General features: G+C 42.4%; 1 protein-coding gene across 2 annotated transcripts in view; it reads right to left on the bottom strand.

Moving 5' to 3' along the window:
* The window catches only part of zcchc9 (zinc finger, CCHC domain containing 9), a 14,836-nt gene extending 13,624 nt beyond the window's left edge, over positions 1-1,212 (bottom strand). Inside the window, exons 1-2 of one of the 2 annotated variants that reach the window (XM_073067112.1) lie at positions 1,148-1,212; positions 1-247 (exon numbers count right to left, since the gene is read on the bottom strand). The exon at positions 1-247 is cut by the window's left edge and continues 160 nt beyond it. In XM_073067112.1, coding sequence (XP_072923213.1) covers positions 1-227 — 227 coding nt within the window. In that variant the 5' untranslated portion in view covers positions 228-247; positions 1,148-1,212. Of the gene's footprint in view, positions 248-874; positions 1,074-1,147 lie in introns of those variants that run through there. The other variant, XM_073067121.1, reaches the window with a different exon arrangement.
* Positions 1,213-144,179: the final 142,967 nt, after the last annotated feature.

The following is a 144,179-nucleotide window of genomic DNA, read 5'->3' as shown; positions in this document are numbered from 1 at the left end:
AAGCCATTAACATCTTCACTGTGATACTCCTCTTTCTTGTGGTACCATTCACTTTCTTTCCGTCTAACTTGTTGTGGCTTGTTTCCATGCTTGGCTCGCTGATTTTTACTGAATTTGCCGCTGGCTTTTGCCTGACTTGGGCCACCATTTTGTTTCATCTGACTCCATGGGGTTGCTTCTGAGACTTTCTTCTTATGGATGTTATTAGCACGAGCCCAACGGGTCATTTTTGTCTTTCTTTAAGAGCCTGCAATAACGAAAATGAGTAAAGTTACCTCGATTATATGGCCCAAGAAATTAACAAGAACATGATCTGACTGTCACTGTAAATAGAAAAATCAAAGGAAATGATGCTGGATTTGAAAACTCATTAAATGACAGTCAGAAACCCCACTGAGAATCATTAGATATATCAACTTAAATATAAGATAAACCTCCCCCCCACCCCCCCATCTTCTTATTCTGGTTCTTCCTCCTTCCTTTCCAGCTCCGATGACAGGTCTCAGCCTGAAATGTCAACGGTTTATTCCTTTCCTTACATAAGGCCCAACTTGCTGAGTTCTTGCAGCATTTTGTGTGTTACTCCGGATTTTCAACCTCTACAGAATCTCGTGTTCTGCTGACAAGAAAAATAAAACAGCTGGGTATATTCAGCAGGTCAGGCAGCAACCACGGTAACAACCGTAGTCTTGGACATGCCTGGTACCACACACCAAGAGTGTAAAAGGGCATAACTAACTATTAGGAACACAAAACTTTGAGAGGGCGGAACAAAGAAAGTGCTCCCCCACCTGAGTGCAAATCAGAGACTACTGAAGGATAAAGTATTCTTGTGCTGAAGAGTCCCGGCCCGAAACGCCGACTTTTTACTCACTTTCACAGATACTGCCTGACCTGCTGAGATCCTCCGGCATTTTGTGTGTGTGTTACGAAGAAGTATGCTGTTATGATCAGGAGCGCCGAGGAGGGGGATACAGGGCAGGGTGAAACAGCTGAGAGTCAGGTGAAGGGGTGAGAACCAGTGTAGAGGACTGGAGAGGGGGAGTGAAGCGGGGCGGGGGGTGGGTGGTCAAGTTAAGAGGACTAATGGGAGGGGAGGGGACTGTCAGTGAACGGACAGACCCTCCAACACCAGCAGCCCCTTTACCTGCTCTGTCCGCGTTGTCGCCTCGCTTCGGGTACCGCACTGTTAACGATCCGGGCTACTCCCGGAGTCCGGAGAATTGTTCCTACCCTGCGGTGCCCGGGGATATGCTGCCGGGTGGGTCTGTGACATGGAGTAACCCGCAAAAGCTCATTGCTCAGGGAACGTGGCCAAAACACACCGAGTCATCCCCTATCGAGTCCTTTATTGGCGGGAGGTATCACACCACCAGATTCAGAATCAGGTGTATTATACAAACGTGAAATTTGTTCTCTTGCGGCAGCAGAATGCAAAGGCATACATTACGATAAATTACAAAATAAATAAATAGTGCAAAAAAAAAGGATTAACGAGTTAATCTTTTGGCGTAGGGGAAGAAACTATTCCTGAAATGTTGGAGACGGTTGTGCCCATGCTGGAGCTGTATGAGTTTCCAGCCTCAGCAGCCTCTTTCGACCCTGTGCATGAAGCCTCCTCACCGAGTGGTGATGGAGCAGGTCAGAATACTCTCCACTATACATCGGCAGGCATCTGCAAACATTTGCAAGTGCCTTTGATGACATAATTAATCTCCTCAAAGTTCTAGCAAAGTAGAGACCACTGGCTTCCTTCTTTGTAGTTGCATCAATATGTTGGGCCCAAGATAGATCTTCAGAGTTGTTGACACCCAGGAATTTGAAACAGCTCGCCCTTTCCACTGCTGATCCCTCAAAGGACTGGTGTGTGTTCCCTCAACTTCTGCTTCCAGAAGCCCACAATCAACTCCTTGGTCTTACTGATGTTGATAAACCCCAGGAATAGATATACCCAGGGGTAATAGACACCAAGTTAGTATATTGTTTGTGAGCCAATTCACTTGAAACTCAGTATTTGTAAGTAGGACACCCTGAGAAATGTAATGTAATCCAAATACAAGTCATTTTTAAACATACACGTAAAATTTAATTTATTTAATAATTATCTCTACTCACACAGCACAGTAGCATGGTTAGCACAACACTTTACAGTACCGGTGATCTGGGTTCAGTTCCTGTCGCTGCCTGTAAGGAGTTTGTACGCTCTCCCTGTGATTGCATGGGTTTCCTCTGGGTGCTCTGGTTTCCTCCCACAGTCTAAAGGTGTACCGGTTGGTAAGTTAATTGGTCATTATAAATTGTCCCATGATTAGGCTAGGGTTAAATCAGGGGGTTGCTGGGCGGAACAACTCACAAAAGGGCCGGAAGGGCCTATTCCACACCGTGTCTCAGTAAATAATGATATGATGTGGGTTGAAAACTAGATTTTAGTCATCTCTGACGAAGATAATGATCCAGGATGACTGAGTCTTCACATTTCACCCATGTACATCCTCAGTGAACATGTGCAGTCAGCCATCATGGTCATCATGTTCATCAGTGAGAATGAAACTGGCATTCACATTAAAACTCAATAACACAAAAGTAACATCTGATATCTGAGGAAAATAAGAGTTTGAAATTTAATATACCATTAATGATGTAAACTGATGTGGGCTCTACTGAATCAATAATAATAATAATAACTATTTATAGACTGCTTTTCATACAGGTGAGTTAATTCAAAGTGCTTTACAATGGGATAAAACTACAAACATGAAAATAAATTTAAAAATAAACTTGAAAATAAAAGACAAAACATGTTAGTTAAAATCAGGCTTAGATAATTTATTGCTATTTCATTTGGATTGCTTCAAATATTCCTTCCTTCTGACTTCCAATAGAATAGAATAGTACTTGAGCAACGAGCAACTGCAGTCAACGTTTCAGGCCAAGACCCTTCAAGATTCCCAAAATATTGACTGTTCATTCCTCTCCATAGATGCTGACTGACTTGCTGAGTTCCTCCAGCATTTTGTGTGAGTTGCTCTGGATTTCCAGCATCTGCAGAATCTCTTCTGTTTTAGATTGGTATTTGAGGAATTTTTTGATAGATCCCAAGAGGTTAAGATGGGAGGGTAAAAGAAAATGCTAATGTTGACTACATTCAGTGCAAATCCTTGATCTGGTAAAGGAATGAAGATTACATTTGAAAAGGCTGATCGGCACTTTACTTACCCACTGCTACTTCTTCTGAAGCTACTTGGTAACCTTGTGGTTAACACCCAACCTAACGTTCTCTCATACAGCAAGACAGAATAAAGGGGTTCTGAATTTCTTAATGGTCCATGAACCCATGAACATTACCTCATTATTTTGCTCTCTATTTGCACTATTTAGTTATTTTTTATATTTCTTATTGTAATTTATAGTAATTTTATGTATTGCACTGCACTGCTGCCGCAAAGCAGCAAATTTCACGACATAACTCCTGTCAGGGACGATGCTACATAGGATCCACGTCAGGACCACCAGACTGTTACTTTTCCCAAGCAGAATGGCTAATCAACACCTCCACCCATTTCCCTACCCTCCAAATGCCCCACCAACACTACTTTGTCATCTTCTGTCAGAGTCACCTTGTGTACAGACTCTCCTGTGCCTAGCATCACTTTATGGACATACAATCAATCCATCTATAGAAGCTACAGTATCTTATATAGTGTATTTACAGTATATATATATTGTGCATTTTGTATTATTGTGGTCTTTATCTTATTTTGTTGTACTGCTTTGGATCCGGAGTAACAATTATTTTGTTCTTCTCTATCCTTGTGTACTGGAAATGATGTTAAACAATCTTGAATAGAAAACCTGATACTGATTCTGATTCTTGTGGAAGGTTTCAAGTGCTGCTGCATTGTACGTTGCACATCGGTTGACCTCATGAGTCCCTCCAGCATTTTGTGTATGTTGTTTGGACTTCCAGCATTTTCAGTTTGCCTGACCTGCTAACTTCCTCAGGCATTTTGTCCTGAGTTGTTTGCAAGTCTTTGTGTGTAGTTATTCATTGATATATATCGTTGTCTTACTGTGAACACCCACAAGAAAATGAATCTCAAGGTTGTACGTGCCTGAGTCTTTCGTTAAATCTCCTCTAAGCCTGTGATAATTAACCTGACTCTGATTCTGATACTGCTTGGTGCCTCGAGGTGCATCTTCTAACTTGGTGTTCAAACACCTCATGGAATAGATCTCAAATGTTATTGCATTATAAATATTCAGTATTTTTCATATAACCTAATGTAACCATTGATAAATCAATAACCAAATGCTCCCCAACTATTTCATTGTTCAACAAAAAATGACTTAGAAATCGATACTTCACTTGGACAGTGTAATTTGTTTATTTTAATCTTCCATGACATAAAACATAGAACACTGCAGCACAGTACAATCCCTTCAATCCATGATGTTGAGCTGACCTTTTAACCTACTCTAAGATCAATCCAATCCTTCCCTTCATTTTGTTATCATCCTTGTGCCTATCTAGGAGTTTCTAAAAGGTCCCTCTACCTCCATACCTGGCTGCACATTCTACACAGCCACCACTTGCCGTGTATAAAACCTGCCTCTGACATCCTCACTCCCCATACTTGTCTCCAACCACTTTAATATTAGCCCCCTGGTGTTAGCCATTGCCAGCAACATAAACATGCTTACTAACGCTAACCAATACATCTTTGGGATGTGCACTGTAAAGTGATAACTTCACTCAAATTCACTCACTGAACTGAACAACTCTGCTACATTGACGACGACATTGGTGCTGCTTCCTGCACCCATGCTGAGCTCGTCAATTTCATCAAATTTGCCTCTAACTTTCACCCAGCCCTTAAATTCACTTGGTCTATCTCGGACACTTCTCTCCCCTTTCTTGATCTCTTGCTCTCCATCTCTGGAGACAGACTATCCACCTACATTTTCTACAAACCCACTGACTCCCATAACTATCTTGACTATACCTCTTCCCACCCTGCCCAATGCAAAAATGCCATTCCCTATTCCCAGTTTCTCTGTCTCCGCTGCATCTGCTCCCAGGATGAGGCTTTCTGTTCCAGGACTTCTCAAATGTCCTCTTTCTTTCAGGATCGTGGTTTCCCTTCTGGCGTCATCAAAGATGTCCTCACCCACATCTCCTCCACTTCCCGCACTTCAGCCCTTAACCCATCCTCCCGTCACCACAACAGGGACAGGGTTCCCCTTGTCCTCACCTACCACCCCACCAGCCTCCGGATCCAACATATTATCCTCCTCAACTTCTGCCACCTTCAACAGGACCCCACCACCCAGCACATCTTTCCCTCCCTACCCCTCTCATCTTTTCGCAGGGATTGTTCCCTCCGCGACTACCTGGTCCACACGTCCCTCCCCACAGAACTCCCACCTGGCACTTAACCCTGCAAGCGCAAATGCTACACCTGTCCCCACACCTCCCCCCTTACCACCATTCCGGGCCCCAGACAGTCCTTCCAGGTGAGGCAACACTTCACCTGCGAGTCTGCTGGAGTCATCTATTGCATCTGGTGCTCCCGGTGCGGCCTCCTCTACATCGGCGAGACTCGATGCAGATGGGGGGACCGCTTCGTCGAGCACCTACGCTCCGTCCATCACAATAGACAGGACCTCCCGGTTGCCACCCACTTCAACTCTGCCTTTCATTCCCATCTAGATATGTCCATACATGGCCTCCTCTACTGCCATGATGAGGCCAAACTCAGGTTGGAGGAGCAACACCTCATCTACTGTCTGGGTAGCCTCCAGCCTGGTGGTATGAACATTGAATTCTCCAATTTCCGGTAATTCCCTCCCCCTTCCCCTATCCCAGGTCCCTCTCTGCCTCTCTCTCCTTTCAACTTTCTGCTTCTTTATCTCTACAGTTCTTCCATGCTTATCCCCTTCCCCCTCCCCCCTTTATCTTTCCTCTGATTGGTTTTCCACCTGGTGCCTCTAGGCCCTACCCCCTCCCCTATCTCTATTACTGGGCTTTAGCCCTCTCTTCCCCCCCATCCCTGATGAAGGGTCTTGGCCCGAAACGTTGGCTACTCTTTTCTCGCGGATGCTGCCTGACCTGCTGAGTTCTTCCATTGTTGTGTTCGTATTCTCTGAACTGATACCACAACATATTGACTCACTTTCAAGGATTCTTGATATTTATTGCTTATGCCCAAAACTTGCACGACTAACAGCAGTGAAAACTGCAAGGAAGTTACTGACACGGTGATGAACACAGCCAGAGATGGAGGACCTTCATTGCTGCCCTAAACGCCAGCGTTGTTCCCGGTGGCAGGTAGGTTATTTATTATTAATATTTTGTGTCTTTCTCTCTCTTTATATTTGCACAGATTGGTGTCTTTTGAAAATTGGTTGTTTGTCTGTCTTTGTTGTGTGCAGCTTTCTATTGATTCTATTGTATTTCTTTGTACATATTGTGAATGCCTACAAGAAAATGAATCCCAACTTTGTATATGGTGATATATGAAGCATGTACTTTAATAATCAATTTAATTTGAACTTTGATGCACTAACCATTGCAGCCCAGCCATTTGCGATTCGTTTCAGAAATGCATTGCAGGATTAATGCAACACTAGCTTAATTCTTCAAGTTCAGCATCCATGCCTGTTTAAAGAGATTTTCTGCTTTCTCTGAGAGCTAGACAGAGTATGTGCCTTTCAAACAGAATGAAAGGCAGTGGGTTTTCCAAGTTAATGCATAGTTTTGTCAAGGGTAGTAATGTAAAGATTACTACCATATCCATTTCAAAACAGTCTTTGCTGTTTTGCATGCACATTTGCAGCAATATACAAGGCCTATAAAAAGTATTCAATCCCTCCCACCCAACTTGGAAGTTTTCATGCTTTATTGTTTTACAACATTGAATCACAGTGAATTTAATTTGGCTTTTTTGACACAGATCAACAGAAAAAGACTTTCATGTCAACAGATTTCTACAAAGTGATCTAAATTAATCACAAATATAAAACACAAAATAATTGATTACTTAAGTATTCACGCCCCTCCCCCTTAATATGACACACCAAATCTTCACTGGTGCAACCAATTAGTTTTAGAAGTCACATAATTAGTTAAATGGAGATTACCTGTGTGCAGTCAAGGTGTTTCAATTGATTGTTGTTAAAATACACCTGTATCGGGAAGATCCAACTGCTGGTGAGTCAGCATCCTAGCAAAAACTACACCATAAAGACAAAAGAACACTCCAAACAACTCTGTGAAAAGATTATTGAAAAGCACAAGTCAGGAGATGGATACAAGAAAAGTTCCAAGTCACTGACTATCCCTTGGAGAACAGTTAAGTCGATCATCAAGAAATGGAAAGAATAATGCACAGCTGTAAATCTGCCTAGACCAGGCCGTCTTCAGTGACCGTGCAAGAAAGGGACTAGAGAGGGAGGCTACTAAGACACCTATGACAACTCTGGAGGAGTTACAAGCTTTGGTGGCTGAGATGAGAGAGACTGCACATACAACAACTATTGCCCGAGTGCTTCACCAGTCGCAGCTTTATGGAAGAGTATCACCCACATAATTATCTGCACACTTTCATTGCAGTTAATCTTTTTAATCAGTTATTTCAACTTAGAAAGGTGATATAATCACTTCTGGTTATTACTGACAATGAGAAATATTAGCAAATAATGCTAATCTTAAACTTACAAAATATAGGAAAATATGGGGATGAATGGGTTTGATAGGATTTTTAACCAAAATAAACTTAATTCATAATAAATAATTTAACAAGGATTAAACTGTACAATGCCTTTTCATTCTTTGCATTTATAGATAATGCTTTCCTTACTGTTCTAGTATATTCCTTCACACCATTCACACTGAAGTCTCTCTGGGTGGAACACTACTATAATACTTGAGGGGCTCCCTCGCCCAACTTGGCCCTTCCCTGTCCAGTAGCAGAGGAACCCTTTGCTGCGGTCCTTCCCTCCCGGGCCTTTGTGGTGGCTGCACCAGGTTTCACTACATCCCTCTGCACGTACTCCTGCAGCCTGTGTTTGCTCTGACAGGAAGCATAGCCACGATAGGTCAAATGGCATTGTTCTCTGTCATTAAGGAGCTATTTAAAAAGTCCTTCACCAATCTCATCGCACTGTCGGCAATGACCTGTTAACTTTCTAACCTGTTGCCGTTCTCCCCTTCTCAAATGGACAGTGCCAATCAGTGAATCCTTTGGTCTCCCCTCCCCCATTTCACTCTCCTGGGATGTTAACTCTGTCTCCTCAGAAGCTGCAAAGTCTGCTGAATGTTCCCAGCGTGTTTCTTTTCTCCGTTAAAGACCCTCTGAATTCAGGCTGACATTCAGTCCGCAAAATTACACTGGACGACAAAGTTTCTCAAAGTGTTGTTTCCTTAGAATTGTTTTTCTTTAAGATAAACCACGTGGAACTGAACATAAATGTAATTTCAGACGACTTGTATCATGTAGGAATTTGGAGAAACAAGAAATTAACTTTAATTGAATATAATGTGTTTAATTGCATAATGGTGTTGACGCTTTGCAATAGTTCAACTAAGCTAAAAATGTTTTGATGATGATTTTTGTTTGTACTCAGTGTCTGAGGCTTCTTGCTTAAGTGTCCAATGATAATCAGCCAACACTGGGATTCCAATTGCCTGATACCGTTTCTCCATGATGGCAATGTCCTGGTGAAACCTTTCACCGTGCTCATCACTCATAGCACCAAGATTTGCAGGGAAGAGGTCTAACTGGGAATGTAGAAAATGAGTCTTTCGTGACATGTTCCACTTCGTGGCATTGTGTACTTGAGGTATGTCATCAGCCAGCTGCACGTGGTTTGGTGCTCTGTAGTTGCCAAGAAAAGTTTCAACAACTTCCTTGAATGCCTTCCATGTGATTTTCTCCGGTCCCACTAGAAGTTCTTGAATTGCCTGTCATTGATGACCTGTTTGATTTGTGGACCAACAAAAATGCCTTCCTTAATCTTGGCATCAATTATACTGATTTAAATTATGAACTGAAATAACAAATATAGGTGATTACAATAAAAAAAGTCACGTAATAGGGAAATTTCGTGGCGATTTTCATGATCAGCAGCCCAAAATCCATAAGGTGCACCCAAACGTGTTTAGGAAGCAAAACCTTTGTTGTCCTGTGTTGCCGTGTTCTCCTGCCCTTCCTTGTGTTTGGAGAAGTTTAAAATCAACCAGGAGAGGGCAGTAACTGCCTATAGTTAGCACAAAGCAGCCACCATCGCTGAACTGACTCTGCCAACGGGAACTTTACACCCTTTTCAATAGTTTCTGGTCCACTTACATTTTTTCTTTTGCAGTGGTTAAACAGAACACTCATGCTAGGATTTCTTTCATTTACTTTTTTGGGATCTATGCATTTTAGAGATTAGCTTTATTTGTCACATGTACATTGAAACAGACTGTGAAATGTGTTGTTTGTGTAAATGACCAGCACAGTCTGAGGATACGCGTTGGGGGTGGGGAGCCTATTGCCGCAATTCTCGTTCCAAGCAAGCATTCGCATAGCTTACTAACCTAACTGGTGCATCTTTAGAATGTTTGAGGAAACCTACGTGTTCACGGGGAGAATGTGCAAACTCCTTACGGACAGCAGCGGGAATCGAACCCTAATCGTTCACTAACTGCTATGCTACTGTGTCACCCTTTGCATTACTGGCAGAGCCAGCATTTATTCCTCAAATCTGCTTGCCCTTGTAAAGGAGTTGGTGTGCTGCCACCTGGAACTACTGATACAGTTAAATATATTGCAAATATATAGATAGATTATTCAAATAACATTTCAAATCCACTAAGACAAAGTTAGGCCAATTCCTGATGTAGACACAAGAGACTGCAGATGATGTAACCTGGAGTAATATCTGGTGAAACTCAGCAGATCAAGAAATCACCTTGGAATCCTTTCTCCCCATGTCTCTTCCCCTCCCTCGGCTGGGCGTCTCATCTCTCCACTCTCAGTCCTCATTCAGTGTTTTGACCGGAAACATTGACAATGTCTTTCCACCCACTGATGCTGCTGAGGTCCTCTTGTAGGTTTTTCTGTTAGGCCAATACCTTATGGTTATCGAAATCAGGATTTTATCACTAACATGTATTGTGAAATTTGTTGTTTCGTGACAGTAATATAGTGCAAGACATTAAAAATTATGATAAATTACAAAAATAAATGTGTTGTGCAAAAGACAAATGATGATATTGCAATGAGGAAAAAATCTGCAGATGCTGGAAATCCAGGCAACACACTCAAAGTGCTGGAGGAACTCAACAGGCCAGGCAGCATCGATGGAAAAGAGTAAACAGTCAACATCTTGGGCCAAAACATTTCCATCGATGTTGTCTAGCCTGCTGAGTTCCTCCAGCACTTTGAGTGTGTGGCTTATGATATATTGTTAATGGGTTCATGGTCCATTCAGAAATCTAATTGCTTTTCCTAAAACATTCAGATGGGTCATCAGGCTCCTGTACCTCCTCCTTAATGGTAGTAATGAGAAGAGGGCATGTCCCTCTTCTTGTGAGAAGAAGGTCATTAATGGTGGATGCTACCTTCTTGAGGAATTGCCTTTTGAAGATGTCCTCATTGGTGGTGGGGTGGGGTTTGTGCCTATGATGGAGCTGCCTGAGTTTACAATCTTCTGCATCTTTTTCCAATCTTGTGCAATGGTGCCTGCATACCTGAAAATGATGCAGCCAGATAGAATGGTCTCCACAGTCCTCTTTAGAAACTTGCTTGAGTTTATGGTGACATGCCAGATCTCCTCAGACACCTAATGGAATATAGCCACTGTCGTGTGCCTTCTTTGTAATTGCATCACTATGTTGGGCCTAGGATAGACCTTCTGAGATGTTGACACTCAGGAACTTGAAACTGCTCACCCTTTCCACTGCAGATCTCTCAATGATGACTGGTATCTGTTCTCTTGACTTTCCCTTCCTGAAGCCCACAGTCAGTTCCTTGGTCTTACTGATGTTTAATGCAAGGTTGTTGATGCCACACGCCTATATCATCTGAGAGATTGTCATATTTGAAACTGTCAAATTTCTACAGATGTACCATGGAGAGCATTATAATTGGTGGCATTACCGTCTGGTATGGAGGCATCAGTGCACAGGATCGGGAAAAGCTGCAGAGGGTTGTGAACTCCGCCAGATCCATCTTGGCCACAAGCCTCCCCAGCACTGAACACACCTCCAAAAGGCGATGCCTCGAGAAGGCAGCATCCATCACTAAGAATGCTCACCTTCCAGATGCCTCCTCTCATTGCCACCATCATGGAGGAGGCCCATGTGATTGAAGACCCACAATGAACATTTTAAGAACCATTTCTTCCCCTTTGCCATCTGATTTCTGAATGGACCATGAATCCATGGACACTAGCACGTTGTCGCTTGTCTTTTGCACAACACATTTGTTTTGTAACTTTAAAAAGTACTCAGAAATAACCAATGTCCTCCAATTTTGAAATGACGGCTGAAGACAAATCAGAGGAAATCAGTGCGGTAGTTATTCACTGTCACAGTTCTCGGAGTCTAATTTTACATGCTAGTGACGTGGATCCGAGACAGTAAAGAACATCTGAACTAAGTTGAAATGCTACCAGATATTAAAGACAGCATCATGTTCTGCAGTGGCAGGGTCACTGCAATGCTATTGATATTTCTTTTGAAGGAACTAGTGAAGGAACTCTCTCACTATGATGTTGCTGAACTCCCCGAAAAATGTGCCTCAGAAAAATAAAATGGGCTAACAGTGTCCTCCCTCAGCAGGTTTCATCTGCCATTAACAGATCCAGACGTGTCATCTGATGGGATCAAACGCCATGTCTGTACTACCAAACCTACTCGATTTATTCAGTGTGCTGACTGGAACAACCACACGCTGTTTACTTCTTTCTGCACATTGGGTATTCGAGGGTCTTCTTTTCTTTTACACATGGGTTCTTTGTTTCGTGGCTGCCTGCAGGAGACGAATCTCAAAGTTGTATAATATATACATACTTTGATAATAAATGTACTTTGAACATCACTCTGTGTTCTCCCTGGACTCTTCATATTTGAAACTGGTGAACGAGTCTGAGGAAGGTACAGAGCTGGAGAAGAGTAAATAATAAAAACAGCCGACAAAGACTCTTTACTTCCAAACAGCGAGGTATTAGGGAAACACATACTGTACATACATGTACTTGCAAATTAGCATTTATTTTTGGCTACACATGTTTATTAATTGCTGATGGTCAAAATTCCTGAATGACTTCAAAGTTCTAAGTAAATTTATTATCAAAGTACAAACGTGTACATATATGTCAGCACAGATGGCTGAGTGGAGTTACATCTCTACCAAAGGGGGTGTAAGGCGCTCCTTCCCTTCACTAGCCTGCAGGTCACCCTTGGGCAAGGTGTAGCACCTGCTTAGCCCCTGATCAGCCATGGGAGCAGATGGTGGGCGGATGTAGGAATAGCTGGGTCATATCACAAGTCATGGTTATGTGACCACTGACGCCAGGTAGACCGTCTCTGAAGGGTATTGATAATGACTGGGGTCTCCTGTCTTGTAATGACACTGCCCAGAAAGCAACGGCAAACTACTGGTTATGGGACCATAATCGCCTACGTCATATGACACTGCACGTAATGATGGTGATGATATAAGTCACCATATACAATACTGCAATTCATTTCTCTTGCATGTATAGTCAATAAACTAGAGAATAATAACCAATACAGAATCAATGAAAAACAGCACCAACATGGTCATACGTAAAAGACGTCAAACTGTGTGCTGTGTATTTAATATTTAAGAAATATTTGATTAATCTTGTTTATATATACATCGGTTAATTAAGCATTCTCATTCGTTTAAATAATTAGTTACGGTTATATGCAAAAATACATGTATTTTATACATCATCACGTTACCTGTGATACATGCATGTCTCACTATAAGTAGACTCAAGATTAAAGCTACATTTTGGACTCCGTATCTTCCTTTGAGTTGGTTTACTGTTTTGAAATTACAAAACATAACGCTGTGCAAAAAGAAATGAATAATGATAATAAATAAATAAGCAATAAATATTGAGAACATGAGATGAAGAGTCCTTACAAACGGGAACATGAAGAATAATGTAGTGGAAGTCATTCTATTAAACGTGCTGCTTCTTAAACTCATCACCCCTGCTGGGGCAAAGGCTGCCGACAGCTTTCTGTCCAGGGACAGTTTTGCAGTCTTTCAAAGTGTAGCTTATCGAAGATTCTTCCTCTCCCAGGGATGAGCTCTTTGGAGCTTCTGTTGGTATTTCTGTAGTGCTGGGTTTTTACAGGATGGGGTTGCTAACATTTCCACCACTCCTCCTTTCGCAGGTGGGCTGTGGACTCTCCTTGGCAGAGTTATGAATGGGGCTTACAGGGATTCTACATGGGTAAAAATCCACTTACACTTAGCTTTAGCCTGAGGAGAGATCTCTTACAATCAACAAATTGTATATTAAAATAATTACCTGGATATTTATGCATATAATATTACTTCCCCTCTGAAACTGACAAGAAAAATACAATTAAAAGGAATTGATTGCATTACATAAATAATTTACAACAGCTGTTATGTGGAAAACAATTAACCTTTGAACTGCTGATAATTCTCATGCAGATGCTGACAGCTGAACTGTTTAGATCTTTAAATTATATTTAATGTGATAGTTAATTCTAATGCAACAAAATATAAACTTGGCTTCACATATAAATACTGATTAATATTCCTTCTCATTCCCACTGTGGTGATTGTTACGCTGAGGAATTTTCTATGGTACTGCGGCTCATAAATTCTCCTTGGTGCAGTATTTGTAACGTCAATAATAAGACCGTGCTTTGTTTTAATCACCCACTTTGATATTTGTTCTTCTGGCTTATTCCAGGGTTTGTTTGATTGTTCAGGCAGGATTTCAGTAGTTTTTGATGGTGCTCTTAACAGATTGTAGGAGATTGATTTGCTTTCTTCTTTCTTCCAGCAGCAACCACATCAATAATACCTAAGAATTGATCGTGGACTTCAGGAATGGGAGGTCGAAGGATTACACACCAGTCCTCACCTTCCCATCAACAGTGGAAAGGCTGAGCAGATTCAAGTTCCAAGGTGTCAACATCTCTGAAGATTTATCTTGGACCCAACATATTGATGCAATCATGAAGAAGGCACTCCAATTACTATACTTTACTGGGAATCTAAGAAGGTTTAGAAAATCACCAAAGACACTGGCAAATTCCTACAATGGTGAACATTCTAGCTGTTTTGTATCACTTTCTGGTATGGAGACATTGGATTGGATTGGATTGGACAAAGCTGCTGTGGACTCAGCCAGCTCCATCATGGGCACTAGCCTTCCCACCATCAAGGACATCTTCAAAGTACGATGCTTCAAGAAGTCAGCAGTTACCATCTATAAGGACCCCACCACCCAGGACATGTCCTCTTCTCATTACTATCATCAGGAAGGAGATACAGGAGTCTAAAGACACTTACTCAGAGTTTTCAGAACTGCTTTTCCCCCTCTGTCACCAAATTTCTGAATGGTCCATGAAGCCATGAACATGACCTCATTATTTTTGCTCTATTTTTGCACTATCTATTCATTTTTAATATATTTCTTATTGAAATTTAAATATATTTTGCTTATTGCACTGCACTAACATTGCTGTACAACAAATCTCATGACATATGTCAAGGATAAAAGGCCTGATTCTGACCCATCCCTCCTATCACCAAGAGGACCAAGTGCAGAATATGCAATGGAACCCCATTTTCTGCTGATTTTTCACAAGTCACATACTGTACCATCCTTACTTCCAAACGCTCTTCCTTCATCACTTGGTCTTTATCCTGGATTTCCCTCCTAAAAGCATTCCAACAGTCTAAGCGATTGGCTTGCCTCTTTATCATAGAATATAGAACAGTCCTGCACAGTAAGGGCCTTTCGGCTCATGTCTTTTGAACCTACTCCTCAATTGATCTGACCCCACTGCTGGGAAAATTGGAGGTTTGCAATAAACCCTGTTCTTGGCTGTGTCACTTTCGCCCCAGAAAGTGATTTCAGGAAGTCCTGCTGAAGAGTCTCAGCCCAAAACATTGACTCTTTTGATCCTCCCCGTTGAGTTCCTTCAGTATTTTGAATGTTGCTCTCAACTTCGAACATCTGCCAAATCTCTTGCATTTATGAAACAAAAACAGCCTGTGATGACAGAGAAATCCACAGCCATAGATGTAATTATTTGCAGTGCTCTGAGGTGGGGATTGTGGTTTCTGTAGCAGCCATGTTTCACTGATGGCGTCTGTCAGGAAAAATAATCATCTCAAATTTTGGGCTCAGGTAGGAGAAGACTTGATCAGCTAAATAGCCTAATTCTGCTCCTATGTCATATAGAGTATTACTTGCCGAACACTCCGACGGTCATGGCCTCTTGCTGTGAGCTGTTGTCTATTTGATATTTCAGTAATATTAGAGAAATATTGTAAATACATTGTTTTTATTAAGTATTCTTTGTTTACATAGTTCATTGCAGATTAAATGTAAGAAGAATGCCATACGTCATTATGCCACCAGGTCATATGCGCGCACCTCATGAAGCTTAAAGAACAAAGTAGACATGTTATTCCTGACTCCGTGTTTTTCTTTTGACTAGTTTTATGTTTTGCAGTTACAAAACCTAACATGAGCCTTCTTCTCCCTTGTGTGTGGTCTGTTGATCCGGTCAGTCTGTATGTTTACCACTAGACTTTGCATCTGGAAGCAAACAATCTCTGAAAAAACTTTTAATCTAGCAAAAGAGGTTCTTAAACACCTGCCACACTGTTCCCACGGGAATTACGAAATGGAAACTGGATTGGAGTGTACAATTCTTATTTTTCTTGTTGTATAACGTCCATATGCTTGCTAATATTTTTATATAATCAACTATATGTGTGTAATTGTTCAGTGAATTTTTCAGTAGTTACTGTATTATTTCTGTATTTTTCTAGAAACTTCTTAGTTTTCCGTAGCAGGTGCTATGCTTTTAAATCTGCCTATTTTATAGAAAGGTGGTGTGGTGGAAATATGTCCCTACCAAAGGAGGTGTAAGGCACTCCTCCTTAGCCTGCAGGTTACCCTCGGGCAAGGTGTAGCATCAGCTTAGCCCCCTGATCAGGATCACGTGAAGCCATGGGAGCAGGGGGCGACGGTCGTATGAGTGGCTGCACAATATCCCAAGTCCTGGTTATGTGATCACTGACACCAGGCAGACAATCTCTGAAGAGGCTGAGGTCACTCGTAAAGACACTTCTCAGAAGAAGGCGATGACAAACCACTTCTGTAGAAAAACTTGCCACGAACAATCATGGTCATGGAAAGATCAGGATCCTTCACGTCATATGACACGGCACATAATGATGATGATATTTTATAGGTTAATTGTTGTTCCTGGAATTTTTGTGATCTCTATCTGAGCACGAGACGGCATCAACCACTTCCACTTTTATTTTTCTATATATTTTTGGCTCGTCTTTTTTGTTTACTCTTCATTCTTGTAACACAATAAAATTGCTTGCAATAAGCTTTATGCTTTATTTCTGACTTCTGATGAACCTTTGCATCAGGATCCAACAATTCCAATAAAGCAAGTTTTAAAAATGTATTAAAGTTCAATATTTTGATGATATTTTGAATGACAAGAGCATGGAAATATTGCTGAATGTTGGATTTAAGTCTGGCGGCTAAAAAGAGAGCAGGGACAGAGCACTGAAGACTGACGTGGTAACAATGTCGTTGCACCAGTCAATGGACTTACTTTGAGATTTGGAGATGGGAAACAAACAGGAGAAAGACTCCACTGAATGGCACATATGAGTAGGATGAGGTCAATGTCAAATTAAATACAGAAATAAAGAAATAAAAATGTGTAGGAATAACCACTCATCACTGAAATATTAAAACATGCTAAAGATAATGATTTAGATTCAGTTATGAAATCTTTAAAAGTTATCCTGTGGTTAAAAAGGTTATATTATTATGTGATCAAACTTTCAGTGACAAGCTTAATGTTCAAAGTTCAAAAAGTTCAGAATAAATTCATTATCGAAGTACATATATATCACCATATACAACCCTGAAATTCATTTTCTCACAGACATTCACAGTAGAACAAAGAAATACAACAGAATCAATGAAAAACTACACACAGAGACTGACAAACAACCAATAGGCAAAAGAACACAAGCTGTGCAAAAACAAAAATATTAATAATAATAATCATCATCCCAAAATCACTACACACTAGCACCAAACAATTAGGCCTACACAGTAACATTTATGTAAATCTCCAGAAAGCCACAATACTAAACACCACTAGAATAGTCCGAAAGTTTCTGGAAATTGAGAAATTAGTGTGCTTGGCTATGCCCGTACTGCAGGTTTTACCAGCTGGAGTTGAGCACAAATAAAAATACAATGATAATAATAATAATAAGTACATAAATAATACTAAGGACAATACTAGTACATGGAGCTTAGAAAAATAGAGGGCTATAGGTAACCCTAGGTAATTTCTAAGGTAAGGACATGTTTGGCACAGCTTTATGGGCCGAGGGCCTGTATTGTGCTGTAGGTTTTCCATGTTTCTATGACAAGAGTCATTGAAAGTGAGCCTGTAGGTTGTGGAATCAGTTCAGAGTTGAGGTGAGTGAAGTTATCCACATGGGTTCAGGAGCTTGATGGTTGAAGCGTAATAACTGTTCCTGAATTTGGGGTATAGGACCAAAGGCCCCTGTACCTCTTTCCTGATGGCAGTAATGAGAAGGGAGCATGGCCTGGACGGTGGGGATCCTTACTGATGGATGCTGCTCTCTTGTGTCAGTGTGCTCAGTGGTGGCCTTTCTGTTCCTGGCCATGGGTAAAGATAACACCTGCCTGCACAGTTCTCGATGCTACATCATTACAAAGGTTTGTCTTCTTCCACTTTCATCAACAAAGTGTTTGAAAAATGATTGTGTGCACTTCCATGGCTCCGTACTTCTTCACTTCATTTCAATTCACCTGGAGATGATTGAAATGGGCTGGGTTGTATGAAGTAATTGCAGTCAGAACTTCGTCTCTATAAAATGCTTCCTAAGTATTATGGACATACGTAACATGGTCTGGAACATAAATTGTATAATTTGCACGGCCAGTAGGTGTGAAAGATATTAAAATAACATGGCATTTTACAGCTAGGTTTAAATTATACCCATTTCCATTCTCTGGTGTTGACTTAGAGTCACATGACACAGCTGCTAGACCCATAGCTACTGGTTCTTACGAGGAAGCTGGATCAGTTGAGAGGAATCTTCATCTATCAGCTCAGAGTTTTGTTGTTTTAGAAATCTAATGCCCCTTCACAATAATGCCAGGGAAAACAGAGATGGTGGTTAAAATGACATAAATTACCCCATGTAAAGGCTGTTTGGTTTTCTTCCAATATTAAAGCCCTGGGAGAGCAATCAATTAGAGAAAAAAAGTGAGACTCTGTGATGACGGTTATAGAGGTTGAAATCTCTGGGTGCATTTGGAAACGTTTTATGCGCCAATATAGGAGAAAAACCTTATTTAGTTTTTTTTATAATTGCTACCAGATCTCATGTTAGAATTTGAGTGTTTGTTTTCATGGAAGATACTTGTTGCTGCAACTGGCTTGTAATGACCAAATAACATCTGTCATTATCTTTGCAACTGATCCAACACGCAATGAGAAACTGCTGTGTGCTAGCCTTACAGAAACGTGGCTCAGGACAACATCCCATGCACCATCAGTCTCCAGGCCATGTCACTCAGGGACTTGTGCTAATATTATTTTATGACTGGAGTGTGCTTTCTCATAGCTATATGTAATGTGTGTGTCTATATGTACTGTGCTTTACACCTTGGCCCAGAGGAATAGTGTTTCGTTTAGTTGTATATGCATATATGTGAGTTTGATTGACAGTAAACTTGAATGTGAGCTTCATCTGCCAGAACTTGCCTTTTATATAAACATAAATATTAACAATGAGATGAGATGAGTAACAAAAAAAAAGCTATAGGAGTTTCAGTTTAAACCTTGAATTAAACACAAGTGTTTTGTTTTACAGTATGTCAAGTCAATTTTCACATAATGACACGTTACATTATGATGTTCATGTCCAATCTTTTAACAGTAATCTTTCAGGGGATCTGGTCTTTAAGCTGTATTTTTAACTTTCATTCTTTGATACTATTTAATGGTGATAATAATACACTATTGTTTGTGAATCCATTGACCTATTTCCTACGAAACAGTTCATTATTTTCAATAACGTTTCAGCCTTGCTGCTTTAAAGGGGGAAACCTGCAGCTATCCCTGCTGAAAGAACTCAGCAGGTCAGGCAGCATCTACGGAGTGGGATTAACAGTTGATGTTTCGGGCTGAGACCTTTCATGATGGGGTGAGGGGGGAGGGTAGAAATGACTACAAGTTAGAGAAATTGATATTCATGCCACCAGGTTGGAGGCTATCCAGACGGAATATGAGGTGTTTCTCTCCATAAATACTGCCTAACCTGCTAAGTTTCTTGAGCGTTTGGTACGCAAGCCTCCATATCCTTCCTATAAAGGGTCAACCCAAACTGAACGCGATACCCCAGGTGCAGCCTAACTGGAGTTTTATGAAGTCAACTCATGAACTTAGATCCTATATTAATGCCACATGCCTCCTTTACCGCTCTGTCAAATGGGGAGTGGAAATAGAAGAGTTGGTCACCAGGAAATCCTCCTTGTAGCGGTTGGAGTGAAGATGCTGAATAAAGCGGTCCCTCCATCGACGCTGGGTCTCACCGATGCAGAGGAGGCCACACTGGGAGCACCGGATGCAGTAGATGACCCTGACAGACCTGCAGGTGAAGAGTTGCCTCACCTGGAAGGACTGCTTGGGGCCTGAATGGTGGTGATCGAGAAGGTGAATGGGCACTTGTCCTGCTTGCAGGGATAACTGCTAGGAGGGAGGTTAGTGGGGAGGGATGAATGGAAAAGGGAATCACAGACAGAGGGAGAGTGGGGGCTGGGGGCAATCAGTGGGAGGTAAACATGTGCTTGGTGGTAGGATCCTGTTGAAGATGGCTGAAGTTTTCTTCTCAGCTGCCTCTTACCTCTCCTCCTTCTCTCCTTACTTCTCTGGTGCCTCTCCTCCTTCTCTTTCTCCCACAGTCCACGCTTCTGCCCTATCAGATTCTTCCTTCTTCAGCCCTTTACCTCTTCCGCCTATCCTCTCACAGCTTCTTACTTCGTCCACCTCCCCCACCCACCAACCTTCCCACTTACCTGGTCTCACATTTCACCTATCAGCTTTTACTTCTGCCTCTCCCCACCCTTCCCTGCCTTTTTATCCTGGCTTCTTCCCCTTTCCTTTCCAATCCTGACGAAAGGTCCTGGCCCAAAACATCAACACTTTATTCCCTTTCATTGACCTTGCCTGACCTGCTGAGTTCCTCCAGCAGTTTGAGTGTTTCACTCTACATTCATTCAGGCTGTTGCATCTTCTGCCTGATGAAGTGGGGTTGGGGGACAGAAGAGAGAATGTCCAGATGGATGGCGATTTTGATTATGCTTTACTGAGTCAGAATCCATAAGACCATAAGATATAGGAGCAGAATTAGGCCATCTGGCCCATCGAGTCTGCCAATCATGGGAGATCCTTTTTTCTCCTCCTCAACCCCAATTCCCAGCCTTCTCCCCTTAACCTTTGATGCCATGTCCAATCAAGAAACTATCAAGCTCTGCCTTAAATACACCCAACAATCTACTCTCCACAGCTGCATGTGGCAACAAATTCCACTAATTCACCACGCTTTGACTAAAGAAATTTCTCCGCATCTCTGTTTTGAAAGGGCGCACTTCTATTCTGAGGCTGTACCCTCTTGTCCTAGACTCTCCCACCATGGGAAACATCCTTTCCACATCTACTCTGTCTAGACCTTTCAACATTTGAAAGGTTTCAATGACATCCCCCCCCCCCCCCTTCTGAATTCCAGTGAGTACAGACCCAGAGCCATCAAACGTTCCTCGTAAGATAACCCCTTCATTCCTGGAATTATCATTGTGAACCTCCTCTGGACCCTCTCCAAAAATCCAGGAAGGCGAAGCTGATTTCAGTAATATACTGAGCTGTGTCAACAACTCTCTGCAGTTTCTTGCAATCGTGTGCAGAACAGATGCTGTACCAAGCCATGATACATCTGATAAGATGCTTTCTATGGTGCATCAATAAAAATCGGTTAGTGTCAATGGGGGACATGTGAACTTTCTTGAACCTCCTGGAAAATAGAGATGGTGAGATCTTTTGGCTGGGGGCCTTTGAGGATGTTCACACCTGGGAAATTGAACCTCTCAACCTTAACACTGTTCATGTAGACAGGAGCATGTGCACTGTGCTCCTTGCTGAAGTCAATATAAGGCTCTTTTGTTTTGCTGATATTGAAGATAAGCTTGTTTTCATGACACCATGTCACTCTGCTCTCCATCTCCTCTCCGTACTCCAACTCGCTATTCTTTGAGAAACCATGGCACTCAGGTGTAATGAACTCGGGCCTGTGCGGGGAGCCGGAGAGCGTTGGGCTCCAAGCTTTTTAGAGCACCTGAACTAGTTAATCGTTGTTTAACAAGATCATTAATTGTTTAGATTTCCTTGTGCTTTTCTTGAGTGGCTTGCTCTATGTAATGCGGTCTCCTGATGCTTCCTTTTTAAACATGTTATGTTTCCTTTGATTGGCCCAGGGATTCCATGTTACTTGTATTATTTAAGTGGACACCCAATTAGTGCTAGCTTTGGGGCCCTAATTTTGAGAATGATATGTCTCGCAGTGTCACTCGGCTGAGCCACTGATACTTGTTGGAATTATTATGAATAAACCCTGGTTGCCGTCTCTACATCGGAGTCTGTCTTTCCTCCGCATTTGGGTTCCGATACTGCTAGTGCACATTGTGACATTAGGAAAATGAGGAGAGACCTTTCAGAAATGTTTAAAATAATGAGTGGCAAAGATTAAGTGCATGGTAGCAGTCTTTTTTCAAAGGTAGGGGTGTCCAAAACCAGGGCGATGCGTAGGTTTATTGTGAGGGGGGAAAGATTTAAAAGGGACCTGAGGGGCGACATTTTCACACATGGAGAGTGTAAGAATATGGAACGAGCTGCCAGAGGAAGTGGCTAAGGCACGTACAATGATATCATTTAAGAAGTATTTGGATAGGTACAGAGAGGGGAGAGTCATAGGGGCGAATGCAGGAAATTGGGACTGTCTAGGACAGGGTTTCCCAGCCTTTCTTATGCCTTGGACCAATCCCATTAAGCAAGGGGTCCATGGATCCTAGGCTGGGAAGTTCTGGTCTAGGTGGACAGCCTGGTCCGTACTGACTCATTGGGCTGAAAGGTTTGTATCAGGGCTGCTTTACTCTGGGACTCTATGATCTTTATTTTATACTTTCTAGCCAGCAGATCATTGCATACAATAAACTTATATCTGTAGGTATGGAAATGTTATTACTCATCTCTTAATAAACCTTCGGAAAGCTACTCTCATATTATTTTTATCTTCGCTCAGGTGCTGATAAAGCTGCCGAGCTTTATCATAAATTTCTTTATTTATTCCAGATCTCAATTGTTCAACTATTTAAATTCTAAAGATAAATATTATAAAGATAAAGCCCAGCATTATTTGTTACATATACATCGGAACATTAAAACATACGGTGTAATATGTTGTTTGCATCAAATCAGATCAATGAGGATGTGCTGGGGGCAGCCTGCAAAGGGAATTATGCTTTCAATGCCAAAATAGCATGCCCACAACTCACTAACCCTATCCAGTATGACTTCAAAAACCAGAGCACCCAGAGGAAACCCTTGTGGTCAGGGGAGAACGTACAAATTCCTTACAGGCAGCAGCAGAAATCAAACCCTGTTGGTGTTGTAAAGTGATTGCGTCAACCGCTACCATACATTCCGTGCTGCAGTTTGATAGAAAATTGATTTTCAAATCTACTTTAATTTCCATTTGATAAATTGAACATAGAACAAAAATCAACCTATTTCATTTATTTCATTTTGGTGATACAAGTCTTATACAGAAGGAGTATAATTATTATGTCTAACACTAGGGGGCACTCTTGCTAATCTTTCCAAGATATGTCGAAGTAACCCAATTTTTTTCCCCACATTGTGATTTGGAGCAGCTGTTAGAAAACTTTAATTAGTTTAGTTTAAGATTCAGAATCTCTGAGAAATGGCAGCCTGTCTGTGTATTACCTGATGCAGGACTTAGCACTAAGGTGGAAGGTGTGTTGAATTTCCAATGAATACAAAATTAGGGTTTGCTAGATCATTTCCTCTGGCAGTGTGAAGATTTCTATGGCAAAAATAGGGCTAGGCAATTTAGGAGACGAATCAGTAGAACTTCATTCATCCATATGGTACTATGTATCTGTGAATGTTTATGTGTGAGTGTGTGTGTATGTTTGTGTGTAAGTAGGTGAGTGTGAATGTACTGTATATGGTAATCCTGTGTGTTTGTGTGTGTGTGTATATATATATATACACACACACACACACACACACACAATATGTATATTGTATATATACAATGTATATATATATATATATATATATATATATATATATATATATATATATATATATATGTATAATACACACAGGCATGCTTGTGTGTGAATTCTAACCTCAGTAACCAGAGTATGACACTGGCTAAAAACTGGGATTAAGATTAACACTATGATAAAGTAGTGCATGTACTTGTTCCTTGATTTTAAGATGGTTTCTAATTGGAGTCATAGTAAACCTTTCCTGATCCGTGATGTCCACTTTCTAACACCTGGTTTCAGGAATGTGTTTTCAAGTCTTTCAGAAGTGTGACCTGACGTAAATTTGAGGAATCGCTGTCGAGCACCTGCGCTCCATCTGCCAAAAATGGAATTTCCCAGTGGCCAAGCATTTTAATTTCTATCTCCATTCCCATTCTGACATGTCAGACCATGGCCTCGTCTTCTGCAGTGAGGCCACACTCAAGGTGGAGGAGCAACACCTCATGTTCTGTCTCGATAGCCTCCAAACTAATGACATGAGCATCGATTTCTCCTTCTGGTAATGTTTTTTCTATTTTTTCCTTTTTCCCTCCCCTTTCCTTCTCTCACTTCCCACTTGGGCCTCTTACCTCTTCTTTTCACCTGCCTATCTTCTCCTCTGGTGCCCCTCCTCCTTCCCTTTCTCCCATGGTCCATTCTCCTCTCCTATCAGATTCCTTCCTCTCCAGCCGTTTATGTTTCCCCCTCACCTGGCTTCACTGATCTTCTTCTATCCATCCTCCTTCCCATCCCCCACCTTTTATTCTGGCTTCCTCCCCCTTCCTTTCCAGTCCTGATGAAGGGTCTCGGCCCAAAACGTCTACTGTGTATGTTCATAGATGCTGCCTGACCTGCTGAGTTCCTTCAGCAATTTGTTCATGATTTCCAATCATGTGCAATATATGTATCTTTGAACTTGCTATTGTTTCCAATGCTTTATTTCCTTATCCCAAGAATTATTCTTCCAGTTAGAGCTCTCTGTATGGATAGGAGACGTGTGTTGAGCTGTTAGCCATTTCAGCCCTAGGAAAAAGCCTATGGCTATCCACAAGATCAAAGCCCTTCATCATCTTATACAGTACACCTCTATCAGGTCACCTCTCATCCTCCGTTGCTCCAAGGAGAAAAGGCCAAGTTCCCTCAACCTGTTCTGATAAGGTATGCCCTTACATATAGCTGTATATAGTCTTGTATAGCTGTAACATTACCTCATGGCTCTTGAACTCAATCCCACAGTTGATAAATGCCAACACACCATACGCCTTCTTAATAACACTGTCAACCTGCACAGCAGTTTGAGTGTCCTACGGACATGGACCTCAAGATCTCTCAGATCCTCCATACAGCCAAGAGTCTTACCATTAATATTATATTCTATCTTCAAATTTGACCTACCAAAATGAACCACTTCACACTTATCTGGGTTGAACTCCATCTGCCACTTCTCAGCCCAGTTCTGCATCCTATCAATGTCCCGTTGTAACCTCTGACAACCCTCCAGACTATCCACAACACCGCTAACTTTTGCGTCATCAGCAAACTTACTAACCCACCTTTCTACTTCTTCATCCAGGTCATCTATAAAAATCAGAACAGATGACTGTGGAACACCACTGGTCACTGACCTCCATGCAGAATACGAACCACCTACAACCACCCTTTGCCTTCTGTGGGCAAGCCAATTCTGGATCCACAAAGCAAGGTCTCCTTGGATCCCATGCCTCCTTATTTTCTGAAGGAGCCTTTCATGGGGAACCTTATCAAATGCCTTACTGAAATCCATGTGCACGACATCTACTGCTCTACCTTCATTGATGTGTTTTGTTACTTCCTCAAAGAATTCAATCAGGCTCATAAGGCATGACCTGCCCTTGACAAAGACATGCAGATTATCTCTAATTGGATTATGTCTCTCCAAATGCTCAGAAATCCTGCCTCTCAGGATCTTTCCCAACAACGTGCCCACTACTGAAGTCAGACTCACTGGTCTATGGTTTCCTGGGCTACCTCTACTCCCTTTCTTGAACAAGGGAACAACATTTGCAACCCTCCAATCCTCCTGTACTACTCCTGTCCCTATTGATGATGCAAAGATCATCACAAGAGGCTCAGAAATCTTCTCCCTTGCTTCACATATCTCATCCAGTCCTGGCGACTTACCTAACTTAATGCTTTCCAAAAGCTCCAGCACATCCTCTTTCTTAATGTCTATATGCTCAAGTGTTTCAGTCCTCTGTAAGTCATCCCTACAATTGCCATGGTCCTTTTCCCTGGTGAATACTGAAGCAAAGTATTCATTAAGTGCCTCCACAACCTCCTCCAACTCCATGCACACGTTTCCACTCTCATCCCTGATTGGTCCTATTCTCACACGGCTCATCCTCCTGCTCTTCACATACTTGTAGAATGCCTTGGGGTTTTCCTTAATCCTGCTCGCCGAGGCCTTCTCATGACCCCTTCTGGCTCTCCTAATTCCATTCTTAAGCTCCATCCTAGCAACCTTGTAATTTTCTAGAGCTCTAACAGCACCTAGTTTCTTGAACCTTTCGTAAGCTTTTCTTTTCTTCTTAACTGGATTTTCCACATCCTTTGTACATGGTTCTTTAACCCTACCATCCTTTCCCTGCCTCAATGGAACGTACCTATGCAGAACTCCATGCAAATGTCCCCTGAACATTTGACACATTTCTGCCGTGCGTTTCCCTGAGAACATCTGATCGCAATTTAGGCTCACAAGTTCCTGCCTAATAGCATCATATTTCCCCCACCCCAATTAATTGTTTTTCTAAACTGTCTGCTCCTATCCCTTTCCAGTGCTATGGCGAAGGAGATAGACGCATGAGGTTATTATCTCCAAAATGCTCTCTGACTGAGAGATCTGATACCTGACCAGGTTCATTTCCCAGTACCAGATCATGTACAGCCTCTTCTCTAGTTGGCTAATCTACACATTGTGTCAGGAAACCTCCCTGAACACACCTAACAAACTCCACCCCATCTAAACCCCTTGCTCTAAAGAGACGCCAGTCAATATTGGGAAAGTTAAAATCTCCCATCACAACAACCCTATTATTATTGTTCATGAGTTGTATTCTCCTTTACCTCTTCGGGACTTAGACCATAAAACATTAAAACATCAGAGCAGAATTAGGCCATTCGGTCCACTGAGTCTGTTCCGCCACTTCATCATGGTTGATCCATTTTCCTCTCCTGCCTTCTCCACATAACCTTTCACAAACAGATTAATCAGGAACCTATCAAACTCTGCTTTAAATATACCCGGTGACTTGGTCTCCACAGCCATCTGTGGCAATGAGTTCCACAGATGTACCACTCTTTGGCTAAGGAAATTTGTCCTCATCTCTGTTCTAAGGCAGTTCCCTTTTGGTCCTGGACTCCTCCACTAATAGGAAACATCCTCTACATGTCAACTCTATCCAGGACTTTTAATATTTTATAGGCTTCCGTGAGATCCCCTCTCATTCTTCTAATCTTTAGCGAGTACAGACCCAGAGCAATCTGAACGAGGAAAAGTTATCAACCTGTTACCCCTCATCAAATGCTGCTTGATAAGACCATAAGACATGGCAGCAGAATTAGGCTATTCAGCCCATTGAATGCTGCAGGCTTTCCTCAGTGCCATCCCACATTTAATGGAGCAATCTGGCTTTTAATTGTTGAATTTTCTTTGATTGAAAGGAAGTTATTCAGTTGTGGGGTTTGATTACAATGAGTGAGATTCAGGGCACAGTCGCTCAATTCTATTGCTGAATTCATGCTGTACAATTCAGTTGCACACTGTACATGTAACCTTTAAATCTTTTAATGTGTTCACTTGAAAGAAGTGATGAGAATTGGAAGGAATTATTAAACTTTAGGACATAATTAGATTTGTGCAGAAAGCTTCCATTGGCACGATAACATGACAGTTAGCACAATGCCAGAGGTGACCAGTTTCCACTGCTGTCTGTAAGGAGTTCCTTCATTTGCCCCATGACCTCGTGGGTCTCCTCCGGGTGCTCCAGTTTCCTCCCACTTTCCAAAGAGGCACGGTTCGGGTAGTGAGTTGCGAGAGTACTATGCGGGTGCTAGAAGTGTGGCAACACTCGCAGGCAGGACTCAGCACACCCTCGCTGATTTAATTTGACACATATGAGTTGTTTCGATGGACACGTGACAAATAAAGCTAATCTTTAATCAGATCTGAAAATGTATATCATCAAATGGCAATCAGGTTCTAATAAAATTATCCTAGTTTAGGTTTTACGTCATTTCATCCATCCTTAACCACAAACAAAAGTACATTTGGTTCATTGGCAAGTAACAACATTTTTTTTTACCCTTAATTGTTAAAACAACAGATAGTTGAAACCCACATTGAAGAACTATAGGAGTCGGTCTAAACCTGTAAGTCAGAGAGTCACATAGCACCACTGCAGAGAGTCAGGCATTTCAGCCCATCTAGTCCATGCAAAACTGTGATTCTGCCTAGTTCCATTGACCTGTGCCTAGACCGTAGTCCTTCTTATTGCTCCTATCCACATACTCCATATCCTTCCTATCCATGTACTCCATATCCCTCCTATCCATGTACTTCATATCCCTCCTATAACGTAATCCATATCCCTCCTATCCATGTACTTCATATCCCTCCTATAACGTAATCCATATCCCTCCTATCCATGTACTCCATATCCCTCCTATCCATGTACTCTACTTCCCTCCTATTCATGTACTTCATATCCCTCCTATCCACGTACTCTATATCCCTCCTATCCACGTACTCCATATCCCTCCTATCCACGTACTCCATATCCCTTCTATCCACGTACTCCATATCCCTTCTATCCACGTACTCCACTTCCCTCCTATCCATGTACTCCACTTCCCTCCTATCCATGTACTCCATATCCCTCCTATCCACATACTCCATATCCCTTCTATCCACATACTCCATATCCCTCCTATCCATGTACTCCACTTCCCTCCTATCCATGTACTCCACTTTCCTCCTATCCATGTACTCCATATCCCTCCTATAACGTAATCCATATCCCTCCTATCCACGTACTCCATATCCCTCCTATCCACGTACTCCGTATCCCTCCTATCCATGTACTCCATATCCCTCCTATCCACGTACTCCATATCCCTCCTATCCACGTACTCCATATCCCTCCTATCCATGTACTCCACTTCCCTCCTATCCATGTACTCCACTTCCCTCTTATCCATGTACTCCATATCTCTCCTATCCATGTACTCCACTTCCCTCCTATCTACATACTCCACACCCCTCCTATCCATGTACTGCACTTCCCTCCTATCCATGTACTCCACTTCCCTCCTATCTACATACTCCACACCCCTCCTATCCATGTACTGCACTTCCCTCCTATCCATGTACTCCACTTCCCTCCTATCTACATACTCCACACCCCTCCTATCCATGTACTCCACTTCCCTCCTATCCACGTACTTATCCGAACTGCTCTGAAACATTGAAACCGAGCTCTCATCCAGTAGTTCAGCTGGCAGTACTCACACAACCTGCTGAGTGAAGAAGTTCCCCCTCAGTTTCCTCTTAAACATTTAATCTTTCATCCTTAATCCATGACCTCTAGTTCTAGGCTCGCCCAATTTCCGTGGAAAAAGCTTGTTTGCATTGATCCTATCTCTACCCCTCATAATTATGTATAAGTTCTTAGACAGTTACTTTATATTCAGGGTCTTATAACAAAGTGAAGGCAGGGATTGTGTTAAAATGGTTCTCGGCAGGAAGTAGGAAGTAACCGCAGAATCTGCAGAGACAAAGCTGTTCTCCTTGATGTTCGGGATCTATGGTACAAAATGACATTCCTAAGAGACTGAGAGCAAGTTAACTTCCCACTAAAAGAAAGCTACATGGCAAAGAAATCATAAAAGAAGAGAATTGTGCAGAAGAAGATTTTCAGATTCAGATTTAGTTATCACGTGTACATTAAAGCGTACAGGGAAATGTGTTGTTTGCGCCAATGACCAACACAGCCAAGGATACGCGGGGGGGGGGGGGGTGTGGGCAGCCCACCAGTGTTGCCACAGATTCCATGTTCAGTGGAAATATTCAAAGTTCAAAGTAAATTCATTATCGAAGTATGTATTCCCATCACTGAAGCTCTCACCTGCACTGTATACACCAGCTGTGTCTTCCAGCTCAGGGGTCTGAAGAAGTTTGGCATGAGGCCCCCAAATCCTCCAGACCTTCTACAGGGGCACCATTGAGAGCATCCTGACAGGCTGCATCACCGCCTGGTACAGGATCTGCACCAACCTTGACCGCTGGGCATGCAGAGAGTGGTACGGACAGCCCAGCACATCTGTGGATGTGAACTTCCCTCCACTGAGGACACTTACAGCAGCAGGTGTAGAAAGAAGGCCTGGAAGATCATTGGGGCCACCGGATACCCCAACCACATACTGGTTCAGCTGCTTCTGTCTGGGAAACGGTACTGCAGCATTAAACCAGGACCAATGGGCTATGGGACAACTTCTTTCTCCAAGCCATTAGACTTATAAATTCACATGTCCGTACATTGTGACACAGTCATAACGTAAAGAATGTTACTCCCTCACGTTGTGGGACAGATGTAAGATTTAAATAAATTCTTTTCTTTTTCAATATTTTTATCGATTTCTTACAATAAAGAAAGACTGACTGGTGCGACACGCTAAAAAATATGCCTGCAAGAAAATGAATGTCAGGGTAGTATATGCTAACCTACAGTATATGTACAGTACTTTAATCATAAATTAACTTTCAACTTTGAACTTTGAAATATTATTATCCAGAAATTGGATTGTATGGTACCCATTTTCAGACGCTATGCAGTCCAACTTTGACTTTACTTGTAATAAACTGTGATAGAAGAGAGCAGTGGTTCCCAAAGTGGGCTATGTCGGCCCCTGGGGTGGTGGGAGTTTCTAAGGGGGAGATAACAATAAAGGAGGCAGTGGGGAAGGCATTCGGTAGCAAGGGGGGCAACTGAGGAATTGCAGGAGTAAGTTAAGAAATGAATTAATTATTTTAAGCATTTGATCCCCAGTGCCTCATAATTGATTACAATGATCATATAATCACTTCATCTCTCGCTAACCCACTGTTCTCTTAGACTTTGCTTAAAGTTTGTTATAGTTGTTGAAAAGCAATGTATTTGGCATATCATGAGAAATCTGGACTGAAGGAATTGTATTATTTCTGGGCTCAATCCACACATTATTGCCATTCATTACTGTAGTACAGTGTTTCCATACTCTAATCATGCTGTGGCACAATTCCTGTGAATTAGGGCATAGCATTCAATGTGATAAAGCTCAGGATCTGCCCTTGGTTGCATTTCTCTAGCCCATGGCCCAACCAAGATATTGATGTCCCTCTTTGTGTAGCTTTCGGCGGAGAACCAGGTTTTGCCTGAGCTGTGATGGCATCATAACTTTCCCCTTTATTGATCGCAGCGCTTAAGGTTGGACGTAAACACTAGGTGATTAACTGTGGTCATTAATCCATAATGAAAATAGCAGAAACATTTCAAATGAAAAAGAACTGTAGACGGTATTGTGTGGAGTATCGGAAATATGAATTTATATCAGCAGCAAGCAACCAACAGCTGCCAATGTGTCTGTTGTGTGAAAGTTTTCCTTTCAAATGAAGCAATGAAACTGTCCAGGGTCCTTGAACATTCAAAGAAAATGCACTCTGGTACAGCAGAGCAGAAATTTGCTTATTTTCAGTCAGTTTGTGAAAATTTTATGAAATGGAAAACACTTCAAAACATGTTTGGAGCACTTCACAACAAAACTGATCGTTTGAAGTCAGCATGCTTCATGCAACCTTCCATTGTTCATTGCAAAATCTGGAAATCCCCATACAATTGGAGAAGATTCTGTCAGTAGTAAGGGAGGTTCTGACTATGTCACCAGAATAATTAATTAAAGCAAATCTGCTCAGTAACAACTCTGTTTAAAGATGAATAGATGAAGTAACTGAGAAAGTGGAAGACACATTGTTCAACATACTTAGGACAACAGAATTTGCTCTGCAGTTGGATGAGTCAACTTTGCCAGGCAGTGAATCTTAGCTTCTCAGTTATATTTTGCTTCATAAAAGATGAAAACATGGTAGATAAGCTGACAAGAGGAGAGGCTGTACTTGATTTGGTATTGGGAAATGAACCTGGTCAGGTGTCAGATCTTTCAGTGTGAGAGCATTATGGAGATAGTGATCACAATTCTGTCTCTTTGCAATAACATTGGAGAGAGATAGGAACAGAGAAGTTAGAAAAGCATTTAATTGGAGTAAGGGGAATTATGAGGCTATCAGGCAGGAAATTGGAGGCTTAAATTGGAAACAGATGTTCTCAGGGAAAAGTACGGAAGAAATGTGGCAAATATTCAGGGGGTATTTGTGTGGAGATCTGTATAGGTACGTTCCAATGAGACAGGGAAGTTATGGTATGGTACAGGAACCATGGTGTACAAAGGCTGTAATATATCTAGTCACGAAGAAAAGAAAAGCATACAAAAGGTTCAGAGAGCTAGGTAATGTTAGAGATCTAGAAGATTATAAGGCTAATAGAAGGAGCTTAAGAAGGAAATTAGGAGAGCCAGAAGGCCTTGGCGGGCAGGATTAAGGAAAACCCGAAGGTTTTCTACAAGTATGTGAAGAGCAAGAGGATAAGACATGAAACAATAGGACCTATCAAGTGTGACAGTGGGAAAGTGTGTATGGAACCGGAGGGGATAGCAGAGGTACTTAATGAGTACTTTACTTTGGTATTCACTACGGAAAAGGATCTTGGCAATTGTAGGGATGACTTACAGTGAACTGAAAAGCTAGAGCATGTAGATATTAAGAAAGAGGATGTGCTGGAGCTTTTGGAAAGCATCAAGTTGGATAAGTTACCGGGACTGGACGAGATGTACCCCAGGCTACTGTGGGAGGCGAGGAAGGAGTTTGCTGAGCCTCCAGTGATGATCTTTGCATCATCAATGGGGATGGGAGAGGTTCTGGAGGATTGAAGGGTTGCAGATGTTGTTCCCTTATTCAAGAAAGAGAGTAGAGATAGCCCAGGAAATTATAGACCAGTGAGTCTTACTTCAGTGGTTGGTAAGTTGATGGAGAAGATCCTGAGAGGCAGGATTTATGAACATTTGGAGAGGCATAATATGATTAGGAATTGTCAGCAGGGCTTTGTGAAAGGCAGATCATGCCTTACGAACCTGATTGAATTTTTTGAGGATGTGTCTAAATACATTGATGAAGGTAGAGCAGTAGATGTAGTGTATATGGATTTCAGCAAGGCATTTGATAAGGTACCCCATGCAAGGCCTATTGAGAAAGTAATGAGCCATGGGATCCAAGGGGACCATGACAGAATATAGTATTAATGGCAAGATTCTTGGCAGTGTGGAAGATCAGAAGGATCTTGGGGTCCAAGTCCATAGGACACTCAAAGTTGCAGCTCAAGTTGACTGTGTGGCTAAGAAGGCATACAGTGCATTGACCTTCATCAACTGTGGGACTGAGCTTAAGAGCCAAGAGAAATTAGGAGAGCCAGAAGAGGCCATGAGAAGGCCTTGGTGGGCAGGATTAAGGAAAACCCCAAGACATTCTACAGGTATGTGAAGAGCAAGAGGATAAGATGTGAAAGAATAGGACCTATCAAGTGTGACAGTGAGAAAGTGTGTATGAAACCGGAGGAAACAGCAGAGGTACTTAATGAATACTTTACTTCAGTATTCACTATGGAAAAGGATCTTGGTGATTGTAGTGATGACTTGCAGCAGACTGAGAAGCTTGAGCATGTAGATATTAAGAAAGAGGATGTGCTGGAGCTTTTGGAAGGCATCAAGTTGGATAAGTCGCCAGGACTGGATGAGGTGTACACCAGGCTACTGTGGGAGGTGAGGGAGGAGATTGCTGGCCTCTGGCGATGATCTTTGCATCATCAATGGTGATGGGATTGGAGAGTTATTTAAGAAAGGGAGTAGAGATAGCCCAAGAAATTATAGACCAGTGAGTCTTATCTCAGTGGTTGGTAAGCTGATGGAGAAAATCCTGAGAGGCAGGATTTATGAACATTTGGAGAGGTATAATATGATTAGGAGTAGTCAGCATGACTTTGTCAAGGGCAGGTCATGCCTTATGAGCCTGATTGAATTTTTTGAGGATGTGACTAAACACATTGATGAAGGAAGAGCAGTAGATATAGTGTATATGGATTTCAGCAAGGCATTTGATAAGGTACCCCAAGCAAGGCTTATTGAAAAAGTAAAGAGGCATGGGATCCAAGGGTACATTGCTTTGTGGATCCAGAACCAGCTTGCCCACAGCAGGCAAAGAGTGGTTGTAGATGGGTCATATTCTGCATGGAGGTCAGTCACCAGTGGGGTGCATCAGGGATCTGTTCTGGGACCCTTACTCTTCGTGATTTTTATAAATGACCTGGATGAGAAAGTGGAGGGATGGGTTAGTAAGTTTGCTGATGACACAAAAGTTGGATGTGTTGTGGAAATTGTGGAGGGCTGTCAGAGGTTACAGCAGGACATTGATAGGATGCAAAACTGGGCTGAGAAGAGGCAGATGGAATTCAACCCAGATAAGTGTGAAGTGGTTCATTTTGGTAGGTCAAATATGATGGCAGAATATAGTATTAATGGTAAAACTCTTGGCAGTGTGGAGGATCAGAGGGATCTTGGGGTCCGAATCCAGAGGACACTCAAAGCAGCTGCGCAGGTTGACTCTGTGGTTAAGAAGGCATACGGTGTATTGGCCTTCATCAATTGTGGGATTGAGTTTAAGAGCCAAGAGGTAATGTTGCAGCTATATAGGACCCTGGTCAGACCCCGCTTGGAGTACTGTGCTCAGTTCTGGCCGCCCCATTACAGGAAGGATGCGGAAGCCATAGAAAGGGTGCAGAGATTTACAAGGATGTTGCCTGGATTGGGGAGCATGCCTTATGAGAATAGGTTGAGTGAACTCGGCCTTTTCTCCTTGGAGCAACGGAGGATGAGAGGTGACCTGATGGAAGTGTATAAGATGATGAGAGGCATTGACCATGTGGATAGTCAGAGGCTTTTTCCCAGGGCTGAAATGGTTGCCACAAAAGGACACGAGTTTAAGATGCTGGGGAGTAGGTACAGAGGAGATGTCACGGGTATGTTTTTTACTCACAGATTGGTGAATGCGTGGAATGGGCTGCTAGCTGTGATGGTGGAGGCGGATACAATAGGGTCTTTTAAGAAACTTTTGGATAGGTAGATGGAGCTTAGAAAAATAGAGGGCTATGGGGAAGTCTCGTAATTTCTAAGGTAGGGGCATGTTCAGCACAACTTTGTGGGCAGAAGGGCCTGTATTATGCTGTAAGTTTTCTATGTTTCTATGTTATTTGCATGGGGACTAGAAACAGATATGAAGGGGGAAATCAATATTTCAGTTTGTTGAGTAATTTCTCAAAGAGAAGGACGTTTCACTCACCAACATTCTTGCGTGTTAAACAGATGGGGTGCCATCAATGACAGGTGCCATTGTGGGGTTATTACTTCCTTGAAAAAAGCTGCACCTGACGTATTTACCATTTGTGATGTAATTCACAGATAGCATCTTGTCACCAAAAGCCTAAATGGTCGGTTGCATAAGTCATTAAATACTTTTATCACAGCAGTAAATAAAATCCAGTCCTCTGCTTTCAATTCCCGTCTGTTTTGAGCATTTTGTATTGAGGAGAATGAACAGTTTGATCACTTGCTGTTGCACACAGATGCCAGATGGCTTTCAAAAGGAAACTGCCTGAGACATTTTTATGCACATTTGAAACTGTGATGAAACTCTTTGAAGACTTGAATGGTTCATTCAGTAATCTACTCAGGAATATTAGGCATGACATTGCTTATTTGTCAGAATTATTCGCAATGTTTAAATGAAATCAATCTTAAATTGCAGGAAAATTATATGAATTTTATCAAAGTCATATCAGTTGTCTCCATTTCTGTCCAAGTTAACCCTATTTAAGTGTTGGTCATCGTGTCCTCTTCCAATTTCTGAGCCTCTCTGAGTTGGAAGAGAAAGAGAGAACACCAGATGATGATCTTTAATTATTCTGTGCCCACCTGGATGAGCCACATAAGGACATGCCAGAGAGATTTCAAGATTTTCAGGAATTGCCTATTGAGTAATACACTTTGTAGATTTATTCCTGAACTTTTGCAATGAAGAATAATGGAATTAATTTGAATGGAAGCTGAGGTTCAAAAAATCTTATCAAGGCTTTTGGTTGCTGAAAGAAATCTCTGAACTCTGTCCTGCACTGTGGAAAAAGGCCAAGGTGTTCTTTAGTGGCTTCTCAATGGCATACTTGGTGGAGCACGGTTTCAGTGCAGTCACCCAAATTCTTTCAAAGCCACGAAACAGATTACAAATTACTGAACTCTGGGATTTGAAATGCTTGAGTGACATTGAACCTGATGTTGAGAAGCTGATATCACTGAGCCAAGCCCATCCATCTCATTGAAAGGAGAAAAAGCAACAAAATAGTGAAAACTGCTAATGTACACTCAAAAATTGTTGATTAAAATTGTTATACTGTAATTAAATAATGAAATAATTTTACTTGTAGCTTTAATTAGATTTGAATAATTCTTGCAATTATTTGTCATTGCTTAGAATTTGTAGTTCCTATTTTCTTTCACTGTGCATTTGAAATCAAAATTGTTGATAGTTTTAATGTAATGGCCGGAAAGGGAGAGGGGGAGCTGGGAATGTGGTTTTGGAGCCACGGGGGTGGTAACCCAAAAACATTTGGGAAGCTCTGGAATAGAGTCATAGAGGAATAAAGCACAGATACAGGCCATGGTGCCCACCCAGCTAGTCTGAATTTCCTGTGTTCATATCCCTCCACGCACTTCCTCGGGCAGCTCGTTCCATATACTCAGCACCCTCCGGATGAAAAAGTTGCCCTTCATATCCCTTTTAAATCTTTCCGCTCTCACCATTAATCTATGCCATCTAGGTCTTCCCTACCCTGGGGAAAACACTGATACCATCCACCTCATCAAAGCCTCTCATAATTTTAACCATTTCTGTAAGTTGGCCCCTCATTCTCCTACGCTCCAAAGGACAAAGGTCTAGCTTGGCCATCAGGCGTAGGGATAGAATGAGGCCATTTGGCCTATTTGGTCTGCTCTGCTATTCCTTCATGGCTGATTTATTTTCCCTCTCAACCCTATTCTCCTGACCGCTCCCTGTACTTTTGATGCCTTTACTAATCAAGAGCCTATCAACCTCTGCTTTAAATATCTCCAATGATTCGACCTCCACAGTCATCTGCGGCAATGAATTCCATAGACTTACCACCCTCTGACTAAAGGAATTCCTCTTCATCTCTGTTACGTATAGACGTCCTTCTTTTCTGAATCTGTGTCCTCTGGCCAATCATGTGGCAGTAACTCAATACATAAAAGCATGCAGACATGGTCAAGAGGTTCAGCTGTTGTTTGGACCAAACATCAGACATGGGGAAGAAATGTGATTTAAGTGACTTTGACCTTGGAATGATTGTTGGTGCCAGATGAGGTGGTACCTAATAAAGTGATCACTGACTGTAGAAACCTCCAAGAGGACCACTACCTTGTCATGGTTTGGAGGCTTGTGTGCCTTAGTGACCAAGAGAGGCTATGTTGGCTGGAGTCAGGGCTTTATGCTTTGGCTCTTGGTAGGGTCACTCATGCCAAACAGGAACAGACTTAGAATGGTCCACTGGTCCCCCAAGTGTGGGGGTTCAACTCAGGACTAATAATCCTGATTGGTAGAACAAAATGATTATGGAAACAGCAATGAAGAATTATTCTACATCTGAATGCAATGGTATTCCTGAGTTTCCACCCTGGACTTGTAATTCTGACAGTAGTGAAAACCAAGAGGAAGCTACTGACATTGTGGAGGAAGCCTTGAACCCTGCCAGAGATGGAGGACCTTCATTGTTGCCCCAATTGCTAGGGTGTAACAGGCAGCAAGTAATTAAGTGAGCACGGAAAAAAAAGACTATAAATATTTTAATTGAATGAATTTTACTGATAAATTCTTTGCAATAATTGGAAAGATAATTACACTGATGCGTTATGGAGGAAATGAATAAAATGGATCTATCCCATATAGTTTCACATAATTCTTCTGAGTTGTGGAACTAAGTAGAACATTGTGAAATTGTTTTTTCTCCTCTCAGCACATTTACTGCTGTCTTATTTCAGAGCTGGTTCGTTATCACTTGTAGAATATGCTGGATCATTTCTTTGTTGAATGTGTTCTGATGCAAGGTGGTTTCTCTTTGAACGGTTGAACTGATGATACCAAATTTGGAGTACTGCAGGTGTGCGGTTCTAGCCACCTGTCTACTGGAAAGATATCAATCTCATTGAAAGAGTTCCGGGAAAATTTACAAGGATTGTGCCAGGACTTGAGGACCTGAGTTATATATAGGGAGAGGTTGAATAGGTTCAGACTTTATTCCCTGGGGTGTAGGAGAATGAGTAGAGATTTGATAGAGGTATATAAAATTCTGCGGGTGTAGCAGCAGAAATGATCCAAATTGATCCAAAATCAATACAAAACAATTGCCACCAGCTTGTTGCCCCTGACAGAGTTGTTATACTTGCGTGATACGCCCACAGCTCCAACAAATGCTTCAAAGAGTTGAAGCCCCTGTTTTAATCCTTTATGAGCAATGAGCAAACGTACAATTAAGCGTTATTGAGTGTTATCTCAGTGGTCAGCAAAGATATAACCCCCGTGGTCCCAAGCTACAGACGACTATGAATTAAGCATGAATACGTAACTTAACCCTTTCGCTTTTACTGTGACCCCACTCACGTGACTAGTTGCCATAATGAACGCTCAACAGAGAATTCATAACTCCTTCAAGGGGTACACATAGGGTTAATGCAAACAAGTTTTTTCCTCTGAGGTTGGGTGAGATTAGAGGTCATAGGTTATAGGTGAAAGATGAATAGTTAAGGAGTATCTGAGGGGAACTTCCACATTCAGAGGACAGTGGGAGTGTGGAATGGGCTGCCAGTGGAAATGGTGAATGTCAACACTTAAACGAGGTCTGGATAAGTACATTGATTGGAGGGATATGGAGGGCTATGGTCCAAATGCGGGCCGATGAGACAACGCAGAATAATAGTTCAGCATGGTCTAGATGGGCCAAAGGGCCTGCTTCTGTGCTGTGGTGCTCTGGGATTCTATTAGTGAGGTGAGGGCCTCCTTAAGTTACAGCTGGCCACGGATATTGCATCTAGATATGCAAGCCTGAATACTATGATATGGAGAGCAAGCTGGTGATCCCTCTCCTCGCATCTGGTGAACCCAAAGGAACGGCAGAGGCCGATACAGTTTGGTACCAGCAGCATCAGAGGAGTTACCAGTCAGCATCGAACTCAACGTAGGACTGCCTTAGGAAACGCCAGCTCTGGATTTATCCCTCAGGGTTTACTCCTGAAGCCTTCCACATGAGTGGGCATAGCCAAAGGCAGTGGAAGTTTGAGATCAGAGTTTTCCTTCTCCTAGGTGAGCTGCCAACCACGGCTGATGAGCCTCATCTGCCCAAAGCAACTGGTTTTAAGGTGCCAGTAACCTGTCTTTGCCCCTTCTCCTGTCGGTAGAAATGGTTCCGCCAGGCTTAGTAGCTAAGCCACAGGTGAAGGCCAGGAGCTGGACTTGGTTGTCAGAGCCTATTTGAGACGCACACTATTGGGAGCATTTAATAAGTAGTGGGAGCCTGTCCATATTACCACCGCCGGCTATACCAACCTTAAAGAACTATGACTCTATAAGCTAATGAAAAATGTCTTGCTGTCTTTTTCATTGATGGATTTTAAAACGTGTTGCGTTTTATCTTGGGACGGAATGAAGACAAGTAAAGCCTTTGCTTATAAACATAACCTGTTAACATGACCAATGTTTTTGGGTGTTCGTCTGAAGTAGTTTTAGTTTAGATAAAAGGTGCTAAAGGTGCCAAAGAGGGAGGATTTGCATTGCAGGTCTATTTATGTTACGTGGCAAATATACTTCAGCAGTAAGAGCAAAGTTTTGCTGTGCAGTTTCACAGATTGTGACAAGATAGCTGTTATTCAAAAAAAAACTTCAAGTAGCAGAAGTAATGTGTCATGTAGACAGAAGGTAATACTATGATGCCACAGAAGTGGAGTATTAGGTTCTTGCAGGGATGATCTCTCTGTGGAAATTGGTCTCCAGCTATTGTTTTGTTTCATTCATGCATGAAAGTATCAGGAAAGGGAGAGGCATGGGAACCTCCAAACCAGAAACTGCCTCAGTTAGCACTGGACATTTTAAGTGCTATACAATTTAATTTTGATACACTTGAGTTCAAATCCCAAAAATGTCATGGCAAAGAATCGCATTGTTGACGAATTTGAATGGGCCCTTTCAGTTCAGATAGGCAGAAGTCTCATGTACATGTAATGAGGCTGAGAAGATCCAGAGTTTCTGAAGACATGCAGCACAGGAACAGGCCCATCAGCCCATCGAGTCTTGCTGACAATCAAACACACACACAACACCAATTCTACGTTAATCCCTTTCTGTTATTCCCCCAAATTCCCTTCAACTCCCCCAGTACTACCAGAAGCCCACACTTTAGGGGGAATACTTACAATTTACCAGCCCACACAGTCAGAGGGAGTGTGTGAAAACTCTACACAGACATCGGCTGACACATAATGATGACGATGATGATTGTATCTGCCTCTGTGATTGGAGAGAATCTCTGCCTGACAGCTTCTTCACCAACTCCCTCTTGCCAACAAAGCTGTACAGCCAGTTCTCCCAGGGCCAGAAGGGGGAAGAAGGACCGATTGTGAGAACTGAAAGATGTACTGCAACAGGAAGAGAAAAAACAGCTAGTTAATTGGACACCGGTGGCTGCATGTAAGTGAAGCTCCACACACTCCCTGATGCCATGCTGATTAGATTAGATTACCTTTATGTGTCACATGTACTGTACAATGAAACATACAGTAAATTTGCATCAACAACCAATATAGTCCAAGCATGTGCTGGGGCAGCCTGCAAGTGTTGCCATGCTTCGGGCATCAACATACTAACTAACCCTAAGCTGTTTATCACTGGAAACCGGAGCACCTGAGGGAATTCACGCAGTCATGCAAAAACGTACAAACTCCTCACAGACAGCAGTGGGATTTGAACTCTGATCACTGGCACTGTAAAGCATTATGCTAACTGCTACATTACGTGATGAGCACTGTGCTGAACTGCTCCTCAGCAGTAACTATAGTTATTGACTATTCCTGTTTAATGATCATCTTTTCCCTTTGCATTATTGAGAACAGTGCCATTCCATTAACTTGTTTCTTGTAATCAATCATTTTGCTTTTGCTATAAATTATTATCATTCTGCCAGTTGAAGCACTTCATTTTAGGCGTGTATCGCTCTGTCCAATTAAAAAGAATGAGGTGGGTCAAGTGTTTCTTTCGTTTAATGATCAGATAAGTAAAGGTCTCTGAAAGTCATGACAGGAACATTGATGAAGGTCCATCAGCCATTAATTCTTTAAAAATGATATATTTTGCAAATTACAGCCGAGGACTAAAGGTTAATGATACAATATAAAGTCAAATTGATGACATCACATTATAGACTCTCTAACCACTGAGCTACCAGGGAGCATGGTAGCTGACTTATCCTCGGGAAATGAGGTGAAAACTCCAACACTACAGTCTGTGGACAATTAATTAAGTGCAGTCGTGGAAGCCGGTGCGGTTTTCTGCTGCTGTGGCCCCAACCACTTCAAGGTTCAATATGTTGTGTGTTCAGACATGTTCTTCAGCACACCACTGTTGTAGCTCCTGGTTATTTGAGTTACTTTCGCCTTCCTGTCAGCTTGAACTAGTCTGGCCTCTCTCATTAACAGGGCATTGTCACCCACGGAACTGCGGCTCACTAAATGTTTTCTTTTTTGTTTTTCACACCATTCTCTGTAAACTCTAGAGACCATTGTGCATGACAAATCCCAAGAGATCTGTAGTTTCTGAGATACTCAAATCACCCCATCTGGCACCAACAATCATTCCACAGTCAAAGTGACTTATATCAAATTTCTTCTCCATTCTGATGGTCCGAATAACAGTCTCTTGACCACATCTACATATTTTGTGCATTAAGCTGTTGCCACATAATTGGCTGATTAGATATTTGCATTGACGGGCAGATGTACAGGTCTACCTAATAAATTGGCCACCGAATGTAGTTTTAGTACTGCCCTGTGTCACTTTCCCAGATCATTCTTATTTAAAAATTTTTATGCATTAGCTTTATTCTCATATTTATATTCCTGACCATTGAGCTAAACCCCCCAAAACAACATGTATGTAGCTATTATAATCAATGTTCCATCCCCAAATGCACAAACTACCAATCATTATATCTGCTTAGCCAGCATCCTGTGAAACCCAATATGTTGTAAATTATACAGCAACTGCCAGGGCAGCTGGATGACATGAGTCATGGGAAGCCCTGGGAACTTGGCATCCACACTAATGCAGTAATTGGCATCTTGCATCCAGACCATCTGCAAGCTCGGGCACTTTCTTTAATGCCTCATTGTGTGCAGGTGGTCCCGACCACAGATGCAGGACTGGTTGCTCCCAGGACCTCAGCAACATCTGCAGCTCCAGCAAACAGATACTTGACTTCACGTCCAAACTGAGCTTGAAGTTGAGGGATAAGATTGTAGAAGCCCTGAGAAGTTTTCTCTCACATTGCTTACTAGCTGAGAGTGAGGGACTAATAATTTGTCGGATTCAGATTCCTTTATTTTATCACATATGCATCAAAACATAGAGTGAAATGTGTCATTTCCATTAACAACCAACAAGAGCTGAGCCTGGCTCTGTGACTCAAAAGGGAAGGAGGGAGAAGAGGCGAGCTGTGGTGATTCGCTAGTTAGGGGAACTGAAAGGAGGTTCTGTGGACGAGAGTGAGATTTTCAGATGTATGGGTGCCAGGACCCAGGACATCTCGTATCGAGTCCTCAGCAAACATAAGAGGGAGGGTCACAAGCCAGAGGTCGTGGTCCATATAAGGACCAATGACATAGGTAAGAAGAGGGACAAGGCTCTGCAAAGTGAGCTCAGGGAGTCAGGTGATAAGTTAAAGGACAGGATCTCCGAGGTTGTGATCCCAGGATTGCTACCTGTGCCACATGCCAGTGTAGCCCAAAGTAGGAAGATCATACTGTTTTACACATGGCTAAGGAGTTGGTGTAGGAGGGAGGGCATTAGAATTTTGGATCATTGGGCTCTTTTTCAGGGAAGGTGGGTGTGGACACAGATGTTATTAAGACCTCAGACAAAACCAGGAATCAAAAGCATAGTGGGACTAATGTAAACACGAGGAAACCTGCAGGTGTGTGCTGCGTCTGCGAGGCTGAGTCGGGCGGTGCCTTTGGAAGTCCATAGCGGGGGTATTCCCTTCTGCCGCCGGTGTGGGATGGCGAGTCTGTCGGGACCCTGGGGACTTGTGGAAACTGTGTGGTGATTTCTTTTGAACTTACAGTCCTTTAACATCTTGGACTATTTTTACTGTGCCCATAATCTGTTTTTTATCAATTATGCTATTGTTTGCACTGTTGTAACTGTATGTTGTAATTATGTGGTCTTGTGCAGGTCTTGTAGCTTTAGTTTTTGGTCTTGTTTTTGTCTGGTAAATTTGGAGCTCCTTTCCGGGGAACGCGCTAGACGGTAGCGCGATATTAATACGCAGCAGCCTCTCCGGACTCTGGATTGGGGATTGCCAAACGTTACGTGGATTTTCTGGTGTAGTCTGTTTTGTCATATGCTTTTGTGATATCATTCTGGGGGAACATTGTCTCATTTTTTAACTGCATTGCATTTGTGGTTTCTAAATGACAATAAACTGAATCTGAATCTGATCGGAATCTGAGATGCTGGAGATTCAAGCAACACACACAAAATGTTGGTGGAGCATAGCAGGCCAGGCAGCATCTATAGGGAGAAGTGCTGTTGACGTTTCGGGCCGAGACCCTTCGTCAGGACTAACTGAAAGGAAAGATAGTAAGAGACTTCTCTAGATGCTGCCTGGCCTGCTGTGTTCCACCAGCATTTTGTGTGTGTTGTGGGACTAATGTCGAGACCCAACCTGCTCCACTGGGCACTGAAAATAATCTTATGGAATACTTCTCTGGATGGGAGGGAGCAATGCAACTACAAAACTGCAGATACTGAAAGTCTGAAATAAAATCTGGGAGTGTGGAACCAGAGAAAATCAGTGACCCATAGTTACCTCTCAATCAACATCGCTCAAGCACATGATGTGGTCAATATAATATTGTTATTTGTAGGGATGTTTGTAAATCTGGGCTAAATTATCCTTCAAGCTAAAACAATAAAACAATTCTGATGAAAACTCATTGATCTGAAGCACTAATTTGGTGTAATTTTCTACAGATGTCCATTGTAGCATTTTGAGTTCCTGCTAAACTCTCTCCAGCCATCATCTCTCATCTTCACCCTCCCCTCTTTGCATTCCATCTATTTCTTTTTCCTTTTTTTCTCTCTCTCTGTCTGCCTCCATCCATCATTCACCTGCCACACCCACTCACCCTCCCCTACCTGGCATTACCTGCCCGTTATGCTACACCCCTCCTCAGTCTACCAATCACCTCCAGATCCTTTCTTGCTACTTCCCCTTCCCCTGTCCATGCAGGCCTTCTCTCCTCGACACCCTCAGTCCTGAAGCAGGGTTTCGGCCTGAAACTTCGACAATTCCTTTCCTCCCATAAATTCTGCTCAACCCTTTGAGTTTCTATAGCAGATAGTTTGTTGCTCCGAATTCCAATATCTTGTGCCTCTGTGTTACCTGATCTGCTGAATGTTTCCAGCTTTTACTTCAGAGTTCCAGCATCTTCCATGGCTTGCTCTGGTTCTAAGGCTTTTCCTTTCATATATGAGCCAGGGGCCAAGGAAAGAGGAAATGAGGGGTGGCTTCATTGAAACCTATTGAATGGTGAAAGGCCTTGATAGAGTGGATGTGGAGAGGATATTTCCTATGGTGGGGAAGTCTAAGACCAGACGAAACAGGCTCAAAATAGAGGGACATCCATTTAGAACAGAGATGAGGAGGAATTTCTTTAGCCTGTGGGTGGTGAATCTATGGAATTCATTGTCACAGGCAGCTGTGAAGTCCAAGTGACTGGGTATATTTAAATCAGAGGTTGATAGGTTCTTGATTAGTTAGGACATGAAAGGTTATGAGGAGAAGACAGGTGATTGGGGCTGAGAGGGATAATGGATCAGGCATGATAAAATGGTGGAGGAGACCCGATGGGCCAAATGTCCTAATTCTATTCTTATATCTTATGGTCCTACAGGTTAGAGGAGCAGAGATCATGTCCAGCTGTCTGTATACGTAAAGAAATGAAAGTAAATTTTTATCAAAGTACATATGTGTCACCATATACAACCCTGAGATTCATTTTCTTGCAGGCATTCACAGGAAAATAAATACAACAGAATTGATCAAAACTACTGAATACATGGTCAAAGACTGACAAACAACCAATGTGCAAGAGTACCGTAAACAAATTGTGCAAATAAAAAAAACAAGTAATATTGAGAACATGGGATGAAGAGTCCTGACGAAGGGTCTCAGCCCGAAACGTCGACAGTGCTTCTCCCTATAGATACTGCCTGGCCTGCTGTGTTCCACCAGCATTTTGTGTGTGTTGTTTGAAAAGTGAGTCTATAGGTTGTGGAATCAATTCAAAGTTGAGGTGAGTGAAGTTATCCAGGCTGGTTCAGGAGCCCGATGTGAGGGGTAATAACTGTTCCTGAACCTTGTGGTGTGGGACCTTAGGCTCCTGTACCTCCTGTCCAATGGTAGTAGGGAGAAGAGATAATGGATGTGGCTTTCTTGTGGAAGATCTTCACGTAGATGTGCTCAACAGTGGGGAAGGCTTTGTGTGTGATGGACTGGGAAGTATCCACCAGTTTCTGCAGACATTTCCATTTTGGTGCTTGCATACCAGGCTGTGACGCAATCGAGATGGTGCGGGCGATATACGTCGGTGTTTCGCGGGCGGCTGACAAAACAAAAAAGAAACTGAACTGATTGTACAACACTGAAATTCATTAAACAGGAGAGGAGTAACAGTAACTCCTTCATATTGTCAACCTTGACTCGGTCTGGTGAACAAACACACACACACACACACACACACACACACACACACACACACACACACACACACACACACACACACACACACACACACACACACACACACACACACACACACACACACACACACACACACACACACTTTTAGTTTTGACGATTCTCGACCGAGTGAATGTTGAATGCTTGCTTCCTTTTATGGGATTATTTAGAAATGGGGATGTTTCACCATTTAAAAACAATGAAATGGGTGAGGGGGGTGTTGCCTCACATTTAAAATAGTGGTGAGGCTATTTTTTTCTCAGAGCATCGTGAGTGTTTGGAAGTCTTTCTCTCTCCCTCTCTCTCAAAGGGAGACAGAAGTGTAGGCTTGGAATGCTTTTAGGCAGAGGTAGGTAGATTCCAAATGATTGAGTGAGGTGAAAGGTTAGATTCAGATTCAGATTCCACGAAACCAGAGAAAGATGGAAATAATTCAGTCAGATCAATTATATTCTTAGTAAATTGTGAAATGGACTTGTGGAATAGTCTAGTCCTATTCCTAATTCAGATATCAGTATTCCTGACAGTTCTTTTCCTAGTATAAGTCTAATAGGAGAATTCAAAGGTAGAGTGTTAATGTGAATATTATTTGTTTAATACCAGCATTTTTGTGAACTCTTGTGATTTTATGTGAACTTATCTTTACTAAGCCTATACAGTTCATGTTTAGCTGAGAAAATATCTCTGTCTCAGAAAGCATAGGTTCTGAGTCAGTAGGTGACTTTTACCATGAATATTAAGTACTTGTTGAAGATTATTGGCTGAAGGCTTTCTAAAAATAAATCCCATCTGATCCAGGTGGTTCAACATGGTACCTGAATGAATACGGCAATTGCCACATGTTTGCTAACAATTTAGGATTTAACTAGAGACTATTATATAAACAACTAAACTACATCCATATGGAAAATTTAAACAATCAGTCCCTTCCTCCATGATTCTGGGATCGTACTTGTCATGTTAAAATGTGCCAGCTCTAAAAAGCTGAAGAGTTTGGGAAAGAATGCTGAATGAATCGGCAATTCAGACTGCCACAGAGTCTTCTCTTGAATTTTCAGAAGGCCTTTGACAAGGCGCGGCACCTGAGGCTGCTCAACAAGATAAGAGACCATGGTACTACAGGAAAGATGCCAGCATGGATGGAGCACTGGCTGATAGGTAGGAGGTAGAGAGTGGGAATAAAGGGAGCCTTTTCTAGTTGGCTGCTGGTCTCCCCTTTCTACTCATCATAGCCCCGGTTCCTGAACTCTATTATTAAGGATGAGGTTTTGGGGTGCTTGGACACACATGATAACGAAGGCCAAGGACAACATGGTTTCCTCAAGAGCAACTCCTGCTAACAAATCTGTTGGAATTCTTTGAGGGTATAACAGGCAGTATGGACAAAGGAGAGTTAGTGGATGTTGTTTGCTTGAATCTTCAGAAGGCCTTTGACAAAGTGCCGCACGGTAGGCTGCTAAGCAAGATAAGAGCCCAGGGTATTACAGAAAGGTACTAGTATGGGCTGACTGGCAGGAGGCAAAGAGTCAGAATAGAGGGAGTCTCTTCTGGTTGGCTGCCAGTGACAAGGGGTGCTCTGCAGGTGTTGGTGCTGGGACCGCTTCTTTCACGTTATATGGCAGATGGAATATAGTGTAGGGAAGTACTTGGTCATGCACTTCGGTAGAAGGAATTGAGGCGTTGACTGTATTCTGACGGGGAATAGAGGGGCATCCATTTAGAACAAAGATGAAGAGATTTTTTTTTAACCAATGGGTTCATTGCCACAGCGCCTGTGGAAGCCAAGCCTTTGGGTATTTTTAAAGCAGAGGTTGATAGTTCTTGATTAGTCAAGATGTCAAAGGTTACAGGTAGAAGGCAGGAGAAAGGGGTTGAGAGGGATAATAAATCAGCCATGACTCGATGGGCCGAATAGACTAATTCTGCTCTTATGTCTTATGATCTTACATTGTGATATTATAGGTTCAATTTTATATTGTTGTACTTCAACTATAGTTACTGATGAATAGCCATTCAGTATGGGATTCATTTGGAAATGTGACACAGGAAAACACGGAAAATATTGTTAGAGTTTGCACCTCATTTTCAAAGGATAAGTCAGCTGTCAGACTTCCTGGTAGCTCAGTGGTTAGAGAGTCTATAATGTGATGTCATCAATTTGACTTTATACAGTATCATTAACCTTTGGTCTTTGGCTGTTAAACTGCAAAATATAAGTCCATTTAAAGAATTAATGACTGATGGACCTTCATCAATGATCCAGTCATAATTTTCAGAGATTTTCATTATTTGATCATTAAACAAAGGAAACACATGGCTCACATTATGTCTTTTAATTGGACGGAGTTATAGACACCGAAAATTAATGGTTTCAATTGCTAGAATTGACAATTAACAATTGTTCACACCGAGAGCAAAATGATCCATTACAAGAAATAAATAAACCGAATGCCACTGTTCTCAATAGTGCAAAGGGAAAAAGTGATTGTTAAGCGTGAATATGCGTAACCATAGTTATTGGTGAGGGGCAGTTCAGCACAGTGCTCATCACCATAAGATCATAAGATATAGGAGCAGAATTAGGACATTTGACTCGTCGACTCTGCTCCGCCATTTCATCATGGCTGATCAAATTTTCCTCTCAGCCCCAATCTCCTGCCTTCTCCCTATATCCCTTCATGCCCTGGCCAATCAAGAATCTATCAACTTCTGCCTTAGATATACATAAGACTTGGCCTCCATAGCCGCCTGTGGCAAAGAATTCCACAGATTTACCACTCTCTGGCTAAAGAAATTCCTTGTCATTTCCGCTTTAAAAGGACGCCCCTCTATTCCGAGGCTGTTTCCTCTGGTCTTATACTCTCCCACCATAGCAAACATCATTTCCACATTGACTCTATCAAGGCCTTTCACCATTCAATACGTTTCAATGAGGTCACCCCTCATTCTTCTGAATTCCAGTGAATACAGGCCCAGAGCCATCAAATGCTCTTCATATGACAAGTCATTCGAACTTAGAATCATTTTCGTGAACCTCCTTTGAACCCTCTCCAGTTTCAGCACATCCTTTCTACGGTAAAGAGCCTGTGGTGAACTACATATACCTGTCTGGACTGCTCCTGTGGCTCCTCCCACAGACCCCTGTATAAAGGCGACTGAGGCCTGTTGCCCAGCCTCATTCCCCAGGATGTAGTGTTGTTCATTCTTCCAGTCAATAAAAGCCGATACCTCGCTTCCTACGTCTCGGCGTGAGTTATTGATGGTGCATCAGAGCCCAAACCTGCTCCCAATACACTGAGTGGAGCCTCACCAATGCTTTGTAAAGTCTCAACATTGTATCACGTAGCGTCACAGTTATTGTAATGCTTTGCAGTGCAAGCTATCAGTGATCGGGGTTCAATTCCCACTGTAAGAAATTTATACATTCCCCCATGTCCGTGTGGGTTTCCTCTGGGTGCTCTGGTTTCCTCCCACATTCCAAAGATGTACAGGTTAGTAAGTTGTGGGCGAGGTATGTTGGAGATGTGGCAACACTTGTGGGCTGCCCCCAGCACATCCTCAGACTGTGTTGGTCGTTAATGGAATGACACATTTCACTGTATGTTTCGATGTTTCAATGTACATGTGACAAATAAAGCTAATCTTAAAGCTTAAATAGTCATGATATGGTGGAGTATTTTAATATTTACATTAACGTGTAAGACAGAAATGCAGGGATTGTCAAAGGGAGAAGATGAGAAAAGCAATATACAGTATATTTAATGAATATCTGAATTTATAAAGGCCAAGGTATTAAACTTAGAACTAAACTGTATTGTGTCCAGATTTATGCAGGATATTTCGAATGTGATATTGCGTATGAGTTTCTTTTATTCACTCAGACTCATTTAGAACTTAACAAAAACACAGGGTGGCCCAGTAGTGTAGCAGTTAGCGTAACACTTTGTAGCGCCACTGACCCCGGCTCAATTCCCACCACTGTCTGTAAGGAGTGTGTACGTTCTCTCTGAAACTGTGTGTGTTTCCCCCAGGTGCTCTGGTTTCCTCCCACAGTCTGAAGATGTGCGGTTTAGCGTTACTAAGTTGTGGCCATGCTATGTTGGTGCTGGAAGCATGGTGATGCTGCCCCGGGACATCTTCAGCTGTATTGATCATTAATGACCCATTTCACTGAATATTTTTTGATGTCGATGTCCATGTGACACATAAAGCTAAACTGGTGTTTAACATGGTTCTATTCAAGTCAGAGCGTACAACCAGTGCTCGACAGGTACATAGGTTGGAAAGGTTTAGAAGCTTATGGGCCAAATGCTGGCAAGTGGGCTAGCATGGATAAGGCACTTTAGCCAGTTGGGCTGAAGGGCCTGTTTCCATGTGTAACTATGTGTAACTCTGTGACCCACATGTCTCAGCGCAGCACTGTTCTGAGTTACACCATCTGACGCCTTGCTGCTCCGGGCACATGTATCAAATAACATTTATTCATCACTGATTAAACCGAGTTTTCAACAATTAGACTGAGTAATGTGTAGAACATCTATACACAATTATATATTATCAGTACTAGTATCAACAGTATTTTTCTGGGTACATTAAGAATGGAGGAAACAGCACCAAATGGGAACTTGCAGGAAATGAACAAAAGTAGGAATGCACAGAGGATTTACCATTTGACCAGATTAGGAGATAGAACATGGAATACAGAACACAGAACATAGAAAATAGAACATAGAGCAGTACATCTCCGTACAGGCCCGTTGGCCCACATTTCCAGCCACTCTAAAATTTATCTAACCCTTCCCTCCCACATAGCCTTCCACTTTTCTATCATTCATGTGCCTATCAAGGAGTCTCTTAAATGTCCCTGATATATCGCTCCCTACCACTATCTCTGGCAGGACTTTCTACGCAATCACCACTCTCTGCGTAAAAAAAATACCTGCCTCTGACATCCCCCCCTTATACTTATTCCAATCACCTTAAAATTAGCCCTCTGGCATTAACCAGTTTCACCCTGGGAAAAAGGTTTCCTTTGGCTGTCCACTTGATCGATGCCTCTTATCATCTTGTACAGCTTTATCCTGTGAGTCTAAATCACCCTCCTTTGCTCCAAATGTATTAATCTTGTTTACTGATATAAGTTAAATTATGAATATAATAATATTATGGGAGATTGTTTGTACGTATGGGTGTCCGTTAGTCAGGTGTTCACAACCTGAGAACAGCCTGCTGTTGTCAAACTGCTTGACTTTGGCAGTTGTACAGTTAATCAGAGGGCTACCGAGAACAGATTACAAGGCAGGGCCTGACTCAGGTCTTAGGAACTCCGATTTCCATACATCTTCAGTACTAGTATCAACAGTACTGTAAAAAGCACACAGAGTCCAGTTGCTTGAAATACTAATTCTGCGGAACTCAGTTTTGCTTTCTAGTGTGGTGAGTGAGCGTTTTGATATGGGCTGAGGGTGAAGTACAAGTCTGATTTCTGCTTGGCGAGCTGATCTGATAAATAGGGCAGGTCAGATACACATTCTCTACCGCCTAGGGGATCCAGGGTGCTTCCTGTAACCTGGGCAACCGCAGTAGATGTCAGGGGTGGAGTGTAGGCTCTGGGGTTTGGATCACGTGCATCAGCTGAATTCACTGAGATCTGTTTGCAGGGTGAATTGCCCAAGAAAGGGTGTCTGGCAGTCAGACAAGGAGCAAGCATGTAGCACTCAGAATCAAAATCAGGTAAGATTCATTATCAGTGCCACATATTACGTGAAATCTGTTTTGCAGCAACAGCACTGAACTTACTTGCTCCCTGCCCATTATGCTACTGGTGTTTAGGGGAGCAATGAAGATCCCCCGTCTCTGGCGGTGTTCAGGGCTTTCTTCATCACGTCAGTAGCTTCTTTTTGATTTTCACTATTGTCAGTCGTGCAAGTCCCGAGTGGAGCCTCAGGAGTACGGTCGCACTCAGATGTAGAAGGATCCTTCATTGCCGTTTCCGTGACTGATGAACCACTCTTAGTCTGGCCTCTACCCTTTGACCAGTTTGGCATGGGTGACCCTACCAAGAGCCAAAGCATAAAGCCAACATAGCTCTCCGGGTCATTGAGGCACACAAGCCTCCAAACCCTATGATAAGGTTGTGGTCCTCTTGGAGGAGCAACAGTACAGTGCAAAAGCATAAGAAGTTATTGTAAGTTATAAAATAAGTAAATAGTGCAAGTAAAGGAACAGTGAGGTAGAGTTCATTGGTTCACTGACTATTTGAGAAATCTGATGGTAGAGGGGAAGAAGCTCTACCTACAATATTACTGTGGGTCTGGTAACCCCCTGGGAACTCCTCAGTGTGGCTCCTGTAACTTCCTCCCTGATCACAGCAATGAGAAGAGGGAATGTCCTGGACGGTGAGGATGTCACCTTCTTGAAGATGTCATTGATGGTAGGAAATTCCAATTGTTATTGAGAATAATTGATCTAATTTTATTTTATTTAGGGTTATAGCACAGTAACAGGCCCTTCTGGTCCAATGAGCCCCTGCTGTGTAACTACGCCAATGTGACCAGTTAACCTACTAACCTGTACGTCTTTGGGTACGTCTGCAGGAATCTAAGTGAAATGACTACAACTAAGCTTAAGAAATTTAATCCAAGAAATTTTAAAATAGCAGAAACCAAAGAAAGATAATTCTGATGTGACTACGTTTTGCCTTCCTGTTCAGGAGGATGTTGCTCTAAGTAAGTCTTTTTTACGTAAAAAATATATACTTGCTAATTTTTGACTCAAGACACGTCTGCATTATATTATGGAATAGCAGGTTCCATTGTAGTGACATGCACGTTATAGGAGGTACTTGCCATTTTCCCCGTGTTTCCATCTCTGGAGCTTAGCAGAGTGAGGCATTTGTCAAACGGTGACAGAACTCAGAAAAATACTGCAGCTTCCATACAGCTGTGAGTATCAAATTGTTCTTTCTGTGTTTTGTACTTTGCAGCTCTTGAGATCAGACAGTTTAACCTTTAATAAGAATCATATGACTATTGCACTCAGAAGCGTATGTGCACAGCTGGGATGACCTGCAAATGTTAAAGGCAAATTAAAAGAGCAGAAGACACAATGACCAGATGTAGTCCATCTATTAATATCTTAAAAGATGCTGAAGAATGTCAGTGAATATCGACAGCACATCCCTCAACATGGGTTTCTTTTCACAACTTTCTTTCTAACATCTGGGATTCATATTTCCAGATGTTTGGTGCACTAATCTTTAACTATATTATTGGGAATTGTAAGGACTGGGCTTCATTCATTTTTAAAGCTTTGTGTCAGCACTTTCATTTACTAATGTTTTTACCTAGTGGTAACTGGAGCTAAGGGCTATTTCCCAAGGTTAAATTGGGATAAGTGGAAAAACATTTCCAATGGTTAAGTGGGATGCTGTTCTTGAAAGTTATTAAACTGCATGGCATTGGAAAACAGGTTCTAGATCTTAGCAACAAACACAAAATGCTGGAGGAATTCAGCAGGTCAGGCGGCATCTATGGAAAAGAGTAAACAGTCAACATTTTGGGCTGAGACCTTTCAAGGTTCCAGATCTTGGCCATTTTGAAAGTTATCAAACATTGGATGACATTGGAAAACAACTAGATCTTGGCCATTTTAAAACTTATACTGGATGACATTGGAAAACAGGTTCTGGGGTAGGAGACATGATTTATCACACCTGGAGGATGTGCATGAAATTTACTCTCCACCTCATTATCATGATTTCAGTGTCTGGGTAGTGCTAACTATGCTGCTTATTGCCTTGATTCATATTCACAACTCAAATCTTATTACTAACCAGCAGCTGGAGAGACATGCCAGTACTTCATAAGAGAATGCCTATAACTGAGTCAAAGAATCATAGAGACATACAGCATGAAAACAGACCATTCGGCCCACCATGTCTGTACTTCCCATCAACTTCCCATTTAGACCAATCCCTTGCTTTATTCTCATCAACTGCATCTAGATTCAAAGTTAAAGTCAATTTATTATCACAGTATGCACATATCACCATGTACTACCTTGAGATTCATTTTCATGCAGGATTCATAGGAAAATAAAAGAAATTATGAAAAACTACACATAACAAAGATTAACAAACATCTAAAGTGCAAAAGAGGACAAATAGTGAAAACAGTAAATTAAAAACAAATAAATAATACTGAGAACACGAGCTGTAGGGTCCTTCAAAAGTGAGTCTGTAGGTTGTGGAGTTATTTCCGTGTTGAAGTTATCCGCACTGGTTCAGAAGTCTGATGGATGGATGGATGGTAATAACTGTTCCTGAATCTGGTGGCGTGTGACCTAAGGCTCCTGTACTTCCTGCCTGATCATGGTTTGAATGGTGGGGGTCCTTGAGGGTGGATGCTGTTTTCTTGTTCAGCGCTCCTTGTAAATGTCCTCAATGGTGGGGTTGGCTTTGACTGTGATGTGATTCTACCCAGAGAGGGAAAATACAGTGGTCAGCTATTGCTGAAGTTCGAGCTCTACCTTTAGAACACTTGGTCACTTGAATAGGTAAATGCAAGAGGTCATTGTTAGATCAATTTCTGGGTGAATTGGTGAATGGAGTGGAACATTCCAAGGTTCAGGTAAAGATGTAATGCTGAGGCTTTATAAGAGCTTGGTTGGGCTTCATTTGGAGTATTGTGAGTAGTTTTGGGCTCCTTATCAAAGAACACATGTGATAGCATTGGAGTGAGTCCAGGGGAAGTTCATAAAAATGATCCCAGGAATGAATGGATTAATGTATGGGAAGCGTTTGACAGCTCTGGGCTTGTACTCACAGGAGTTTAGAAGAATGAGGTGGGATCTCATTGAAGCCTATTGAATATTGAAAGAGTGGATGTGAACAGGAGGTTTCCTATAAGTGGGAGAGTCTAGGACCAGAAGGCATGGCCTCAGAATACAAAGGTGTCCCTTTAGAACAGAGATGAGGAGGAATTTCCTTAGCCAGCGGGTGGTGAATCTGTGGAATTTATTCATGGCTGTGGAGACCAAGTCATTGGGTACATTTTAAGTGGAGGTTGATAGGTTCTTGATTAGTAAGGGAAAATAAATTATTCATTAACAAATAGTGGAGGAAACCCGAGGGTTGAATGGCCTAATTCTGCTTTTATGTCTTATGATCTTATGGTTTTTACAGTACTACTGCAGTGGAAGTTTGTGAATGAAGTCATTGCCAGGTGAGAAGCCCCACAGAATTGGACTCACTGCTGTGAGGATTTAATGAACTCACGAATGTGGTTTAGGTTAGTGAACATATGATCAAGTCTCATCCTACAACAGCGCAACTTTCAATATTGCCCCAAGCAATATATCTCATCGTTCTCTGATGAACAACTTCTTTGTCATCATGGCTAGCACCGGAGATACTATTGAAGATGTCATATTCATACTGACCCCACCATTTCACACCCCACCTGCCCCTCATCGTGTGATGAATAAGTTGCAGATGGTGTAAGCAAGCACCTCTCACTCGTTCTGTCCTCCCTACATGATTTTTTCACTCGCTTTTACTCTTTCAGGAGGCAAATAACTCCCTCGAAGTGAGCCACCAGCAAGGTTAGCTTCATTTGTCACGTGGGCTCGGAAACATTGAAACATTAACCCTAAGAGATAGGAGTAGGATTAGGCCATGTGACCCATTGAATCTGCCCTGCTGTTCCATCATGGCTGATTTATTATCCATCTCATCCCCATTTTCCTGCCTTCTCCCTGTAACCTTTGACACCCTTACTGATACCTACCAACCTCTACTTTAAATGTACTGAATGATTTGGCCTCCACAGTCGTCTGTGGTGATGAATTCCATAGATTCACCATCCCTGTCTGAAGAAATTCCTCCCCATCTCTGTTCTAAAGAGACGTCCTCCTATTCTGTTGTAAGAGTGTCTAAAGTGGTGTTTCCCAACCTTTTTAATGCCATGGACCACTACCATTAACCGAGCATTCCATGGACCTCAGGTTGGGAACCCCTGGTTTAAACTATCTCCCTCCTGATATGTATGAAGTCCATGATTATCAACTTAACAATGGGCATGGACAAATTTCAATAGAATTTTCACACTGCATTAAGATAGAACAAGGTAAAGTAATAACAGAATGCAGAATAAGGTGTAGCAGTTGCAGAGAGAGTGCAGTGCAGGTCAACAATATAAGTCCAAGATCATAACAAGGTTGTGAAACTAAGAGTCCATCTTATCATACACGAGTCTGATAACAGTGGGATAGACATTGTCCTTGAACCTGGTGTTACATGCTTAAGAATTGAGGTCAGATGGCTTCCCACCACCCATTAATTTTCTATCTGCGATGTCAGGTGTTAATTAATATCATGTGGTCCGCAAAGATGCTGCTTTATCATTATCTATATTTGAATCAAGAGCATTACCACTGGTCAGTGTCTTGAAATTTGTAGTTTAGTGACAACTGGACATTGCAATACATAATAATAATAAAAAAGACTATTAATTATAAAAATATTATATACATGTACCTATAACTCCACCTTGAGGGTAGCAATGAGAAGAGGGTAAGTCTGAGGTGATGGGGGTCCTTAATGATGGATGCCACCTTGCCACCTTTCAAGGCATCACCTTTTGAGGATGTCCTTGATGCTGGGGAAGCTAGTGTCCATGATGGAGCTGGCTGAATTTGCAACTTTCTACAGCTTTTTCCAACTCTGTGCAGTGGCCCCTCCATACCAGATGGTGATGCAACCAGTTAGAATGCTCTCCAGGTACATCTGGTGGGAAATGAATCCTGGCCGGTGATCGCTGGTACTGTAAAGCATTGCACTTACCACTACACTTCCATGTTATGTGATACACTGTACAGATTTAAATATTAAATAATCCATTAATTTTCCACTAACTATTGTTACATTTTCACACAAAATCAAAATTTACACCGCAAAGTAGTAAAAATAGTAAAAGTCGAATTCTTTTGGGCTGTTCATTCCAATTTATGAGGCTTGGTTAATTGTGGTAACACATATTTTGACTTCTTCACTCAGAGGTTTGTGAGAGTATGGAATGAGTTGCCAGCACAAGTAGGTGCATATGAGCTTGATTTCAATGTTTAAGAGATGTATGGATAGGTACGTGGATAGTAGGGGTATGGAGGGCTGTGGTCCTGGTGCAGGGTGATGGGAGTAAGTAGTATAAAATGGTTTTGGCATGGGCTAGATGGGCCAAAGGGCCTGCTACTGCACTGTACTTCTCTATCTGTAGAAGTTTGCAAGAGTCTCAGCTGGTAGATCAAATTTTCTCAAACACGTAATGGAATATAGGCTCTGCCGTGCCATCTTAGAAACTGCATCATTATGTGGAGCCCTGGGTAGGCCCTCAGAGATGCTGACACCCATGAACCTGAAACCATTCACCCATTCCATTCTTGATTCCTCGATGAGGACTGGCATGTGTTCCCTCAATTTCCCCTTTCTGATGTCCACAATCAATTTCTTGTTCTTACCGATGTTGAGTGCAAGGTTGTTGTGATACCGCTCAACCAGCTGATCCATCTCGCTCTTGTCACCATCTGGAATTCTGGGAATAATAATCGTGCCATTGGCAAAATTATAGATGGCATTTGAGCTGTGCTTAGCCACACAGTTGTGGGTGTAGAAAGAGTAGAGCGGTGAGCTCTGCACACATCCTTGAAGTGTGTCAGTGTTGATTGTCAGTGAGGAGAAGATGTTACTTCTAATCTGCACAGATAGTGGACCCTGGTGAGGAAGTCAAGGATCCAGCTGCAGAGAGAGGCACAGAGGCCCAGGTTTTGGAGCTTGTTGATTAGTACTGTGGGTATGATGGTGTTGAATGCTGAGCTCTATTCATCAAACTGATGTAGGTATTGCTATTGTCCAGGTGATCCAAGACCAAATGTAAAGCCAGTGAGATTGCATCTGCTGTAGACCTATTGTACTGATAGGCAAATTGCAGCAGATTCATGGCTTCACATAGGCAGGAGTTGATTCTGGGCATAGCTAGCCTCTCAAAGCACTTAATCACAGCAGATGTGAGGCAACTGGGTGATAGCCGTCGAGGCTGCTCACCCTGCTCTTCTTGGGCACTGGCATGATTGTCACCTTTTGGAAGTAGATGGGAACCGCCAACTGCAACAGTGAGAGATTGATTGGCACAGACTTTCAGCGCCCTACCAGGTACACCATCAGGGCCTTACACTTTGCAAGGGTTCATCCTCTTCGACAATGTTCTGACAACGGCCTCTGAGACAGAGTTCATAGTGGCACCAGATACTGTAGGGATTCACAAAGGTGTCATTATATTCTCCCTTTCCAGGTGTGCATAAAAATCACTGAGCTCACCTGGGAGTGAATCATCACAGATATATATTCATGATCAGAGGAGGAACTTAGAAGGAGACAATGGCGCCTAACAGTGACTCCTTTGCTTGCATCTTTGGAAACAGCTCTATTACCATCTTTAATATTTCTACTTTTCCCTTTCAGGGTTCGTTTGAAGTTCCTGACCTGGAGTTACACACTGACTTCGGTTCTTCATAGGGATGGGACCCACTCTAGGGGCTTTCACGACTGACCATTATTTGACATGCCAAGGATATGGCCTAAGAGATTAGCTCACCTTTGAAGTTCCGGGATCTCGTGGCTCTGGAGATGGGTTTACTGAAGGCCAGTGTTTCTGCACGCAAGATTGAAAGCAGTGAGCTGGTTGCTGGCGATGTGTCCAGAGACCCGAGTTCTTTGGGCACAGAGCTCGGAAAAAGTTAACAGAGTTATACAGCTCTTGTTACATGCACATGCAGTTCAACTCTTTGAGTGATTATGCAGAAAGTTTGAAGTTAATAACTCATCTCCTTCTACCTTAAGCCACAAACTTATCAATCACCCCTGCTGTGGACACTTCCTGGAGGTCCCAGATCCATATTCTCCAAGAACGCTGGACTAAGTGTGTAAATGTAGGAGGGGACTATGTGAAAAATAAATGTGCTAGGTTTTCTAAAATGGACTCCTTCTACCTTAGGCCACAAACTTATCAATCACCTCTCATACCTTTGAAACCTTTTTGTTAGATTTTACTCTGAAGGAGGTAATGGACTGCAAACCCTGCCAGATCCACCATGCGTCTGACTCTGATTTAACTTCAATTGAAACTGTTTTATTATTCTTAAAATAGCCTTCCATAGGTTGCAACTATAATTCTGAATCACTGGTCTTGAAAACCACAGATCCAGCCCTCAGCTGACTACGAATTGTCTGGTTCATCAATGGCTTTTGGTTTGGGTACATATTAAAAGTACTATGTTACAATAAGAAATATTAAAAATTGTAAATGAGCAGTGCAGAAAGAAGGCAAAATAGTGAGGTAGTATCCACGAGTTCATGGGCTGTTCAGAAATTTGATGGTGGAGGGGAAGAAGCTGTTCCTAAACCTTTGAGTGTGTGTCTTCAGGCTCCTGTACCACATCCCACATGGTAGTAATGAGAAGAGGGCATGTCCCGGATGGTGAGAGTCCTTAATGAAGAATGCAGCCTTCTTGAGGCATTGTCTTGTAAAGTTGTGCTTGATGCTAACATCAATGGTGGAACAGGCCGAGTTTATCTCATCTCTTGCAGGGGTTCGCAACCAAGGGTCCACAGACCCCTTGGTTAATGTTAGGGGTCCATGGCTTAAAGAGGTTGGGAACTCCTGCACAGCTTTTACTCAACTTGTGCATTGGCGCCTCCATAACAATCGCTGAGGCAACCAATCAGAGACAGCATCTATACTTGTTATCAGTATCTATAACTTTACAATCAAGTAACAACTTTATCACGTGTGCAGATTGGCTCATGTACTTTTACCCATCTATGTCTGAAGCACCATTGCAATGTTCAGAGAACGTGCAGGGCCATGTGCAGTCTACACAGGACATTTGAGCATAATCTGGTAGTGGTTAATATTTCTTACAATCATTTAGTTGTTATTTAAACTTACACCAGGGATGTCAAATATGTTATAAATTCACGTAAATCCAGCTGTGAAATTATCTGATGCTCTTGGCCAATTTGGGCAGCTGGAAGTTACAAGGTACTTCTCTTGTTTGACTGCCCTTTGTGAATTTGCTCTTGATTGTCCTTTTAAAGGATTATTCAATAGGCTGGCAAGATTCAACATTGTTCATTGTCATTCTTCAGGATACAAGTGTAAAGGAGAACAAAATCATTGTTGCCATGAATCTGAGGCAGCATGAAACAGTAGTAAGCATAAAGAACAGAATAAAAAACACAATAAATATACACACTGTGACTTCTTCATTAGATACCTCCTGCTCCCACTAAAGTGGCCACTGAGTGTGTGTTCATTGCCTCCTGCTGCTGTAGCCCATCCACTTCAATTTTTTACATGTTGTGAGTTTGGAGATGCTCTTCTGCACACCTCTGTTGTAAAGTGTGGTTATTTGAGTTAATGTTACCTTCCTGTCAGCTTAGGCCAGTCTGGCCATTCTCTGACCTCTTTCAGTAACGAGACATTTTCATCCACAGAGTTGACACTCACTGGATGCTTTTCTGTTATTTGAACAGCACATTGGTGATGTCTCCTCATATGGTGACAAAACATTTCCAAATGAATTGCCAAGCTTGGAGAACAACTCAATGCAACCATGGAAGGATGAATGTGGGATTCTAATGACAGGGGAAATAAAGATCCGTATTTCAGTTCCATATCTGTACTAACCATACCAGAAATAAATTCCAAAATCAACAAGCACTTTTACAGTGGTAAATTGTGAAGTGGTGCAAATTTTTCTACATAAGTCAGAAAGGTCACGGATTGTTCTGCAACATAACTCTTGTAATTAGGGGAGATTAGGATCTTGGCAGAAAGCAGACAAGGCCTATCCACCCGAGTCAATCAAGATCCATTGGAACCAGAGATTTAATGGAAATGAAAATATCTACTTTGGTGCAGCCTATTTGTGCAATAATGTGAAACATAAATAAGTGAATTTAGTGATTATGATAACAGAGGATGAAGAACGTGCTGCTGTCATCAAGCTGTTGATATACAGGTTGGATTTTTTAGACATAGGTTAACTTTTTACACAGAACATAGAACAGTATGAAAACCCTTCTGTCCACAATGTTGTGCCAAACCAATTAAACTTATTATCAAATGGCCAACTAAACTAATCCCATTTGCCTACACAATGTCCATATCCTTCCATTTCCTCACATTCATGTGCCTATCTGATTATTTCTTAAAAATCCCTAGTGTATCTGCCTCTGACATGCTCTAATTTTAAAGAGAATGATAATTTTTTTGAATAGGTTAGGACTTTATTCCCTGAAGCATAGTAAAATGATGGGAGATTTGAAATAGTTACACAAAATTGAGGGGTATACATAAGGTATATGGATGGTGGGGTGGAGATACATCTCTACCAAAGAAGGTGTAGAACACTCCTTCCTTCTGCTAGCCAGCAGGTCATCCTTGGGCAAGGTGTAGCACCTGCTTAGCCCGCCCGATCAGGGTCACATGAAGCAATGGAGCAGGTGGTGGATGGTCATATGAGCAACCAGTGCATATCACAAGTCCTGGTTATGCGACCACTGACCCCAGGCAGAAAAATTCTGATCATGGCTGGGATCACCCATTTTGTAAAGACACTGCCCAGAAGAAACCCTTCTGTAGAAAAATTTACCAAGAACAATCATGGTCATGGAAAGAACATGATCGTCCACCTCATGCGAGACGGCACATAATGAACAAATAAACATAGGGAAAATGTAAGCAGGCTTTTTCAACTGAGCTTGGATGAAAATGGAACTAGATAGAGGACACTTATAAATTAAATTAAATGAGTAATGCAATAAGAAAGCAAAAATATTAGTCAGAATCAGAACCAGGTTTATTATCACCGGCATGTGACGTGAAATTTGTTAACTTAGCAGCAACAGTTCAATGCAATACATAATCTAGAAGAAAAAAATAAAAATAATAAGAATAATAAATAAATAAGTAAATCAGTTACAGTATATCTATATTGAATAGATTAAGAAGCTTGCAAAAAACAGAAATACTGTATATTAAAAAAGTAAGGTAGTGTCCAAAGCTTCAAAGTCTATTTAGGAATCAGATGGCAGAGCTGTTCCTGAATCATTGAGTGTGTGCCATCAGGCTTCTGTACCTCCTACCTGATGGTAAAAATGAGCAAAGGGCATGCCCTGGGAGCTGGAGGTCTTTAATAATGGAAGCTGCCTTTCTGAGAAATCGCTCCCTGAAGATGTCCTGGATACTTTGTAGGCTAGAACCCAAGATGGAGCTGACTAAATTTACAACCTTCTGCAGCTTCTTTCGGTCCTCTACTGTAGCCCCCCTCCCCACATACCAGACAGTGATGCAGCCTGTCAGAATGCTCTCCAAGGTACGTCTATAGAAGTTTCTGAGTGTATTTGTTGACATGCCAAATCCCTTCAGACTCCTAATGAAGTAGAGCCACTGTCTTGCCTTCTTTATAACTGCATCAATATGTTGGGACCAGGTTAGATTGAACTTGAAACTGCTCAATCTCTCCACTTCTGACCCCTCTATGAGGATTGGTATGTGTTCCTTCGTCTTACCCTTCCTGAAGTCCACAATCAGCTCTTTCGTCTTACTGACGTTGAGTGCCAGGTTGTTGCTGTGGCACCACTCCACTAATTGGCATATTTCACTCCTGTATGCCCTCTCGTCACCACCGGAGATTCTACCAACAATGGTTGTATCACCAACAAATTTATAGAGGGTATTTGAACTATGCCTAGCCACACAGTCATGTGTATGTAGAGAGTAGAGCAGTGGGCTAAGCACACACCGCTAAGATGCGCCAGTGTTGATTGTCAGCGAGGAGGATATGTTATCACCAATCCGCACAGACTATGGTCTTCTGGTTAGGAAGCTGAGGATACAATTGCAGAGGGAGGTACAGAGGCCCAGGTTCTGCAACTTCTCAATCAGGATTGTGGGAACGATGGTATTAAATGCTGAGCTATAGTCAATGAACAGCATCCTGACATAGGTGTTTGTGTTGTCCAGGTGGTCTAAAGCCATGTGGAGAGCCATTGAGATTGCGTCTGCCGTTGACTGATTGTGGTGATAGACAAATTGCAATGGGTCCAGGTCCTTGCTGAGGCAGGAGTTCAGCCTAGTCAAAGCATTTCATCACTGTAGATGTGAGTGCTACCAGGTGATAGTCATTAAGGCAGCTCGCATTATTCTTCTTAGGCGCTGGTATAATTGTTGCCTTTTTGAAGCGAGTGGGAACTTCAGTGTCATGAAGTTTGTTGCCATAAGTCGATCTTGTCCCCCACACTGGATGAAAAGTGCTCCCTTGCAGCAGTGGTTTTCCTGGCAGTGCTGGTGGTCTTGGGATGAAGGCGTGAATGCACACCTGATTCTGATTCTGATTCTGAGATTTACAGACCTCCACTGTGCTCAGAAACCCAGCACGTCCTGAGTATGGCCGGCTCCAGGGTGAGCTAGCCGGAACTGTTTACTGGAAGGATGCAGAGGGAAGTAGTGGAGGGTTGTTTTTCCACCTGGAGGCCTGTGTGGCAGGAATCAGTACTGAGTTAATAATCAGTGCAATGTTGAAATGAATGAAGGCACACACTCAGCATTTCTGGACAGCTTCTTCCCCTCCAACATCACATTTCCAGATGATCCATGAACCAATTTTGCTCCCTTTTTGCACTATTTTTTAAAAATATGTCTCGTTGTAACTTATAGTGCATTTATGCTGCAAAACAACAAATTTCACAACATATGTTAGTGATAATAAACTTGATTCCGATTTTGATTCTTTAGCTAAGGTCTAAACAGTACTTCGTAAAAGTTCAGCTTTTGCAATCGATTCAAAGTGAAAGTCAAAGTAAATTTATTATCAAATCACATATATGCTGCCATCCACTACCTTGAGATTCATTTTCTTGCAGCCATTTATGGGAAATAAATAAATACAATGGAAATTTCTCTATTAATATAGCCAGGATCTCATGTGTCTTTTTGTGATTGTTCTGCCATCTTTAAAGATTTGTTCCACACTTTGCAGACTATTTTAGTTGTACACCACATTAAAATTGTCCTGTCTTGTTCACGTTACCTCTCCCCGTGTTTCCAAAGTGCATTATTTTACGCTGCTCTGCATTTAACTTCATGCAGATAAATTATCCCGTTCCTGTCCTCAGGATATTAAATTGCTCTTTATAGCCACAGAAACGGCTACTGCAGCATCGTCATTGATGCAGTCCAGAAAATGGAGCTGTCAATGTGTATGAAGAACACTCTTACAGACAGCAGTTGTGGGATAATCTGTCTTGGTAATGTTAATTGAGAAATAAATATTGGCTGGGACACTTGGTATATGTCTACTGCCTTTAATGCTGCAGTGGAATTTTTTTCAAAGTTCGAAATAAATTTATTACTCAAGTACGTGTTTGTTACCATATTCTGACTTGAGATTCATCTTCTTGCAGGCATTTGCAGGACAATAAAGAAGTACAATAGAATTTATTTAAAAAAACTAAATAACAAAGACTGACAGACATCCAATGTGCAAAAGAGGACAAGCTATGCAAATAATAAAATTTAAAAAGTTAAAAAAAATTTAACACTAAGAACATGAGTTGTCGAGTCCTTGAAAGCCCATAGATTGTGAATTCAGCTCAGAATTAAGGTGAGTGAAGATATCCACGCTGGTTCAGGAGCCCGATGGTTTCTTCATTCACCTGAGAGAACTTCAGGGAGTGTTGATAGTGCTGCCTTGAAATGTCATCTGAGATTTTGCTTCAATGCTCCCAGTGTGGGATTTGAACCCATAACCTTCTGACACCGAGGTGAGAGTGCCAGCCAGTGAGCCGTGGCTGACAATTTAACAGTCTGACAATGGCCTCCTGGTGTCTGTTACCAGTTTCCTCATCATTCTCTGTCAGCGGTTGTATCAACAGCAGACTCTGAGAATCATGCAGTGTAGAGCTCAAGCCCGCCCCATAAATATATATCAAAACCTGCACTGGAGCCCTGGGGAGCACCACTCTGCACCAGGCTCCAGTCTGAAAAGCAAGTGTTCAGCACCACTCCCTGCTCTCTCTCCCCTAACCCATTTAGTATCCGTATCGTAGCAATTAATTTATTCCTTAATCACGGTTCCCTCTGAGCAGCATGGGTGCATGGCCCCGCAGTAAGCGAAATGCTCCTGCGCACATAGGTTTCGTTGCTGCGCATCTGGAATTCTCTGTTATATACTGTTTTATTAAAATTTTCGGGCAGTGTAAACATTTCCTGCTCAGAGCAATGGGTTGGTCCACGCAGCTGTAAAAAAAATTAGAGTGAAAGTTGTACTTAAATAATACATTATTGGACAGATGTATGTTATAGCTTTGAGGAGATAATTTTCCCCTTGGGCCTTATGTTCTTATTTATTACATGTACTGTACATTGAAATGTGTCGCTTGTGTCGACGACCAACTCAGACTGAACATTGAGCTGTGGGGCAGCCTACAAATGTCCCAAGCTTCCGGGGTCAACATAGCATGCCTACAACTTACTAACCCTAATACTTATGTTTTTAGAATGTGGGAGGAAACCGGAACATCTGGCGGAAACCCACTCAGTCAAAGAGAGAACGTACAAGCTCCTTACAGACTGTGGCAGGAATTGAACACCAATCTTACAGCAGCAGTAGTGCTAACCACTATGCTACTGTGCTGCCCTTTCACCGTAATCCTTAATCCCCTTATCAATCGAGGAGCTATCAATTTCTGCCTTAAATGCACCCACTGACTTGACTTCCACAGCCGTTTGCAGATTATTATCCAGATCACAGGTTGTAATTTAGTTTTTTTAAAGTAATACTTTATTGCTGGCTGGTGGTATAGAGGCCCCCACGCAGAACCTTGAGGTGAATGTTTCCCGAGTTCGAATCCGGCCGGCTCCTTGTATGCTTTTCATCCGTGCTGGGTTGAGTGTCGAGCTAGCAACCCAGTCTCATAAAAAACAGATGAAGTGTTAAAGAACTGGCAAGGTTGCTGCCCCATGCACCATAAGGAGCGGAAAGAAACAACAACTACGGTATACCTTATTAGACAGACATACATTACAGCTTTGAGCATACATTATAGCTCTGTGTGTACCTTATAGCTTTGAGCTGTATGTTGTTGAATGTAATAAGACCATCATAAGACATAGGAGCAGAGTTCAGGCCATTTGGCCCATCAGGTCTGCTCCGTTGTCTGTGGCAATAAGTTCCACAAATCCTTTGCCTAAAGAAATTCCTCCCCACCTCTGTTATAAAGAGGTTCCTTGTATTCTGTGTCAGAGACTCTCCCACTACTGGAAGCATCCTCTCCATGTCCAGCCACTTCCATTCCTGGGCTAATATAACTATAGATTGAACTAATCTACTGTACTGGTGTTGAAATGTCCCCAAGTTAATTTTACAACTCAAAAATAGTTAAATATATGAAGTAGTGATATAAAATGGTCTCATGATATCAGAACTTCTTCTTCCAATGACTTGTGCATTTAAATTCCAAGGAGTACAGTTGCTGCCAGACAGCCTATTCACATTATTAGGATTCACAGTGTGTCACAATCTCATCGCAAATGGCATCTAGTTTAGCATTTTAACACCTTACATCAAAGAAGTAATTCTCTACTCTCCCTACTTTATAAATTAAACATTACAAAATTTCCTCCTACAAGCCTGCGATTACTGCATTGAATTTTCTATTTTCCATATTTCTGAATCTGAAAATTTGATTCTCTTTTACAATATACAGTGCATTATACCGTAAAGATTTTATCACACTTTATAATTGTCATTCTGATTCTCCAAATCAAATACTAATTCTGTTTATAGAATAGAATATTCTGTTCTGGTCACAGTAGTACTTTATTATAAAAACCAATTTATTTTCTTGGAATTGTCGATGCTAGGATATGCTTCTTATTATTGGAAAATGTATTTATTTTTGATTGGATGTCTGAAGGGCATCCCTTAATTTGAAGTCCATTTGCAACTGTACTCATTAAAGCTTCCTCCATGCATGCAGCTGTATGTTTGTCTCAATTTTCTCTCTCTCAAACTGTCAGTTTTAAACAGTATTAGCTGATAAGCTCGGTCCTTCACAAGCATTCCCTCTGTTCTCTCCACTTCTCCCTTTTCTGCAACATAAAACTTACAATGAAGTCTCCTGGGTCAGAAATATTGATCATTCTCCTTCTCGTTGAGGCTGCTTGGCTTTGCTTTGGTGTTACAGTGTCTGCACATTTGCTCTAACTATTATTTATCTGTCTATGTGCGCAATGAGTAAAATGGTTGGGACACATCAGAATTATCACCGGCATGTGACGTGAAATTTGTTAACCTAGCAGCAGCGGTTCAATGCAAAACATAATATAGAAGAAAAAATAAGAATAATAATAAATAAGTAAATCAATTACAGTATACGTATATTGAATAGATTAAAATCATGCAAAAACAGAAGTTGAGTCAAGTCAAGTCAAGTCAAATCACTTCTATTGTCATTTCGACCATAACTGCTGGTACAGTTCACAGTAAAAATGAGACAACGTTTTTCAGGACCATGGTGTTACATGACACAGTACAAAAACTAGACTGAACTATGTGATAAAAAAACAACACAGGGAAAGCTACACTAGACTACAGACCTACATAGGACTGCATAAAGTGCACAAAAAACAGTGCAGGCATTACAATAAATAACAAACAGGACAATAGGGCAAGGTGTCAGTCCAGGCTTCGGGTATTGAGGAGTCTGATAGCTTGGGGGAAGAAACTGTTACATAGTCTGGTCGTGAGAGCCCAAATGCTTTGGAGCCTTTTCCCAGACGACAGGAGGGAGAAGAGATTGTATGAGGGGTGTGTGGGGTCCTTCATAATGCTGTTTCCTTTGCAGATGCAGCGTGTAGTGTAAATGTCTGTGATGGCGGGAAGAGAGACCCCGATGATCTTCTCAGCTGACCTCGCTATCCGCTGCAGGTTCTTGCGATCCGAGATGGTGCAATTTCCGAACCAGGCAGTGATGCAGTTGCTCAGGATGCTCTCAATACAACCCCTGTAGAATGTGATGAGGATGGGGAGTGGGAGATGGACTTTCCTCAGCCTTCTCAAAAAGTAGAGACGCTGCTGGGCTTTCTTTGGTATGGAGCTGGTGTTGAGGGACAAGGTGAGATTCTCCGCCAGGTGAACACCAAGAAATTTGGTGCTCTTTACAATCTCTACCGAGGAGCCGTTGATGTTCAGCGGGGAGTGGTCGCTCTGTGCCCTCCTGAAGTCAACAACCATCTCTTTAGTTTTGTTCACATTAATAATACGTATTAAAAAATAATACATAAATAATACAGAAATAATACATATTAAAAAAGTGAGGTAGTGTTCAAAGGTTCAATGTCCATTTAGGAATTGGATGGCAGTGGGGAAGAAGCTGTTCCTGAATCGCTGAGTGTGTGCCTATCTGATGGTAACAGTGAGAAAAGGGAATGCCCTGGGTGCTGGAGGTCCTTAATAATGGACGCTGCCATTCTGAGACACCTCCCCTTGAATACATCCTGGGTACTCTGTAGGCTTGTATCCAATATGGAGCCGACTAAATTTACAACCCTCTGCAGCTTCTTTTGATCCTGTGCTGTAGCCCCCCACCCCCCCACCCCCATACTAGACAGTGATGCATCCTGTCAGAATGCTTTCCACGGTACATCTATAGAAGTTTTTGAGTGTATTTGTTGATATACTAAATCTCTTCAAACTCCTAATGAAGTATAGTTGCTGTCTTGCCTTCTTTATAATCGCATCAATATGATTTTAGGCACATTTTAGACCATAAGGAGCAGAATCAGGCCTTTTGGCCCATTGGTCCTGCTTCTGCATCTGAATGTACCTCAAGGTAGTATATGGTGACTTTGATAATACCGTAAATAACTTTGACTTTGACTTTGATTATGGCTGATTTATTTTCCCTCTTAACCCCATTCTCCCGCCTTCTCTCCATAACCTTTGACATCCTTACTAATCAAGAATCTATCAACCTCTGTTTTAGATGTACCCAATGACTTACTTCCACAGTGGCCAATGAATTCGACAGATTCACCACCCTTTGCCTAAAGAAATTCATAGAACCATAGAAAACCATAGAACATTACAGCACAGAAACAGGCCTTTTGGCCCTTCTTGGCTGTGCCGAACCATTTTTCTGCCTATTCCCACTGACCTGCACCTGGCCATATCCCTCCATACCCCTCTCATCTATGTACTTGTCCAAGTTTTCCTTAAATGTTAAAAGTGAGCCCGTATTTACCACTTCATCTGGCAGCTCATTCCACACTCCTACCACTCTCTGTGTGAAGAAGCCCCCCCCCCCCCCCAATGTTCCCTTTAAACTTTTCCCCCTTCACCCTTAACCCATGTCCTCTGGTTTTTTCCTCCCCTAGCCTCAGTGGAAAAAGCCTGCTTGCATTCACTCTATCTATACCCATCATAATTTTATATACCTCTATCAAATCTCCCCTCATTCTTCTATGCTCTGTCTCTCTTCATCTCTCTTCTAAAGGGACATCCTTCTATTCTGAGGCTGTTGCTCTCTGGTTCTAAACTTTCCCATGAATGGAAACATCCTCTCCAGTCCACTCTATCTAACCCTTTCAATATTTGATAGGTTTCAATGAGATGCTCCCTAATTCTTCCAAGCTTCAGTCAGTACAGGTCAAGAGCCATCAAGCACTCTTCAAACGTTAACCCTTTCCAAGATTAGCTTAATTTGTCATGTGTACATTGAAAAATCAAACCATAGAGTGAAATGAGTCGTCTGGTTCAATGACTACGTTGGTGCCATGCTGCCGGAGCCAATATACCATGCCCACAGATTACTAACCCTAACTCGTACACCTTTTATTCCTGGGATCCAATTTTGATATAAGGTTTTAATGCTCAATGTAACCTTTGGAAATAGCTTTGATGTTTTAGGATGAAAAATATCCAAAAATTCCTGTAAAATAAAAATGCTGCAAATCAATAATTAATGTCAGAATTAACCACTTATTATTAAAATCAACCTTTGTGTAAAACTCAAAAAGGAGAAAGGCCACAAGACCATAAGATTTAGGAGCAGAAGTAGGCCATTCAGCCCATTGAATCTGCTCCACCATTCAATCGTGGGCTGATCCACTTCATCCAGTCATCCCCACTCCCCTGCTTTCACCCCATACCCTTTGATGCCCTGGCTAATCAAGAATCTATCTATCTCTGCCTTAAATACACCCAATGACTTGGCCTCCACAGCCGCTCGTGGCAACAAATTCCACCGATTTACCACCCTCTGACTAAAGTAATTTCTCTGCTTCTCAGTTCTAAAAGGATGGCCTTCAATCCTGAAGTCATGCCCTCTTGTCCTAGAATCCTCTGCCATGGGAAATAACTTTGCCGTATCTAATCTGTTCAGGCCTTTTAACATTTGAAATGTGTCGATGAGATCCCCCCTCATTCTCCTGAGCTCCAGGGAATATAGCCCAAGGGCTGCCAGACCTTCCTCATACAGTAACCCTTTCATTCCTGGAATCATTCTCGTGAATCTTCTCTGAACCCTCTCCAATGTCAGTATATCCTTTCTAAAATAAGGAGCCCAAAACTGCACACAATACTCCAAGTGTGGTCTCACAAGTGCCTTATAGAGCCTCAACATCACATCCCTGCTCTTATATTCTATACCTCTAGAAATGAATGCCAACATTGCATTCACCTTCTTCACCACTGACTCAACCTGCAGGTTAACCTTTAGGGTATCTTGCACAAGGACTCACAAGTCTCTTTGCATCTCTGCATTTTGAATTCTCTCTCCATCTAGATAATAGTCTGCCCATTTATTTCTTCCACCAAAGTGCATGACCATACACTTTCCAACATTGTAATTCATTTGCCACTTCTTTGCCCATTCTCCTAAACTACCTAAGTCTCTCTGCAGGCTCTCTGTTTCCTGAACACCACCCGCTCCTCCACCTACCTTTGTATCATCGGCAAATTTAGTCACAATTCCCTTAATACCGTTGTCTAAATCATTGACATACATCTAGCTCTTAAGAACTTTGACTGTCGAGCATATTTGAATTACATAGACAAAATCATTGGATGACTGCTGCAAAAGTGATTTAGTAAACTGACCTTTAACGACCCATACAGCTGGTGTGTGGGAGTCCTTTGACTACCTTCAGTGTATCTCAGTTTGGAAATATTTCACCATTCTTCCAATGCTGTTGGATTTGTCTCCTTACCAAATGGATTTGTTATGCTTCACCTCAAGGGATGAAGAATCACACCACAACATCTCCCGGGAAATTAGGCAAGAACATCAAATCAGATTAGATTAGATTTATTTATCACATGTACATCAAAACATACAGTGAAGTGAGTCATTTGCGTGAAAACCAGCATAAGGCAGCCCACAGACGTTGCCACACATTCCGGGGCCAATATAGCGTAACCACTCTGTTTGAAAGGAAACTCAGCCCTGACATACAACAAGCAATGGCAGCAACAATAACAAAACAAGCCCCTTTCCCATCCTCCCACCCTCACACACTGTCGGGACGTGAACCCCACCACAGGCTGCTTCAGAGCCTCCAACTTCCAGACGAGGCCATGGGCTTGCAGACATCCCGACTGCAGAATGAGGGACTCCTCAGGTTCGAGGGGGAGAACCTTCAGCTGATGAGCTGCAACATCTTCGAGTGAATATCAGGGGGGCCTTCACTGCCAGATAAAGAAGGGGTTTTCTCATAGAGGTTAAATTAGATTAGCTTTATTGGTCACATGTACATCAAAACATCGAAACATGCAGTGAGATGTGTCACTTGCGCCAATGACCAACGCAGTCCAAGGATGTGTTGAGGGCAGCCTAGAAGCATCACCGTGCTTCCAGCATCAACATCGTAAGCCCACAACTTACTAACCCGAACCTAATGCGTTTGGAATGTGTGAGGAAACCGGAGCACCCAGAGGAAACCCTCATAGTCACAGGAAGAGCGTACGCACTCCTTGCAGACCACGGCAGGAACCGAACCCCGATCTTACAGCGTCAGACTAATCTCTGAGCTTGTTTTCATTACACATCGGAGCAGATGGATATGTGAGAGTCACAGGCAGTTTGGTAGCACTTGCAGCCCCCTCGGAAAACAGCGCCGTTGAGTCTAATGTAATCCCCAGTGCTTAAACACAATTAATAGGTTGACGTTGAAGGATCTAATTTTGCAGCAACAATAATGTACTTGAAAACAGAGCCTCATTGACAAAAATAATGCTTATTTTTATATTTCTCATAAATTTGTCACAATCTGGTGAAATTGGTACTCAATAGAATCATTAATATTTAATTAAAGTTCCCCTGTAGGTAGAATGGTGTTCATTGTGTAAAAAAGGGAAGCTGAATTCTGAGATGTCTGCATTTTAGCTTCTGTTTGTTTAGCGGTGGTTCCCTTTTAAAGTTAAGATGATCTTTAGATTGACAGGCTCTCTCAGACTGCAGTCAGTAGCCACTTTTATAGAGACCTCCTGTGCCTCATAAAGTGGCCACTGAGTGAATGCTTGTGGTATTCTGCTGCTGAAGTCCATCCACTTCAATGTATTGTACATTCACAGATGCTCTTCTGCACACCACTGTCATAACGCGCTCTTATTTGCATTACTGTCGCCTTCCTGTCAGCTTGAACTAGTCCAACCATTCTCCTGTGACTGCTCTCATTATCCAGGCATTTTTGCCCGCAGAACTGCCCCTCACTGGATGTTTTTCACACCACTCTCTGTGAACTCTAGAGACTGTAATGTGTGAAAATCCCAGATCAGTGGTTTCTAAGATACTCAAACCACCCCATCTGGCACCAACAATCACTCCACATCACTTAGATCACACTTCTTCCCCATTCTGATGTTTGATCTGAACCTCTTGACCATGTCTGCATGCTGTTATCAATTGAGTTGCTGCGACATGATGGGCTGAATAGAGACACTAGAGGTGCAGGAAATCCAAAAAAAACCCCACGCAAAATGGTGGAGGAACTCAGCAGGTCAGGTAGCTTCTACGGAAATGAATAAACAGTCAATGTTTCTGGCTGAGACCCTTCATCAGGCACTAAGTCCTGATGAAGAGTCTTGGCCTGAAACATTGACTGTTTATTAATTTCCATAGATGCTGCCTGACCTGCTGAGTTCATCCATCATTTTGTGTGTGCTGGCTGAAAAGTTATTTGCATTAACAAGCAAGTATGCAGGTGTACCTAAAAAGTGGTCACTGAGCGTATCAGTCATATTTTAATTACTGTAGAATTATTTGTATTTCAATCTTGATTCCTTTTTTGTCCACATTTTCCTAGAACATAGAACATTCTATCACAGTACAGGCCCTTCGGCCCACAATGTTGAGCTGACCTCCTAACTTACTCTGAGATCAATCTAACTCTTCCCTCCTGTATAGCCCTCCATTTCTCTTTCATCCGTGTGCCTATCTAAGAGTTTCTTAAATGTCCCTAATGTATTTACCACTACCAGCACATTCCACACACCCAACACACTCTGAGTAAAACATTTACCTCTGACATCCCCCTATACTTCCCTCCAATCACCTTAAAATTATGCCCTCTCATACTAGCCATTCTGCTCTGGGAAAACGTCTCTGGCAATTAATTTAATCTATGCCTCTTAGCATCTTGTACATCTCTATCAAGTCACCTCTTATCCTCCTTTACTCCAAAGAGAAAAGCTCTAGCTTTCAACCAATCCTCTAAGCCATGCTCTCTAACCCAGGCTGCATACTGGTAAATCTCCTCTGCACCATCTTTCCCATAATGAGGTGACCAGAAATGAACACAATATTCTGTGATGTCACCAGGTTTTATAGAGCTGCAACATTACTTTGCAGCTCTTGAACTCAATCCTCTGGTGAATGGCCAACACACCAAACGCCTTCTTAACACCCCTATCAACTTGTGCAGCAACTTCAAGAGATCTACAGACATTCAGATCTCGTACAGCAACGAGATCCCTCTGTTTCTCCACCCTACCAGAATCCTGTCTTCTATCTTTAAGTCTGACCTTCCAAAGTGCATCACTTCACATTTTCCTTTCACTTCTCTTGACCTTTATTGAGTTTGTGCGGTTTTGAGGCAGGGGTGATAAAATTAGATTTACAGTGCATCCCTCCTTATTCAGTGACAGAACATAGGCTTGTACCTTGTTTGAAAAATGCTCTCAGGAAACAGCCTTCAACCTGACACTTGCCCAATCCTCTGCTAATTTACTAGTTTTGAAGAGGGGAATTTATAGCTCATAACATTTTGCTGAAAGATTTCTAAATCCAGAGAGTGATATACACTATAAATTCTTTAACACCATTGAATTGGCTCTCATTCTGTGGCAGACCTAGGAACTCTGTTATTTTGGTTTCAACACTTTTAAACCAAAATATATGGCAATGTGAGAAAAGATAAAGTTATATCACAAAATGATATTTTATTTAACACAGGGGACAAATCAAGGTGTCGAGTTCATGCCCAATATTAATTTCCTCAGGAGCCATTGTTAGAAATCTCTACTCAAAACTTCTATGAAAGTAAGGTATAAACTGAATTGTGAATGATGAAGTATTTTATGATGCAAGGCCTCCAATTTGTGTGGATGTGGGTTCCACTGTGATATTCATTGGTAGTGTTATTATGAATTATTATATAACTGGGGTGTATGAGATGTCCGGGGAGGGGTAGCACCTCTGGTGAAAGGGCTTGTTGTGTTCATTCTGGGGCAGCTCAATCACTTTTAGTCCCCACAAGACACTGGGCTTTCACCTGTGACTCCAAGTAGGGGTTTGCATGCGACAGTGGCCCCAGCCCACTACACCGCTTCGGCAGGTGGGCTAAACCAGATGATGGTAGCCAGCGGCTTCGTATTGCGATGAGATCGGGATACGCCTGTCCCAGTGTGTGTAACCAGCTCCGGCGGACTGTGCAGATGAGACCCAATGGCCAGGAAGGCAGTTTTGAAACACTTCGTTGAGAGCGAGAGGCATTACAAGGTCCCGAGGAAGTTATGGCCTTCCACTGCAACCGAGGAAGACCCTAGCTGTGACTACTTACTTGTATCACTGGACCTGGACTTCTGAGGTCAAAAGAGTGGATCTGCCTCAGTGCAAAGGCTTTTTCCACAAGAAAACGCTCCTGTACAGGATACTTTGTGTGCTGTCATTGACGGATATGATGGAGAACCAACCATTTTTAAACAACAATCAAAGCTGTCCTGTTTAATAGAGCCATGAAGAACAGAAAATGACAAATAACAAACAAGAGTCCTTTTAATAGTAACTATAGATTACTTCAATATTCTAATTGAACATAAGATCACAAGACCATAAGAAATAGGAGCAGAATTAGACTATTCAGCCCATCTGATGTACTCTATCATTCAATCATGATTGAACTATCATCTCTCTCAACCCCATTTACCTGCCTTCTCCATCTTTGACACCCTGACTAATCAAGAACCTATCAACATCTATTTTAAATATTCCCAGTGACGTGGCCTCCACACCCGTCTGTGGCAATGAATTCCACAGATTCACCACCCTCTTGCTAAAGAAATTCCTCCTGTTCTCTGTTCTAAGTGAGCGTCCCTCTATTCTGAGGCTGTGCCTTCCGGTCCTAGACTCCCCCACCATGGGAAACATCCTCTCTATCTAGGTCTTTCTATATTCAATATGTTTCAATGAGATCCCCCCTTAACTCCACTGAGTACAGGCCCAGCGCCATCAAACGCTCCTCATACGTTAACCCTTTCATTTCCTGACTCATTCTCGTGAACCTCCTGTGGACCTGCTCCAATGCCAACATATCTTTTCTTAGATGGGGGGGGGAGGGTAAAACTGCTCACAATACTTCAAGTGCAGCCTTACCAATGCCTTATAAAGCCTCAGCATTGCATCTTTGTTTCTATGTACTAGTCCTCTTGAAATGAATGCTAATGTTGCATTTACCTTCCTTACTACTGAGTCCACCTGCAACTTAACCTTTAGGGAATCCTGCACAAGGACTCCCGAGTCCCTTTGTACCCCTGATTTCAGGGTTCTCTCAACTTTCAAAAAAAATAGTCTATGCCTTTTTTTCCTTCTACCAAAGTGCATGACCATACACTTCCCAACACTATTCCATCTGCCACTTCTTTGCCTGTTCTCCTAATCTGTCTGAATCCTTCTGACACCTTTTACCTGAAAAATGAAATAAAATGTTGGAGAGTGGCAGAAGGCAGGGTTTGAGGCTAATTTTACATTTTTGTCTTACTTTCAAGTCAAGTGAAGTCAAGTCACTTCTTATTGTCATTTCGACCATAACTGCTGGTACAGTTCACAGTAAAAATGAGACAACGTTTTTCAGGACCATGGTGTTACATGAAACAATACAAAAAGTACACTGAAGTATGTAAAACAACACAGAAAAAAACTACACTAGACTACAGGCCTACCCAGGACTGCATAAAGTACACAAAACAGTGCAGGCATTACAATAAATAATAAACAAGACAATAGGGCAGTAAGGTGACAGTCCAGGCTCTGGGTATTGAGGAGTCTGATAGCTTGGGGGAAGAAACTGTTACATAGTCTGCTCGTGAGAGCCCGAATGCTTCGGTGCCTTTTCCCAGATGGCAGGAGGGTGAAGAGTTTGTATGAGGAGTCCTTCATAATGCTGTTTGCTTTGCGGATGCAGCGTGTAGTGTAAATGTTCGTAATGGCGGAAAGAGAGACCCAATGATCTTGTCAGCTGACCTCACTATCTGCTGCAGGGTCTTGCGATCCGAGATGGTGCAATTTCTGAACCAGGCAGTGATGCAGCTGCTCAGGATACTCTCAATACAACCCCTGTAGAATGTGATGAGGATGGGGGGTGGGAGATGGACTTTCCTCAGCCTTTGCAGAAAGTAGAGATGCTGCTGGGCTTTCTTTGCTATGGAGCTGGTGTTGAGGGACCAGGTGAGATTCTCCGTCAGGTGAACACCAAGAAACTTGGTGCTCTTTACAATCTCTACCGAGGAGCTGCCGATGTTCAGCGGGGAGTGGTCACTCTGTGCCCTCCTGAAGTCAACAACCATCTCTTTTGTTTTGTTCACACTAAGAGACAAGCCGCTGCACCTCCTCTCTGTAAGCTGACTCGTCGTTCTTGCTGATGAGACCCACTATGGTCGTGTCATTGGCGAACTTGATGATGTGGTTCAAGCTGTGTGTTCCAGCACAGTCGTGGGTCAGCAGAGTGAACAGCAGTGGACTGAGCACACAGCCTTGGGGGGCCCCCGTGCTCAGTGTAATGGTGTTGGAGATGCTGCTCCCGATCCGGACTGACTGAGGTCTCCCAGCCAGGAAGGTTGGCAAATTTCCTCTAGTTCTATGAGGCAGGCACTGGAGGAAAGTTGAATAGGGTAATTAGTGGGCCGGTGAGACCCAGGGTTGGATGTCCATGCAAGTCTGGAGTTTGAAGCCTTGTGGTGAACTAGATATACCTGTCTGACTGCTCCTGTGGCTCCTCCCACAGACCCTGCTGACTGCTCCTGTGGCTCCTCCCACAGACCCCTGTATAAAGGCGACTGTGGGCTGCTGCTCTCCCTCATTTTCCCCAGGATGTAGTGCTGTTTATTCTTCCAGTCAATAAAAGCCGATATCTTGCTTCCTAAGTCTCAGCGTGAGTTATTGATGGTGCATCAAGCCTGGAATTCAAAGTCCTGTGATACTGAAGTTCAAAGTCTGAAGTGAGCAGGCCCAGAAATCAAGGCCTGAGGGCCAAAGCTCCTAGGTCAGTGTGTCTGAAAGCCAGAGGCCTGATGTCTGCGGCCTCCGGACAGGGCCAGAGGTTGGAAGCCTGTCTGAGTCAGTGAGTGTGTTAGGTAGGGAAGGGACTTTCTTTGTTGCTGTTGTATTGTTGTTGCTTGTGTTGTTCTACTGAACTCTGTGGGCATGCTGTGTTGGTACCAGGCAGTGTGGACGACACTTGCAGGCTGCCCCCAGCACATCCTTGGTTGGTGTTAGTTGTTAATGCAAACAATACATTTCACTGTCTATCTGGATGTAGGTGTGATAATTAAATGAATCTGATCTGCTGGTGCCATGCTTGGGGCATCATGTGTACAAATTCTTGCAGCCCGCAGAGAGATGTCAATGTACACCGGTGCCATTATCATTAAAGTGAAAAGGTGGAATGTGTGCTGACAGGCTGCATCATGGCCTGGTACGGGAACACCAGTGCCTTTGAGCAGAACATCCTACAAAAGGAAGTGGATTCGGCTCAGTGCATCACAGGGAAAACCCTCACAACTATTGAGTGCATCTGCATGAAACATTGCTGTAGAAAGGCAGCATCGATCATCAAAGAGCCTCACCACCCAGGCCGTGCTCTTTTTTCACTGCTATCATCAGGTAGAAGGTACAAGAGCCTCAGGACTCTCATCACCAGGTTCAAGAACAGTTTCTACCTCTCAACCATCAGGCTCTTGAACAAAAGGGGATAGTGATGCACCATCAATAACTCACTCTGAGACGTAAAAGTGAGGTATCGGCTTTTATTGACTGGAAGAAGGAACGAGCAGTGAATGACCACCATACTACATCCTGGAGACTGAGAGGCCGGGCTCAGACCTCCATCACCTTTATACAGGGGTCTGTGGGAGGAGCCACAGGAGCAGTCAGCAGGGGGTGTGTCCAGACAAGTATATGTAATTCACCACAGATAGCTACACTCATTTAAGGACTCTTATATCTTGTTATTTCATGCTCATTATTTATTACTATTTATTTATTATCTGCATTTCCACGGTTTGTTTACAGATCCTGTTTACAGTTACTGTTCGATAGATTTGCGGAAAAAGATATGTAGTCCTTGTCACTGGACTATAGGAAGGGGATAATTGAGTTGGAGAGAATTCCAAGGAGATTCACCAGGATGCTGCCTGGATTGGAGGACTTTCGTTATGGGGAGCGATTGGATAAGATGGGCTTATCAAATGTTAATCACACTTCAAAAGCAGCAGCAACTTGTATTTAACATTGTAGAACTTTCACGTGCTACCTTTTGGTCCTTTACCTTGACAGAGACCCATTTGAAGTTTATTAGGACAGTTGACCTAAAGACTAATCAAACATGTTATGATGAAGTGTCTGTAAGGGAGGAGAGAGTTTTGATAAGCTTAAGGAGACAATAAGGCTTGGACAGATGACAGCATAGTCACCAGTGGTCAAGAACACAAAGATGTCATCACTAGAAGCAGGATTAAGCCATTTGGTCAGTTGTGCCCACTTGACTACTTGGAGAAAATATTAGAGCATTACAAACATGAGAAAGTCTGCAATTGCTGGAAATCCAAAGCAACACACACACAGTGCAGGAGGAATTCAGCAGGTCAGGCAGCATCTATGGAAAAAAGTAAACAGTTGACATTTCACGCCGAGACCTTTCTTTAGGACTGAGAAGGAAGGGGGTATATATGCCAGAATAAAAAGGTGGGGGAGGAGGGAGAGGCTAGCTGGAAAATGATAGGTGCAGCCAGGTGGGTGGGAAAGGTCAAGGGCTGTTGAAGAAAGAATCTGATAGGAGAGGATAGTGGACAATAGGAGAGAGGGAAGGAGGAGGATGAGGGAATATCAGAGAATGTTCACCGGGCTGATTCAGGAGATGGTACCATTAGCCAATGAGGAAAGATTGAATCAGCTGGGATTGTAATTACTGGAATGCAGAAGAATGAAAAGTGATCTATAAAACTATGGAAGCAACAGATAAGACAGAAGTAGGAAAGTTGTTTCCACTGGTAAGTGAGACTAAAACTGTAGGATATAGCCTCAAGATTCAGGGGAGTAGATTTATTACAGAGATACGGAGAAATTGCTTTTCCCAGAATCTGTGGAATTCTCTGTCCAGGGAAGCATTAGAAACTACCTCATTAAATATATTTAAACACAATTAGATACATTTTTGCATAGCAGGGGGCTTAAGGGATTTGAGGAAAAGAAACGTAGGTGGAGCTGAGTCCATCGAGACGTCAGCCATGATCTAATTGAATGGGGGAGCAGGCTCAATGGGCCAGATGGCCAACTCTTGCTCCTGCTCCTAGTTCTGTTGTTCATATATCGCCAATCTTTTACCATTCCGCCCCATATCCCTTCATTTCTTTGTTGTTCCAAATCTGTGAATCTCTGTCTTGAAGAAACTCAGACACAGTATGGACAAGACCCTCGTACACTGTAGCTGTTTGTAGCCCTGCAAGGATTCCCCACTGCACGTGTGATGCTCCTCTGCAAACTGCCCTCCCTCCTCAGCTAGGCAGGCCCTTTGCTTTAGACTGCAACCCTTGGTTCTGGGTACAACAGCCAGAGGAAACAAATTCAGGAGCGTTCATTCAGAATGGAGATGAGGAGGACTTCTTCAGCTAACGGGTGCTGAATCTGTGGAATTGGTTGCCGCAGGCGGCTGTGGAGGCCAAGTCATTGGGTGTACTTAAGGCGGAGGTTGATAGGCTCTTGAGTAGTCAGGGCAAGAAAGGTTATGGGGAGAAGGCAGGAGAATGGGGTTGAGAAGGAAATGGATCAGCCATGATGAAATGATAGAGCAGACTCGATGGGCCAAATGGCCTAATTCTGCTCCTATGTCTTATGGTCTGGTGGGAACATTATTCATGCTTCTACTCTGTTAAGTTCGAAGAACTTTGCATGTTTATTTGAAATGAAAATCAAAAACATGCAAGAGCTAGAATTACGGGATTGCAGAGATTTTGTGTGTGTGAGTGTGTGTGTGTGTGTGTGTGTGAATGTCAATGTGTGAGAGGCTGTGAGTCGTTGGGTGTCAGTGTGTTCAGGTGTGTGTATATATATGCGTGTAAGTGAGCACATGTGTGAGACAGACCATGAGAGTGTGTGAATGTATGTGTGTGAGAACTTGAGAGAGAGAGAGAGAGAGAGTGTGTCTGGGTGTGCATGCGTGCATGTCTGTGTGTCTGGGTGTGCGTGGTGGAGCAGAGGTAGGGTTTCAGCTTAAACAATTTGAGAAGGCTATAGAGACAGGGAGACAGGTTGGAATAGGTGGCAGGTGAAGGTAAGGTCATGGGTGAACTTGAGAACAAAGATGGAATATTAAACATGTTATATATGCTTATGTTTATAATAATTGCAGCCTTTTGTTTTATTTTACATATTGTTTTATTCATTTTTTTTATAAAGCCCATCACCTAGATAAAAGAACAGGAGGAAGTAATTTAGCAAAGAGCTGTTCAATCATATTTGATTTGTCTCCAAATTTGCCACCCACTTTGTTCCAGACATTTAAACTCCGACCTCACAAAATCCAACCAGCTCAGTTCTGAAATTTTCAATTGATCCCATCCTCACAGTCCCTTAGGGGGAGAGAGTTCCAACTTTTTATAACCCATTGGTGCAGTTGCTTCTTCTAAAATAACTTGGAAAAGATCTTGTTCTAAGTAATCTTCTTGATGGTACTTTAAGTCGTCATTTACCCTCTTAGACTCGAATGCAAGATTATGCAAACTTCCACAGGTGTATTGTGCGGAGCATTCTGACTGGTTGCTTCACTGTCTGATCAGTGAAAAGACGATCAGGAAAAGCTGCAGAGGGTTGTTAATGCAGCCTACTCCATCATGGACATCAAGGACACCATTAAAAAGGCAGAATCCATCATGAAGGATCCTCCCCACCACATGCCCTCTTCTCATTACAAACATCAGAGAGGTTTGAACACACACACACTCAACATTTTAGAAACAGATTATTCCCATCAGCCACCAAACTTGGAATAGTCTGTGACAAATATGTCACTCTTTTGCTCTTTTTTTGCAGAGATATGAGGATAAGGATATATAGATTAGCTTATTGTCACATGTCCTTCCAAACATTGAAATATGTTGCATTAGTGATATGCCGGGGGCAAGCTTCCAGTGCTGACACAGCACGCTGCCAACTCTAACCCTAACCGTACGTCTTTGGAGTGTCGGAGACTGGAGCATCTGGAGGAAACCCACGTGATCAGACAGAGAACATACAAACTCCTCACAGACAACGGCAGGAATTAAACCTGGGTCACTGACAATATAAAGCAATATGCTAACCACTACGTGCCACCCCACTATATATTTACTTTATTTTTGTATTTTTAATATAGATTTTTGTGTTTTTTATTTTATTTTCATATTTGCACTCTATTCCATTGTAAAGCACTTTGAAGTACATCATCTGTATGAAAAGGGCTCTATAGGTAAGTCATTATTATTATATTCTTAATGTAATTTATAGTATTTTGGATGTATTGTACTCTACTGCTGCTATGAAATAACAAATTTCATGACAGTCAACCTGATTCTGATTCTCATACTGGAAATTCCTGCTGATCCAACTAAAGATTGTTGGAGTGATACACTAATGCCCATTTCACTCTGGAGAAAACAGTCTACAGATGTATAAGTAACAGAGCTATGTTAATAATTTCAAGGAATCCATTGCAAACTTGGAATCTTTTAGTCCAGGGCAACACACAAAGTGCTGAAGGAACTCAGCCAGTCAGGCAGCATCCATGGAAGGAAATAAGGCATCCAGCTCTGTTTTCAGGCCTCCCAGCCTGGGCCCTGCAAGGATCCCAGATCTTACTTCATCCCTTTTCCCCACCCACCTGTGGTGAACTACATATACCTGTCTGGACACACCCCCCTGCTGACTGCTTCTGTGGCTCCTCCCACTGACCGTGGCTCCTCCCACGGACCTCGGTATAAAGGCGATTGGGGACACCGCCCCGGCCTCAGTCTCCAGGATGCAGTGTGGTGGTCAATTGCTGCTTGTTCTTTCTTCCAGCCAATAAAAGCCGATATCTCGCCTCACGTCTCAGAGAGTTATTGATGGTGCATCACCACCCATCTTCCTCCTCACCTGGTCTTACCTATCATCTAGCTCCCTACATCCTTATCTTCCCCCCCCCCCCCCAACCACCTTCTTATTTTGGATTCTGCCCCCTTCCTTTCCAGTCCTGATTAAGGGTCTCATCCTGAAATACTGATTTTTTATTCCTCTCCATAGATGCTGCCTAACCTGCTGAGTTCCTCCGGCATTTTGTGTGTGTCGCTCTGGATTTCCAGCAGCTGCAGAATCTCTTGTGTTTATCCTTTAGTGCTTGCATCTCTCTGAAGAACATGTGCTGTACCTCTTTCTGGGGTGCGATATCCCAAACTGCTGAAGTATTTCAGTTGCTAGGGGATCTGTTCCAGAGGCAAACTGTGAGACAACTGGAAACGTCGCTGCCTCATAGCACCAGATACCAGAGTGGAAACAAACTTGGAGGAACAGAGCAACTGTGGAGAGAAGTGGAGAGATGATGTTTCAGGTCAAGACCCTTCAGCTGGACTGCAAGATAGAGGGAGATAGCCAGAATATAAAGAGATAGAACAGAGGGGTCTTGGAATACAGATCTATAAAGCCCTGAAAGTGGCAAAACAGGCAGGTAAGGTCTTAAAGAAAGCTTTAGGAACATTGGTCATCATAAATCAAAGTATTATGTACAGGTATGTTATGTTGAAGCTACTGTATATAATTCATTGGTGAAGCCTAGCTCAGAGTATTGTGTGCAGTTTTGATCACCTACCTATGGGAAATATGTAAATAAGATTGAAAGAGCACAGAGAAAATTTACGAGGATTTTACCAGGACTTGAGTTAGAGGGAAAGGCTGAATAGGTTAGGATTTTATTTCCTAGAGCATAGAAGATTGAGGGGGGATTTGATAGAGGTATACAAAATTATGAGGGGTATAGATAGGGTATAAAAGCAAGCAGGCTTTTTCCACTGAAATTGGGTGAGACTAGAACTAAAGGTCAAGGGTCAAGGTTGAAAGGCAAAATGTTTAAGAGAACATGAGGGAGAACCTCTTCACCTACAGGGTGGTGGGAGTGTGGAATGAGCTGCCAACAGAAGTGGTGAATGTGGGTTTGATTTCAACATTTAAGAGAAATTTAAGCACATGGATTGGATGAGTATGGAAGGCTATGGGCTGGGTGCAGGTCGACAGGGCTAGACAAATTAATATTGTCATGGACTAGATGGATCAAAGGGCTTGTTTCTGTGCTGTAGTGGTCTATGTCTCTAGGTGCTGGCAGGGGGTGGTGCAAGAGCTGCCAAGTCATCCACTACTTCCCCTCAGCTCTTTGTGCTGACTGTTTCCCTTTTAACTCTCAGTCCAGATGAAGATTCTCGACCTGACATGTCAGCAGCCTGGGATACAATAGTCTCAGTGCAACTAGACAGAGTGAATGATCTTTGTTCATCATGTAGGATGTGTGGAGAAGGAATAGTACTTGTGATACCTCAAGAACACAATATCTATCATTAAGGTCTCTGAACACTCAAGAAGATGGCACTCATTATTAAGGGTCCCTTTACCCAGGGCATGCCATCTCCTCATTAAGAATAAGGGGTAGGCCATTTAGAACGGAGTTGAGGAAATACTTTCTCACTCAGAGAGTTGTGGATCTGTGGAATGCTCTGCCTCAGAAGGCAGTGGAGGCCAATTCTCTGGATACTTTCAAGATAGAATTAGATTGAACTCTTAAAGATAGTGGAGTCAAGGGATATGGGGAGAAGGCAGGAACGGGGTACTGATAGAAACATAGAAAATAGGTGCAGGAGTAGGTATTTCAGCCCATCGAGCCTGCACCGCCATTCAGTATGATCATGGCTGATCATCCAACTCAGAACTCTGTACCTGCTTTCTCTCCATACCCCCTGATCCCTTTAGCCACAAGGGCCATATCTAACTTCCTCTTAAATATAGCCAATGAACCGGCCTCAATTGTTTCCTGTAGCAGAGAATTCCACAGATTCACCACTCTCTGTGTGAAGAAGTTTTTCCTCATCTCGGTCCTAAAAGGCTTCCCTTTTATCCTTAAACTGTGACTCCTCGTTCTGGACTTCCCCATCATCGGGAACAATCTTCCTGCATCTAGCCTGTCCAATCCCTTTAGAATTTTATACGTTTCAATAAGATCCCCCCTCAATCTTCTAAATTCCAGTGAGTATAAGCCTAGATGATCCAGTCTTTCTTCATATGAAAGTCCTGCCATCCCAGGAATCAATCTGGTGAACCTTCTCTATACTCCCTCTATGGCAAGAATGTCTTTCATCAGATTAGGGGACCAAAACTGCACACAATATTCTAGGTGTGGTCTCACCAAGGCCTTGTACAACTGCAGTAGAACCTCCCTGCTCCTGTACTCAAATCCTTTTGCTATGAATGCCAACATACCATTTGCCTTTTTCACCACCTGCTGTACCTGCATGCCCACCTTCAATGACTGGTGTACAATGACACCCAGGTCTCGTTGCATCTCCCCTTTTCCTAATTGGCCACCGTTCAGATAATAATCTGTTTTCCTGTTCTTGCAACCAAAGTGGATAACCTCACATTTATCCACATTAAATTGCATCTGCCATGAATTTGCCCACTCACCTAACCTATCTAAGTCACCCTGCATCCTCTTAGCATCCTCCTCACAGCTAACACCGCCGCCCAGCTTCATGTCATCCGCAAACTTGGAGATGCTGCATTTAATTCTCTCGTCTAAATCATTAATATATATTGTAAACAACTGGGGTCCCAACACTGAGCCTTGCGGTACCCCACTGGTCACTGCCTGCCATTCTGAAAAGGTCCCGTTTACTCCCACTCTTTGCTTCCTGTCTGCCAACCAATTCTCTATCCACATCAATACCATACCCCCAATACCGTATGCTTTAAGTTTGCACACTAATCTCCTGTGTGGGACCTTGTCAAAAGCCTTTTGAAAATCTAAATATACCACATCCACTGGCTCTCCCCTATCCACTCTACTAGTTACATCTTCAAAAAATTCTATAAGATTAGACAGACATGATTTTCCTTTCACAAATCCATGCTGACTTTGTCGGATGATTTCACCTCTTTCCAAATGTGCTGTTATCACATCTTTGATAACCGACTCTAGCATTTTCCCCACCACCGATGTCAGACTAATTGGTCTATAATTCCCCGGCTTCTCTCTCCCTCCTTTTTTAAAAAGTGGGGTTACATTATCCACCCTCCAATCCTCAGGAACTAATCCAGAATCTAAGGAGTTTTGAAAAATTATCACTAATGCATCCACTATTTCTTGGACTACTTCCTTAAGCACTCTGGGATGCAGACCATTTGGCCCTGGGGATTTATCTGCCTTTAATCCCTTCAATTTACCCAACACCACTTCCCTACTAACATGTATTTCCCTCAGTTCCTCCATCTCACTAGACCCTCGGTCCCTTACTATTTCCGGAAGATTATTTATGTCCTCCTTAGTGAACACAGAACCAAAGTAGTTATTCAATTGGTCTGCCATGTCTTTGTTCCCTACGATCAATTCACCTGTTTCTGACTGTAAAGGACATACATTTGTCTTGACCAATCTTTTTCTTTTCACGTATTTATAAAAGCTTTTACAGTCAGTTTTAATGTTCCCTGCCAGCTTTCTCCAAAAATCTTTTTTCCCTTTCCTAATTAAGACCTTTGTCCTCCTCTGTTGGACTCTGAATTTCTCCCAGTCCTCAGGTGTGCCGCTTTTTCTGGCTAATTTGTATGTTTCTTCTTTGGAATTGATACTATCCCTAATTTCCCTTGTTAGCCACGGGTGCACTACCTTCCCTGGTTTATTCTTTTGCCAAACTGGGATGAACAATTGTTGTAGTTCATCCATGCGATCTTTAAATGCTTGCCATTGCATATCCACCATCAACCCTTTAAGTATCATTGCCCAGTCTATCTTAGCTAATTCACATCTCATACCTTCAAAGTTACCCTTCTTTAAGTTCAGAACCTTTGTTTCTGAATTAACTATGTCACTCTCCATCTTAATGAAGAATTCCACCATGTTATGGTCACTCTTACCCAAGGGGCCTCGCACGACAAGATTGCTAACTAACCCTTCCTCATTGCTCAATACCCAATCTAGAATGGTCTGCTCTCTAGTTGGTTCCTCAACATGTTGGTTCAGAAAACCATCCCTCATACATTCCAAGAAATCCTCTTCCACAGCACCCTTACCAATTTGGTTCACCCAATCGATATGTAGATTGAAGTCACCCATTATAACTACTGTTCCTTTATTGCACGCATTTCTAATTTCCTGTTTAATGCCATCCCCAACCTCACTTCTACTGTTAGGTGGCCTGTACACAACTCCCACCAGCGTTTTCTGCCCCTTAGTGTTATGCAGCTCTACCCATATCGACTCCACAGCCTCCAGGCTAATGTCCTTCCTTTCTATTGCGTTAATCTCCTCTCTAACCAGCAATGCTACCCCACCTCCTTTTCTTTCCTGTCTATCCCTCCTGAATATTGAATATCCCTGGATGTTCAGCTCCCATCCTTGGTCACCCTGGAGCCATGTCTCTATGATCCCAACTATATCATATTCATTAATAACTATCTGCACATTCAATTCATCCACCTTGTTATGAATGCTCGCATTGACACACAAAGCCTTCAGGCTTGTTTTTACAACACTCTTAGCCCTTATACAATTATGTTGAAAAGTGGCTCTTTTTGCTTTTTGCCCTGGATTTGCCTGCCTGCCACTTTTACTTTTCACCTTATTACTTTTTGCTTCTACCCTCATTTTACACCCCTCTGTCTCTCTGCACTTGTTCCCATTCCCCTGCCACATTAGTTTAAAGCCTCCTGAACAGCAGTAGCAAATGCTCCCCCTAGGACGTTGATTCCAGTCCAGCCCAGGTGCAGACCATCCTGTTTATACTGGTCCCACCTCCCCCAGAACTGGTTCCAATGCCCCAGAAACTTGAATCCCTCCCCCTTGCACCATTTTTCAAGCCACGTATTCATCTGAAATATCCTCCTATTTCTACTCTGACTAGCATGTGGCACTGGTAGTAATCCAGAGATTATTACCTTTGTGGTCCTACTTTTTAGTTTATCTCCTAACTCCCTAAATTCACCTTGTAGGACCTCATCTCATTTTTTACCTATATCCTTGATACCTATGTGCACCACGACCACTGGCTGTTCACCCTCCCATTCCAGAATGTCCTGCAGCCGCTCAGAGACATCCTTGACCCTTGCACCAGCGAGGCAACAAACCATCCTGGAGTCTCGTTTGCAGCTGCAGAAACACCTATCTATTCCCCTTACAATTGAATCCCCTATCACTATAGCTCTCCCACTCATTTTCCTTCCCTCCTGTGCCACAGAGCCACCCATGTTGAAATGAACTCGGCTGCTGCTGCCTTCCCCTGATGAGACATCTCCCCCAACAGTATCCAAAACAGTATATCTGTTTAGGAGGGAGATGACCTCAGGGGACTCCTGCACTACCTGCCTACTGCTACACTGTCTCGTGGCCACCCCTTCCCTTTCTGCCTGTGTAGCCTTTACCTGTGGTGTGGCCAACTCACTGAACGTGCTATTCATGACTTTCTCAGCATCGCGGATGCTCCAGTATGAATCCAATCGCAGCTCCAGATGCTCAATGCGGTCTGCCAGAAGCTGCAGTTGGATACACTTCCTGTACACATAGTCATCAGGGACACTGGAAGTATCCCTGATTTCCCACATGCTGCAGGATGAACAAATCACAGGGCCGATCTCAGCTGCCATGACCTACCCAATACTTGCCTCAACTTTTGAAACTTTCTCCTTTGAAAGGAACTTACCCGGCCTTACCTCACTTGGAGTGAAGCTCATCCTCAGATTCTTCTCATCGAAGCCTCTGAAGTCAAAGCCTCAAATCTCCACTCCTTCACTGGCCCACCAACTCACTGGCCACTTTCCACAGGCCACTCCGCTTGAGGTAACCCTCTATTTATTTGTCTGAGCTTTTCCAAACTGCTTGGTCACCTGACCTCGATTGCCCAATCAGCTGCTTTCTGCTGAGTCTGAGCTATTCAAATCTTGATTGACTTGATTGCACAGTCCAACTGCCAAAACTTCCAGAATCTCTCGAGTCAAAGCCTCAAATCTCCATTCCTTCACTGGCCCACTCACTCACTGGCCGCTTTCCACAGGTTTGTGGATTGTGATTGTGATTGTGGATGATCAGCCATGATCAGATTGAATGGCGGTGCAGGCTCGAAGGGCCGAATAGCCTACTCCTGCACCTATTGTCTATTGTCATTAATGCCATCAGGAAAGAGGTCATGGGTTAAGAGTGAAAGGTGAAATGTTTAAGGCAGGGCTCTCCAACCTTGGGTCCATGGACCCTTTGCTTAAAGGTTTTGGTCCACAGCATGAAAATCATTGAGAACCCTTGATTTAAGGGGAACATGAGGAAGAATTTCTTCTCTCAGAGATTGGTGAGAGTGTGGATCGAGCTGCCAGCAGAAGTGGTGGATGTGGGTTAATTTCAACATTAAAGAGAAAGTTGGATAGGTACATGGATGGGTTGAGTATGGAGAGCATGGTCTGGGTGAGAACAATGGTACAGGAACCTGAAGGTACACACTCAACATTTCTTCCCCTCTTCCAACAGATTTCTAACGGACACAATATGCACAATTTGTCTCATTTTGCACATTGGTTGTTTGTCAGTCTTTCTTTACGTATAGTTTTTCATAAATTCTATTGTATTGTTTTTTCCTGTAAATGTAAGAAAATGAGTCCCAAAGTTGTTATTTAATATTTCAGTAATGGTTGAGTAATCCTGTAGATACATGGTTTGATAAGGCATTCTTTGATTTTTACAAAATTCTGTATGGGTTATCTGAAAAAATATTTAAATTGTAAGCGACTTCACCACCACGAGCTACTGCTTAAATTAAAACGCAAAGTTAGATGTACATTTTGTACTCCTTTGTCTTCCTAAGAACTAGTTTAATGTTTTGAAGTTACAAATAATAAACTTACTTTGAATATTAGTAGCTTTCAATTTGAGATTCTCTGCTTTTCAGCTGAATGTCCAAATGCCTCTTAAACATTGCTATTGCCTGCTTCTACCTCTTTTCCTGGCAGTGCATTTCAGGCAATTACCATGCTCTGTGTAAAAAAAATACTCTCTTCACACATCTCCTTTAAACATTCCCCTCTCACCTTAAAGCTATATCCACTGGTATTTGGTTTCTCCATCCTGGGAAAAAGATGCTGACGATGCCCCTCCGATGACCGTCTCTGCGGGCTTAATTGTCATCGCGGGCTGGAATATTTCAGCACCGGCTGTGCAGTTTTCTTCCTCTTTTTGCTTCTGCCAAGAGACTGCAGGGGCTAAATTGGATAGCCCCAGAAAACAGGTGCGGCATCATGACGTGGGCAGGGTGCCAGCTCTGCAGCCTGTGAATGAATGCAATCTGCAGACAGTTCAACCACAATGCTGAGGGATCCATGATCCAACCGGGCAACTGCGGACTCCGAGCTGCAAGTGTCTTCTAAAGCTTTGTGCTTAAAAATTACCATCGAAGACTTCATGAAAATCACACTAATGAGCAGTGAAAATCTATTTTACACATTAAAAGCAATCCAATATATTACAAGGCACACAATTATCAAAGGGAAATTATACAGGCAATAGCCTAGAAATGAAGACATCACGAAAATCAACATACGAGCAGTGAAGATCAATCAGACTGGATTCTTTTATTTATTTCATTTACATTGAAACATACATTAGTGTGAAATGTGGCACTTCTGTTCACAAACAGCATAACCTAAGGATGGGATGTGGGCAGCCCACAGATATCATCACTCGTTCAAGTTTATTATCATTCAGCCGTGCACATGTATACCGCCTCCAGTCCAAGGTGCACAGCTCAGTACATATAACTCACATACAACACATAAAGTAATATTGCCACAGATACGTTAACAAATAATAACATATATTCCTGAAGATGGACAGTTAGCATAAGTTGCATTTGTGATGTAAGTTAAAGAGTGAACTGTATAACGCTGTGGTGAGATCTGGGCTGTGACAGAGGATTCAGTAGTCACACGGCCTAGAGGAAGAAGCTGTTTCCCATCCTAGTGCTACGAATGTCCTAAGTCCAGCACCAACATAGCATGCTCACAACGCTCAGCAGAACAGAAGCAAGCAAACAAAACATCAACAGCAAAACAAGCCCCGTTCCTCCCTCCTGCCCACCCATGCAACCCCAGGAATGCACCCTCCAGTGAACTCAGACGCACAGACTCCGGGCCCTTGACTTCCCCAATGGATTCTGGCCACCAGGTCCTGTCTTCCAGACTTCCGAATGACCTTCAGGCTCCGATCTTCAGTATCCGTTTTATATATCAAAAGCTATCAGATATATCACAAGGTACAAAATTACCGATGGCAGATTGTAGAGACAATAGCCTAGAAATTGGATTTAATGACACCCATTTCTTGTGCATTAAAGTGATTTTGCGCAGGATGATTAAACTGTTGATCATTTCCAGATGAAATTGTGCAGGCTTTTTCCTGAGGAGTTCGACACACGGGAACTCTTTTGTTTCTGAGAATAGAAGACTGAAGTTGAGCTAATAAAGGTCTTGACAGTTCAGTGATGGCCCGAATGCAGAGGGAGAGACACAGACTTAGAATGAACTGTTCACTGAGTTTTAATAAGAACTGTACACAACAAAGAAAAGTTATAAACACAAGGCCAACAGGGCCCTAACTAAATGCTCTCAAGCTAACTAAAAACTAACGCCTTGTCTGTGGCTCAAAAGCTGTAACCACAAATACAAATGCCGCTCCATCTAAATCACTAATCTCCTCTCCTGGACCGTGCATTAAGGTAAGCAGGGAGTGTTGTCATCGCTGGACTTCGATCAAGACTTGAGAAGACTGAAACGAAAGGAAGGGAGTTAAATACACTTACAAAGAAATTCTAATTGGCTGAAGTGTGTGCATTCTCACGTGCGTGTTTGCTGCCTTCTTTCAGCTGCCCTCCTGTGAGAGCGTCCAGACTCCGTGGCAGTGTCTGCAGTTGTGACAGGTCTTGTTAAAACGTTCGGATATGGCCCAAGTGCAGAGAGAAAGACATCGAAGCATGTCAACAGTTCACTCACTTTAATGAGAATTGTTGCAGAATTTAAAGGAAAAGAAGATCAATAAACAGTAGGCCAACAGGGCCATTAACTAAAATTCTCAGACTGAAAGTTAACACAAACTCTGCAGCGGGAAGCAATAACTAAATATTAAATGAATATCACTCCTTTACGGTGTCAAGTGAAACAGTAGTCCTCTTTCCCGGATGAGGACGAGGGGAGATGTTGCTGTGCTTTTACTCAAGTCTCAACAAGATGAGAAAGAAAGGAAGGGAGTTAAATACCACCTGAATGAAAGAGTAATTAGCTGGAACATGCGTACTCATGGGTGCATGCCGACCCTGTTCCATGGCCCACCTGCGCAGGCACGTAGACCCCACAGCAGAGCCTGTGGTTTTGACAGGTCTTTAAAATAATGACGAATATTGATAGACCAGATAGGAACAGATTGCTTCCTCTTGTGGTGAAGAGAACAAGAGGTGGAAGAAGTTGGACTGCCCAAGGATTGATGAGGTTCTTAATGCAGCTAGCTGTGGGAGAGCTCGAACTGGATAATATGGATCGACTAAAGGGAAGGTTGGAAAAGGTAAAGGGAATATAGAGTTTGGCTGATACTTTAGAATGAAGTGAAAATCTGTATGAGCTTTACATCACTCAGGATTCAAGATTGTTTGTGCAATTTCCAGTACAAAAGTGTAAAGGAGACAAATAAATTGATAAATTGATACTCCAGATCAAATGCAGCACAAATAAAACATACACACAATATGACAAAGCATACAATAATTTTTAAAAACCACAATAAATATAAATACATAAGATAGCTTATACATTGTAGATTGATTGCATTTCCATAAAGCGACTCTAAGCATAGGAGTGTCTGTACGTAAGGTGACTGACAGGAAGTGATAAAGTAGTGGTGGTTGGGAATGTGGAGGGGAGGCCTAATGGGTGAAGGTGTTGATCAGCCTTACTACTTGGGGTAAGTAAATGTTTTTTGATCCTGGTGGTTCTGGTGAGGATGCTACATAGCCTCCTCCCTGCTCGGAGTGGGACAAACAGTCGATGAGCAGGGTGGGTAGGATCATCATGATGTTACTGGCCCTTATCTGGCTGAATGGCCTAATTATGCTCCTATGTATTATAGTCTCTGGCTTCCACAGATGCTGATTGACTTGTTGAGAATATCCAGTGCTCTCTGTCTTTATGTCACTGGTAAGGAGAATTTAAATAATTTTTGTCTAATTTTCACAGTGTTATGCAAGGGCTCTGAAAGTTCTCAGACTTGTCTCTAAGTTCTTTGGTGGTCTGGTGGGTTCTCTGAGGACCCATAATGTTAAGACAAAGAGGTGTTCCAAAGTCTGCAAAGTTGTGAATCTTAGATTCCATAATTCCACATTCATCATATCATTAGTTTTAGATTATCATTGAAACCCAGAGGGGTGGATTTTGACTGTGTGTCAGTGGCCATCTGCTCCTGGCTGGAACTGAATTATGAGTAGTTGTAAGGTGACCACAGAACTCAGCACTTTGCTTCTGGAATTGTCCAGTGACTGGACACAGAGCTATCAGGAACACTCCACTTGTTGCACAGATGCATAAAGCAGATGTTTGGAATTTTATAGAACACAGAACATGGAACATTGCAGCTCAGTGTAGGGCCTTCAGTCTAGGATGGTGTGCCAACATTTTAACCCACTCCAAGATCAACCTAACTATTTCCTCTCACATACTGTAGTGCTCTATTTGTTGTATCATCCAGAGGCCTATCTAAGAGTTTCTAAATGTTCAAAGCACAAAGTTCACAAGTCTAAGTAAAAATTATTATCAGAGTACGTACATGTCACCAGATACAACTCTGAGATTCTTTATCTGCGGGAATATTTAGCTTATCTATAGAACAGTGACTGTAAACTGTAGGCATGTTGTGGGCATGCTCTGTTCGTGCCAGAAGCGTGGCAACACTTGTGGACTACCCCCGGTACATTCTCGGACTAATGAGTTGCAAACAACGCATTTTACTATGTACTTCTATGTACATGCAACAAGTAAAGCTAACCTTTATCTTCGGGAAGGCAGGGAATGCTTGTGGATGGGGTAGGGGACTGAAGCAGGATCATTCTTGCTTTTCAAATCTTCAGATTGAAAGCAGGTTGGTTAAAACACTTCCCCTTTGCTTCCCTTCCGGTTGGACCTTCTCCTGCAAGCGGGCTGGGCGGTGGGACCTCATTGTCCCCCGCAGCCCCTCTCCTCCCCAGCCCTGCACACACCTCTGGTTAAAGTGGCCTGACAATATCCAAGACCAGCCTGCAGGGTTCAAATTCCCTGCAGATATGGCCCAGTCCATCGCAGGAAAAGCCCTCCCCACCGTTGAGCACTTCTGCATGGAGTCCTGCCACAGGAAAGCATCATCCATCATCAAAACCTCTCACCATCCTGGCCGTGCCCTCTTCTCACTACTACCACTGGGCAGGAAGTCCCGGAGCCTGTGATCCCACACCACCAGATTCAGGAACTGTTATTATCCTGCAGCCATCAGGCTCCTGAACCAGTGTGGATGACTTCACTCAGCTCAACTCTGACAGAGTCCACAACCTACAGACAAAATGTGAAGGGCTTTGCAACTCATGTTCTCAATATTATTTATTCTTTTTTAAATGTTGTACAACATGTCTTTTGCATATTATTTCTGTCAGTATTTGTGTATGTGTAGTTCTCATACATTCTATTGTATTTCTTTATTTCCCTGTAAGTGCCTGCAAGAATGAATTTCCGGATAGTACACGGTGACATATACTTTCTGGGTTAGCACATTTATTTTGACTTTGATTTTGATTCCCTGTTGAATTGCCTCTTGCTTGCTGAGTGGGTTAACACTGGAGCTTGCAGGAGGCGGTGGGTCCCGCGAGCCAGTCTAACTGTTCAGGTTTTCTCAGCCATGTATTATACAGATTGTTTTTAAATGTCAATAAAGAGTCAGTGAACAGGAAACAATTAAAGAAACAGCTAACAATTCTGTGATGGTTTTGGCGGGTGGGGGTGGAGGGGTCTGTGATGGGGAAAACTTCAATCTAAATCTACAAGTGTGTTTATGTCTGGTGTGCAGTTAAAGGAGCCAGAAGTCTCTTGTATTGAGGAATCAGTTATGACTTGCACAATCTTCAGTGTCAGATTCAGGATCGCATTTATTATTACTGCTTTATGTTCAATGGTTTGGCACAGACTAGATGGGCTGAAGGGCCTGTTTCTGTGCTGTTCTTTTTTATGACCCTATTCAATGTTGTTTACGATTACTCAACAGTACACAAGTGTGGTAGCATAGTGGTTAGCACGACGCTGAAACATCCCGGGGCATCGGAGTTCGGAGTTCAATTCCGGTGCCGACTGTAAAGCGTCACTGTCCGTCCTCCCCGTGGAATGCATGGATTTTCCCCAGGTGCTGCAGTTCCTTCCCACAGTCCAAAGGAGTACCAGGCAGTTGAGTAATTGGTCGTTCCAAATTGTTCTGTGATTAAGTTAGGGTTAATCAGGGTTGTCAGGGGTTTTGTGGCTTTGTGGATTGGAGGAGGAGCTTAGGAGGAGACAACAGCGCTAATGGTGACTCCTTTGCTTTCATCTTCAGAAACAGCTCTATTCCCATCTTTACTATCTCTATTTTTCCCTTTCAGGGTTCTTTTGAAGACCCTGACCTGGAGTTACACGCTGACTACGGTTCTTTGCGGGAATGGGACCCGCTCTTGGTGTTTCACGACTGGTTGTTATTCAATACACCAAGGATGCGGCCTAAGAGGTTCACTCGCCTTCGGATGTCCGAGATCTCGTGGCTCTGGAGATGGGTGGATCGAAGGTCAGCGTCTCTGCAGGAATCCGGAGACAGAAGATCGAAAGCAGCGTGCTGGCTGCTGGCTGTGTGCCCAGAGACCCGAGTTCTTTGGCCACAGAGCACGGAAAAAGAGATGCAATGGACTTTTAAACTAGACTCCCCTCTCGCTATGAAACAGGGCACCTCTTTCTCCCTTATTGGGGGGGAGAGAGAGCCTGTGGTGTGTCAAATACCGGGTGAGTGAGTAGTCTTTGGGGTAACTGCAAGTCTGTGTCTTTGCTGTTGCTTTGCTGCACGCTGGAGTGCTCGGTGGTGGGTGCTGTTGTTTTTTTTGCTGGTGGGGAGAGGGGGGATCATTGCTTGCTGCTGCTTACGCATGGGAGGTGGAGCTGGGGGGGGACTGTCATTCATTCTTTGGGGGCACTCCTCTGTTTTCGTGGATGTTTGCAAAGAAAAAGCATTTCAGGATGTATATTGTATACATTACTCTGACATTAAATGTACCTTTGAAACCTTTGAAAAGCTGGAAGGACCTACTCTGCGATGCATTGCTAGGTAAATAAATAGCTAAATAAGAATGAAATGATTGTTACTCCAGATCCCGATGCAGCATTAGAAGAAAACACGAGAAGCCTAAGGAGTGCAATAAAACACAATAAATGTGAATACATAAAATTATTTTACATACATAGATTGCCTGTGTAATTACCTCTTGCTTGTTGAGTAGAGTAGGTTAGCATTAGAACTTGCAGGATGTCGAGGGTCCACTTCACCAGGTCACCAGCTCTATATACACAGACTGATTGTATGTACACACAGTAATGGTGCTGGGGAGTGTTGGACATTATTAGGTGGAGGTGTTGATCATCCCGACGGCTTTGGGGAAGAAACTCTTTGAGTCTAGTGGTCCTGGTGTGGATGGGGCATAACCTCTTCCCTGATGGGAAGAGATGTGAAATTTGTTGTGCGGTGCAAGACGTAACAGTACTATAAACTACAAACTAATGAGCTAGAGTCCATAGACCATTCAGACATCTGATGGTGGAGGGGAATAAGCTGCTCCTTGCTCTTTCAATGTGGGTCTTCAGGCTCCTGTACCTCCTCCCAGATGGCAGTCTTACTGTGTTTTTTTGTGCTGCATCAGATCTGAAGGAACAATTATTTCATTCTCCTTTACACATGTGTTAACATTAAACTGGTGGTGGTGGCATCCATCGGTCTCGAGAGACCATAGATCTGCGCCTGGAGTTTCCAGGGCGCAGGCCTGGGCAGGGTTGTATGGGAGACCGGCAGTTGCCCAAGCTGCAGGCCTTCCCCTCTCCACGCCACCGATGTGGTCCAAGGGAAGGGCACTAGGACCCATGCAGCTTGGCACCGGTGACGTCGCAGAGCAATGTGTTGTTAAGTGCCTTGCTCAAGGACACAAACACACTGCCTCAGCTGAGGCTCGAACCAGTGACCTTCAGGTTACTAGTCTGATGCCTTGCCCACTAGGCCACGCGCCAACACAAACATTAAACAATCTTGAACCTTTTGGATGATGAGGGTCCTTGAGATGTCACCATCTTGAGAGACAACCTTTAAAAACGATCCCTGATGGAGATGGAGCTGGCAACCCCCTGCAGCATTCCGTGATCCCTGGACTTTGGAGCCTCCATACCAGATGATAATGCAACCAATCAGTATGCACCTGTAGAAATTTGCTTGAGTCTTTGGTGACATACTGAATCTCCTCACACTCCTAGTGATGTAGAGCTGCTGGTGTGCCTTCACCGTGCTAGCATTAATGGGTATGTTTTGCTGAGGATAAATCCTCGGAGGTGGTGAGGCCTAGGAATTTGAAGCTGCTCATCCCTTTCACTGCTGTCCTCTTGTTGACAACCAGTGTGTTTGGGCTCAGTGCGCATGCCTCCTCTAGGAAGGCAGGTGGCACTTTAAGTATCATAATTGCTCATGATCATATGACATAGGAGCAGAATTAGGCCATTTGCCCCATTGAGTCTGCTCTGGCATTTGATCATGGATGATTTATTTTCCCTCTCAACCCTATTCTCCTGCATTCTTCCTGTAATCTTTGATGCACTCACTAGTAAGGAACCTATTAACCTCCACTCTAAGTATACTCAGTGACTTGTCACCCACAGGTTCAATTTAGCTTAAGGCTTAACTGAGTCACATGGGATTCCTCAGCCTCCTGAAATGTGACACTGAATGCAAGGAAACACTTCATGGGGCAACAAATCACAAACACTAAAGATTCTGCTGATGCTGGAAATCCAGAGCAACACACACCAAATGCTGTAGGAACTCAGCAGGTCAGGCAGCATCTATGGAAAGGAGTAGAGGGTTGACGTTCTGGGCTGAGACCCTTCATCAGGACTGGAAAGGAAAGGGGAAGAAGCCAGAATACGATGTTGGGAGGAGGGGAAGGAGTGCAAGCTAGAAGATGATGGATGAAGCCAGGTGGGGTGGGGGGGGGGGCATGTGAATGGTGGAGGGGGCTGAAATGAGAAGCCGGGAGATGATAGGTGGAAGAGGTAAAGGGCTGAAGAAGAAGGAATCTGATAGGACAGTGGGCAATGGGAGAAAGGGAAGGAGGAGCGGCACCGGGGGAGGTGATTGGCAGGTGAGGAGAGGAGAAGAGGTAAGAGGGAAGAGTGAGGAAATGGAAGACAAGAGAAGGTAGATGGGGGAATTACTGGAAGTTAGAGAAATCCATGTTCAGGCCATTAGGTTGGAGGCTATCCAGACAGAGTGAGGTGTTGCTCCTTCAACCTAAGAGTGGCCTCATCATGGGACTGCCATGTCAGAATGGGAATGGGGATTGGAATTAAAATTATTGGTCATCGGTAAATCCTGATTGTTGTGGACAGAGTGTGTTTCTACACCAGTGGAATCACTTAAAAGTTATGTAACTAAATAAGTAGTGCATAAAAAGGACAAATGAGGCAATGATTAGGAAATCAGTTGGCGGGGGGTGGGAGGAGAAAGTGTTCTTGAATCGTTGAGTGTGTGTCTTCAGGCTCCTGTACCTTCTCCCCGAGAACATAAACTAAAGGCAACCTTTTGAAAAAAAGAACAATTAGAATAAAAACAGTCCACAAATAGTTACAAATGTGAAACAGCTCATCACCAGGGTGAAGAAAAGAGCTGGAAAAATCACTGCTGACAGCACCCACCTTTGCAGTCACCGAGACACCAAATTACAATCAGGGAGTCCATCACCACCAGGACTACACATCATCAACAAAGCTTCTTTCCTGTAGCTATCCAGCTTCTCAACAGAACTCACTCAGGTGTAATACCCTAACAGTCCCTGCAGTCGTTAAATGGTCTTTCCTGTTCTGCTCATTCTGTTGATAATTATCGAGTCTGTTCATATGGTCATACTTATTTAAGATTGATTATTGATAATTTGCGCATGTGACCGTTCTGCTAATTGTTGATTGCTCATGGCTGTTTGCCCTATTCTCTTGTAAATTGTTGGTTACTATTTTGTTGTCTGTTATGATATTGTCCTGTGTTTTATGCTTGGCACTGAACCACAATCAGTTCTGGCATATTTCACATTCTGGCAATAAAGTGATTCTGATTCAGAAAAAGTCGGACTTAGAATCCGGGGCCATTTGTTGCTAAGAAAGGAAAGTTTATTTGATAGTGTAAACCATGTCCCTGATAAACCTGTGTGAGTTCCGCCGGACAGAAGTGATTGAATGCTCAATAATGCGGGAGAGAAGTGGTGCCTTAGTTACCAGTCCTCTCAGTTGTGGAAGGAAGGAAATGAGGTATGAAAAGGGAAAATGGGAAATAATTTATCAGCGTTCCAGTGGTGCATAATTCCACCTCTGAATGTTCCTGTTGTGTATGGTACTCTCTTCTCAATTACTCATTGTCTCTGTGACATTAAATATTGCCGCTAGCTTCCAGTGAAATATTACATCAACATAGCAGAAAGGTCATGTACACAGAGAGAACTTAAGAGAAAGAAAACAATGGTGTATTGCCTTCATAAAGTGTGAGTAACAAGTCAGAGCGACCACAGTCTGGGGTGAATAGACTGCCCCTTGTGCCTGGAGGGGTTTAAGCTGACATTTTGTGAAAGGCCCAGGTCGGAAGTTGCTTAGAGTGAAGTAATGGGATTTATACAATGCACAGTTATTATGTTTGTTTTAGCTGTGACAGAGAATATCAAAATGAGCAAATTGATGGTTCTGCTCAGGAGGAGTGAAGATGCCAATGATAGGAGAAAATAAACAAAGCAGAACTTTTTAACATCAGTTTGGACATCTGTGTTAGTAAGCTCCTCATTCCAACATTTTTATCATACTAAAAAATAGTTTAGGGGCCGCCAGTAGTGATTGGCGCGATGCTATTACAGCTTGGGGTGTTCTGCAGTTCAGAGTTTAATTCATCTGCAAAGAGTTTCGATACTCTCTCTGTGAGTGTGAGGGTTTCCTCCCACAGTCCAAGTAGGTACCAGCTAGTAGGTTAATTGGTCATTGTAAATTGTCCTGTGTTAAATAGGTTGGTTGTTGGACAGCGCAGCTTGTTGGGTTGGAAGGCCTGTTCTGTGTGGAATCTCGAAATAAAAAATAAAACTAAAAGCTGCCATTTATCCTACCATGTGTTTGCCAGCTCTCAGAGCAATGCCATCAATCCTGCTCCCTAACCTATCCCCCAGTTAACATCTTCTCTCTGACATTCCCAGGCTGGGAGGAGGTTGACAACAAAGGCTTTCTTCTCGGTTGAATTAATAAGAAATGAGGAGCAATGTATCCTCAGGATATATCCCAGCTCACTTGTGATCCACAAATCCCTTCATCAAGACCGGCCAGCTGCTCGGAAATTAATAAACCTCAATACATTTGCAGAGAAATCGCTAGTTAATTAAAAGAAGCAAGAAGAAAGAGTTTAGAATTAGAATCAGAATGAGGCTTTTTATCACTGACATATGTTGTGAAATTTGTCATAAGTTACCATTATATAGTACCATTATATATATATAATACACACATACATATTTTTATTGCAACTTATAGAACTTATAGTAATGTTTACTTATTGTATATACAGTATAATAAATAAGTAGTGCAAAAAGACAGGAAGAGATAGTGGTCATGACTTCATAAACCATTCAGATATCTGATGGTGGAGAGGAAAGTCAGTATCATCATCATGCACTGTGTCATATGACCTGGGTGATCATGGTCCCATGACCATGACGTTCAATGGCAAGTTTTTCTACAGAAGTGGTTTGCCATAGCCTTCCTCTGGACAATGTCTTTACAAGACGGGTGACCCCAGCCATTATGAATACTCTTCAGAGATTGTCTGCCTGGCGTCAGTGGTCGCATACCAGGACGTGATATGGACTAGCTGCTCATATGACCATCCTGCTCCCTTGTTTTCAGGTGATCCTGACTGAGAGGGGAAGGTTGTGTGCTAAGCAGGTGCTACGCCTTGCCCAAAGATGACCTGTAGGCTAGTGGAGGGAAGAAGCACCTTACACCTCCTTTGATGGAGACGTATCTCCACCCCGCCACCCAGGAGAGGAAGAAGCTGTCCCTAAAACATTGAATGTGGATCTTTCTATACCTCCTCTCTGATAGTAGTCATGAGAAGAGAGCACGTCTTGGGTGTTGAGGTTCTTTAATGACAAAACACTGCCTTTTTGAGGGATCACCTTTTGAAGATGTCCTTGATGGTGAATGACTTCAAGATTCAAGATTCAAGTTTATATATCACACGTACATCAAAACATGTAGTGAAGTGCGCTGTTTGTGTTAACAACCAATACACCCAAGTGTAGAGAACTTACTTCCAACATCCCCTTTATACTTTCCTCCTTTGTTTTTATTCATTAACATGAACCAAATGTTAACAAACTTCTCTCTTAAAATGAGTTATGAATAGGTTATGCATCAATCTTGGTCCTTGGCGGATGCAGTTAATAAGTCAAAAGGAGACAAATCCTTTGTATTGCATGTCACTAAACAATGCACAATCATTTCATTATCCTTACACATCTGGCAAAATTCTTACTGACTAAATACTATCTTTGAAGATATAATTAAGCTGGGAGGTTTCCAGACATATGAAACCCTTCTCATTTGATCTCATACTTTGATATTTAATGTATTTTTGTTAAACATCTTCACTGTCTGCTGTGTGTTAGTTTCAGTTACCTTTGTGGGAACTCATTTTAACAGTTCATCATTTTCTGCATAGTTTGTTACAGGTGGCCCACGTTTGGTCTTCACAGCTTCGAGCCCAGGTGGATATAGGCTATGGTCAGAACTGTTGACAATAGAATTGTATGTCCTGAAAGATGGAAGAGACCAGGTGATTAACTACTGAAGTTCAGTCAAGCATGTGCTAACTTTGTCTAGAGAAGATGAAGACTCAGAGAGTGATGTTTAAAGATAATCTTCCTATCTTTGCACTTCATGTGTCAAAGTCAAAGTAAATTTGTTATCAAAGCATGTACAATATTTGTCACCAGATACTACCACTGCATCTGACTGTTTAATTGCTATTTTCAACAATTAACTATCTGCTTGTATTTTAGGAAGTTTTAATATGTATAACAGTTTAATATCCCACAGTGGTTACACAAAGTATAATTCTGGAAGCTTCCTTGCATTGTATTAAGTGAGTAAGTGCTTTTCCGATTGGTCAATTTTTACTGCAGTACTGACTAAGTACTTTCTAACTGGATTATTATTATCTACAGATTAGAATGGGATTTTTCTTATCTCTATGGGTATAAAAATAGCCGCTTTACGCTAGGCATTTTGTCTCTGTCAAGCAGCACTGACCACTTGTCACCGTTCTGTCACTGTTCTCTTTGATCTACAGTACCAGTGGCAGGGTTCAATTCCCACCGCTGCCTGTAAGAAGCTTGTACGCTCCCCCCGTGACTGTGTGGCTTTCCTCCAGGTGCTCCAGTTTCCTCCCACTCTCCAAAGACGTACCAGTCGGTAGGTTAATTGGTCATTGTAAATTCTCCTGTGATTAGGCTCGGGTTAAATTGGGGGATTGCTGGGTGGCATGGTTCAAAGGGCAAGAAGGGCCCATTCAACACTGTATCCCAATAAATAAACACATTTTATGCCTTGTTCCTGATTTCAAAAAGAACCTTGGATTTAAACAGCAGAATCCAACACTATTTTGAGATTAATTTTCTTGCAGGCATTTACAGGAAAAATAGAGAAATACAATAAATAGAAGCTATTGTAATGCCCTGGTTCACACCTTTACTGACCAATGTACAAAAGAGAACATATCGTACAAATCAAAATATAAATAATACTGAGAACGTGAGATGTAGAGTCCTTGAAAGTGAGTCTGTAGGTTGTGGAATCAGTTCAGTGTTGTGGTGAGTGGTTCTCCACATTGGTCCGGGAGCCTGGCGGCTGTAGGGTAAAAACTATTCCTGAACTCGGTGGTGTGGGACCTAAGGCTCCTGCACCTCCTGCCTGATGGTCGCAGAGCAAAGAATGGAAGTTTTCACAGTGAGCTGAAGCTAAATATTTATGAGAATTAGAATACTTCAACTTCACTCATCAGTGACGATTGACCTGCCGTGGACCTCGGCGTTTTGCTTATTTGGAGTAACTTGACTTTGTGACCTTAAAGGAAAAGGCTAACTCAAAGAGATTTCACAGAGACAAAAACATCACTCTTTACAATATACAACATCCCTTGTTATGGGTGGTACGGGAGACCCATATATTTCTTGTTAAGACTTAAAGGAATAACCCTTTCTTCAATCCATGAACTCAACAATCTATTATTAAAACAAAATGAATATGTAGCTAACAAGGATGCAGTGTTGTTCAGCTTGCCTGACAGTTTCAGCTGTTACCTGAAACCTTTAAGTATGATGCTGTCTTTCATTCACCAGTATTCCTTAATTCTTCATTGAACGATCGGTACAGAGTAATAAATAACTCAGTTTCCTAATGAAAATATTGTGTTGTAACATTCTCGTACCAGTCACTTGATCAAACTGCTTCCTTCCAGCACAAAGCCTTTCTTGTAAAGGGAAAGGAAAGCATATTAAGGTTGCTACTTTTATGGGGCGAGTAGCTTTGGAACACCAACAACCATATTTCAAGATTCAAGGTTCAGAATAGTATATTGTCATTCTTCAGAACACAAGTGTAACGGAGATCAGAATGATTGCTAATTTTTCTAAAGTTTATGTTTTGTCATTCAGACTCGGGATCTGAAGCAGCGTTAAGAAATACAATAAGCATAAAGAACATGATTGGAAAAAGACTCAGCAATGTAAATATAAAAGGAATCCTATAAAACACAATGTACAAGTAACTGTTACATAAATAGACTGACTGCATGTACTGTATGTATATAACACTAGGTGATGTGTATGTAGGGGTGGGATTATAAATGAATTTGGAATATCTACATATACAGAACTGTGCTAAAGTCCCAGGCACACATGCGTACTGTAGGTGGGGTGCCTAAAACTTTTGCATTGTACTGTATTTATCAATGTGGAGCAGAGAGGCGAGTTTGTAAATCTGGTGGAAGCAAAGAATGTTGGGAATGGCAAGGGTGGAGGGGGAGAACGTGGTAGAGAAGAAGTGCTAGAGGTGGGCGGGGTGTGATGGCACAAGTGCAGACACACTCAGCCCAGAGACACCAGGCAAGGTCATTTGATTCCAAACAATCAGTGTATTGATCATTATAGAATGTCTCTCTGGTACTTCCCATTTCCTCTCCTCTCTCTTCCCCTTTTCCCAACCATGATTCCCCTCTCCCTGACCCCTTCGCACTCTCAGTCCACAATAGAGACCCATATCAGAATCAGGTTTATCATCACTCACATATGTCATTAAATTAGTTTTTTTTGTGGCAGTGCTCCAGAGCAATATATAAATTACTATAGTACTGTGCAAAAGTCTTAGGCATTCTAGCTATATGTATGTGTCTAAGACTTTTACTGTAAGTTCTGAATTCATTTGCAATTAAAATGAATGTTCCTAATCATTTTAATAATCTTTTTAAAACTAAACTATAAATAAAACTCAGTGATATGCAAATTTAACTGTTTACTTTTTAAACAACAACACACACAAAATGTTGGTGGAACGCAGCAGGCCAGGCAGCATCTATAGGGAGAAGCGCTGTCGACGTTTCGGGCCGAGACCCTTCATCAGCGCTTCTCCCTATAGATGCTGCCTGGCCTGCTGTGTTCCACCAGCATTTTGTGTGTGTTGTTGTTTGAATTTCTAGCATCTGCAGATTTCCTCATGTTTGTTGTTTACTTTTTAAATGGGTTTGAGAGATAAAACATAAATTTTAGAAAAATTAAGATCAGAAACAGAATCAGGCTTATATCACTGATATATATTGTGAAATTGTTTTGAGGCATTTTAATAGCTATGTATTTTGTTCATACATTAGGAAAAATTGTTGTAATTTATAATTGTCAGGGTCAAATCCAGCATATACTTTTAGTTCATGCTTTCGGAACCTGGGGTTTGCTGTAAAGCCAGCATTATTACAAAGTCGTTACGGAGAGCAGTGGAATTGAACCCACGTCGCTGGCACTGTGATAGATTTACGCTACCACTCAGTCTCCAGTGCACATTACAGTAAACTCAACTTTGGCTTTAACTTAGACGTTGATCAAATTAATTCACTTCAATTCTCCACACAAAAGTACTATGTTCCTATAATGCGGCTGTTTGCAATAACTGCTTTCTCTATTTTGATATGGGAAAGGCTGCATTCAGCATGGGCAGGTCTGACTATACCCCAGCCAGCTCCCACCAGTGCTTCTTTCTTTATATTTCTTTACAATAGCGAATCAGTCTCCAGCCAGGATAGATCTTTCCCATGATCTGCAGTTTATTTGTGCTCACAACTGAAGAAAACTTGCTTTTTCTGTAGTTAATTTATACTGCATAATTTGCTGAAATAATCTAAAGAACAGAGAAAAAAACGTGTTTGTTTCCTTCCTGTGGTCTTTACTGTCTATAGAAACAATTTATTGAAGCATTTTAATTTGCTCTTTGGTTTAAGAACCTCAGTATTTTCATTCCTGGCCTCTCATTTTGATCCTCTTTCTTTTTATTCCTTCAGGTGTCTCCCACTTTGTGGTCATACACTTCCATCTTACATGCATATTCTTGCACTTATTAGGTTCTATGTTCACCGCTTCTGGCTTATTGCCTGGTTGCTTAGCAACAGTTTCCAGACACTTGCAATGCAGAATAAGAATCATATCACTGGCAGAGGGAGCATTGTATAATTAACAAGTAGAATGGCACATGTAACCAGCAAGCTGAAATGCTTAGAAAATAGTTTTTTTTACTATATTGAACATGCAATTCCAAATTATCTAGGCCGACTGAGAGAAAACTGAACAAAGCCCTTTGCCATTAAATACCAGAGAACAATAAATTTCAAAACATATACTTGATGGCCACTTTTTTAGATACACCTACTCGTTCATGCAAATATCTAATCATCTAAATTTCATGACATAGACTTATTGGCCATTTTATTAGGTACAGCTGCTCGTTCATGCAAATATCTATTCAGCCAATCATGTGGCAGCAAGTCAATGCATAGAAGCATGCAGACATGGTCAGGAGGTTCAGTTGTTGTTCAGACCAAGCATCAGAATGGGGATGAAAAATGATCTAAGTGACTTTGACCATGGAATGATTATTGGTGCCAGACAGGATGTTTTGAGTATCCTGGGATTTTCATGCACAACGGTCTCTAGAGTTTACAGAGGATGGTACAAAAAAACAAAAAAAAAACACCCAGTGAGCAGCCATTTTGTGGGTGAAAATGTCTTGTTTATGAGCGAGGTAAGAGGAGGATGGCTTCATGTCAGGAGGGCGACGGTAACTCAGGTAACTACACGCTACAGTAAGGTGTGCTGAAGAGCGTCTCTGAACACCCAACACATTAACCTGGAAGAAGATGGGCTACATCAGCAGATGATCACAAACATACACTCAGTAGCCACTTTATTAGGTACAGGAGGCATCCAATAACGTATATACCATGGCATAATCTACACTGGAGAAACCAGACACAGATTTACTGAACCTCCCCACTCTGTCTGGAAAGATGACCCCAAACCTCCAGTTACCCCAAGCATCCACTGCCTTCTCTCTCTGGTTTTGGCTTGCTATATTAATTCGAGAAAAAATGATGTAAAACCAGTGAATGGATGACTCAATCACACACAAGAGAAAATCTACAGATGCTGGAAGTCTGAGCAACGCACACAAATTGCTGGAGGAACTCAGCAGGCCGGGCAGCATCAATAGGAAAAAAGTACGGTCGAAATTTTGCACCTTCTGTCTCTTTCACCTATCAAATTCATTGGCGAATTCAGAAAATGGCAGTTTGCTGATCTTCCCAGTCAATGTGGGAACAGGCTACTTCTGCAACATTAACAGTTTTTTTTTCTCTCCAGAGATGCTACCTGACCCACTGGGTATTCCAGCACTCTCTTTTATTTCAGATTTACAGCAGTTGCAGTGATTTGAATCTTACAGTTCCAATGTTATTTTCTGATCTCCCCTCTTCCTTAATAAGTCCATAAGAATTAGACCATTCAGCCTATCGGATCTGCTCCTCCATTCTAATATGGCCGATTTAATATCCCTCTCAACCCCATTCTCCTGTCTTCACTCCGTAACTTTTGATGCCCTTGCTAATCAAGTACCTATCAACCTCAACACCCAAAGACTTTGCCTCCAGAGCCATCTGAGGCAAGGAATTCACAGATTCACCAGCCTCTGGTTGAAGGAACACTTCCTCATCTCTGTTCCAATGACACATCCTTCTATTTTGAGGCTGTGCACTCGTCTTTTATTTCCTGTTCCTCCAGAGAGATCTCCAGATTGCATGCCTTTTGTTCCCCACCCTGCTCCTTCTCTATCTTCAACTTCAAACACAGTTGTTTTCCTCTTTGTTTCATTCTCCACAGATGCTGCCTGAACTGAATCAGAATCAGGATTAATATCACTGGCGCATGTTGTGAAATTTGCTGTTTTGTAGTCTGGAATGGGAACAATTGATGACTCCCATTGGAGCTGTAAGTAACGAGTCGCCCCTTATCAGCGCCATCTTTCTGCTGAGCACTTCTAATGGCTTCTGTTATTATATTGTTGGGTCAGTACATTTAGTGGAAAGAGGTACTCTTTAAACAATCAGCTAATTTCCTCCCACAGTCCAAGGATGTACCAGTTGGTAGGTTAATTGGTGATTGCTAATTGTCCCGTGATTAGGCCAGGGTGAAATTGAGGATTGCTGGATCGCACGGCTTGAAGGGCCAGAATGGGCTATTCCACTCTGTAAATGAATAATTAAATTATGATTACTACTGACACTATTTATTATATTGCTGTACAGTATTATTGATTCATTTCACTGAATGCTTTCGTGTTTCAATGTTAAGGCATTCTTCATCTTCAAACAAATCTCTTTGGCCCAGAAAATGTAATTCTAAAGAGAGTGATGTTTTGTTTAGTATTTATTTAGCTTTAAGTAAAAAGAACCATGTACTGCCTTTCTATTTTATTTCTATTTTTTCCCCTTTCTATATGTTATCTGAAATTAATTTACAAATGTTGCACTTCATGCTTCTTGATTTAGATTCCGAGAAGCTCAAGCAATTTTCCTCAGTCTGCTAGTTTTGGAAGTCACATCTCTCTGTTCACAGATGAAGGAAATCAAGCTGGCTCAAGTGGTGGGTTGGAGTGAGACAGGCTTCTAAAGCTCTTGGAGTACATGTCCAGGCTCACTGTTAACTTAAAATAGAGATTGTTAAGATCAGATCATTTTTTTCAAAATAGAGAGGGTTAAAACCAGATCATTTTGCTCAAATTGTTTGTTCATTCATTAAATGCCTTGTCATTTAACGTGGGTGATCATGATCTCATGACCACGATTGTCTTGGCAAGTTTTTCTACCGAAGTGGTTTGCCATTGCCTTCTTCTGGGCAGTGTCTTACAAGACAGGTGACCACGGCCGTTATCAATATTTCAATCAATATCGCATAACTAGGACTTGTGATAAGCACCAGCTGGTCATATGACCAACCACCACCTGCTCCCATGGCTTCACATGACCCTGATTGGGGGTGGGGGGGGGTTAAACAAGGGTGACTGCAGGCTCATGGAGGAAGGAGTGTCTTACACCTCCTTTGGTAGAGCCGTATCTCTACCCCGTCTTCCATTCTCAAAATGGGGAGGGTTAAAAGCAGATCTTTTTACTCAAAATGGAGTTGTCATTCCACCATCTCCACAATGAGCAGCAATGTTAGTCAGGAAGATAAATAAACTGAAAGTCTTAATTCACAGGATCCTTGAAGCCTTGAAGATGGAAAACATTAAAGAATGTGAAATGACAAGATAACTTATTTTTTCCTGGAGATGAGGACAGTGGCTCGGTTAACAATGTATAATTCATTATGAAATAATTAGTTTTGGAATTGTAGCTGACTGGAATGTATAGATTAGAAAAGAACTGGGGGTTTTCTTGATTATATAAGTGTGAGTAGTGAACAAGTTCATTGGACTTCTGTTCCTGGACTGAAATTACGATTGTTGACAAGGACATCTAAGATTCTCCAAACTCAAGATATTCTTCAGGTGGTGGAAATTCAGAGCAACACATACAAAATGCTGGAGCAGGTCAGGCAGCTTCTGTGGAGGAGAGTAAACAGTTGACATCTTGCACCGTGACCCATCAATAGGACTGAAAAGGAAGGGGGGAGAAAGCCAGAACGAGAAGATGGGAGGAAGGGAAGGAGAACAAGGTGGAAAGTGATAGAATCAGAATCAGAATCAGGTTTAATATCACTGGTATATGTTGTGAAATTTGTTGTTTTGTAGCTGCAGTGTAGTGCAATACATAATAATAAAAATGTCATGAATTACAATTAAAATGTATACAGTACTATATCAATTTTAATGAAATAAATTGTGAAAAGGGCAAAGTAAAAAAAAACTGAGATAGGGCTTGGGCTCATTGACCATTTAGAAATTTGATGGTGGAGGGGAAGCAGCAGTTGAGTGTGTGTCTTTAGGTTCCTGTACCTCCTCCCTGACAGTAGTAATGAGAAGAGGGCATTTCCTGGGTGATGGAAATGGTAAAGGGCAAGAGAAGAAGGAATCTAATAGGTAGATTATACACACACACACACACACACTCTCTCTCTCTCTCACACACACACACACACACACACACACACACACACACACACACACACACACACACACACACACACACACACACACACACACACACACACACACACACACACACACACACACACACACACACACACACAATAACCCGAGGGTGAATCACTCTAAACACCAGCTGATTTGGAGAGGTACAGAACGGCTTTTTTGGCAGTGAAATCTAGGCCAGAAGTGAGTTGTCGGGTGGCGTGTTCTAGGCCCGGAGTGATTTGCCGCGGCAGAGCCTGGGTCCTAATGTGAGGCACGATCCGCTGTTTGGACAATTTAAATGCCAGCCCAGATAGACTGGAAAGGCAGGGTGTTGAGAGTCAGGTGAGATTGGATCGCTCTAAATGCCAAGCTGAATAGGAGAGATTGAGAATGGTGTCTTTGGCAGTGAAATCTAGGCCTGGAGTAACTTGTCGCAGTGGAGCCTCAGTCCTAATGCAAGGTACGATCCACTGTTCGGACGATTTAAACAGAGGCCCAGATAGACTAGGGGTTCCTCTCTCTGCAACACTGAGGCTGTGAGACTGTCCCCATGATGCACCATCAATAACTCTGAGACGTGGGTTAAGGTCGGCTTTTATTGGCTGGAAGAAAGCACAAGCAGCAAGTGACCATCACACAACATCCTGGAGACTGAGGAAGGGTCAGTGCCTCCAATCGCCTTTATACCGGGGTCTGTGGGAGGAGCCACGGTCAGTGGGAGGAGCCACAGGAGCAGTCAGCAGGGGGGCGTGTCCAGACAGGTATATGTAGTTCACCACACCCCAGTCGCTGTGTTGTGTGTGTGCAATTGGCCCCACTAATATGATGAATTGAATACTGAAGCTTTGGACCTACTCAGAACTGCTCCGGGAATTTGGATCTAAGGTCTCGTGGTTTGGAATGCTGTTGTTACTCGCTTCTGCTGTTTGCATGATTTGATTTTTTTTCTTTCTCTGCGCATTATTGGTTGGTCTTTATTTTCATTAATTTTTTTTCTGGTTTCTTGCTTTGTGACTGCCTGTAAGCAGACAAATCTCAAAGTTGTATTATTTATACATTCTTTGATAATAAATGTACTTTGAATCTTGAATTTGAATATATATCTTCATTATCTTCTGTTATACTTTAAATAAATACCCTATAACAAGGTTCAAGTTTATTTATCACTTGCTTTCCCCAAGCAGTAAGGCTAATCAACACCTCCACCCAAAGCTCCACTATTATTTCCTGTCAGTCACTCCATATAAAGCCTAGTGTCACTTTATGGACATAAAATGAATGTATACAAGCTCTTATGTATTTCTGTATAGTGCTTTCATTATCATTGCGTTCTTTATCTTGTGTTGCTTGCATCAGATCCAGAGTAAAAGTTATTTTGTTCTCCTAGCATGTGTACAGGAAATGACACTAAACCGTCTCGAATCTTGTCTGCTAATAATTGCACAATGCTATTCCCTTTGGAGTGAAAGAGCAATCAACCCCTCCACCCACGAACCCACCCCTCCACCTTATTATCTCCTGTCAGTCACCTTATGTACAGCCTAATGTCACCTAATGGGCATACAATCAATCTATCCATATAAGCTACCTTATATTTTTACAGTACTTTGCAAAAGTCACAGGCGCACGCACGCACGCACGCACGCACGCACGCACACACACACGCACACACACATATATATATATAGCTAGACATTTGCACAGTTCTGCATATTATGTCTTACCAAATAACACCTACCTCATACTACTGAGCTAACAGAAAGCTCAGTCCTCTTATTTCTGTTTCCCAACCACCTTCCTATTTTAACCAATATACAGTATTGTGCAAAAGTCTTAGGCACCCTAACTATATGTATGTGCCTAAGACCTCACACAGTACTGTATATTTATTGTTTTCTATTATTATCGTGTTCTTCATGCTATTATGTTGTTTTGTGCTGCCAGAATAACAATTATTTCATTCTTCTGTACACTTGTGTACTGGAAATGACGTTAACCAATCTTGAATCTCTGGATCAAAAGTGTATTGATATATTTTTGGAGTCATAGAGCACCACAGCTCAGAAATGGGCCCTTCGCCTATCTGGACCAAGCCTACTTGACATGCTCCTGGACCACAGACCTCCATGCCCCTCCCATCCATGTACTTGTCGAAACTTCTCTTAAATGTTCAAATCGCTGGCGACCAGCTGCTGGAGGAACTCAGCAGATCAGAGAGCATTCGTGGATATGAACAAACAGTCAATGTTTCGGGCTGAGAACCTTCTTCAGGACTGGAAAGGAAGGGGTAGACACCAGAACAAAAAAGTGGTGGTGGGGAAGGAGGATCGCTAGAAGATGACAGATGAAGCCAGGTGGGTGGGAAAGGTAAAGGTCAGGAGAAGAGGGAATCTGATAGGAGATGACAGTGAACCATAGGATAAAGGGAAGCAGGAGAGGCACCAGGGGAATGTGATAGGCAGGTGGGAAGAGATAAGAATAGATGAAGAGGGGAGTGGGAGAGATTTATTTTTTATTTCCCCGGGTCACTGGTGCTGTGTAAGTGTTGCTAACCGTGACACTGCCACACCATTTACAAAGAAATTAGGAATTAGCATCATAAAATGTATATTATTATAGAACAAGTTGCACCGTACAGAACTTTAGCATCCCCTTGTGATTCTATGTGTGAGGAAAATTCGACATAAAATCCTTGCAAATATGGATGGGGATATACACTATTTGGCCTTGGGCTTGAATTTTTAACCTTATTTTAGATGGTTGCCTGGTTTACCAGCAGGTTTACCTGGGATGGAAGTGCAACTTGATCTTTCCCCCAACATCTTAATCTCTGTTATGAATACGTTCCTTCATTCCGTGCAAAATCCCCTGTGCACTCTCTCTATTTCTACCACTGTACAAAATACTCCAAATGTGTTCTCATCGATGTTTAATGCAGCTACAACACGAAATGACAAAGACTGCTGAAAAAATTAGCAGGAATGTTATTGGGATCTGAGTTAAAAGGAAAGGTTGAATAGGTTAGGACTTTATTCCCTAGAGCGCAGGAGAATGAGGGAGATTGTCAGAGGTGTACAAAGTTATGATGGCTCAGATAGGGTAAGTTCAAGCAGGCTTTTTCCACTGAAGTTGGGTGAGACTAGAACTAGAGGTAATAAGTTAAGGGTGAAAGGTGAATTTGTCATTCTAGTTCTCACTGCATTTAACCATACAGCACAGTAATAACTAAAAGGTCAAATATTTAAGGAACCTGAGGGGAATGTCTTCATTCAAAGGCTGGTGAGAGTGCTCTGAGCTGCTAACAGAAGTGGTGGACATGGATTTAACTGCACCATTTAAGAGAAGTTTGGAAAAGTACATGGATGGGAGGGGTATGGATGGCTATGGTCTAGCTACAGACAGAATAACATTTCAGCATGGACCAGATGGGCTGAAGGGCCTGTTTCTGTGCTGTTGTGCTCTATGACTCTTATGACTGCAGTGCATTACAGTAATTTAAAACCCAGAAGAGGTAGCATAATGGAATTCCAGTTCCCTTAAAGAGCTTGATCCATGTCGCCGGAGCTGACAAAATAAAATAGATATTGGGAATGGAGTCAGAAGTGGAGCTGGTTGATGCTTATAGGTCCCCTGTCATTTGCTACCAGCCTGGGAGCCTCCCCAGTGACAACGATTGGATGGTGTAGGTGACCATCTGGCAGTGCTTTCAATTTTGCAAGTTCATTCTGTTGAAAAGAACAGATTTGAATGGAATTTCCTTTCCTTTCATTGTGCTGTTAGTTAGGTTCCAAATGGTGGAAAAATGATGTAACTTCACACTTCAAGGCCTTTTATTACAATCCTGTGGTGGTAAAATACTAACCACACCAGCCCACCCAGTTACAATAGACAATAGACAATAGACAGTAGGTGCAGGAGTAGGCCATTCGGCCCTGCTAGCCAGCACCGCCATTCACTGTGATCATGGCTGATCATACACAATCAGTACCCCGTTCCTGCCCTCTCCCCATATCCCTTGACCCCACTATCTATAAGAGCTCTATCTAACTCTCTCTTGAATGCATCCAGAGACTTGGCCTCCACTGCCTTCTGGGGCAGAGCATTCCACATATCCACCACTCTCTGGGTGAAAAAGTTTTTCCGCATCTCTGTCCTAAATGGCCTACCCCTTATTCTTAAACTGTGGCCTCTAGTTCTGGACTCACCCATCAGCGGGAACATGCTTCCTGCCTCCAGTATGTCCAATCCCTTAATAATCTTATATGTTTCAATCAGATCCCCTCTCATCCTTCTAAATTCCAGTGTATACAAGCCCAGTCGCTCCAATCTTTCAACATATGACAGTCCCGCCATTCCGAGAATTAATCTTATGAACCTACGCTGCACTTCCTCAATAGCAAGAATGTCCTTCCTCAAATTTGGAGACCAAAACTGCACACAATACTCCAGGTGGGGTCTCACCAGGGCCCTGTACAGCTGCAAAAGGACCTCTTTACTCCTATACTCAATTCCTCTTGTTATAAAGGCCAGCATGCCATCAGCTTTCTTCACTGCCTGTTGTACCTGCATGCTTGCTTTCATTGACTGATGTACAAGAACACCTAGATCTTGTTGTACTTCCCCTTTTCCTAACTTGACTCCATTTAGATAGTAATCTGCCTTCCTGTTCTTGCCACCAAAGTGCATAACCTCACATTTATCCACATTAAACTGCATCTGCCATACATTTGCCCACTCACCCAACCTGTCCAAGTCACCCTGCATTCTGATAACATCCTCCTGACATTTCACACTGCCATCCAGCTTTGTGTCATCAGCAAATTTGCTAATGTTACTTTTAATCCCTTCATCTAAATCATTAATGTATATTGTAAACAGCTGCAGTCCCAGCACCGAACCTTGCGGTACCCCACTGGTCACAGCCTGCCATTCTGAAAGGGACCCGTTAATCACTACTCTTTGTCCTGTCAGCCAGCCAATTATCAATCCATGTCAGTACTCTGCCCCCAATACCATGTGCCCTAATTTTGCCCACTAATCTCCTACGTGGGACTTTATCAAAAGCTTTCTGGAAGTCCAGGTACATTACATCCACTGGCTCTCCCTTGTCCATTTTCATAGTTATATCCTCAAAAAACTCCAGAAGATTAGTCAAGCATGATTTTCCCTTCATAAATCCATGCTGACTTGGACTGATCCTTCTACTGCTATCCAAATGTGTCGTAATTTCCTCTTTTATAATTGACTCCAGCATCTTTCCCACCACTGACGTCAGGCTAACCGGTCTATAATTCCCTGTTTTCTCTCTCCCTCCTTTCTTGAAAAGTGGGACAACATTAGCCACCCTCCAATCAACAGGAACTGTTCCTGAATCTATAGAACATTGGAAAATGATTACCAATGTGTCCACGATTTCTAGAGCCACCTCTTTAAGTACCCTGGGATGTAGACCATCAGGTCCCAGGGACTTAACAGCCTTCAGACTCAACAGTCTATCCAACACTGTTTCTTGCCTAATATAAATTTCCTTCAGTTCATCCTTTACCCCTAGTTTCTTTGGCCACTATTACATCTGGGAGATTGTTTGTACCTTCCCTAGTGAAGACAGATCCAAAGTACCTGTTCAACTCATCTGCCATTTCCTTGTTCCCCATAATAAATTCACCCGTTACCTCCAGCCAGAACCCCCACCACCAGGCCAAAATGACACCAGAGATGAAACTCAGTGCAGCCACCTCAAGGGCTCAGTGAGGGAGGACCCCCACTGAGGGTTCTTCTGCTACTGGAGAGGAAAAGGCTGGGTTTGGCGAGGAAGCCCCTCAAATAGTGTAGCAGTGCATCACCCCAGAGGCCACCTGAGTCACGGCAGAGCTATTGGTGTGTCAGAATGTATAGAACAGTACATCTACATGGAGCACTGCTACAGGAAAGCAGCATTCATTATCAAGGACCTTCATCATCCAGGCCATGCTCTTTACTCACTGCTGCCATTGGTAAAGAAGACACAAACACACCACCAGGTTCAGGAACAGTTATTGCTCTTCGACCATCTGAGTCCTGAGCCAGTGTGGATAACTTCACTCACCTTAACGGTCATGGGAACATATAACTCCTCACAGCCAGCGACGGGAATTGAACCTGGGTTGCTGAGCTATAACGACATTATGCCAACCACTAAACTGCCATATTGACCTTCCAGACCCTCCTTTCTCCTCTTCATTTCCATTTTGTTGCTTCAGTTCTCATTCATCTTGCAGAACTCAACCACCAGTGTTTTCATTTGCGAACAGCACATCCATCGCCTTCCATCCATGTTGACATTGAATTGAACCATAGGCACCACCCACCCTACCATCGAGGACATCTTCAAAAGGTGGTGCCTCAAGAAGAAGCATCCATCGTTGAGGACTGTCACCATCTGGGACATGCCCTCTTCTTGTTACTACTATCAGAGAAAAGCTACAAGCATCTGAAGACACAAACCCAACCTTTTAGGAACATCTTCTTCCCTTCCACCATCAGACTTCAGAATGGTCCATGAACCCATGAACACTACTTTGCTATTATCTTTTGTACTATCTGTCTCTCTATCTAACTATCAAATTATTCTGGGTGGCATGGTAGTGTAGTGGCTAGCATATCACTTTACAGCAACGGTATTTGGGGTTCAGTTCCACTGCTGTCTGAGAGGAGTTTGTACATTCTCCCTGCCACTGCATGGGTTTCCTCCGGGTGCTCTGGTTTCCTCCCACATTCCAAAGGTGTACAGGTTAAGGTTGGAGTGTTGTGGGCAGGCTGTGTTGGCACTGGAAGCATGGCAACATTTGTGGGCTGCCCCCAGTGCTACCTCAGATTGTGTTGGTCATTATTGCACAAATAAAGCCAATCTTTTCTTTTAAAGCTCATTCAGGAGGATAGAATAACATTAAATGCAACAAAATGTAAGTAATTCCAGAGCGTTGCGTGGCCGAGGGAGGATAGGAGTGTGGAGATTATAAGTGAGGAGGCTGTGATAAAGTGGAAGACTGGAGAGAGTGAAGGTCTGAAAGGGAGATGGTCCAAAATCACAGACAAAACAAAAGGGCTTCTAGTCAATTCATCCCAAAAAAAACAATACAAGGGTAAAGGAAAACTCCTTTAAAGGGAAAGTGTACAGACTCCTTACTGACAGCAGCGGGATTTGAACCTTGGATTTTGATACTTTAAGGCATTGCACCAACTACCTACTCAAAATGAGAGAGAAGAAAAATTTTAAAGGGACCCGAGGGACACCGTTTTCATGCAGAGGGAGGTGAGCATATGGAACGAGCTGCCAGCAGTGCAATAAGAAGCACTTGGATAGGTCAATGGAGGGGTGTGGGGCTTAAAGGGATATGGGCAAGAAATTGGCATTGTGGATAGCATGGGCTGGTTGGACAGAAGGGCCTGTATCCGTGCTGTAATAGTCTATGACTCTATGACTCTCATTCCCCCCTCCAGAAATGTTCAGTGCAGATTTATTAAATCATGTTATTTATTGGTTCTGCAAACCAGGCTTGCTCAACAATCTCCTGATTTGTGAGTAATTTCAACCAAAGGGGAATTTGAGATGAGTTAGTAGGTATTTCTTCTTCACTGTTTTCATAGCAATTTATCATTTCTGATGCAAAATACCTTCTTCTGCAGAGTGAGCTCTTTAAGCATTCTCACAGGAAACTACAGAAAGCCATTCTTCACCTCAGCACGAAGATGGAATAAGGTGAGGAGGTTGGGGTTGGGTGGCTGGGAGAAAAACACGGCAGTGCTCATCTTGTGCAATGCTTCTAAAATATTACGAGAGGTCTGAGATTTTTTTTACAAGTTTTATATTTCTATTGTGCAATTTGATAAAAGGCTTACATTCACAAAGAGAATGACTTTTGATTTGAAATGGCAATTTTTGGCAATTTTAATTGAAATCAAGTTTATTATCAATAAGATATGTTACAAAATTTATTGTTTGGTGGAAGCAGTACAGTGCAATACCTAAATTATATGAGTTACAATAAGAAATATATTTATAGTATATAAAAAGATAATTAAGCAGTGCAGAAAGTGAGCAATAATAGTGAGGGACTGTTCTGGACAGGTAGAAGCTGTTCCTAAAGTGTTGAATGTGTTTTTTCAGGCTGCTGTACCTTCTCCCTGATGGTTTTTAATTTATAACCAGAATGCAAGGCCTTACATTTCGATAATCCTTCATTGCTGAGAAATGATTGCAGTTCATTCCCCGGAGGGACAGTCTTCATGATGAATTGTCTTTTAAAGATTAAATGACAGAATTAGCAGATAAGGGAGGAATTATTACATGGCCTGATAAATTCTTGGTGCCGTCAATCCTGCTACACACCAATGGATATATAAAGGATTAGTATTTTTCAGAACTGCCAAACTGACAAACCAAAAAACGTGGCAGGGGAGTCTTCACTGCCTGGAATGATGTGTTAATTTCGTGGTTCAGGGCGGGTCTGAGCTCCTGCCTCCACAAGGTGCACTTTGGAAGTTTGAGCTTGAAGGTGGTGTACAAAGTGGTGTACAAAGCAGGATTCTTAGCAGTATAGAGGAACAGCGGGATCTTGGGGTCCAAGTCTGCACATCCCTCAAAATTGCAGAATAAGTTGATAGGGTTGGTAAGAAGGCATATGGTGTGTCGGCTCTCACTAGTCAAGGATTGAGTTTAAGAGCTGCAAGGTAATGTTGATGCTCTATAAAATTCTAATTAGACCACAATTGCACTAATGCGTTCAGTTCTGGTTGCCTCATTATAGGAAGGATGTGGAAGCTTTAGAGAGGGTGCAGAGGAGATTTACCAGGGTGCTGCCTGGATTAGAGAAAATGTCCATAAGAGCATAAAACATAACAGCAGGATTGGGCCATTCGGCCCATTGAGTCTGCTCCACCATTCCTTCATGGCTGGTTTATTACCCCTCTCCCCACCCCATTCTCATGCCTTCTCACTGAATGAAGATAGGTTGAGTGAGCTAGGACTTTTCTCTTTGAAAAGAGGAAGGAGGAGTGGGATTTGGTAGAGGTGTACAGGATTTGATTGAGTGGACATCAGGAGACATTCCCTGGGTGGCAATGGTTAATATGAGAGGACATACTTTTATGGTGATTGGATAAAGTACAGGGAGGGATGACAGAGATCGTTTTTTTTTATATACAGAGAGGGGATGGTGCATGGAATGCATTGCCAGGGTTGGTGGTAGAGGCAGGTACATTTAAGAAGATCTTAGGTAAGGATGAAAAATGGAGAGCTATGTGGGAGGGGAGGGTTCGATTGATCTTGGTAGGTTAAATACAGCATTGTTGGCCGAAGGGCCTGTACTGTGCTGTAGTGTAAATACGAGTGATCCTGCAGATACTGGAAATTCAGTGCAACGTGCACAAAATGCTGGAGGAATTCGGCAGCTCAGATAGCCAGCATGGAACTGAATAAACAGTCGATGTTTCGGGCCGAGACCCTTCATCAGGACTGGAAAGGAAGGGAAGAGATAACAGAATAAGAAGGTGGGGGGAGGGGAATGAGTACGAGCTGGAAGGTGGTAGGTGAAGCCAGGTGGGTGGGGGATGGGGATGAAGTAAGAAACTGGGAGGTGATAGATGGAAAAGGTAAAGAGCGGGAGAAGGAGGTATCTACTACGAGAGGAGAGTGGACTCTGCCCCTGCTTAACTCCTTTCCTCACTTACTTATCACCTCCCCCTGGTGCCCCTTCCCTTTCTCCATGGTCCACTCTCCTCTCATATCAAATTCCTTCTTCTCCAGCCTTTTATCTTCTGCTCCTAGGACATCCCAGCTTCTTACTTTATTCCCCCTCCCCCCCACCTTCTTATTCTGGTATTCCCCCCCCCCCCTTCCCAGTCCTGATGAAGGGTCTCGGACCAAAACATCAACTGTTCATTCATTTCCATAGATGCTGCCTGACCTGTTGCGTTCCTCCAGCATTTTGTGTGTTCTGCTGTAGTGTTCTATATTCTGTGTTAAGCTGTTACAGGTGCTTTGCATTTTCAAATTAGCTTGACACAGTTAAGGCATCCTCTGCCAATGTAGGCATGGATGAAATGGGATTGTGTGTGGGGAAAGAGTCAGGGAGTCCACAATCCCAATTATTGCTTTCAAAGCATGCTGCTGTTACATCCTCAGTAATATGAATTTTTCCCCACATCTGAATTTAGCCACAATGATCTTTAATTCCCTGGATTCTCCTTCTTTTTTTAAATACATATGTAGAAAACATAGAAACATAGAAATCCATAGCACATTACAGACCTTTCAACCCAAAATGTTGTGCCAACCACATAACCTACTCTAGAAGCTGCCTACAATTACCCTACTGCATAGCTCTCTATTTTCTAAGCTCCATTTACCTATCTTAAGAGAGACTTTTAAAAGACCCTGTTATATCTGCCTCCACCATCGTTGCTGGCAGTGCATTCCACGCACCACACACAACTTACCTCTGACATCCCCCTTGTACCTACTTCCAAACTCCTTAGAACTATGCCCCCTTGTGCTAGCCATTTCACCCCTGGGGAGAAAACCTCTGACTATCCAGACAATTCATGCCTCTCATCATCTTTTACACCTCCATCAGGTCACCTCTCATCCTCCGTCGCTCTGTGGAGGAAAGTCCAAATTCACTCAACCTATTCTCATAAGGTACACTCTCCAATCCAGGCAACATCCTTGTAAATCTCCTCTGCACCCTCTCTATAGTATACACATCCTTCCTGTAGTGAAGTAGGGAAATAGTGGGGATATATGTACTACTCTCCAATCAAAGTTAAAAGGGTACATTTATTAACGAAGTATGTTTACCTTATACAATCTTAAGGTTCATCTCCTTACTGGCAGCCACGAAAAAAACAATAGAACTCACTAAAAACAAAAGAAGACCTCGGACACCCAATGGGGGTGGGGGGGGGGGGGGAGAGAGAGAGAGAGAGAGAGAGAGAGAGAGAGAGAGAGAGAGAGAGAGAGAGAGAGAGAGAGAGAGAGAGAGAGAGGGGGGGGGGGGAGAGGGAGAGGGAGAGGGAGAGGGAGAGGGAGAGAGAGAGAGAGAAAACAAATCATGCACACAATAAAATCAAGCAAACAACATTCAGAACTGGTTCACAGCTGATGCAGAAGGCCACTGGTTGCAGACCACGCCTCAGTCCAAGCAAACCCCGCAGAGCACCGAGCTGAACTGGCCTGTCTCTCGCTCCGACTCGACACCCGACCATTTCAATCTGGCCTGATGCTTTAATTGTCCAAACCTCGAATTGTTCCTCACCCATGGGCTCGGGCTGCACTGCCTTGATACGGCCAGTATCTGACCTTTCTAATTTGGCTCAATCAAACCTTGGACCTTTCCTCGACTTGGCTCCGCTGCATTGAATTGCTTCCAAGTCCACTCCAGCAACCCCAGCTTGGATATGCTGCAACCATAACCGTCCAGCTGCACTGAGACCCCAGCCCACACCGCAAACACGCCACATCATACAAGCGGTTCAGCTCAAATTCGACTGGGAAGCCACAGGCCACTGTTTGCAGCAATTGCTTACCAGAAAAACCGCGAATAACAAAGTATTTAGTTGCTTTTTCTGTTTCATACCAATAAGTAGTCGCTTAAACCAGCAAACAGCGCCATCTTAAACGAGAAGCGTCATCTGTGGAAACTACTGCAAAGTCCAAAATGACCACTGATATGGCCACTATTCCCAGCACCACTGCAAGGTTAATGGTGCCATCAGAAATAATTTAGACATTGATGGGGTTTTAATGAAGTATCGCTTCTTCTACTGAGCATTAGCAAGTAGAGTGTAAATTTCAGCCCAATCCTACATGAATCAATACCAGAAATAAATTATACCATCATTTATTGCTTTTTAATGCAAATGATATTGAATACCACACAATGAATTAAACAAATAGAACATAAAACATAAAATTAGAACTGTACAGCACAGAAGCAGGGCGTTCAATCCACAATTTTGTGCTGAACTAATTAAATCAAATGGGCAACTGAACTAATCCCTTCTGCCTGCACAATTTCCATATCTTTCCATATTCCTCACATCCATGTCCAGATGTGACCAGTATCCAGATACTCATATCCAGATGTCTAAAAGTCTCTAATATATCTGCACCTATCAACACCCTGGGCAGGGCATTCTAGGCACCGAACACTCTCGGTGTAAAAAACTTGCTCCTCACATCTCCTTGAAATTGCCCCCTCTCATTTTAAGCGCATGCTCCTGGCGTTAGACATTTCAACCCTGGGAAAAAACACACTGTCTGTAAACTCTGTCTTTTAACCTGATCAGATATCTGCTCAGCCTCCACCACTCCAGAGAAAACAACGGAGCAGCAAAAGCAGCGAAGACTGGGAGCAGTTTAAGCTCTTATCTTGCAGCCTAATTGGTGTGCCCTGTTTTTTGGCTAACTTGAAATATCTGCTGGTAAAGACAGATGGCTGAGCGTTGCTGAGAATCCTCATGTGGACTCATCTGAGAAAAGGTCTGGAGAAGCTGTTTCAATCTCTTGCCTCCTGTTGATCGACATCAAGGCTTCATCAGGATATTCTATACACAAAGGGAAATATTTTGGTTCCACTAGATTATGAAAATTACTTTATCCCAGTTATTTTGGAATGAAGCGGAAGATGTAGATTAAGCATGAACATGATAAATTCTTGTTGATATAATGTAGACATATTAGAGATGTTGGCCACAACTCAAGACATAGCACTCCCACCATTGAGTCAGACACTTCTGAGTTCTGGAGACTAGATGACAACTTTCCCCAGGTTGTGGAGTCATAGAACACAAGCCCTTCAGCCCACTTAGTTTGTGCCAAGCTGTTATTCGGCCAGACCATAACCCTCCATACACCTCCCAATGATGTACCTATCCAAATTTCTCTTAAATGCTGAGATCGAAACCGCATCCACCGTTTCCGCTGGCAACTCATTTCACACTCTCACCACCCTCGAGTGAAGATATCCCCCCTCATCTTTCAACCTTGACCCACGACAACGTTCTCGTCTCACCCAACCTTAGTGGAAATAGTTTGCTTCTGTTTCCTCTATCTACACCTCTCAACATTTTATATGTCTCTATCAAATCTCCCTTCATTCTCCTGTGTTCCGGAAATAAAGCCCTAACCTATTCAACCTTTCCCAATAACTCAGGTTCCTCAGGTACTAGCAACATTCTGGTATTTTTTTGAATTTAATTTTATTAAAGCTTTGGACTGAGGGTGGTAACTAGAGCACCTGGAGGAAACCCACATGCTCACAGGAAAAACAAACACCCTGGAACTGAACTCCGAACATCAATGCCCCTTTGCGTAATAGTGTTGAGCTAACCACTACACCACCGTGCACTCCGCACTCTTTCAATCTTATTGTTATCTTTCCTGTAGGTAGGTTAAATGAGATATCAAAATTTCTCAGGTGGCTATGAGATTTCCTACTACAGTTTGTGAAGAGTGGAAGAGTTCCTTCAAGAGTTCTGGACAACATTTTCTCACTACCGCATTTCCAACTGATAATCTGATAACTTTACATCAGATCTTGGAACTTTACTGTGGACAACTTTTTTTTTAGAGAAACAGCATGGTAACCTGCCCTTCTGATCCAACAAGCCCGTACTGTCCAATTGTATCCATGTGACCAATTAACCTACCGACCCATACATCTTTGGAATGTGGGAGGAAACCGGAGCACCCGGAGGAAATCCACGTGATCACAGGGAGAACGTACAAACTCCTTACAGACAGTGGTCGGAGTGGACCCAGTTAGCTAGCACTTTGTGTAGTGTTATGTAACGTTGAGCTACTGAGTAGCCTGTTAATTAAGACTTTGAGCTTTGCCGGGGGTAAAGTTCACTTGTTGACGGATAGATTTTTACTTATTCAGAGATACAGCACGGTAACGAGCCCTTCTCGCACCGCTCGATTTACTCTCGTGTGACCAATTAATCTATTAACCCATCTTTGGAATGTGGGAGGAATCTGGAGCAGGTGATCCTGAGGAAAATATACGGACAGCAGCAGAATCGAACCTGGGTCCCTGTCACTGTTACAGCATTATGTTAACCATGATACTGCCACAAAGAGAGGAATCTTCCTTATTGCCTTTCTACTTCCGCACCTTGCAGGAGCAATGGCTTCAAGATGCTTGAAGATACTCTAATGCCACGAGCAAATGCAAGGTTTATTTTCTTACTTTTTCCAAGATAGAACAAATAGCATAAATTTAAATATATGCAAATTGCTGTAAAATATGAAGCACATCTGTTGCTTTAAACTGAAAAGAAAATGAGGTACAAAAAAGCCTGTAATTAAAAATAATAGTGCTGGGTACAAAAAACACAAAATCGCATTTATAATTTCTTCTTTTATCAGCAGGATTCTCTATTTCCTTTTCACTCTTAGTGTTCCTAATTCAAAACACATTTGGTGAAACTAATAAGGCCATTGTATAAAGATTATTTCCCAGGCTATATTCCGATTGTAGGACAACCAACCACACTTGATTTGCAAGAACAACATGTAGTAGGAGGCCCCCGTAGGTCAGGGTCGACCATGGATCTTGCATCCTAGCTGTCTAGATACGCAAGCCAGGGCAGTACGATATGGAGAGCAAGCTGTTGCCTATGTAACACATGCAAAACGCTGGAGGAACTCAGCAGGTCAGGCAGTATCGATGGAAATGAATAAACAGTCGATGTTACAGGTGGAGATCCTTCTTCAGGACTGAGGAAGAAGGTGGAAGACTCAGAATAAAAAGCTGGGGGGTGGGGGGGGGAAGGAGGCTAGCTTCCACTGCAAAGTCTCTTTGAGGTATGCCTACCCCGAAGAAGCTTAAATCTTCTCTTTAACACGAAATACACTGCAGATGCTGGGCTCAAAGCAAAACACAACACGTGTCCTGACGAAGAGTCTCGGCCCGAAACTCGTTTCCACGGATGCTGCTCGACCTCCAGCGTGTTGTGCGTGTTGCTAAATCTTCCCTTTGATGGGAGTTCTGTGAAACCCCCCCCCCCCCCTCACTGGTCCCCCTCTACGACTTCTGCTGCCCTCCGATTCTTTGCACCTATCACCTTCCAGTCAGCCTCCCTCCCTTCCCCCCACCTTTTGATTCTGGCGCCTTTCCCTTTCCTCCTCAGTCATCTCGGCCCACAATATCGACCGTTTATTCATTTCCTTAGATGCTGTCTGACCTGCTGAGTTCCTCCAGCATTTTGTGTGTGTTGTTTTGGATTCCCAGCATCTGCAGACTTTCTTGTGTTTAAATGCTGCCCGTGTAGCAGGCTCCCCCTCTCCACAAATCTGATGAACCGAAAAGGACGGCAGAGACTGATACAGTTTGGCACCAGCAGCGTTGTAGAAGTTGACTGTCAGCATTGAACTCAATGGAGGACTGCCCTAGGGAGTACAGCTCTGGAATTTTTCCTCAGGGTTCACTCCCAAAGTCTTCCCCATGAGTGGGTACAGCCACTACGCAGCGGAGGTTTGGGATCAGAGTTTTCCTTCTCCTAGATGAGCTGCCAACCACAGCTGACGTGCCCCAACTGCCCAAAATGACTGGCTTTAAGGTGCTATGAGAGAACAATATGTAACTCTGTTAAAGTGCTGATAGAGTATTTGGCATCTGTTCAGAACATCATTAAAAATCCATTGTTACTTTGATGCAATCACACTCCTTTGTTGCAAGAAAAACAACATAAATCATGAATTTATAGCATTATTTGGCAGTTTATTAGAAGTATATAAGGCATTTTACAACGTTGTTTAGTTTGGAGATGTTCATCTCGCAAGTTTGGAAAAAAATAGTCTGAGCAGATCCACTGTGATGTGGGCAATGCTTTGCACATAATCATGGCAGTAGCTGGAAGGGATTTAACGTTCAATTAACCATTAGACCATAAGACATACCAAATTTACTAAATTCACACAAGTACAGAGGAAGTGAAGGAGTCTAGAGCCAGAGGGCACAGCTTTAGAATGCAAGGACGTCCCTTTAGAACGGAGATGAGGAGGAAAATCTTCAGCCAGAGGGTGGTGAATGTGTGCGATTCATTGCCACGGACAACTCTGGAGACCAGGTAATTGGATATATCTAAAGCAGAGGTTCTTGTTTGGTAACAGCATCAAAGGTTATGGGGATCAACAAGAGAATGGGGAAGAGAGGGATGATAAATCAACCATGAAGGAATGGTGGAGCAGTCTCGACGGGCCAAATGGCTTAATTCAGCTCCTATGTCTTAAGGTCTTGTGGTCTTTGGGTCTAAGTTCAGCTACACTTGTTGCGATCAGAATTTGAAGTAATCTGGTGCTCCGAGTATATCACTTATGTGTATCTGGAACACCTGATTGATTCTGTGCTGAGTTACTTGATGCATAGTTCACCACAACTTCAACTTTAGCTTTTTAGTGAGGTAGTGTACATGGGTTCATTTTCCATTTAGAAATCCAGTGGTGGAGGAGAAGAAGCCATTCCTAAAACATTGAGTGTGTGTCTTCAGGCTCCTGTAACTCCACCTTGATGGTAGCAATGAGAAGATGGCATGTCCTGGATGCTGGGGATCATTAATAATGGATGCCACCTTTTTGACGCATTGACTTTTGGAGATATCCCTGATGCTGGGGCAGCGGGGGGTGGGCGAGTGCCCATCGTGGAGCTTACTGAGTTTACAACTTCCTGCAGCTTTCTCCGATTCTGTACAGATGGTGATGCAGTCATCTAGAATGCTCTCCATGGTATATCTGTAAAAATTTGCAAGACTCTTTGGTGACATATGGTACCAAATGTTCTCAAACTCTTAATGAAATGTCTTTGCTGTTATGCCACCTTAGTGATTACATCAATATATTGGGCCCAGGATAGATCTTCAGAGATGTCAACACCCAGGAACTTGAAACTGCTCACCCTTTCTACCTCTGACCCCTCAATGAAGACTGGTGTGTGTTCACAACTTTCCCTTTCTTGAAGTCCACAATCAATTCCTTGGTCTTAGTGATGTTGAGTGCAAGGTTGTTGTTGTAACACCACTCAACCAGCTGATCTACCTCACTCCTGTACGCCTCCTCATCACAATTTTGCCAACAATAGTGGTGTCATAGGTAAATTTCAGATGGCACTTTAGCTGTGCCGAGCCACACAGTCATGGGTGTAGAGAGAGTAGAGCAGTGAGCTAATCACTCAGCCTTGAGATGTGCCGGTGTTGATTTTCAGCGAGGAGGAAATGTTATTTCTGATCTGCTCTGACTGTCGTCTCTGATGAGGAACCCATTTGTGCAGGGAGTCACAGAAGCCCTGGTTTCGGAGCTTGTTTATTGGTACTGAGGGTATGATTATGTTGAATGCTGAGCTGTAATCAGTAAACAGCAGCCTGATGTAGGTATTCCCATTGTCCAGGGGATCCAAGGTTGAGTGGAGAGCCAGAGGAACTGCATCCGCTATAGATCTATTGTGGCGATAGGCAAAATGCAGTGGGTCCAGGTCCTTTCTTAGGCAGGAGTCGATTCTGGCCATGACTAACCTCATGAAGAACTTTGCCACAATAGATATGAATACCCTCACTATCAAGGACAGGAGGTACAGAAGCCTTAGGTGTCACACTACTAGGTTCAGGAATAGGTATTACCCTTCAACCATGAGACTCCTGAACCAATGTGGGTAGCTTCACTCACCACTACTCTGACTCTGAGATTGGCAGACTCACCTTCAAGAACTCTACAACTCATGTTCTCAGTATTACTTTTTTTTATTTTACACAGTTCATCTTCTTTTTGCACATTAGTTTTGTCAGTCTGTTGGTTTATGTATAGTTTTTTTTGGTAAATTATATTGTATTTATTTTTTCCCTGTAAGTACCCGCAAGAAAAGGAATGTCAGGGTTGGATATGGTAACAATATGGATTTTGATACTAAATTTACTTTGAACTACGAAATGTCTTTAAACTTGCTTCAAGCGTAGCTGTCAGTATAATGCTTTACAGCGCTAGCTGTAAGATCGGGGGTTCAGTCCATGCTGCTGTCTGTAGGGAGTTTAAACGTTCTCCCCGTGACCATGTGTGTTTCCTCTGGGTGCTACAGTTCCCTCCCACATTGCAAAAATGTACAGGTTCAGGTTAGTAAGTTGTGCAAATGATGTGTTGGTGCCAGAAGCATAGCGGCATTTGCGGGCTGCAACAGCACATCCTCGGACTGCGTTGCTTGTTGCTGCAGACAATGCATTTCACTGTAGGTTTCGATATTTCGATGTAAAGCTAAATCTAATTTCAGATACAGGTCCTGGATTATTTTATAACCTTTCCCACTGTGGCTGGCTCTGCACTTAATTCAGGAGACATGTTTTAAATAACATGTTGAGTTTAATAGGAAACTTAATGCCTGAGAAATAGGCATATCTTACATTTAAATCTTTCATTATAATGAATACATTACATTGGAGCCAACATTTGCTGTTAAACTACTGATGAATTTAATGCCACTCAGTGGTGTTTATGGAAAAATCAAACAATTCCTGGCTAAATCGCAAGGGCTGTTCAATGCAGAAACCCAAAGCTCGTTGCCTGGAATATGCTGCTTTGTGATAAACTGTGTGAATCTGGCTTCTTTCCATCTGCTTTACAGTTTGAATGTATGGGAGGGAATGGGGTTCCTGGGCTGCGATAAAGCATTAAACTATATCAAATTTAAGTACTGTTTTAATCAGCATAATATCACAAAATTTGCAAAGCAGCCCTAAAGGGAGTGATTGCAAATCACTGCTACAAATGGGCTGTTTCGTTCCATCAGGTTTTAATAGAACATGGAACACCACAGCGCAGTACAGGCCCTTTGGCCCGCTATGTTATGCCAAGCCTTTATTTTAATCTAAGATCAAGCTCACCCTTCCCTCCTACACAGACTTTCATTTTTCAATCATCCATGTGTCTCTTGAATGCTCTTAAATGTCCCTAATGCATCTGCCTCTACCACCCCCACCCCCCCTTCCCGGCAGCCATTGTTCCCTCTAATTTGTAATGACCACTGTGCATTTTTTTGCCCACTGACAACAACATGTGCGCACTGAATAATTTTTTCAATAACAACAGTATAAATAAGCCAGTTCTAAAATCTGCAGACAAACCCTCACAAACTCCATGTTGTCAGCACCGCCCACGTCAGAAACCGGAAAAGGAAAAGGGATCGTGAAATATACTAAACATGTCGACAAGGGAGAGGGTGACAACCTTTTGTTGTTTAAATTTCCTTTGTGCGCTAATAGCAACAGATGTGTGTGCACGCACATGCGCACCTTTAAGAGAACATTGCTGGCGACGTTTTCCATGCCCTATCACTCTCTATGTAAAGAACTTAACTCTGACGTTCCACCCCTACTTTCCTCCAATCACCTTAAAGTTATGCCCCTTCATATTAACCATGCCCACCCTGTGAAAAGATCTCTGGCTGCCCACTCTATCAATGCCATTTATCATTTTGTACAGCTCTATCACGTCACTTCTCATCCTCCTTTGCTCCAAAGAGGAGTTGTTGTTAATAGTTGTTGAGAAGAAAATTGTCTTGCATTCTACTGATGTAAAAGGAGCTACAGGGACCAATCTTGGTCTCAGAACATTCCCCTCAGTCCCACTTCCCCACAGTGTTCTCCTGTAAATTATTCCCACTCACATACCGACCAGCTTCCCTCTGATGGTCCTACTGTACTCCTACACCTGGGGCAAGATGCCATGGGCCTTCTAATGGTTAATATTTTTGTCAATGATGAACCAGCAAGTGTAGTTTCTTGTGGCTCACATAAACCTACGTTATTTGTATCTCTCAAGCCTTATGAGGAAAGGTTGAATGAGCTCAGACTTCTCTTTTTGGAGCGACGGAGGATGAGAGGCAACTTGAAAGAAATGTATAAAATGATGAGGCATTGACAGAGTAGACAGCTACCGCCTTTTCCCCAGGTCTAATGGGCTAATGCATTTATGGTATAGGGATGTGGCTAAAAGAAAAATGGAGTTCTATGTAGGATGGAAGGGGTAGTTTGGACGGAGTAGGTTTCTACAGGCTTACATTGGTCTTGGAATAGGTTTACATTGATTTATATTAGCCTTGGAATAGGTTTATATTGGTATTGGAATAGGTTTATATTGGTATTGGAATAGGTTTATATTGGTATTGGAATAGGTTTATATAGGTTTTGGAATAAGTTTATATAGGTTTATATTGGTCTTGGATAGGTTTACATTCGTCTTAGATAGGTTTACATTTGTTTATAGTTTGTCTTGGAATAAGTTTATATAGGTTTATATCGGTCCTGGATAGGCTTACTTTGGTCTTAGGTTTACATTTGTTTATATTGGTCTTGGAATAGGTTTATATAGGTTTATATCGGTCTTGGATAGGTTTACGTTGGTCTTAGATAGGTTTACATTTGTTTATATTGGTTTTGGAATAAGTTTATATAGGTTTATATCGGTCGGATAGGTTTACATTGGTCTTAGATAGGTTTACATTTGTTTATATTGGTCTTGGAATAGGTTTCTATAGGTTTTGGAATAAGTTTATATAGGTTTATATTGGTCTTGGATAGGTTTACATTCGTCTTAGATAGGTTTACATTTGTTTATAGTTTGTCTTGGAATAGGTTTATATAGGTTTATATCGGTCTTGGATAGGTTTACGTTGGTCTTAGATAGGTTTACATTTGTTTATATTGGTTTTGGAATAAGTTTATATAGGTTTATATCGGTCCTGGATAGGCTTACTTTGGTCTTAGGTTTACATTTGTTTATATTGGTCTTGGAATAGGTTTATATAGGTTTATATCGGTCTTGGATAGGTTTACATTGGTCTTAGATAGGCTTACATTTGTTTATATTTGTCTTGGAGTAGGTTTATACAGATTTAGATCGGTCTTCAAGTAAGTTTACATAGGTTGGAACAAATTGTAGGTCAATGGGCCTGTAATGTTCGATGATCTCTGTTATATGAAACCAACACAGTCACAGAGAGAACGGGCAAGCTTTACCAACAGAACCCAGTGTCAGAGGTGAACCCGGATCACGTCTGTCTGCTGCTACCTCAAAATGTCGCTCTTTACGTCTCTCTTTTAATCCAATATTTCCTATCCTCACTTTATTTCTCCTCTACCTTATTTGGCCTTAAATTTATTGCTGAGAATGGATGGAAATTAACTGAGAGATGCTGGAGATGGGTTTAGTATCATGGTGGTGGATGCTGGGCCAAAGCCTCGCTGTCTGCCACAAGCACTAGACAATATATTATTTTTTTAAATTTAATTTTATCAAGATACAGTGCGGAACAGGCCCTTCCGTCCCCTTGATCCACGCCGCCCAGCAATCCCCCAATTTAACCCTAGCCTAGTCACAGGACAATATACAATGTCCAATTAACCTACTAATTAGTGCATCTTTGGACTGAGGGAGGAAACACAGATCACCTGGGGAGCTCATGCAGCCACAGGGAGAACATGCAAACTCCCTACAGGCAGCAGCTGGAATTGAACCGGGTAGCCTGTACTGCAAAGCATTGTGCTAACCGCTACAGTACTGTGCCGTCCGTGAGGGCTTCGGGACCCAGGGGAAGAGACTTCGTGAGAGAATTGAGTGGTTACTGCTGACTGACAGGTTTTCGTAATGGTGATTTTACACTAATTGTAAATTAAGTCACTAAATCAAATGCATTTTCAATAATTAGTTCAGCCAGCTATGTGAGGTGCTTGAGTCCTGAGCATTTTTATTTTTTTTTGCGGTAATAGCACATTGGGTCCTGAATATCTAACAGTGTCTACTGTTGATTAGCTAAATAAATCTTTAAATTTTTGTGCAGGAAGATCCTGAAAGTGTAGGTAATGAAGGAAACCAGGGATGAGGGCCTGAGTGAACCGTTTATAGGACCAGATGAGAAATAAACAGTGCAAGGGCTAATTAGTCTAGGTTCAGATGGGTAGTCATTGAGTCATAGAGAAATTCAGCATGCATACAGGCCCTTTGGCCCAACCAGTCCATGCCAACCATGAAACCCACCAAGCTAGTCCCAACTTCCTTTCACCTTTAACCTATGACCTCTAGTTTTAGTTTCACCTAACCCCAGTGGAAAAAGCCCACTTGCATTTACCCACCTATACCCTTCATTTTTGTACCTCTATCAATTGTCTCCTCATTCTTCTATGCTCCAGAGAGAAAAAAACCAACTAACTAAATTTATTTATTTGCTAATTAATTGGTTGACTGACCATAAGACATAAGAATAGAATTAGGCCATTTGGCTCATTGAGTCTGTTCTGCCATTCAATCACGGCTGATCCATTTTTCCTCCTCTGTAGCTCTACTCCCCGGCCTTTAGCACGTAACCTTTGTTGTTTTGACCAATCAGGGACCGATCAAGCTCCACCTTAAATACACCCAATGACCCGGCCTCCACAGCTGCCTGTGGTAATAAGTTCCACAAATTCACCACCTTCTGGCTAAAGAAATTTCTCTGTATCTCTGTTTTAAATGGATACCTCTCTATCCTGCAGCTGTGCCCTCTTGTTCGAGACTCTTCACCATGGGAAACATCCTTTCCATAGCTACTCTGTCTAGGAATTCCAACATTTGAAAAGTTTCAATGAGATCCCCCCCTCATCTTTCTAAATTCCAGTGAGTACAGACCCAGAGCTATCAAACGTTCCTCGTATGATAACCCTTTCACTTCCAGAATCATCCTTATGAACCTCCTCTGAACCCTGGAAAAAACCCTAAATGAATGCTAATAGTGCATTTGCCTTCCTCACCATCGACTCTACCTGCAAGTTAACCTTTGGGGTTTTCTGCACAAGGACACCCAAATTCCTTTGCATCTCAGATTTTTGGATTTTCTCCCCATTTAGAAAGTAGGTTGCACATTTATTTCTACGACCAAAGTACATGATCATGTATTTCTTGCTCATTCACCGAATCTGTCTAGGTCCTTCTGCAGCCTTCCTGTTTCCTCGACACTACCTGCCCCTCCACCAATCTTCAATACGTCTGCAAACTTGGCAACAAAGCCATCTACTCCATCATCTAAATCATTGATATACAGCATAAAAAGAAGCGGTCCCAATACCAACTCCTGTGGGACACCACTAGTCACTGGCAGCCAACCAGAAAAGGATCCTTTTATTCCCACTCGCTGCCTCTTACCAATCAGCCAATGCTCTAACCATGCCAGTAACTTTCCAGTAATACCATGGGCTCTTAACTTGGTAAACACTCATGTGTGGTACCTTGTCAATGGCCTTCTGAAAATACAAATATAGAACATCCACTGCATCCCCTTTATCTATCTTACTTGTAATTACCTCAAAGAATTCCAACAGGTTTGTCAGGCAAGATTTTCCCTTAAGGAAATCATGCTGATTTTGTCCTATCTTGTCCTGTGTCACCAAATACTCTATAACCCCACCCTTAGCATTTGACTCCAACATCTTCCCAACCACTGAGGTCAGGCTTATGGGTCAATAAGTTCCTTTCTGCTGCCTTCATCCTTTCTTAAAGAGTGGAATGACATTTGCAATTTTCCAGTCCTCTAACACCATGCCAGAATCCAATGATTTTTGAAAGATCATTCTTAATGCTTCCACAGTCTCAACCTCTACCTCTTTCAGAACCCTAAGGTGGAGTTCATTTGATCTGGGTGACTTGTGTACCCTTAGGTCTTTCAACTTTCTGAACACCTTTACTCTTGTAATGGTAACTGCACCCACTTTTCCCTCACACCCTTCAACACTTTAGTGTCTTCTAAAGTGAAGACTGATGCAAAATACTCATTTAGTTCATCTGCCATCTCCTTAGCCCCCGCTGTTATCTCTTCGGCTTCATTTTCATAGTGGTCCTATATCTACTTTCATCTCTCTTTTATAGTTTATATCCTTGAAAAAGTTTTTATTATCTGCTCTGATATTGTTTGCTAGCTTGCTTTCACAATTGATTGATAGATTTAGGTACAACGTGGAATAGGCCCCTCTGGTCCTTCGAGCTACGCTGCTCAGCAGTTCACTGATTTAGCTCTAGCCTAATCAGGGGACAATTTACAATGACCAATTTACCTGCCCCCTGGTTTGCCCTTCCAGAGTGCAACACTTAACAGTTGTCTGCACTAAATTTTTCAGTCTATTTTTCCAGCTGGTCCAGATCCTGCTGTACACGTTTTGATAGCCTTCCTTTCTTTACACTACACCCCCAGTCCTGAAAATGTAAAGATTTAATCCTTGGAATCCAGAAAGAAACATTTTTACGTTAAGTTACGATTTCAACTAAAGTGCTTTACAATTAACAGCACACATACTCAACATTGCTGTCCCATGACTTGCGTCTTCATTACTGGAGAGTGAGCGATACAGAGGAATTTTAATTTTCTATCCTATGCTTCTCTCGCAGAGATATACATTTTCTATCCTCTGTGGAAATTGATTAGAAATCCATTCAGAAACTATGAAGGCATAAGACACCATTCATCAAGAAGTGAATTGAAACATTATAGAGATTCTGAGCTCTACTTGACTGTCAGAACAAACATAGTTCAACATACAGAACAAGAATGGGCTGTTGTTGTTCAGACCAAACATCAGAATGGGGAAAAATGCAAACTCAGTGACTTTGACCATGGAATGATTGTCAGCACCTGATGGGTAAAAGGTGGAATATTCAATGGGAATCATTCCATAGTGTTATAACAGCAAGGTAGAAACTGCCCTGAAGACTGCTGATACGTGCTTGCAGGCTATTGTTGGTGCCATATGCGTTAAAGGTGAAATATTTAATGGGAATCATTCAATAGTCTTATAACAGCAGGGGAGAAACTGCCCTTGAGCCTGGTGATATGTGCTTTTAAGCTCTTGCATCTGCTGCCTGAAGATGCAAAAGAAGAGAGAACGTCTGGGGTGGGTGAGGTCTTTGATAACGCTAGCCGTTTTACTGAGGCAGTAAGAAATTGATTCGGAAATTGCACCATCTCAGATCACCAGACCCTGCGGAGGATAGTGAGGTCAGCTGAGAAGATCATCAGGGTCTCTCTTCCCGCCATTACGGACATTTACACTACACGCTGCATCCACAAAGCAAACAGCATTATGAAGGACCCCACGCACCCCTCATATAAACTCTTCTCCCTCCTGCCGTCTGGGAAAAGGCACGGAAGCATTTGGGCTCTCACAACCAGACTATGTAACAGTTTCTTCCCCTAAGCTATCAGACTCCTCAATACCCAGTGCCTGGACTGACACCTTACTGCCCTATTGTCCTGTTTATTATTTATTGTAATGCCTGCACTGTTTTGTGCACTTTATGCAGTCCTGGATAGGTCTGTAGTCTAGCATAGTTTTCTTTTCTGTGTTGTTTTTTACGTAGTTCAGTCTAGTTTTTGTACTGTGTCATGTAACACCATGGTCCTGAAAAAACGTTGTCTCATTTTTACTATGAACTGTACCAGCAGTTATGGTCGAAATGACAATAAAAAGTGATTTGACTTGACTTGAAATGTCAACAGATGTGAAGTAGTCAACTTCTTTAATTAGGACACTACATCTGTATTGGAAATGTGATGTTGACAAACAGCGATTGTGAGCTGATTAATGCATATTTGGTCTTGATTATGAAAATAGATTGTAACTGGATTCACTGATTGTTTCATACTACTTGTGAACTTACAGTGGAACGCAATGGGGTAATAGAGGCAGGTACATTAGGGACATTTAAGAAAACTATGAATAGGCACATGGATGATAGAAAAATGGAGGGCTATGTAGGAGGGAAGAGTTAGAAAAATCTTAGAGTAGGTTAAAAGATCGACACAACATCATGGGAGGAAGAGCCTATATTGTGCTGTAACGTCCTATGTTCTATTATAAGATTTATGCTTTGCCCATTATCCAGCATAAAATGCTGGAGGAACTCACAGGTCAAGCAGCAGCTATGGAGAGCTGAGACTCTTCTTCAGGATTGAAAAGGAAGGAGGGAAGAAGCCAAAACAAAAGGTGGGAGTTGGGGAAGGAGTACAACCTGGCAGGTGATAGGTGAAGCCCGGTGAACGGAAAGGTGGCTGGGTGGGGCAGAGAGGATAAAGTGAGAAATTGGGGGGGGAGGGGGTGATAGATGGAAGGAGAAGGAATCTGATTGGAGAGGAGAGTGGACCATGGGAGAAAGGGAAGGAAGAGGGGCAGCACAGGGAGGTGATAAGAAGAGAAGGGGGTGAGAGAGGAGACAGAATAGGGAATGGAAAAAGAGAGAAAGAGGGAAAGGGAGAAATTATTGGAAGTTAGAGAAATTGTTTGATTGAATATGATTCACCATCATTCGATGGATTCTGCTGGCCATGTTTCAGTGACGTTACAGATTACACTGTTGAACAGGAAGTCTTACTGGGTCAATGTATTGGTGCCACCTCGCTCCACTGGATATTGTTGTAGAATTCATCAATAAAGCAGGGCTGAGTTAATTTTCTATGTGCATCATTTCCTTCAGCTCTTGTAAGTACTTTTAAATATACTAATATTAAAACTGAGCTGCTGTGACATTGATTTCATTTTGGCATACTTTAGCTAGATCCTTACATAAATAAATTATCTAGTCGTTCAACTCGATGAAATATTTTGTTCTATTGCACGCTCATCTCGTATGCATACTCAGTGGCCACTTTATTAGGTACACCTATACACCTACTCGTTAATGCAAATATCTAATCATCAAGTCATACGGTAACAAGTCTATGTATAAAAGCATGTTACACCACGGTTGTAACATGGGGCTATTTGAGTTACTGTCGCCTTATGTCATATATCACGAATATATCATGCAGTACCTTGCAATATATAAAAAGCTATACATGCAATGTATACGTTCTATACCTAGTAAAGCAGCCACTGACTATGCTTGTGGTCTTCTGTTGCTGTAGCCCATTCACTACAAGGTTCAACATATTGTGTGTTCTGAGATGCTCTTCTTCACACCACTGTTCTAACACCTGGTTATTTGAGTTAGTGTCAGAGAAGTTCAGCTGTTGCTCAGTCCCAACATCATAATGGGGAAGAAATGTGTTCTAAGTGATTTTGACCATGGAATGATTGTTGGTGCCAGATGGGGTGGTTTCAGTATCTCAGAAACTGCTGATCTCCTGGGATTTTCACGCACAGCAGTCTCCAGAGTTTTCAGAGAATGGGGTGAAAAACAAAAAAACATCCAGTGGGCAGTGGTTCTGTGGGTGAAAATGCCCTGTTACTGAGAGAGGTCAGAGGAAAAAGGCTATATTCTCTTGCCATCTGGTTCACGCTGACACTAACTCAAATAACCAGGTGTTAGAACAGTGGTGTGCAGAAGAGCATCTCAGAACACACAATATGTTGAACCTTGTAGTGAATGGGCTACAGCAACAGAAGACCACAAACATAGTCAGTGGCTGCTTTATTAGGTATAGAACGTACCTAATAAAGTGGCCACTGCATGTATAGCTTCTTATGTATTGCAAGGTACCACTGCTGCAAAACAACAAATTTCGTGATATATGACATAAGGCGACAGTAACTCAAACAGCCCCATGTTACAACAGTGGTGTGCAGAAGAGCATCTCTGAATGCACAACGCATCTAACATTGACATGAAGTGAACCTTAAACCTTAAATCTATCCAGTACTAGAAAGGTGTACAGTACCTAATAAGGTGGTCACTAAGTTTTATCTTAACTCAGGTAACATTTTGGATAAAGATTGATCGTAGTTATGCTTTGATGAGATAACCTATAGCAGGGATATCTCACTTGGTTGTTTGTAAATGTAAGCCCAGCCCAAGGTAATTATGTTGCAGTTTAGACTGCTGAAATATGATAGATTTATAATTTTGATTTTCTTGGGAATGAAATGATTAGTTAAGATACCTAGCTGCCATTCAGCACACATGTACACCCTATCTGAATGCCTTGTCATCCACCCCATTCCTCAACTAACTCACAGCAGTATTCCCATTCTGCTGCACTGGTCACATTTAATCTTTTATTGCTTTCTGTTCCATATATTTATACACAATTGTTTGTCTTATTATAATGGTGCCAGTAACGTTATACCGTCTTACGTAACCATGCACCTCACACTCTGTCAACCTGTCAGTCTTCAGGCCATGCTGCTCAGGGACCTGTGCTAATACTAGTTAGTGACTGTATGTGCTGTGTGTGACTGTATGACACACTCGGATTCCATTTCATGCGCTTCTCCACCATGAACATGCTAACTTGGATTACTAAAACAGGAGATTCAAAAGGGACGGTTTGCTCCTGAATGGGAGGGGGACTAATATCCCAGCAGGAAGGTTTGTTAGAGTTTAAACTAGAATTTCAGGGGAATGGAAGCCAGATTGCCAGAACAGTGAGTGGAGAGGTTGTGGAGCCGCAGATGTCAGACAAAGTTAGGAATCAAAAGGTTGAGCGTGGTGTGACTAGTGTCCTGAGCTGTGTATATTTCAATGCAAAAAGTATCATAGGAAAGGAGGATGGCGGTGCTGAAGACGAGGTGGCTGGTTTACAAACAGAGGCAATGTGTAGTGAGGAGAGGCTGTTGATAGCACAAATGTGCAGTCAACAGGATGAGTTGCAATGTAAAAGGTGGACAAAATTGAGAAGGGTGAATACAGGACTGAAGGTGTTACATTTGTATGCATGCAGTACACCGAATAAGGCAGATGAACTTGCAGCACAGTTGCAGATCGGCAGGTATGATGTAGGCATCACTGAACCATGGCTGAAAGATTATAGCTGGGAGCTTAATGTCCAAGGATACGCATTGTATCGAAAGGACAGGCAGGAAGGCAGAAGGGATGATGTTACTCTGTTAGTAAAAAAATTAAATAAAATTACTAGAAAGAGGTGACATAGGGTTGGAAGGTGTTGAAACATTGCGGAGAGAATGAAGGAACTGCAAGACAAAAAAATGACACTGATGGGAGTTGTTTACAGACCCCCAAGCAGTAGTAAGGATGTGGTCTGCAAATTACAATGGGAGGTGGAAAGTACATGCCAAAAGGGCAATGTTACAATAGTCACAGGGGACTTCAATATGCAGATAGATTGGGAAAATCAGGTTGGTGCTGGATACCAGGAGGGGGAATTTCTTGAGTGCCTATGAGATGGCTTTTTAGAGCAGCTTATGGTTGAACCCACTGGAGGATCATCTATTCTGGATGAAGGTTGTGCAATGGACCAGAATTGATTAGAGAACTTGAGATAAAAGAACCCTTAGGGGAAAGTGACCATAATATGATCAAATTCTCCCTGAAATTTGAGGAGGGGAAGCTGTAGTCAGATGTATCAGTATTACAGTGGAGTAAATGGAATTACAGAGGCAAGAGGGAGGAGCTGGCCAGAATTGATTGGAAAAGAACACTCACAGGGATGATGGCAGAGCAGCAATTTGGAAGCCACAGGATATATACATCCCAAAGAGGAAGAAGTATTCTAAAGGAAAGATGACACAACCGTGGCTAACAAGAGAAGTCAAAGCCAACATACAAGCCAAGGAGAGGGCATATAATAAAGCAAAAATTAATGGGAAGTTAGAGGATTGGGAAGCTTTTGACTTATAAACAGAAGGCAACAAAAAGAGCCATTAAGAATACAAAAGTAAGCTAGCCAATAATATTAATGAAGATACCAAAAGTTTCTTCAGATACATTAAGTATAAAAGAGAGGTGAGAATGCATATTGGACCATTGGAAAATGATGCTGGAGAGGTAGTAATGGGGGAACAATGAAATGGCAGACAATCTGAATAAGTATTTGACATTAGTCTTCACTGTGGAAGACACTAACAGTATGATGGAAGTTTCAGGTGTCAGGGTTCATGAAGTGTGTGAAGTTACCATAACTAGAGAGAAGGTTCTTGGGAAACTGAAAGGTCTGAAGGTAGGTAAGTCACCTGGACCAGATGGTGTACACCCCAGGGTTCTGAAAGAGGTGGCTGAAGAGATTGTGAAGGCATTCAAGAATCACTGGATTCCAGAATGGTTCCAGAGACTGGAAATTGCAAATGTCACTCCATTCTTCACGAAGGAAGAGAGGCAGAAGAAAGGAAACTATAGGCTCGTTAGTCTGACCTCAGTGGCTGGGAAGATGTTGGAGTTGATTATTAAGGATGAGGTCTCAGGAAGGCAAATGAAATGTTAGCATTCTTTTCAAGAAGACGAGAATAGAAAAGCAATGTTGAAACTTTATAAAGCACTGGTGAGGCCTCACTTGGAGTACTGTGAGCAGGTTTGGGTTCTTTATCTGAGAAAGGATGTGCTGAAATTGGAGAGGGTTCAAAGGAGGTTCACAAAATGATTCTAAGATTGAATGGCTTGTTATATGAAGAGCATTTGATGGCTCTGGGCCTGTATTCACTAGAATTCAGAAGAATGAGGGGTGACCTCATTGAAATGTATCAAATGCTGAAAGGCTTCATGCCCGCCGTGATGTCAAGTACTTCTTCCACCGCCTCCATTTCTGAGCCCACTTTTTTTGACAACAATCCCACGCTCTGCGCTGATGACCCTCTTTCCCATCTGCAACGCCCTCTCCTCTTCTCGGGCACCCTGTTCTGGTTCTGTGCCAGCTCTGGATCTTTTCATTTCCAACTATAACAGTGAATTAAAGTAGTCTCCTCCAAGACTGTGGCATTCAACAATTCCCAAGCAACATTCAGTTTAACGAACAACGATTCCTTACAAGCTATTCAGCCCACAATGTTAAGCAAACCTCGATGCAAATTTATTTTAAATGTGCTTCTCCTGTGTCTGCCTCCACTTCCTTTATACTCACGTGTTTATCAAAAAGCCTCTTATACTTCGCCAAACTGCCTAATTCCTCAACTACGCTTGGTAAACCATTCCAGGCATCTATCACTCTCTGTATAAAAACTACTTGCTCCTATTGGCTCTCTACTCATCTGAACACTTTCCTTTACACAACAAAAACCCGAGACATTCTGCAGATGCTGGAAATCCAGAGCAACACGTACAAAATGCTGAAGGAACTCAGCAGGTCAGGCAGCATCTATGGAGGGGAATAAACAATTGATGTTTCAGGCCAAGACCCTTCATCTGGACACAAGCCCCACGCTAGAGGTATTTAGGCTGTTTCTGTAGAGGAAAACATTTAGTCAAGACCCTGCCTCAGATTTGTAATGAATGTCACTCATTATCATTTGCTTATTATTAGTTCCATTAATTATTGTCATTGACCTATTTTTAATTGTATGTAATAATTTAGATGGAATAACACATGTCAAATTGCTTTATCAATTGTTGTCAATAAATTCATTTAAGTCAAGGTCAAGTAAATTTATTATTAAAGTACTATATGCCATGGTACACTACCCTGAGATTCATTTTCTTGCAGACATTTGCAGGAAAATAATGAAATGCCTGAAAATATATGAAAAATTATACATTATTAGAGACTGACAACAACCAATGAGCAAAAGAAGGCAAATCGTGCAAACAAGAAGTGTACATAAGTAACACTAAGAAAGACATTGAAAGCAAGTCTGTTTTGGAATCAGTTTAGGACTGAGGTGAGTGATGTTAGCCACATTGGTTCAAGAGCCTGATAGTTGTAGGGTAATAACTGTTCCTGAACCTGGTAGTGTGGAACCTAAAGCTTCTGTACCTGGTGTCTGATGTTAACAGTAAGAAGAGAGCAGGTTCTGGATGGTGTGGTTCCTTCTGGAGAGAGCTTGAGCAATATATCTGTACAGTTACAGCTTAGCAATTTGGAGCAGGATTTGTCATTGCTTGTGATGCATGCTGGAAATTTAACTCTCCCCACTTAATATCCATCTGAGGAGAGCACTTAAAGTATGTGTGAGAGGTTCAGCTAGTTACAGATTCAACTTGCGGGAGGAAAGGCGCCCGTGCAGTATCTTTGAACCACGTAAATTAGATCTCAACCAAGCATTCTGGTCTGAATGTAATCTTAATGTCAGTCCATGCAAGTAAATATTTGCAGCTTTTCTGCCAGATTGTATCAAGACAGAGAGGCATCCATGGATTGAACAGTGTAAGCTGATGCAATATTTATCTAGTAATGAAGAAGGCAGGACAGTGGCTATATTTCATTAGAAATTTGAGGAGATTGGTACGAAACCAAAGACTCTGGCAGATTTCTGCAGATCTGGGGCAGAGACTAGTCTGACTGGTTGCATCACTGTCCAGTATGGCTGAGCTACGAACTCAGCCAGCTCCATTATGGCCACCAGCATTGAGGACTTTTTCAAAAGACAATGCTTCAAGAAGGCTGCATCCATCATGAAAGACCCTCCCTCGTCTCATTACTATCATCAGGGAGGAGGTGCAGGAGCCTGAGGACACATATTTAACATTTTAGGAATAATTTCTTCCCCTCTGCTGTCAGATTTCTCAACAGTCCATGAACCCATAATCAGTAGCTCATTACTTTTCTCTCGTTTTGCACTACTCATTTATTTTTCTTTCTTTTTGTAATTGCACAGTTTGTTGGATTTTGCACACTGGTTGAATGCCCAGCTTGGTGGGGTCTTTCATTGACTCTATTATGGATTTATTGACTATGCCCACAAGAAAATTAATCTCAGGCTTGTATATGGTGACATGTATGTACTTTGATAATAAATTTACTTTGAATTTGGACTTCTTATGGTAACTATGGTAATTTTTAAAGTATTGCACTGTACTGCTTCCTCCAAACAACAAGTTCATGATATATATCAGTGATAATAAACCTGATTCTGATTCTGAGGTGTATCTTTTTGTGCATTATGCTTAAATAAGGGAGACCACACTGAAGAATAGCTGGTTACACAGGCCATATGGTGGGACAGGTGAGGAACAGAGGAAGACTTTCAAGGAGATTTTTCGCAATAAAAATTCTAATAATTACATAAAGCAGAAAGGGTGGCTAAAGTGAAAGTGGGTCCCTCGGAAGATGCGAAGGGAGAATTAATATTGGGTGATGTGGAAACAATTTAGGCCAGACTAACTACTTTGTGTCGGTCCTCTTGGTGGAAAACATGTCTAACATGCCAAAGAAAGAAGTTATTGATGCATTGAGAAGTGAGGACCTCAATATAATCGCTATCACTAAAGAGCTGGTGATGAGCAAACTAGTGGGCCTAAAAACAGACAAGCTCTTGGCCCCGATAAGATGCATCCTAGGGTACTGAACGCAATTGCAGAAGTTATAAAGGACGCATTTGTGATAATTTACCAAAGCTCCCTGAAATCTGGGCAAGTCCCAGTGGTTTGGAAGACAGCGAATGGCACGCCACTGTTTAAAAAAGGATGTAGGCAAAAGGCAGGTATCTGTGGGCCAGTTAGCTTAAGCTCTGTACTCGAGAAAAAGCTTGAAGCTATCATTAAGGAAGAAATAGTGAGGCTTCTGACTAGAAATAGTTCCATCAGGCAGACACAGCATGGATTCATGAAGAACAGGTCCTGTTTGACAAACTGGAGTTCTTTGAGGATATAATGAGTGAAGTGGATAGAGGGGAACAAGTAGATATTGCATACTTGGATTTACAGAGGCATTCAATAACATGCTGCATAAAAGACATCCATAAGATAAGGAGGCAATACTTAACATTTGATGACTCAGGGACAACTTCTTCCTCTTCACCAGCAGGTTTCTGAATCGTCCATGAATTCTACCTCATTATTCCTCTTTTGCATTATTTATTTATTTTGTAACTTCTACTAATTTTTATGTCTTTTACTGTACTGCTGTACAAAATTTCACGACATATGTCAATGGTAATAAGTCTGATTCCGATTTGGACTGACAACAGTGCCCTCTGGTCTCCAGTGTTGCTGAGGTCTCAATTACCTATTGGAAACATCTCAAGGTGCCAGAAAAGTATCTCCAATGACATTTCCACAAAATCTTCCAAGTTCAGTGTTTCGACCAGGAGACCAACATCCTCCACACTCAAACCCAGTTCACAAACAATTGGCTCTGAAGGCAGGC

Source organism: Hemitrygon akajei, chromosome 2, assembly GCF_048418815.1.
Source record: "Hemitrygon akajei chromosome 2, sHemAka1.3, whole genome shotgun sequence".
Lineage (NCBI taxonomy): Eukaryota > Metazoa > Chordata > Chondrichthyes > Myliobatiformes > Dasyatidae > Hemitrygon > Hemitrygon akajei.
The sequence above is the reverse complement of the archived record's forward strand: the minus strand, read 5'-3'. Positions and strand labels throughout refer to the sequence as shown.